The sequence below is a fragment of the Bos taurus genome, chromosome 11 (assembly GCF_002263795.3).
Source record: "Bos taurus isolate L1 Dominette 01449 registration number 42190680 breed Hereford chromosome 11, ARS-UCD2.0, whole genome shotgun sequence".
NCBI lineage: Eukaryota > Metazoa > Chordata > Mammalia > Artiodactyla > Bovidae > Bos > Bos taurus.
Window position 1 is genome coordinate 1696764 of NC_037338.1, and position 144179 is coordinate 1840942.

Here is a 144179-nt window from a genome sequence, read left to right on the forward strand (position 1 = left end):
GGAGTGGGTTGCCGTACCCTCGTCCAGGAGATCTTCCCCACCCTGCTGGCTTCCGCATTGCTGGCGTGTTCTTTACCGCTGAGCCACTGGGGACTCCGAGCAACCCTGCAGGAATGTGGTAATACTGAGTATTATGGGACTTGTAGTTTCGGATGCAGCGGCACATTCTCCCGCACCTCCACCCCAATCCTTTGGGACGGGCTATGAAAAAGTGACTTGCTGGGCAGTGAACCTGAGCAGCGAGCTCCGGCCCTGCGGGTTGAAGGAGCCGCTTCAACAGAGGACCAACGCCACACTCTTCCAGAATCAGCTTCCCAGCGGGCTGCAGGGCGCCGAGGCGGACGCGTAGTGATGGCGTCACGTCCCGGTGCAGCCGCCATGGTTTCCCTGGCGACTGGTGTACTCTTCGCGCCTAGGCGACGGAGATGCTGGCGAGGCGGCAGCGCGACCCACTCCAGTCCTTGCAGCGCCGCAATCAGGAGCTGAAGCAACAGGTACCGTCTGGTGAGATACCTGGGCTCTGGCGGAGGGCGAGCTCTGGGGCGCACCCTAACTCTGAGAGTCAACCCCAACGCAACCTTTCCAAGTTGTAACCGCCCCCACCCGCAACGTCCCGGGACCAAACCCTGATTCTACCCCCTCACGCTCCCAAACCAACCCCGGGGAGGCTAGAAAATGGGGTGCTCGACTAAGTGCTGTCCTCCTCTCCCTCCACCCCACCTAACAGCTCCATCTGCAACCTAACAACTCTTCTATCCTATCTCACCTCCAAATCTAAACGAATAATAACATTCCAACCATCTCTGCATTCAACATCACTTTCCTCCATTCTCCATGCTTCCTTTCCTTTATCTCTCATTCAGTGGAGGCTCTTGAGTGTTTTTACTTCCCATGAAGCCAAGCCAAATATGCATCAAGGAATAATATATAAGAAAAATAATTCAGTTCAGTTCAGTCGCTCAGTTGTGCCCGACTCTTTGCGACCCCATGAATCGCAGCACGCCAGGCCTCCCTGTCCATCACCAACTCCGGGAGTTCACTCAGACTCACGGCCATCGAGTCAGTGATGCAATCCAGCCATCTCATCCTCTGTCGTCCCCTTCTCCTCTTGACCCCAATCCCTCCCAACATCAGAGTCTTTTCCAATGAGTCAGCTCTTCGCATGAGGTGGCCAAAGTACTGGAGTTTCCGCTTTAGCATTATTCCTTCCAAAGAAATCCCAGGGCTGATCACCTTCAGAATGGACTGGTTGGATCTCCTTGCAGTCCGAGGGACTCTCAAGAGTCTTCTGCAACACCACAGTTCAAAAGCATCAATTCTTCGGCGCTCAGCTTTCTTCATAGACCAACTCTCACATCCATACATGACCACTGGAAAAACCATAGCCTTGACTAGACGGACCTTTGTTGGCAAAGTAGTGTCTCTGCTTTTGAATATGCTATCTAGGTTGGTCATAACTTTCCTTCCAAGGAGTAAGCGTCTTTTAATTTCATGGCTGCAATCACCATCTGCAGTGATTTTGGAGCCCCCCAAAAGAAAGCCTGACACTGTTTCCACTGTTTCCCCATCTATTTCCCATGAAGTGATGGGACCAGATGCCATGATCTTCGTTTTCTGAATGTTGAGTTTTAAGCCAACTTTTTCACTCTCGTCTTTCACTTTCATCAGGAGGCTTTTTAGTTCCTCTTCACTTTCTGCCATAAGGGTGGTGTCATCTGCATACCTGAGGTTATTGATATTTCTCCTGGCAATCTTGATTCAAGCTTGTGCTTCTTCCAGCCCAGCATTTCTCATGATGTACTCTGCATATAAGTTAAATAAGCAGGGTGACAATATACAGCCTTGATGTACTCCTTTTCCTATTTGGAACCAGTCTGTTGTTCCATGTCCAGTTCTAACTGTTGCTTCCTGACCTGAATATAGGTTTCTCAAGAGGCAGGTCAAGTGTCTGGTATTCCCATCTCTTTCAGAATTTTCCACAGTTTGTTGTGATCCACACAGTCAAAGGCTTTGGCATAGTCAATAAAGCAGAAATAGATGTTTTTCTGGAACTCTCTTGCTTTTTCCATGATCCAGCAGATGTTGGCAATTTGATCTCTGGTTCCTCTGCCTTTTCTAAAACCAGCTTGAACATCTGGAAGTTCACGGTTCACATATTGCTGAAGCCTGGCTTGGAGAATTTTGAGCATTACTTTACTAGCGTGTGAGATGAGTGCAGTTGTGCGGTAGTTTGAGCATTCTTTGGCATTGCCTTTCTTTGGGATTGGAATGAAAACTGACCTTTTCCAGTCCTGTGGCCACTGCTGAGTTTTCCAAATTTGCTGGCATATTGAGTACAGCCCTTCACAGCATCATCTTCCAGGATTTGAAATAGCTCAATTGGAATTCCATCACCTCCACTAGCTTTGTTTGTAGTGACGCTTTCTAAGGCCCACTTGACTTCACATTCCAGGATGTCTGGCTCTAGGTAAGTGATCACACCATCGTGATTATCTTGGTCGTGAAGATCAAAGCCTTCCTCAGTGATCAATGCAAAGAAATAGAGGAAAACAACAGAATGGGAACGACTAGAGATCTCTTCAAGAAAATTAGAGATACCAAGGGAACATTTCATGCAAAGATGGGCTCAATAAAGGACAGAAATAGTATGGACCTAACAGAAGCAGAAGATATTAAGAAGAGGTGGCAGGAATACACAGAAGAAAAATATTAAGACCTGACAAATGAGCAAAGGACATGAACTGAAGAAGAAATACTGGTCACATAAACATGAGAAAAGTTGACTTCTAAGATAAGCAATTGCAAAGGAAATAAGATACCACAAACACTTAAAAAATCTTGATGCTCAGTACTGGGGAGGCTGTGATGAAACAGGCACTTTTACTGCCCCAGGGTATAAGGCACAGCATTTCTGGAAAGCACCTTGACAAGATGTAGAAGATATTTATGCTCCTAGGCTGTGTAATTGCATTTCCAGGAGGAAGCACAAGCTGGAATCAAGATTTCTGGGAGAAATATCCATAATCTCAGATATGCAGATGACACCACCCTTATGGCAGACAGTGAAGAACTAAAGAGCCTCTTGATGAAAGTGAAAGAGGAGAGCGAAAAAGTTGGCTTAAAGCTCAACATTCAGAAAACTAAGATCATGGCATCCGGTCCCATCACTTGATGGCAGATAGATGGGGAAACAGTGGAAACAGTGGCTGACTTTATTTTTCTGGGCTCCAAAATCACTGCAGATGGTGACTGCAAGCCATGAAATTAAAAGACGCCTACTCCTTGGAAGGAAAGTTATGACCAACCTGCTGCTGCTGCTGCTAAGTCGATTCAGTCGTGTCCGACTCTGTGCGACCCCATAGACGGCAGCCCATCAGGCTCCCCCGTCCCTGGGATTCTCCAGGCAAGAACACTGACCAACCTAGACAGCATGTTAAAAAGCATAGACATTACTTTGCCAACAAAGGTCCATCTAATCAAGGCTATGGTTTTTCCAGTGGTCATGTATGGATGTGAGAGTTGGACTGTGAAGAAGGCTGATCGCAGAAGAATTGATGCTTTTGAACTGTGGTGTTGGAGAAGACTCTTGAGAGTCCCTTGGACTGCAAGGAGATCCAACCAGTCCATCCTAAAGGAGATCAGTCCTGGGTGTTCATTGGAAGGACTGATGTTGAAGCTGAAACTCCAATACTTTGGCCACCTGATGCGAAGAGCTGAGTCATTTAAAAGACCCTGATGCTGGGAAAGATTGAGAGCAGGAGGAGAAGGGGATGACAGAGGATAATACGGTTGGATGGCATCATCGACTCGATGGACATAGGTTTGGGTGGACTCCGGGAGTTGGTGATGGACAGGGAGGCCTGGCGTGCTGCAGTTCATGGGATCGCAAAGAGTCAGACATAACTGAGTGACTGAACTGATCTGTTAATATTACCAAGTATTATTTCCACTAAATAAAATGATTTTATAATCTTTAGCAGACAAAAGACGGAGAAGGCAGTGGCACCCCACTCCAGTACTCTTGCCTGGAAAATCCCATGGAGGGAGGAGCCTGGTAGGCTGCAGTCCATGGGGTCGCTGTGGGTCAGACACGACTGAGCGACTTCACTTTCACTTTTGACTTTCATGCATTGGAGAAGGAAATGGCAACCCACTCCAGTGTTCTTGGCTTGAGAATCCCGGGGACGGGGGAGCGGGGTGGGCTGCCGTCTATGGGGTCGCACAGAGTTGGACACAACTGAAGCGACTTAGCAGCAGCAGCAGCAAAGGATGTACTGAATGCTCATATTTTATCCAGTTTTGGATTTTCATTTAAAAAGTGCAAAAGATTGGGTGGATAAATATTTCTTAAGGAACTCTATTGGAATTATAGTGGTACAACAAAATAGAATACTCTTCTGGTGGAAATAAAAATAAAAGCTGATGAGACACTGACTTAAGCTGAGCTTTGGCCAGATGCTTTGTATTGTATTGAATTTTAAATTTAGTGGGATATTAACAGAACCAGGAAAAGTTGTAGAAGGAAGCCACAACAATTGTTACTGATACAAAGATGAAAGAAAACAATCACCAGGGTTATTGAAGCTGGAACCCAGTTGGCTCCTGAGCCTTTTGATACCCTGTGTGTCTGGGAAGGGCTGTGTGATATTGTGGGGTCCTTCTTCCCTGGCCCCATAAAGGATGTGCTGCTGCTCATGCTCAGTTGTGTCTGACTTTTCGGGATCCCATGGACTGTAGCCCACCAGGCTCCTCTGTCCATGGAATTCTCCAGGCAAGAATACTAGAGTGTTTTGCCATTTCCTTCTCCAGAGGATCTTCCCAACCCAGGGATTGAACCCATGTCTCCTACATTGGCAGGCAGATTCTTTACTGTCTGAGCCACCAGGGAAGCCTCCACAGAGGACACGTGAAGCAAAAAATGTTACAGACTTCCACCCTGTTGTCCATGGGACAAGTTACGAAGGACCTGTCTGGGTTATGCCTGTGATGACTGACTGTCAGCATGTGTGTAAATGGTGTAAATAACAGATGCAGAATGGCAAGAGTAGAGAATTTTTATTTTTGTCAATCACTTTATCTTTTCCACATCTATAGAACCCAAAAGATGTATGTGCCTCTTTTGTGGGTATGTTGGGAAAGTTACAGGTAGTATTTGGAAATTGCTAAGTCACAGTATAAGATATAAGAGTGAGGATAAGAAAGAAAAAAACTGGTGGTTTATTCATACAGGGAGTATTCCTCAGCAATAAGAAAGAATAAACTGACGATACACACGGCAGTGTATATGGGAGTATACTTCTGATATGGAAGTATCTCAGAAACACGAAATGATCACACAAAAGAGTACATTCTGGGAACTCTCTGGAGTAATAGTAATTTTCTGTAGGTTGGTAGGGGTTTGGATTACATGTCACTTGCCAGAACTTAGCAAATACAGTCTTAAGATGAAATGTGTATTTCATTGTACGTAAAATTCACACCAAATACTGAAGTCTAGTTAGTGATACCCATGATGTATTGTTTAAGGGAAAACATACTGATGATTGTAATTTTCTTTGTAATATGTAAAAAATTAGATGGGTTGATGAATAGATGGATCAAAAAAGTATAGTAAAATACTAATGGTCGAATCCAGGTGGTGGGTGTATGGATGTTCACTGTACGATTCTTTCAGCTTTACTGTGTGTTTCAAAGTGTTCATTATAAATTATTTGGGGAAAAATTAAAATTTTATGTCCTAAGGTTATATGCGAAGAGGAACTAAAAAGCCTCTTGATGGAAGTGAAAGTGGAGAGTGAAAAAGTTGGCTTAAAGCTCGACATTCAGAAAACAAAGATCATGGCATCCGGTCCCACCACTTCATGGGAAATAGATGGGGAAACAGTGGAAACAGTGTCAGACTTTATTTTTCTGGGCTCCAAAATCACTGCAGATGGTGACTGCAGCCATGAAATTAAAAGACGCTTACTCCTTGGAAGGAAAGTTATGACCAACCTAGATAGCATATTCAAAAGCAGAGACATTACTTTGCCAACAAACGTCCGTCTAGTAAATGCTACGGTTTTTCCTGTGGTCATTTATGGATGTGAGAGTTGGACTGTGAAGAAGGCTGAGCGCTGAAGAATTGATGCTTTTGAACTGTGGTGTTGCAGAAGACTCTTGAGAGTCCCTTGGACTGCAAGGAGATCCAACCAGTCCATTCTGAAGGCGATCAGCCCTGGGATTTCTTTGGAAGGAATGATGCTAAAGCGGAAACTCCAGTACTTTGGCCACCTCATGCAAAGAGTTGACTCATTGGAAAAGACTCTGATGCTGGGAGGGATTGGGGGCAGGAGGAGAAGGGGACGACAGAGGATGAGATGGCTGGATGGCATCACTGACTCGATGGCTGTGAGTCTGAGTGAACTCCGGGAGTTGGTGATGGACAGGGAGGCCTGGCGTGCTGCGATTCATGGGGTCGCAAAGAGTCGGACACGACTGAGCGACTGAACTGAACTGAACTGAAGGTTATATGGTATTTAACAACGTGATATTTTAGACAGTCTCCATTTATTGTAGGTCGATGGGTTGCTTTTTGAGAGTCGACTGAAAGGAGCTCTAGAAGCAAGTAAAAGGAGAGATATGTACCAAAGGTAAAGTATACTAAGTTATGTAAGCTTTGTAGAGGCTGTACTTAGATTTCAATGAGCAGTATTTATAGCATAGAAATTGAGGCACTATATTTTTTAAATTAATACAATTTCTGAAAAGACAGTAATAATAGGAAATAATATTGAGGTAAAAATGAATGAAATTTTCCAAAAGTATTTTGAAATATTTCTTACAGTTTTCTATGTCAACCAAGCCTAAATGTTGGAATAAGGTTAAATAGAGGATGACAAATGTTAAAAAGAAGTATCTTACATTTATTTTGTACTTTTGTACATACCAGACAGTGTGGTCCGCGTTGTAAAAATTTTTTCTTAATTAACTTTCATAATAACATCTGAAAGTTGCTGAAAGTTAGTGAGCTACTCATTAATATAGATGAGAAAATTAAGGTTTACAGTGATTAATTAATATGTCTAATATTACTCAACTATAAAACATCAAAGTGGGAAGGCAATAAAAATGTTTTAAAGCCAACAAGAAATGCATAATTTATTTATTTATTGAAGTACAGTTGATTCATTAATATGATGTGTTAGTTTCTGGCGTAAGGCAAAGTGATTCAGTTATAAATATATATATATTCTTTTCAACTCTTTTCCGTTATAGTTTATCACAGGATATTGGATAGAGTTCCCTGTGCTGCACCATAGGACCTTGTTGTTTATCCATCTGCTATCTAATAGCTTTCATCTGCTAATCCCAAACTCCCAGTCCGCCCTCTCCTCCCCTCCCCGCTCTTGGCAGCCGCCAGTCTGCTGTCTTCGTTTGTGATTCTGCCTCTGTTTCCTAGAGAGGTTTATTTGTGTCATATTTTAGATTTTACACGTAAGTGATACCACATCAGGCAGTGTTTGTCTTTCTCTTTCTGACTTACCTCAGTTACTGTGATAATCCAGGGCCGTACGTGTTGCTGCAAATGGCCTTCTTTTATTCTTTTGAGCGGCTGAGTCGTATTTCGTTATATTAACACGCGTGTGCCGCACCTGCTGTATCCAGTCACCTTTTAATGGATGTTTAGGTTGTGTCCACGTCTTGGCTGTTGCAGACAGTGCCGCTGTGAGCATGCGGTGTATCTTTCCGAGTTCGAGTTCTCTTCAGATGCATACCCAGGAGTAGGATTGCTGGGTCAATAGGCCAGCTCTAATTTTAGTTTTTTTGAGGAACCTCCATACTGTTTTTCTCCATGGCTTCACCAATTTATATTCCTACCAACAGTGTCGGAGGCTCCGCCTTTGCCCCACACCCTCTCCCGCGTTTGTTTTCTTACAGACTTTTTGATGATGCCCATTCCGACCCGTGTGAGGTGATACCTCATTGTATTTTTGATTTGCATTTCTCTAGTAATTAGCCATGTTGAGCATCTTTTCACGTGCCTGCGGGGGATCTGTGTGTCGTTTTTGGAGGAATGTCTGCTTATGTCTTCTGCCCAGTTTTTGACTGAGTGGTTGTGGTTTTGTTGCAGTTGTTGTTGTTGAGCTGTGTGAGCTGTGTGTATATTTTGGAAATTAAGCCCTTTTGGTCGCATTGTTTGCAAATATTTTCTCCCAGTTCATATGTTATCTTTTCATTTTGTTTATGGTTTCCTTTGCTGTGCAAAAGCTTATAAGTTTGATTGGGTTCCATTTGTTTATTTTTGCTTTTATTTTCTATTGCCTTGGTGTCATTAGACTGACCTAAGAAAACATTGGTATGGTTTATGTCAGAGAATGTTTTGCCTGTATTCTTTTCTAGGAGTTTTATGGTGTCGTGTCATATTTAAGTCTTTAAGCCATTTTGAGTTTATGTCTGTGTTTGGTGTGAGGGTGAGTTCCAACTTCATTGATTTACATGTGCTGTCCAGCTTTCCCAGCACCACTTGCTGAAGAGACTGTCTTTTCTTCATTGTATATTCTTGCCTTCTTTGTCAAAGGTTAATTGACTTCAGGTGTGTGGGTTTATGTCTCGGTTCTCTATTCTGTTGCATTGATCTCTGCCTGTTTTTGTGCCAGTACCATGCTGTTTTGATTATTGTAGTTTTGTACTATTGTCTGAAATCTGGGAGGGCTATGCCTCTATCTTTGTTCTTTTTCCTCAGGGTTGCTTTGGCAATTGTGGTTCTGTATAAATTTTAAGATTATTGGTTGTAGTTCTGTGAAAAATACCATGGGTAATTTGATAGGGATTACATGAAATCTGTAGATTGCTTTGGATAGTATGGCCATTTTAATAATAATAATCCTTCCAATTCAAGAACCTGGAATTTCCAGGTGGCTCAGTGGTAAAGAATCCACCTGCCAGTGCAGGAGTCACAGGAGACACAGATTCCATCCTTGGGTCAGGAAGGTCCCCTGGAGGAAGAAATGGCAACCCACTCCGGTGTTTTTGCTGAAAAAATCTCATGGGTCCTGGCAGGCTACAGTCCATGGGGTTGCAAAGAGTTGGGCATAACTGAGCAGCCAAGCGTGCACACACTCCAAGAACATGGATCATCTTCCCATTTCTCTGAATTATCTTTAGTTTCCTTTATCATTGTTTTATAGTTCTTGGCATATGTCTTTCACCTCCTTAGTCATTTATTCCTAAATATTTTATTTTTTTAATTTTATTGAAGTATAGTTGATTTACACTGTTGTGTTCATTTCTTCTCACAGCAAAGTGACTCAGTGTCACACACACACACACACACACACACACACTCTTTTCCACATTCTTTTCTGTTACAGTCTGCCACCGGGCATTGACTGCAGCTCTCTGTGCTGTACAGTAGAACCTTATTGTTCATCCATCCTATGTATAATAGTTTGCCTCTGCTGATCCCAAACCCCCAGTCCTTCCCTCCCCTCATCCCTTGTCAACCACAAGTCTGTTTTCTATATCTGTGAGTCTGTTTCTGTATCATAGATATGTTGACTTGTATTGTAGATTACACAAAGAGTATTTTATTTTATTTTTTGATGCAATTTTTAAAGGAATTATTATTTTTACTTTCTGATATTTCATTTTTAGGATAAAGAAATGCAACCAATTTCTGCCTGTGAATCTTGTATCCTGCTACCTTGCTGAATTTATCAGTTATAGTTTTTGTGTGGAGTCTTTAGGGTTTTCTATATATAGTATCATGTAATTTGCATACTCTTCTCTTCCAAGTTGAATACCTTTTATTTCTTTTTATTACCTGATTGCTATGACTAGGACTTCCAGTACTATGTTGGAGTGGTGAGAGTGGGCATCCTTGTCTTGTTCCAGATTTTAGCAGGATGGCTTTCAGCTTTTCAGCATTGAGTATTATATTGGCTATGGGTTTGTCATAAGTAGCTTTTATTATGTTGAGATATGTTCCCTCTACACCTGCTTTGGTAAACATTTTTATAATGAATGGATGTTGAATTTTATCAAATGCTTTTTCTGCATTTGTTGAGATGATCACATAGTTTTTGTCTCTTCTTTCTTTGATGAGGCGTATCATATTGTCTTCTGGGCTGAATCGTGGGTTTATGGAATTTTAGAGCTATGGAAGCAGTTAAAAGTCCAGTGCTTTCCTTATTTTAGAATTAGGAGACTGAAGCCCAGAGTCACTTGTCTTCTGAGTTTTGATTATCATACCTCATACCCTAGATCTTGCTGTGAGGATCACCCAAGCTAATGAGTGGAAAGACACTTACATATGAGTTTTTAAACATCATTCATACAATAGAAATTTCCTTGCCTGCTTAAAGACTGAACATATGATTTTATAAAATAGCTTTTTTGGTTATGACAATTAAAAAATCAACATTTTTCTTTCTTTTTGAAAATTTAGATGTATCCAGTTAAAACAGGCAATAGATGAAAATAAAAATGCTCTTCAAAAATTAAAAAAAGTAAGTATTATAGTTGATCACATTATTTTTTTTTTAATATCTGTTTTTACCTGAATATTTTATTACGTGGGAGTTCCTACCCCTAGAGTGGGTAGGTTCCTGGGTTCATATAAGTGTTGAAGTGTGAACCAGGGCCCCAGATACTGATAAAAGTTCAGCTGTGATGAACTCACCCAGCACTGAGGACTCAGAAGAACTTGGAAGAAGCTCTTTTTATTATTGTGTTGTGTAAGTTTTATGTTTTACAGTTTAAAATTGTTTTCATTTTAATCACACTGTGGGGAAGTAGATTATCTGGCCCAGAGGGTACGAGGTAGAGAAGCTTCCTGAATCACAGCAGCTGTTCTGAGATCGGTGACTGCAGAAATGGGGGGAACTAGAAATTTCTCTTGGCAATTCCATCAGGATCTCCTCTTTTAATATGAGCCTGAACTTGAGCGAAGTGTTCAGGGCCAGAGACTCAGAGAACGTGTAGGGTGGGAGGCGTGTAGAGGTCGTCTCCTTGCCGGTGTGTGAGTCTCCTTTACTCAGACAGCACTTAGGGTGGAAGCCGCTCAGGAGTCGTCGCCCTGCCTGTGAGTGAGTCTCCTTTACTGCATTGGAGACAGGTGGTTTCTAAGCATCTCTTCCAAATTTCTCCAGTGATGAGAAACTGTAATTCAGGAGACTGACCGACCCTAAATTGGAACACCTAACTACTGGGGCTTGCAAAGGCGAAGCAGTTTTCCCAGTGTCTCACTGCCAGGAGGCGACTGAGCCTGGACTTGGCACCTGTCCTTTTAACTCCAAAGCCAGTCCTCCGTCTGGAACTGTCCCTTACTGGCTGTAGAGGGTCTGCAATACCTAGCAACAAAACAACACAAAAATAATTGGAGGCATAACTTTATTATGCCATTTGATTCACGTTCCAGCATAATCTACATTTCTTTTAAACTTATTTATCTAAGGTAGGCATAGTCTCATATTGATATTTGCTTTGTCTTATATCACTTATTGGAGTTTTTTTTTTCTATTACAATAAATGTAATAAAAACGGAATTTTTTTTTTTTTTTAGTGAAGTAGACTTATATTCTCTCATAGGCTGATGAACCTGCACCTGTGGGCAATTATTATCAGAAGAAAGAAGAGGAGCACAATCTTTTGGATAAGCTTACCCACCAACTGCAGGAGCTTGCTGTGTCCATAAGCAGAGAAAATGTCCCTGAGTATGCTCCCTTCCTTTCTTTCTTCCTTTCAAATATTATATCACCAACAGTTTAAATGTTTTATTCTATTAAGTTGCATATAGATAAAACTGTAACAGTATCATCTGTCAACAGTTACTTATTGTATATAGAAGAAAGTGTGAACTTCCAGGAGAGGTGTAAAGCAGTAGAAGCCATAATCTCTCAGGTAATTCATAAGCTAGTTGGGGGAGCAAAACAGAGATGTGAAAAGCTCAATAAACAGACGTTAGAAAGTAAGGGTCATGCCTTTAATGTCAGGGTTGATGTGTAAAAACAGAATTATCTGAATTATCTATTTGCTTATTTCTTCCTTTTATAAATATTCTTTTAAAAATGGAAGCAGAAACATGCATTCTTTTCCTGATGGAGTGGATGTTAGTAATAGGCTTTGTAAAGTGGAAAGAAAACTTGACGGTGTAAACAAACTCAATTCATAGGGAGATAAAAAGGGAAAAGTCAACTATTTAGACTCTTCAAATGCTGTTCCCATACTTTTACACTATATTCTGGGGAAAAAAAACACTAAAGAATATATTATTAGAAGGTTTCTAGAATTTCCATTGATTTCCAGTACTGAGAATGACTAAGTGGCTGGCATTGGACTTAACCTTCCTACCAAAAAAATGCTGCGGAATCTGGACAAAATGTACAAAATGGCTGTCTGAACTCACTGAACATCCGCTGATCAGGGCTGATATCCTTAATACAGGGAGACATAAGAGGTGACTCCTGTATTCACCCAGACCCTCTCCCTGGCGATAGTTTATGGGCTGTGTGTGATGCAGGAAGGTACATCCCAGACAGGGAGCAGCAGTCTCTCTGGGCTCCAGAGATCAAATTCTGGAGTTGCTGGGACCTTGTGATCCAGTGGTTAAGACTTTACCTTCCAATGCAGGGAGCTGAGATCCCACATGCCTTGGGGCAAAAACCCCAAAACATAAAACATAAACAGTATTGTAACAGTTTCAATAAAGACTTTAAAAATGATCCACATAAACAAAGAAAAGGTCTTAAAAGTTCTGGAGTTGCTGAGACTCCTGGGACATGTAGGGAGAGGGAAAAGACTTGCAGCGAGACAACTCCAGAAGTCTGAGGGGGCTCCTGGGCTACACAGAGCTTGAATCCAGAAGGCCTGGCAGAAAGCACCTGCTGGGAGACTGAGAGCTTAAAAGATTCTGGAGGTCACAGAATCCTGGAAAAATGTTGGGGTTTATACCCAGCTAGTGTTCTTGCCTGGAGAATCCCAGGGATGGGGGAGCCTGGTGGGCTGCCGTGTATGGGGTCGCACAGAGTCGGACACGACTGAAGTGACTTAGCAGCAGCAGAGTAGAGAGACCTTGGTGAATGCTTCATGCATCTGGCTAGAGAGCACGTAAGACCCATGTGTAGGAGTAAGGAGTACAGAGTACACCCTAATATTCAAAACTGTGATCTTGGAATACAGACAAAACTGAAGGAAATCTTTCCCAACAAAACCTAAAACCAGACCTTAATAGGAAAAAGATAACAGGACAAAATTCACTACTCATTAAAGGATGACAACATAGTTCAGAGTCTCTAAATATATCGTCCACAATGTGCAGTAATTATTAAAAATAATAACTAGAGATGCAAAAAAAGTATGGGAAAATAAATAATAGATAATTAAGCAGTGACAGTCAATAAAAACAGACCCAGATCTGAACTAGGTAGTGTAGAGTAATCTGACTGGGATTTTTAAACAATATGATTAATATGTTAAAGAAAATAGAAGAAAAGATGGATGAAATGGGGGACAAAAAAGAATATTTTAAGAGAATTCAAGTGTAGAAAATAATCAAACGAACATTCTACAACTGTAAAATATAATACCTGATAGAATAATGGCTGAGAGCTTTCTGATTCAATATATAGCTTCAAAAAGGTAGAAAATGTCTTATAATAAAGAGAAAAAATAATCAGTGGAAACCTAGGTGACCCAGATGTGAAAATTAGCACATCAGAACTATCAAAGAACTATGTTCAGTGTGTTAAGGAATATGTTGGAGAGATAGGCAGATTGGTTGATGAGAGAGGATCTTAAGGAGAGAAATGAAAACTAATACAGACCAACATGGAAACTCTGAACCTAAAAAACACAGTATATAATTTTTTTTTAACTTGGTGGTTTGACAGATAGCTAGATACAGTAGAGGAAAAGATTAGCAAACCCAAACACTGAGCAATGAAAAACTCTCAAACTCGTGCACAAAAAGGAAAAAAGAATGGGAAGAACGGAACACAGGAATGGTTAAGGACATGGCCAAAAGCTGCAACCCATTTGCAGCTGAAGTCCCAGAAGGGGCGGGGAGAGAGGATGGGGCACAGGAAATCTGTAAATAAAATTTTAGTTGAGAATTTTTTTTAAATTATTGATTCAGTGATCCAAGAACCTCAGACAACCCCAAACAATAAATATATAGAAAGTACACATAGGTGTGTCAGTGAAACTGCTGAAAAGTAAACATAATGGAAAATCATAAAAGCAGCCAGGGAAATAAACATGTACAGGCAAACAATTCAAATTAAAGTTGACATCTTGTGAGGAAAAAATACAGGTCAGAGGATAATGCAGGGATATCATAAAAGAATTGAAAGGAAAAAAAAATCTGTCAACCCAGAATTCTGTGTAGAGCAAAAGTATCTTTTAGAAATTAAAGTGGAAGAAGACATTTTCAGACAAACAAAAGCTGAGGAAATCTGTCAGACAAGAACTGAGGAATTTGCTATAGAAAGTTCTTCAGGCTAGAAGGAAATAATCCCATGTGAAAACTTGGATCGGCAAAAAGGAGTGAAAAGCCCTGGTATGTGGGTAAACAGAAAAGACTATTTTTCTTCTCTAAATGTCTTTTTAAAAAACACTTGATTGTGTAAAGCAAAATGTAAATTTGAGAATTGATAATATACAGTCAGTTTTCATTATTTGCAGTAGTTATACCCCATAAAATTGCTGCAGACCCTGAATAGTGAATACTGCCCTGTAGCTTCTAGGAGAAGCTAGGTTCCTATGAAGCAGTGAACAAAATGTTTTTTGTCAACTGAGTAATATACCTCCTTGTATTCTGTGTATTTCGGTGTAAAGATACCTTATTTAATATGTATTATTGATTCATTAATATTGAACTCAGCCAACAGCGTTGTAATTTATGCCTGAAGAAATCTAATAATAACACACTAATTTTCTCCATTAGGCACATCACAGCTTTCTTCTGCTTGGGACCACTACATAGCATTTCAGCACTGTGTTTGGGGGCCATTTAAGATAGCATAAATGGGTTGCAAGTAAAAGATTGGAAAAAGATATTCCATGTCTACCCTAACCAAAACAAAGGTGATGCAGGTACAGTAATATCAGGTGAAATAGACTTTAAGGTCAAAACTAATTTAATAGATTAAGACATTTTATAGTAATAAAAGGACCGATTCACTAGGAAGAAATTACCCTTAATGTGTAGGTTCCTAATAGCTGCTTTACAACATAGAAAGCAAAAATTGCCAGCACTACAGGGAAGCTGACAATATAATCCACAAACCTTAACCCCCTAATTAAAAATGTATTTGTAGAACACTGTATCCCACTAGGTAATACATGTCTCTTCCAAGTGCATATACAACATTAACCAAAATGAATCATAATGGACCATAAAGCAACTGTCAACAAATGTCAAAGGATTGAAATCATGCAGCAATTTTGGTGACTTGGAATTACATTAAAACTCAATGACAATCCAAAACTAATACAATGGTGAATGTCAATTATATCTCAGTTAAAGAAAAAAAAACTCAAATGACAGAGAAATAAATAAAAATCTCCAAATGTTTGCAAATTAAATCACATACTTCTGGGACTTCCCTGGTAGCTCAGTGGTTAAGAATCTGCCGTGCAACACAGGGGATGTGGGATTAATTCCTGGTCAGGGAACTAAGGTTTCATATGTAACTACTGAGCTCCAGAGCCCATGTGCCTCAACAAAAGGTCCTGTGTAGCATGACAAAGTACTCCATGTGCCTAAACTAAGACCCAGTACAGCCAAATAAATAGATAATTTAAAAAGAATCACATACTTCTATATAACATAAAGATCAAAAAAAATATTACAGTGGACAGCTAAATATTTTGAATGATAATCAAAATGCAGTTGTGGGCTGCCGCTAGAGCAGCGCTTAGAGGGGAATTCATGGCTCTCAGTGCAACAGTTAGAAAAGAAGAAAAGTTGAAAATCATCTACTAAAGTTTCCAACTGAAGAAGCCAGAAAAAGAACAGCAAATGAAACCCAAGGAAAATAGAAATAAGGAAATACTAAAAATAAGAGAGAAAACTGGATAATAAACTGACATATAGTAGATAAAATCAATAAGTGAAAAGTTAGTTCTTTAGAAAAAGTAATTAAATGAGTAAATTCCTAGCAAGCCTGATCAAGAAAAGAGAAAGAGGGAAAACACTAGCAAAAAACAAGGATGAAAACTAACCACTCAGAGCCGACAGAAATTTGAAAGATACTGTGAAGATGCTATGAAAAACTTTATGCCGATAAATTTGAAAATACAGATGAAATAAGTTCCTTGAAAAATAAAATATACTCAAATTGACAGAAGATGAATAGAAAATCTTAATAATCCTACCGAAATGTCTACTAAAGAAGTTGAATGTATAATTAAAACCCTTTCCACAGAATAAATCCTCAGATTGTTTCACTGACACAAACTTCTGCAATGATTGAGTAAGACGTAGCACAAGTATTATGAAATCTTTCCAGAGACTAGAAAAAGAAACATTTCCAAATCATTTTATGAGCGTTATGAAAAGTGAAAGTGTCAGTTGCTCAGTTGTGTCCAACTCTTTGTGACCCCTTGGACAGTAGCCCATCAGGCTTCTCTGTCCATGGGATTTCCTAGGCAAGAATACTGGAGTGGGTAGCAATTCCTTTCTCCAGGAGATCTTCCTGACCCGGGGATCGAATCTGGGTCTCCCGCATCACAGGCAGATTTTTTACCATCTGAGCCACCAGGGAAGCTCAACATCAAGACATGATAAAAATATTATAAATAGAAAGCCATATGAACAAATGCACAAACTCAATATAAAGTGTTAGCAAATAAAACCCAGGGCACATAAAAATGACAATACATCATGACTAAAAGTGAAAGAAAAGTCACTCAGGCGTGTCCAACTCTCTGCGACCCCGTGGACTGTAGCCCACCAGGCTCCTCTGTCCATGGGATTCTCCAGGCAAGAATACCGGAGTGGGTTGCCATTTCCTTCTCCAGGGGATCTTCCCGACCCAGGGATTGAACCCTGGTCTCCCACATTGCAGGCAGACGCTTTAACCTCTGAGCCACCAGGGAAGCCCACATCACAACTAAGTGGGATTCATTCTAGAATGCAAGGTTAATTCAGTGTTTACTTTTACTCATTTGGCTGTGTTGGGGCTTATTACAGCACTCAGGGAGCTCTGATCTTCCCTGTGGTGTGCTCTTAGTGCAGCATGTGATATCTATTAATAGTTCCCCCAACTGGGATCAAACCTCAGCACCCTGCATTGGGAACATCAGGCAAGTCCCTGCAAGATTAGATTAACATTGAAAAAATCAGTAATTGAAATTTACTGTATTAGCATAATAAAAAAGAGTCATTTGGCTAGTTTTATGGTTAGCACTGTCTATTTGCTTCAAAGTATTGTTAGTCACTCTCCTGTCCATTGTGTCCGTCTTGTCCAGACTCTTTGAGACCCCACGAACTGTATCCCACCAGGCTTCTCTGTCCATGGAATTCTCCAGGCAAGAATACTGGAGTGGTTGCCATGCCCTCCTCCAAGGGATCTTCCTGACCCAGGGATTGAACCCAAGTCTCCTATGTCTCCTGTACTGGCAAGCGGGTGGGTCCTTTACCACTGGTGCCACCTGGGAAACCCTGTCCTTTTCTACTTCGCCCAAAACTCTGTCTCCAGGATTCCATTTGGCACGGATACACAGAGAAGCTGAGCTTCAGGCTTCCTTAGTTTATACTATTTCATACCTCACTTTTAATAACCATCTTTGTGTTTAGCCTTTCTTTCAGTCTCCATGGAGCGTGATCATCTTTCTCAGAGCAGGTCAGATCACACCCTTCCCTGCCTTCATTTTTAGGGAGCACCTTCAAGATAAAGCTCACATGGGCTGCATTTTGCTCATCTCTTTTCCACCTCATCTCTTGCTCATTTCTCCCAGACCTCTTCCTACCATTCATGAGCTACCTGAGGTTCCCTCTTTTCCAGCCTTCTTCCTCCACTCTTTTCCCTACCTCTTTACCCACCCCGCCCTTTACCTGATTAATTTCAGCTCATCCATCAAGTCCTAATTCTGAGCCTTTCCTGATCTCCACCCGTGCAGTCTTGGTTGGGTGCCCATCTTGTGTATTTCCTTAGCACGCTGTGTTTACCTCTACTGCAGTATCTGTTGAACTATCTTATAAGTATCCATCTGCTAGATTGCCTCATTGTTCTCCTGGAGGACAGAGGATTGTCTGATTTACCTTTGTTTCTACTGTGTCTGACATGGAAACTGACAGGTGACGTCATGAGTATCGTCACTGCCAACTTTTGTTGAGAACTTGCTGTGGTCAGACACCGTTGTAAACGCTTGGCAAGTCTGTAACTCCTCTAGTCTTCATGAGGACCTTATGAAGCAGGTTCTGTTATTATCTCTACTTCACCAATGAGAAATGGAGAATCTAAAAGAAATGTACCTAAGACCAATCAGCGAAGAGGAGACAGAACCAGAACTTCATCTCAGAATCCATGCTCTAACCACTGTGCAATAACGCTCAAGCAGCATTTGCTGAATGGATGAATCCAGGACTTAAATTCAAGTCTCCTGGCCTCAAGACCAGCACTTGCTCCACCATGTCAATACATTCCTCAGATATTTTAACTCCTTCATTACTCTCAGGTCACGTATTCTTCGCTAGATGGTAAAACTGTTAGTTGTACTTGCCCTTTATTTATTTTTTTAATTTGCCTGTTATAGATATGGGCCAGTTCTGCTGTATGTAGAAGTTATACTTGATCTGTTCTTCTGCGTTACTTCTAGTGATCCTCACCAATTATTTTCTGCAGAACTGGGGCACTTGCTGAAAGAGAGGAAGAGGAGAACTCTGATGAAGAAGATGAGGAAGAAGACGACGACGAAGAAGAAAGTGAAGAAAGTGGGGGTGAGGACGAAGAAACAGAAGAGGAAGAGGAAGAGAAACAGGAAGGTGAATCTCAGCCAGAGGCCACGAGTGGAGAATACATTGCTCTTGGAGATTTTACGGCTCAGCAAGTGGGAGACCTGACATTTAAAGTAAGCAGAAACAAACCGGAAGCAAACCTTAGGATAAATTTGCATACCTAACAGAGCAAGAAGGCTACCTGTACATCTGGATTACAGAGTCCTGATACTCACTTTTTAAAGACTCAGTCTGTTTAAATAAAATAGGTGATAATTACCATTTACAAGCAGTAGTCGTAAAATTCTGTTATCAAAGTTACCTGCTAGTAAAATGGTAAGGAGAAAAAAAAGAGTAGATGTTCCTCTGGTTTTGAAAATACAAATAGTTTTAATGTTGATAATTCTGAGCTTAGGGGTAAATTCTAATTAAAACATTTTTACTTTTATTTTGCCTTAAGAAAGGGGAAATTCTCTGTATAATCAAAAAAAACTCTGATGGTTGGTGGATGGCTAAGAACGCCAAAGGAAACGAAGGCCTTATTCCTAAAACCTACTTGGAGGTTAGTCTTTTTTGTTTATTCTTTCCTTTTTCTCCTTTAAGACTTTTTTTTTTTCATTTATAACAAAACACTAAGTTGTATTCTTTGATCAATTGGCTAGTAAATGACTTAAGATATAGAATTTGCTTCAATTTTAGAGGATTAGAGCATGAGAAAAATTTGGGGCTTCCCTGGTGGCTCAGTGGTAAAAGAATCTGCCTGCCAATGCAGAAGACATGGGTTTGATCCTTGGGTTGGGAAGATTCCTTAAAGAAGGAAATGGCAACTCACTCCAGTGTCCTTGCCTGGGAAACCCCATGGACAGAGGAGCCTGGCGGGCTACAGTCCATGGGGTCACCCAGAGTCGGACACGACTTAGTGACTAAACAGTGATTATAGTGTTCTGCCCTCATGCAGGTGAGCTCTAGAATGTCGTCGCACAGTGAAGATGCTCTGTGGGTTCATGTTGATCATAAAAATGAATAGACATTTATTTTTTATTGTGAAAGAAAACTGCAGTTAACTTTGTCTTACCTTCCACAAATACATGATCCTTTACTAAGATGTGAACATAGTATATAAGCATGTTGATTGCCCAGTTCTTTCATATTTCATAATATGGCATGGTCATTTGCTGTCCAGTAAATATAGATCAGTGCTGTTCAGTAGAAGTATAATGCAAACCACAAATGTAATTTAAAATTTTCTAGTAACCACGCTGAGACATCTTGTTTTTCCTCATACCACTTCTGACACTAGCTGTGTGAGGGTTTTTTTTGACACCAAATACATGTTGTTTTTCACACTGTTTCTTTGAAGCCAACCAGGTGTCCAACAGTGCAGTTCAATTCTAGCACTAACTCCTGGACTTAGCATAGACCCCACAAGATAAGGGCGCAGTCCTGCAAGACTGCCCCACTTTGGGGACTTCCCTGGTGGTCCAGTGGTTAAGAGTCAGCCTACCAATGTAGGGGATGCAGGTTCAAGCTAAGCCTCAACTTATATTTAAGTTATATATAACTTATATGTAAAGTATACCACAACTACTTAACCCACACTCATGAACCTGAAAACTGAACTTACTGAGTGTCCGTACTCTGCAACGAGAGAACCCACCAGTGAGGAGCCCACACACTGCAAGTAGAGATTAACCCCCACTCACAATGAAGATACAGCACAGCCAAAATTCAGTCAATCAATGAATCAAGCAGTAAATAAAATTTAAAAAGCAATTTTAAAATTGCTTGGACAGAGGAGCCTGGCAGGCTCCTTCATGAGGTCGCAAAGAGTTAGACGCAACTGAGCAAAGCAGCAGCAGCAATCCATACCTAGAAGTGACATTCATGGGAGCTTGGGTTAACTTCCATTACGAGCTAAAGATCTCTGAAATCGTGTCCCAAATAAGGTAGACGCACATTTCTCTTGCGTGTGGAGAAAGTGTGGAGATGGGCAGTCAAGGCATGGCAAGGCCCTACCTCATATTTTACTTGGGGCTTCCCTGGTGGCCTAGTGGTAAAGAATCCCCCTGCCAATGCAGGAGACACAGGTTCGATCCCTGGGTCGGGAAGACTCCCTGGAGAAGGAAATGGCCACTCACTCTGTCCCTGGTATTTTCTTACCTGGAAAATCCCATGGACAGAGGAGCTGGGTGGGCTACAGTCCATAGCGTAGCAAAACACTCTGACATGACGGTGATTAAACAACAGCAAAAGCAACATTTTACTCTGTGGTTAGGTGCCGTCAGCTCTCCCTAGGGTTGTCATCTCTAGGTTGGCAGCTATGTCTTTTAACAATTCCAAGCAGAGAGAGAAGAAAAGTGAGGAAGAAGTCGAAAGGCAAGAGCTGCAGTCTTGTAAGAAGGTTTCCTGGAAGTTACACAAAAAGCTTCCAATTATATCTCCTGGACTAGCATTCAGTTTCTTGACAACACCTAGCTGTGAGGAGGGCTTGGAAAATGTAGTTTTCTTAGGTTGCGTGCGTGCTCAGTTATGTCCGAATCGTTGCAACTCCATGGACTGTAGCCTATCAAGCTCCCCATCTGTGGGCTTTCCCAGGCAAGGATACTGGAGTGGGTTGCCATTTCCTTCTCCAGGGGATCTTGCCTACCCAGGGATCGAACCCACGTCTCCCCTGCATTGGCAGGAGGATTCTTTACCACTGAGCCACCTGGGAAGCCCCTTTTAGCTTGATTCATTGCTATAATCAGGGACTCTTGGAAAAGAAGAACCTGCGTTGTGATCAGTTTGCACACAACCTTGTCCCATTATTCCCCTTAAATAAATTCCTAGATGCTCATCGCTGCTGAAAGGCACGAGCCTTGGTATTTTGGTCGAGTTTGCCATTTTGCAAATTAGGAGAGTTATTCTTACTTGGACTCCCGTGCCCGGCAGCTGAGAATGTTTGTCTGTCTGCACACTTGCCACTGATGGTTGGCACCAGTCTTTTGCCAAAGTGATGCCCAAAAAAAGAGGGGCTCGTTGTTTTTTGCTTGCATTTATTGTATTGCTAGTGAGGTTGAGTGTCATTTCATTTGCTTTATTTATTTCTATTTCTATTTATTCTTTGAAAACTGCCTTTTTAATTCATTTTTCAAAGGGGTTTTTGAAAATTGTATTGCTATGGAAGAGTTTTTGTATTTTCTTAATAATAAGGATATTAAGCCTTGGAAACTTGAGGCAGATATTGTCTTTGTTGACTTTCAACCAGATTTACTTTTAGGTAGTTAAATCTGTCAGTGTTCCATTTATGAGTTTTGGTTTTGCTATCATGAGTGGAAAGGATTCCCCCATCTCAAGATTATTTTCTTCTAACACTTCCGTAGTTCTTTTATTTATATCTTTTCTTCTTTTTTTACATTTGAGTCAGTTCCATCTGGCACTTATGTTGATTAAACTTGTTCTCTACCTTTATCCTTGTACTTTTTTCGAATAATGACATCATCATTTGAGCTTTTATCCACTGATTTTTGACATGTCTATCATATACTAAACCCCTACCTACACTCACATCTTTCTGAAAGTACATTTATTGGTTGATTTTCCCATTAGGTAAAAGGCACTTCATATTATTTTTCAGCCCTATAATAAAGAAGGAGGTCAAGAATCCAGTGAAGGAGGCAGTGAAGAAGATACAGAGGTAGGGGATGGAACAGTGGATGGAGCCGAAGTCAAGCAAAGGTAAGTTGGTGCGAGGGGACCAAAAAGTAGGTTCAGGAAATGTTGTATTTGTTCATCTTTACTGTTATAAATACTAGAAGAATTTCTTGAAATGGAGACAACTTATAGTTGGGGGCTTTTCTCATCACCATCTGCTTAAGGTCATCACAGCTTTACCTTTGTGGTTGCTTTTAGCAGGTGATATTATCCTAGTTTCATGTAGGCAGTGTTAGGTTGTCAGAAGATACAATGATGTACTCTGTTCTTTGATTAATGAAGTTCTCTGATTGAGTGAACACGCATAAACTTTCCGTGCACTCACCTAGCTACCCTGTCTCCCTAGAACTGATTCTCACTGGAGTGCTGTCCGGAAGGCCATCTCAGAGGTTGGTATCTCCTGTCTTATTAATAATGGGGCTTCCCTGTGGCTCAGTGGTAATCTGCCTGCAATGTAGGAGACGTGTGTTCTATCCCTGGGTTGGGATGATCCTCTGGAGAAGGGCATGGCAACCCACTCCAGTATTCTTGCCTGGAGAATCCCATGGACAGAGGAGCCTGGTGGGCTACAGTCCATAGGGTGATAAAGAGTCGGACACAACCGAGCGACTAACACTTTCCCTTTTCACTTCATCTTATTAATAACATCTCATTTTGTTACCTAATAGTTCTGATTAGAGTTCAGATTCAAAACAACTTTAAATAAAAGCATTGGGTCTTAAGCGGGTACAGGGCCTGGAATGCACAGGACATTAAAACATACCTCTGGTTTAGTAAGTCTGTACTCCAAGTCACATTTCCCATTAGGTCTTTTCTGTTCAGAAGAGTAGATTTGAGGGCTTGGAAATGTCTCACTTTGAGTCTGCTTGAATTTTCTGTCATTTGGGTAAAGACAATTGTTAAATTTTAGTTTTGTAACATTTAAAAATTCCAAAAAGCTCAAAAAAGTAAGAAACTACCCATAATCCTATCATTTAAAAAGTTACATAATGAAATGAAACTCCACTCCTTCCGTAAGTAATCACCACTAACCGTTTAGTAAATGTATCCTTTGTGGGATTTTTACTGCATTTATTGTTTATGGACATGGGTGCACGTGCACGTCTGTGTATGTTACACACACACGCGCAAAGCCATTCAGTCTTCGGTGCACGTTGGTTCATGGTGTCAGCTCATCTGTGATATGGCACACTCCCTGGTGGGGCAGGACAGGCCGTTTTGACAGGGACCACGCAGAAGCAGCCGGTCTAAAGTGCAGAGCTCGGTGCCTGGAGAGCTGCATGGGGCTTGGGAAAGGCCATCCTTGGGAAAGGCCAGGTGTCAGCGATAGCATCTTCTCATAATTGGGGGCTAAACTGCTGTATTCTTCCACTAAAGTCTGGACATTTGTATTTTTGTTTGGGGAGTTGTAGCTGCTATAGTGATAAAGAGAGTATTCTAGAGGTGAGAAAACCTGAACAAAAGCAAGGAAGTTAATTTTGTTTTACTCTCTTCAGCAGATAAACACCGTCGACGTGCTGACCGCGATGGGAGCGATTCCTGCCGGGTTCAGGCCTTCCACGCTCTTCCAGCTCCTGGAGGAAGGTACCAGGTGCCCATCAGCCAGCACAGACTTTCAGTGAAGCCGTCATGGTTTACATCTAACTTTGCTGGCACAGCCAGAGAAGGTTGTTGATAAAGATGTTGGATCTCACGTCTCTTGGACGCTCATCTTGCCCCTCGTCTTGCCTGTGACAGGAGGAGGGAGCCCTGATCCTGCCAGACGCCAAGCCCACTTTCATTTATTTCGGGAGCAGGGCTCTCGGCGCCCACCCCTTTGCTGTGCTGCTGTCCCCTGCCCCGCCGGCTGGTTGCCTCATAGTAGTCCTAGCACCAGCCCCCTCAGCCCCGTCACACGCCAGCTGAAGCCTCCCTTTCTCTGCTTTTCTTCACATCAAGACCTTTCCCGAGAGTTACCTCTCCTCACTGTTTCTGTTTTCTTATTCGTTCTTGGATTGCCCTGTACTTGGCACCATTTGTTCATAAGCTCATTTTATTTTATTTTTAAATATTTATTCATTTATTTGCTGTACCATGTCTTAGTTGCAGCATACAGGATCTTTGATCTTCATTACAACATGCAAGATCTTTTTCGTTTCGACACGTGAGACGTTCAAGTAGCAGCATGCAGGGTCTAGTTCCCTGACCAGGGATTGAATGCAGACTCCCCGCATCGGGAGTTTGGAGTCTTAGCTCATTTTAAAGAGCAGCGATTTTGGGGAGAGGCTCACCTGGATTCTCTGAGTTGTTATCTATGTAGGGACTGCTTTGAGGCTCCTCTGTTGGGAGGCTCTTCTCAGCAACCCCTAAACACCCACCTCCTTCTCATGCTTCTGTCTCAGGATAAAACGCCACCTTCCCAGAGACACCTTCCTTGTAGGTTCTCCCGCTCTCGTCCATGTCAGTACCCTTTATAGGTCTAAGTCAGCTTATAATTATTTTATTTAGTCTTTTGTCTCCTTATTTTTCTCAATTATTTTCGCCCACTGAGCTGTAAGCTCATGGGGGCAGGGGATGTATTTCTCTGATTCATGTTTGTGTTTCCAGTTCCTAGCAGATTTGTTGTTGTTGTTTGGCTACTAAGTCATGTCTGACTCTTTGCAACCCCCTGGACTACAGCATGCCAAGGCTCTCCTGTCCTTCACTATCTCCTGGAATTTGCTCAGATTTATTTCCATTGAGTCGGTGGGTAATGCTATCCAACCATCTCATCCTCTGTCACTCCCTCCTCTTGCCTTCAATCTTTCCCAGCATCAGGGTCTTTTTCAGTGAATCAGCTCTTCGTGTCAGTTGGCCAATGTACTGGGGATTCAGCTTCAGCATCAGTTCTTCCAATGAATATTCAGGGTTGATTTCCTTTAGGATGGACTGGTTTGATCTCCTTGCTGTTAAGGGACTCTCTGCGGAATAGATTTTGTAATAAGTATTCATGACTAAATTATGGAAAAACAGCATTAAAATACTTTTATGTAAAGAAGTAAAATTAATGATGATACACTTTTTCTAGAATGTCCAAAAAGTGGTTACATATTTTCTGCATTTTACAAAAATATTTGAATGGGTCATCTTCATTAGGGGGCATGTTACCAGCCTGAGAGTCTTTAAGGTCTTTCCTAAAGCTGCTTAAGATCAGCTCTTATGTGCTTCCATCTTTTCGTTTCCTCCTGTTGTTCTTATCTCTGTTGGTATGTCTGTCTTAGGAAGCAAGTTTCTAGCAAACAGTATGCATGGTATTTTCGACGTCTGTTTCCTAAGTGTGAACCGTAACATCATGGATTTGGGGTTTTGAATTTCGTTCATTCTTTGTAAGAATATAAAGGAAAAATTATTTTTGCAGGGAATCAATTCCGAGCAAGTTACTTCTTACAGCCAGAGCTCACACCTTCCCAACTGGCCTTCAGAGATCTGATGTGGGATGCAAAAACCGGCTCTGTAAGTATGGTTACTCTTCAAGGTGCTTGGAAAGTGAATTTGTCTCATAAGTCATACAAGCAGACCTTCCTCGTAACTGATTGTTCTTGCAGATCAGGTCAAGACCGAGCCGTGTCTCCTTGATTCTGACTCTCTGGAGCTGCAAGATGATTCCTCTTCCAGGGGTGAGCATCCAAGTTCTGAGCAGACACGTGCGCCTCTGTCTGTTTGACGGCAGTGAGGTGAGCTTGCTGGGGAGTCCAACTAGTTCCGTCACATGCATTTTTTTAATTTAATTTTTTTTAAACACCAAAAACATTTTGTAGTGGAATATAGCTGATTAACAATGTTGTGATGGTTTCAGATGAACAGAGAAAGGACTCAGCCACGCATATACATGTACCCATTCTCCTCCAAACCCCCCTGCCTCCCAACCACCTATTAAACGCATGCTGCATAGGATCTGTCTGTCTCTTTCTCTCTCTCTCTCAGTCTCTCTGTGTGTGTATAAGTATCTAGATAAAATAATGTATAGTGTTAGTGTTAGTCGCTCAGCTGTGTCTAACTCTTTGCGACCTCATGGACTGTAGCCTGCCAGGCTCCTCTGTCCTTGGGATTTCCCAGGCAAGAATATTAGAGTGGGTTGCCATTGCTTTCTCCAGGGGATCTTCCCAACTCAGGAATCAGACCCAGGTCTCCTGCACTGTAGGTGGATTCTTTATCATCTGAGCTACCGGGGAAGCCCCAGATATTGTATGGTAGCATGCAAACGGCAAGGGTTCTGATGATACAGGTTTATTAACTCCAGACTCTCTCACTGGCTAAATGTATGACATTTGTATATCACAGTTAGCTCGCGTGAGCCATAGGTTTTTCGCTTACAAAAAGGTACTGATGCCTGCCTCCTAGTACTATGTACACTTCAGGTTTTGAGTATAGAGTATTGCGTTTTAAAACGGTGATTCATTTATGGCTGTGCTGGGCCTTCGTTGCTGCGTGGGCTTTCTCTAGCTGTGGGAGCGGGGGCTGCTCTCCAGCTGCGGTGCGCAGGCTTCTCCTTGCAGCGGCTTCTCCTGTTGCAGAGCGTGGGCTCTAGAGCCCAAGGGCTCCGTGGTTGTGGCCCTCTGGCTCAGCTGCTCTGCAGCACGTAGAGTCTTCCTGCAGCAGGGATCAAAGTCATGTCCCCTGTAGTGGCAGGTGGATTCTTAACCACTGGACCAGCAGGGAGGGCTGAGCATTGCGTTTCTGACAGGTGTACACACCTGTGTAACCGACATTCCCGTCAACCTGTGGGGCACTGCCATCACCTGGCAGAGTTGCCTTGCGTCCTTTTCCACCCCTTCCTCTCTCATTCCTAAGAGAGTATTTTCCACCCACTACCAACCAAAGAATTTGAATGACTCTTAGTTAATTGATTTGTTTAGGAGATACAGCTAAAACAGTGCTGAGATGGAAATTTATGACTGAATATACTAGGCAAGAAGAAAGATTTTAAATCAGTGACCTAAGCTGGAACTCAAGAGTCTAGAAAAGAAGAGTGAATGAAACCTGAAGAAAGTAGAATGGAGGAGCTAGTAAAGACAAGAAACGAATGAAATAGAAAGCAAAAGAGAAAGTCAGAAAAGGCAAAGTTTATTCTTTAACAAGATTAATAAAATTGAGAGATGCCTAGTGAGACTGATCAAGAAATTTTAAAAAGAGAGACTTCCCTGGTGGTCCATTGATTAAGGCTTCACCTTCCAATGGTGGGGGGCAGAGGTTTGATCTCTAGTTGGGGAGCCAGGATCCCACATGCCTTAGTGGGGCCAAAAATAAGTAAAATAATTTTAAAAAATAAATTTTAAAAAGAGAGAAAGAAAGAAAACAAATGATTGTTGCCAAAACTCAGCCTCTGTTCACTAGTGCCCAACAGAAACATGGAGACAGAGTTTTGGGTGAAGTAGAAAAGAGTAGCTTTTATTGCTTTGCAAGGCAAAGGGCTCCACAGCTGGTGAAGGCCCTCAAAACTGTGTGTCCCACCCTGCAGGTGAGGTGGTGAGGAGGGGCAGTGAGAAGTCTTACAGTGTTAAAGGAGCACGGCGTGGCCAGCTCATGGACTGCAGCCCGCCAGACCCTTCTGTCCATGGGATTCTCCAAGCAAGAACACTGAAGCAGGTTGCCATGCCCTCCTCCAGGGGATCTTACCCACCCAGGGATCAAACCCATGTCCCTTGTGTCTCCTGCATTGGCAAGTGGGTTCTTTACCACTAGTGTTACCTGGGAAGCCTGAAAGAAGAGAAGGGTGATATTATAAATAATTTCATGTCAATAGATTTGATAAAATCACTAAACAGAGGAATTCTTCAAAAACCACGATTTAATGAAACTGACCTAAGAAGAACTAGAACAATTTGAATAACCCCTGTTAAAGATATTAAAACTGAAATGAAAACTCTTCCAGTTGAGGAAACTCCAGAACCCAGATGGTTTCACTGGTGGTTTCCGCTGAACATTTAAGGAAGAAATAATACCACTAGTACACAAACCCTTCCAGAGAACAGATGAAGAGGGAATGCTTCCCGTCGTGTTTCATGAGGCCAGGAAAAACATGCTACCAAAATAAGACATCACATTACAAAAAAGAAAAATTACAAGACCAGTACTCCTCACGAATATAATGAACTAAAATCCTAAACAAAATGTGAGTGAATTGAACCTGATTGATGATTATCCAGCTCAAATCTATACTACTGTTAACTTACCTGCTCCTCTGTTGACATTGGTTAGCACTGTTAGCACGCAGCTCTCCCTTGAAGTACAGGCGCATGTGCGTCCTCAGTCATGTGAGACTCTTAGCGACCCCAAGGACTGTACCTGCCAGGCTTTTCTGTCCATGGGATTTTCCAGGCAAGAATACTGGAATGGGTTCCCATATCCTACTCCAGGGGAGCTCCCCAGCCCAGGGATCGAACATGTGTCTCTTGCACCTCCTGCATTGGCAGGAGGATTCTTAACCACTGCACCACCTGGGAACATAAAAAAGGACAATATATCATGATTAATTGGGATTATTCCAGGAATTCAAAGGTACCCTCCTGTGTAGCCGGTATTTAACATTTGAGAATAGATCATTGTAATTTGCCATATTAACATAAGTAAAGAAGAAAAAAAAATGTGATCATTCAATAGACGCGGAAAAAGCATTTGACAAACATTAACACCCATTTACGATTCTTTAAAAAGTTCTCATCAAATTAAGAACAGAAGGGAACTTCACGTTGGTAAAGGGCAACAATTCAGTTCAGTTGCTCAGTTGTGTCCGACTCTTTGCGACCCCATGGACTGCAGCACACCAGGCCTCCCTTTTCATCACCAATTCCCAGAGCTTCCTCAAACTCATGTCCATTGAGTCAGTGATGCCATCCAACCATCTTATCCTCTGTCGTCCCCTTATCCTCCCACCTTCAGTCTTTCCCAGCATCAAGGTCTTTTCAAATGACTCAGTTCTTCACATCAGGTGGCCAAAGTATTGGAGTTTCAGCTTCAACATCAGTCCTGTCAATGAATATTCAGGACTGATTTCCTTTAGAATGGACTGGTTGGATCTCCTTGCAGTCCAAGGGACTCTCAAGAGTCTTCTCCAACACCACAGTTCAAAAGCATCAATTCTTTGGCACTAAGCCTTCTTTATAATCCAAATCTCACATCCATACATGACTACTGGAAAAACCATAACCTTGACTAGACGGACCTTTGTTGGCAAAGTAATGTCTCTGCTTTTTAATATGCTGTCTAGCTTTGTCATAGCTTTTATTCCAAGGAGCAAAGGTCTTTTAATTTCGTAGCTACAGTCACCATCTGCAGTGATTTTGGAGCCCAAGAAAATAAGGTGTCTCATGTTTCCACTGTTTCCCCATCTACTGGCCATGAAGTGATGGGACCAGATGCCATGATCTTCGTTTTCTGAATGTTGAGCTTTAAGCCAACTTTTTCACTCTCCTCTTTAACTTTCATCAAGATGTTCTTTAGTTCTTCTTCACTTTCTGCCATAAGAGTGGTGTCATCTGCGTATCTGAGGTTATTGATATTTCTCCTGGTAGTCTTGATTCCAGCTTGTGCTTCTTCCAGTCCAGCATTTCTCATGATGTACTCTGCATGTAAGTTAAATAAGCAGGGTGACAATATACAGCATTTCCAAATACAGATTTGGAACCAGTCTGTTGTTCTATGTCCAGTTCTAACTGTTGCTTCTTGACCTGCATACAGATTTTTCAGGAGGCAGGTCAGGTGGTCTGGTATTCCCATCTCTTTAAGAATTTTCCACAGTTTGTTGTCCACACAGTCACAGGCTTTGACATAGTCAATAAAGCAGAAGTAAATATTTTTCTGGAACTCTCTTGCTTTTTCCATGATCCAGCAGATGTTGGCAATTTGATTTCTGGCTCCTCTGCCTTTTCTAAATCCAGCTTGAATACGTGGAAATTCACGGTTCATGTCCTGTTGAAGCCTGGCTTGGAGAATTTTGAGCATTACTTTGCTAGCGTGTGAAATGAGTGCAATTGTGTGATAGTTTGAACATTCTTTGGCATTGCCTTTCTTTGGGATTGGAATGAAAACTGACCTTTTCCAGTCCTGCAGCCACTGCTGAGTTTTCCAAATGTGTTGGCATATTGAGTGCAACACTTTCACAGCATCATCTTTTAGATTTGAAATAGCTCAACTGGAATTCCATCCCCTCCACTAGCTTTGTTTACAGTGATGCTTCCTAAGGCCACTTAACATTGCATTCCAGGATGTCTGGTTCTAGTTGAGTGATCACACCATCATGGTTATCTGGGTCATGAAGATTTTTTTTTTATAGTTCTCCTGTGTATTCTTGCCACCTCTTCTTAATATCTTCTGCTTCTGTTAGGTCCATACCATTTCTGACCTTTATTGAGCCCATCTTTGCATGAAATGTTCCCTTGTTATCTCTAATTTTCTTGAAGAGATCTCTAGTCTTTCCCATTCTATTGTTTTCCTCTATTTCTTTGCATTGATCACTGAGGAAGGCTTTCTCATCTCTCTTTGCTATTCTTTGGAACTTTGCATTCAAATGGGTGTATCTTTCCTTTTCTCCTTTGTATTTCACTTCTTTTCTTTTCTCAGCTATTTGTAATGCCTCCTGAGACAACCATTTTGCCTTTTTGCATTTCTTCTTCTTGGGGATGGTCTTGATCCCTGCCTCCTGTACAGTGTCATGAACCTCATTCCATAGTTCTTCAGTCACTCTGTCTATCAGATCTAATCCCTTGAATCTGTCACTTCCACTGTATAATCATAAGGGATTTGATTTAGGTCATACCTGAATGGCCTAGTGGTTTTTCCTACTTTCTTCAATTTAATTCTGAATTTGGCAATAAGGAGTTCATGATATAAGCCGCAGTCAGCTCCTGGTCTTGTTTTTGCTGACTGTATAGAGCTTCTCCATCTTCAGCTGCAAAGAATATAATCAATCTGATTTCGGTGTTGACCACCTGGTGATGTCCATGTGTAGAGATTTCTCTTGTGTTGTTGGAAGAGGGTGTTTGCTATGACCAGTGCGTTCTCTTGGCAAAACTCTATTAGCCTTTGCCCTGCTTCATTCTGTTCTCTAAGGCCAAATTTGCCTGTTACTCCAGGTGTTTCTTGACTTCCTACTTTTGCATTCCAGTCCCCTATAATGAAAAGGATATCTTGTTTGGGTGTTAGTTCTAAAAGGTCTTGTAGGTCTTCATAGAACCGTTCAACTTCAGTTTCTTCAGCGTTACTGGTTGGGGCATAGACTTGGATTACTGTGATATTGAATGGTTTGCCTTGGAAACGAACAAATATCATTCTGTTATTTTTGAGATTGCATCCAAGTACTGCATTTTGGACTCTTTTCTTGACTATGGGGACTACTCCATTTCTTCTAAGGGATTCTTGCCCACAGTAGTAGATATAAAGGTCATGTGAGTTGAAGGGCAACAAGAGAAAACTAAAGCAAAGCTAGTATCATCATACTTAATGTAAAATACTGAACACTATCCGCTACGGTCAGTAACGATTCAAAGATACCCAAGAAATAAGAAGATAGCTTAGGTTTTTTTTTTTTTTTTTAATTGACAAAAGACTTGAGCAGGCACTTAAAAAAAGAAAATATGACAGGCCAACAGGCATATAAAAAGATACTGAGCACATAATGAGTCATCTGTGAAATGCAAATGAAAACCAGAGTGAAAGAGATCCAACTATAGACTAAAAGACCACCCTAAACATAATAATTCAGGCAGGTTAAAAGTTGAAGAGTAGAGAAAGATACACCATTCAAAAGATATTAATATCAGACAAAGTATACTTCGGAACAAGGAACATTATTGGGAATAAAGGGGTACATTACACGATAGGATGGACCATTCAGCAAGAAGATGTAACAGTCCTCAATGTGTGTACACCCAGCATCAGAGCTTCAAAAGACATGCAGTAGAAATGGATCAAACTGAAGGGAGAAATGGGCAAAGCCATACTTATAATTACAGACTTTAATACTTCTCTCTACAATACTGTAGAACAGAGAGAAGATTAGTAAGATTATGAAAGAACAGAATAACACCGTGAACAAACTGGATCTAATTAACATTTGTAAAACACTTCACCCCCCACTTGCATTCTTTTTAGTGAATGTGGAACATTCACCAAAACAGTTGGTCCTGAGCAGATTTTGAAATCGTGCAGTGTAGGGTTTTGATCACATGGAATTGAATTAGAAACCAAAACCAGAAAGAGAACAGGAAAAAAATCCTTGGAAATTATGCAACTGATTTCTAAATAATCAATGAGTTAAGAAAAGCATTGCTTAGAGGGAAGTTTGTCACACTAGAAAAGAATTCTCACTTCCATAATCTAAACTCTCGAGGGGGTGAGGCTTGCCATGAGATCTGAGGGGTGAATAGACCATAAGGAGACGGCAGTGTGTTCCTGACTGAACAGGAGCACAGGCAGGGGCTTGAGAGGAAAGGTGTGGGGAGGGGCACGGGCGTGGCTGAGCAGAGGAAGTGCAGGGTGGGGCGAGGTGGGGCACGCTGTGTAAGAGCTTGTAAGCCGCAAGCTTTTGTCTTTGTCCTAAAAACAGGAAAGCCGTTGGAAGAGAGTGACATGACTTAGATGTACATCTGAGGGTGATTTCTGGCTACCCACTGGAGATGGATTGGAGGGGTGGCCAGAGGGACCCCAGTAGACCATTTGGAAGCTGTGTCACAATGTGGTGGTCAAAAGGCAGCAAGTGTCCACGCCTCCAAGAAAATGAAATCTGAAATCTGGAGCCATTCCGCCTGGAATTAAACCCAGGCTCCACCAGCTGAATGTGGGATGCCGACCAAATGACCCTACCTTGCTCTCTCTGGTGTACCTTCCTTAGGGTCAATGTGAAGACTAGGTAAGTTAGTATAAGTAAAGCACTTAAAGCTAGACATCCTGGAGCGTGAAGTTAAGTGCTAAGCTAGTGGAAGGTGATGAAATTCCAGCTGAGCCATTTCAAATCCTAAAAGATGATGCTGTTAAAGTGTTGCACTCAGTATGCCAGCACATTTGGAAAACTCAGCAGTGGCCACAGGACTGGAAAAGGTCAGTTTTTCATTCCATTCCCAAAGAAGGGCAATGCTGAAGAATGTTCAGACTACCGCAGAATTGTGCTCATTTCATGTGCTAGCAAGGTTATGCTCAAAGTCCTTCAAGGTAGGCTTCAGCAGTACATGAATCAAGAACTTCCAGATGTACAAGCTGTTCTTAGAGAAGGCAGAGGAACCACAGATCAAATTTCCAACATTCATTGGATCATAGAGAAAGCAAGGGAATTCCAGAAAAACATCTGCTTCATTGACTGTGCTAAAGCCTTTGATTGTGTGGATCACAACAAACTGTGGAAAACTCTTAAAGAGATGGGAGTACAAGACCACCTTACCTCTCCTGAGAATCCTGTGTGCGGTCAACAAGCAACAGTTAGAACCAGACATGGAACAGCAGACTGGTTCCAAATTGGGAAAGGAGTATGTCCAGGCTGTATATTGTCACCCTGCTTATTTAACTTATATGCAGAGTACATCATGAGAAAGGCTGGGCTGGTCGACTAACAGGTTGGAATCAAGATTGCCAGGAGAAATATCAACAACCTCAGATATACACATGATACCACTCTAAAGGTAGAAAGTGAAGAGGAGCTAAAGAGCTCTTGATGGAGGTGAAAGAGGAGGGTGAAAAAGCTGGCTTAAAACTCAACATTTAAACAACTAAGATCATGGCATCTGGTCCCCTCATTTCATGGCAAATAGAAGGAGAAAAAGTGGAAGCAGTGGCAGATCTCATTTTCTTGGGCTCCAAAATCACTGCAGACAGTGGCTGCAGTCATGAAATTAAGACGCTTGCTCCTTGGAAGAAAGCCTATGACAAACCTAGATAGCATATTGAAAAACAGAGGCATCACTTTGCTGATAAAGGTCTGTTTAGTCAAAGCTATGGTTTTTCCAGTAGTCGTGTATGGATGTGAGAGTTGGACTATAAAGAAAGCTGAGCACCAAAGAACTGATGCTTTTGAACTGTGGTGTTGGAGAAGACTGTTGAGAGTCCCTTGGACTGCAAGGAGATCCAACCAGTCCATCCTAAAGGACATCAGTCCTGGGTGTTCATTGGAGGGACTGATGCTGAGGCTCCAATACTTTGGCCACCTAATGCAAAGAGCCGACTCATTGGAAAAAACGTGATGCTGGGAAAGATTGAAGGCAAAAGAAGGGGACGGCAGAGGATGAGATGGTTAGATAGCATCACCGACTCGATGGACATGAATCTGAGCAAACTCTGGGAGATAGTGATGGACAGGGAAGGCTGGCGTGCTGCAGACCATGGGGTCGCAAAGAGTGACTGAACAACACAACAACAAAGCACTTACACCAATCCACGCAACATCGTGAGATCACCAGAGGAGGGAGATGACAGCGACTTGATGAGAGACGTGGAGACGAGGGCTGTGGCTGGAGGGACATTCAGGAGGCTTGGTGGGTCATGGGCTGAGTGTGGGGCGTGTGGGAGCATGGGGCGTCAGGCGTGAAGCCGGGTCTCTGACTCCCACGTCTGGGTGGATGGCGGGGACCTGCCCTGAGGCAGAGAGCACTGATAGCAGCCCAGGTGTGGAGGAGTTCTTGGGTTTATCTTGGTCCCCGCTGAGTATACTTATTTAAAAAAAAATAACTTTTAAATTTTGTGTTGGGGTATAGCCAATTAACACAGAATGCTGTGATAGTTTTAGGTGAACAGCAAAAGGACTCAGCCATACACAGACATGCGTCCGTTTTCCCCCAGACCCCCTTCCCATCCGGGCTGCCGTATGACGCTGAGCAGAGCTCCCTGTGCTGTACAGCAGGTCCTTGTCGGTGACCCATTCTAAACACAGCAGTGTGCACACGTCCATTCCAAGCTCCCTAACTATCCCCTCCCCCGCCCTTCCCCCCAGCAGCCATAGCTCGTTCTCGAAGTCTGTGGGTCTGTTTCTGTTTTGTAAGTTCATTTGTGTGAGTCTTTTCAGATCCCACATAGGACGGATGGCATACAACGTTTCTCCTCCTGTCTGACTCACTTCACTCAGTGTGACACTCTGTAGGTCCTTCGTGCTGTGGCAAATGGCATTATTTCACTCTTTTTTGATGGTTGAGTAATATTCTGTTTTCTATATGTATCACATCTTCTTTATCCATTCCTCTGTTGGTGGGGCTTTCCCTGTGGCTCACCTAAATAATCTGCCCGCAATACAGGAAATGCAGGAGGACTGGGTTCAATCCCTGGGTTGGGAAGATCCCCTGGAGGAGGGCATGGCCACCCACTCCAGTATTCTTGCCAGGAAATCCCATGGACAGAGGAGCCTGGTGGGCCCCAGTCCAAGGGGCTGCAGAGTCAGACACAAGCACACACACCGCAGCTAAGAGTATACCTCTCACTCACAGCACGAGGGAACCGCACAAAACCACTGCCATGAGCAACCACTAGGTGGCACCAGTGTTCAAGAAGAGATGAACCGCCTTCTACCATCTGGTTCCATACTTTTTGCTCTGTCTCTCGCTGTTCTTATACATGACAACATAAAATAAAGATTGGAATTTTATTTTGACTAATATATCAAAATCATAGAAGTTATTTTATATAAAAATAATAGAGGTTAGTTTATGAAGCAAATTTATGTCAAATTTTCCAAATCATGGAGTTATAGAACGTATTTAATAGTTAACATGCTCATTCTATTTATTTGGGCTTCCCTGGCAGCTGGTAAAGAATTTGCCTCCAATGTGGGAGACCCAGGTTTGATCCCTGAGTTGGGAAGATCCCCTGGGGAAGGGAATGGCTACCCACTTCAGTATTCTTGCCTGGAGAATCTATTTACTTAAGAATACTTTAGTAAATTTAAGCCAAATCACAAATAGAAAGCATTATTACTAAAACTAATTAATAAGACACTGCTTCCAATAATGACTGAATAAGCTCCTCTTCAAATAACTAACATAGTGGTAACAGCTGTAAATTTTGGGCAATATACAAAAAGCCACTCCCTCAAGTCCCTGACAAGCATCCCAAAGCAGGTGGATCCTGGAGGGAAATCTTACCTCTAGAGTCTGCTGTTTTATTTTTTCCCTTCCTTCCCTCTATTTTTCATTCCTCTATTTTCTTTTTTCTGTCTTCCTGTGTGTTACTTAAAACATTTTTTTAAGAACTCCATTCTGAAGTGCCTGCCGTGTTATTGAGTGGCTCTCTTTGTACAGCTTTTTCAGTAGTTGAAATACTGAAAATAAAATAAGTAGGTATTATTTTATACATGCATAACTTTCCCCCAGTCTGCTTGTCAACATCCCAGTTCAAGTGATCAGTAGAAACTTTAATCCTCTCACTGCTTTATAATTATCTTAAGAATTTCCTCTGCATACATTGAGAACCACATCACACAGTGTGATAATTTTGCCTCAACCATTAAGCTTTTCTCCAGTTACAGAGAGCAGGGGCTACTCTAGTTGGCGTGTGTGGGCTTCTCATCACAGTGGCTTCTCATTGCAGAGCACAGACTCTCGGCTGCGGGGGCCTCAGCAGTTTCTGCACGTGGGCTCAGTAGTCTCGGCCCCCAGCCTCTAAAGCTCGGGCTTGGTAGTTGTGACACATGGGCTTAGTCACTCCAGGGCATGTGGGATCTTCTGGGATCAGGGGTTGAACCCACGTCTCCTGCATCGGCAGGCAGATTCTTTACTACCGAGCCACTAGGGAAGCCCTACCCTTGTTTTCACTCTTTGCATTGTTCTTTCTTCCTTCCTTCCTGATATTCAGAGATTTCTTCTTTTATCGTGTTCTTTTCTATTTAGAGAACTTCCTTTAACCATTCTTTTAGGGTAGGTCTGCTGGCTATAGATTCTCTTAGTTTTTCTTTATCTGAGAGTGCCTGCTTTCCCTTTATTCATGGTGGATATTTTCACTAGATATAGAACTCTGGGTTGGCAGTTCTTTTCTTTAAGCACTTAAAAAATATTGTTCCGCTTCACTGGAATTGGTTTTACCCTAGGGGTGAATCTAGGTGGTTCCTCTCTCACTGCTTTAAGGATATTGTGTTTATTTTTAGAAGTTTGTATACTTTGTCATGGGTTTCTTGGATTTTATGTTGTTTAGGGTTTTTTCAGCTTCTTAAACTGTAGGCTTATGTCTTTTGCCAGATTTGGGGATTTTTCAGCCATTATTTTCTCAAATACTTTTCCAACTCTAAACTCCCTTCCCTTCTGGGACTCAGATAGCATGAACATTAGATCTTTTGTTATAATCTCATAGGTTCCTGAGGCTGTGACCATTATCTTTCCATCTATTCAGTTGTTCAGACTGTGTAGTTTCTGTTTGCCTGTCTTCAAGCTCACTGATTCTTTTCTCTCTTTTCTGTTCTGTGGTTGAGTCTATTCAGTGACTTGTGTAGGTGTGTGTATGTGTCTGTTTTCAAACTTGGGGTTCTCTGGTGGCTCAGATGGTTAAGAATCTACCTGCAATATAGGAGAGCCAGGTTGAATCCCTGGGTCAGGAAGATCCCCTGGAGACGGAAATGGCAACGCAGTCCAGTATTCTTGTCTGGGAAATCCCATGGACGGAGGAGCCTGGCTGGCTGAGTGACTAACACCTTCACTTTCATTGTATTATTCAGTTCTAGAATTTCCATTAGGGTCCTGTTTCTTTTTCTTTTTTTGTTAAAATTTCCTTATTTCTTTCTTGAAACCCCATATTTCTTTCTGTTTGTTTTTTTTTTAAATTTATTTTAAGCATCTCCATAGTTGTTTATTGAAGCATTTTTAGATGACTGCTTTAAAATGCTTTTCAAATAATTCCAACATCAGTCATCTTCGTGTTGGGATCTTTTTTTTTTTTTTAACTTTTAACTTTATATTGGAATACAGCTGATTAATCATGTTGTGATGGTTTCAGGTGGACAGCAGAGGGACTCAGCCATACATACACAGGTATCCATTCTCCCCCAAACGCCCCTCCCATGCAGGCTGCCGCAAGACATTGAGCAGAGTTAGTGTTGTTATCTTTTGATTCTTTTCTCACTTAAGTTGCGATTTTCCTGGTATTTGGTATAATGAATGATTTTTTCTTTAAAAATGGTATCTTAGACATCTGAGAGCTGGGAGTCTGGATCTTGGTAAGCTTTGCTCCTACTGTGGCACACACATTGGCGCCGTTCCTGCCAGGCTAGAGCGAGCCCGCCTCCTGGCCTCTGCACACACCTCTGGGGAAAGGCGTGTCTCCTTGCACTGGGACCCTGATGAGGCTCAGGCTCCTCTGTAGGCCCCCAGTGACAGCACTTGCCGTGTCATTCCTTAGGGCCTATGGTCCCTAGCCAGCCCACGTTCCTTTCCCCACTCTGGACATTACAAGCCGATAAAAATAAGGTTTCCGAATTTCATTATATTAAATTTTCCATCAAAAAGAGAACTGTGAACAAATAATGAACTCTATGCTATGCATGTTAACATATTTAGAGAAAAGTTTACTTATGTCTGCAAGTTTGTCGTGTATCAAAAAATAAGATGAACTGATGGATGGCTAGATGGGATATGTGATAAAGCAAGTGAAGTAAAATGTTGATGGCAGAATCTAGGTGATAAGCTTAGGGTGTGCTGTAAGTTTCTTTTAACTTGTCTGGTATATTTGACACATTTTATAATCAACCATCGTTGTATGTTTCATCCTTAAAGAGTGATTGAAAAGCCTTAAGAACTCAGTAAGAAATAATACATCAACAAACTATATACCTATTTTGCCAATAATAAGAGAAATAGAAAACAAATCTAAATCTCACGTTTAGACTCTTTGAACATTATAATCTTCCAATTTGCTTATTCTTTTTCATTTTACATGCATTTCACACTACAATCTGACTTTTATTGAAATTAGCAATATTTGTTAAATTAGGAACTATTTCAAATGTATATAAACATGCAGAAAAAAAAATAATAGCCATCCATGGCCTTGTCACCTGGTTCTTTTGAAGCCTCTCAGTTTGCAGTATGTAAATTTCTAGGCTTCCTACTTAGCTGTAGATTATTCTCATAAATCTAAAATCACTCTGTATTTCTATATTCCTCCTTAACACACCAAGATACTCACATGTAACTCCCCACTGCCCCCATCTTGTTATCAATGCACATAAAATGCTCCTGTGGGCCATATTTCTTGAAAGGTCAGTTATACCTAAAATTTCTCCTAGTTTTCTGGTTAATCTCTCTCAGATATTATGTATTTCACTTAGTACAGTTTATTATTAGCGCAGAAATCTGAGTCTGAATTCACTTGCCAGCTCTTTTGTTGTTTTATAAGTGCTGTAACACTTGGCTGTGTTAATCACTGTTCCCCTACCCCCGAGCACACTTCTTACCCTCCTCCTCAGCTTTTACTTTGCGGTGCTCATCAGCGCCAGGCAGATTTGTTCACTTTTCGTGAGTCTGTTTGGTTATTCTCTTGCCAATTCCATGAACAAGGGATACTTGTCTGTTGTGTTCACTGCTGTGTATTTCCAGTGCCTAGAACAGTACTGGTTTACAAAAATATCTCAATTATATGTTACATGAACAAACAAATGGGTATTTCAGAGGGATAATGAAGTGCCCAAGGATTATAGCGAAGCTTGGAGCAGACAGGGGACCGCTCACAAGGCTGCTTATATATGTTTATGTATAAGGATATGTTTGAAATAGCACTATTAACGTAATGAAGCGTGTAGAGGATCACTATGATTTACTGTTGGCTTAGTTCATTCAGCTGTTAAAGAATCTGCCTGCAATGCAGGAGACCCCGGTTCAATTCCTGGGTCGGGAGGATCCGCTGGAGAACGGATAGGCTACCCACTCTAGTATTCTCGGGCCTCCCTGGTGGCTCAGATGGTGAAGAAGCTGCCTGCAGTGAGGGAGACCTGGGTTTGATCCCTGGGTTGGGAAGATCCCCTGGAGAAGGGAACGGCTACCCTCTCCAGTATTCTGGCCTGGAGAATTCCGTGGACTGTATGGTCCATGGGGTCGCAAAGAGTCAGACGTGACCGAGCGACTTTCACTTTCACTTTAGTTTGTTCCTCAAGGGCTTCCCTGGCGGCTCAGACAGTAAAGAATCCACCTGCAATATAGGAGACGTGGGTTCCATCCCTGGGTCAGGAAGATCCCCTGGAGAAGGAAACGGCAACCCACTCCAGTGTTCTTGCCTGAAGAATCCCATGGATAGAGGAGCCTCCTGGGCTACAGTCCATGGGGTTGCGAAGAGTCAGACATGACTGAGTGACTAACACAAGTTTGCTCCTCAGGGAAGCCCTGCCAGGCTCACCTTCTCCCATCCTTCTCCCCTGTTTCCCTCCATTGGGCCCCTGCCCCACCCAGTCACCCAGCTCTTCAGCCCGACATATTCCTTTTCGTGAAGATGCGGGATGGTCTCAGCGATGGGACACTTAGGGCACAGCCTGTGGGGTCACACTTCAGCTTGCCGGTTACCCAAGGCCCCGTGGACCCACCCACACCCCATCCCATTCCAAGAGCATTCACATGTTCCCTTTTGTTAATCATTTTAAAAGTTATGTATGTAGTTGATGTAAAAAGAAAAAAAAGAAATACAGAACCGCCCAAAGAAGAAAGATACCCTCTTTCCCTCTGCTCCACTGTTCACTGTTTGGAGCATGGAGGTGCTGATGTTCCAACAGTGATTCCAAATGGGAAAATCTCATTTCAGGTTCTGAGCAACATTCACACAGTCAGGGCCACGTGGCAACCTAAGAAGCCCAAAACATGGACCTTTTCTCCCCAGGTAAGGCATCTGCTGAGTGAATTGAGTGAAACATGAGTTTATTTTACCCATTAAGTATTATGCAATTAGTTTCTAAGGTAAGATTATCAAAATGTATTTGGTAATACACTTTGGTGTATTTGGTGTTGCTGGAGAAGACTCTTAAGAGTCCCTTGTTCAGCAAGGAGATCAAACCAGTCAATCCTAAAGGAAATCAACCCTGAATATTCACTGGAAGGACTGATGCTGAAAATGAAGCTCTAGTGCTTTAGCCACCTGATGCAAAGAGCTGGCTCTTTGGAAAAGACCCTGATGCTGAGGGCAGGAGGAAAAGGAGGTGACAGAGGATAAGATGGTTGCATGGCATCACTGACTTAATGGACATGAGTTTGAGCAAACTCCGGGAGATAGTGAAGGACAGGGAAGCCTGGTGTGCTGCCTTTCATGGGGTTGCAAAGAGTAGGACACAACTGAGTGACTGAACAGGAACAACAAATTCCTGAAATAACGTATTTTTATCTAACACAGACTATATGGTGCCAGGTTTGAACCTTTACATTATTTAATGTTCTCTGAGAACTTTAATAAAAATCACTCGTTTCTGCTTCACCAAAGTTACCATGCCTATGAATCATCTCATTCAATGAATCACAAGGTTCAATTTTAGAAAGTTCTGTCTGATGGAAAATGAAAACAAAAAGAGAAACCTTAAAAGAGACTCTTAGCATCTCTTAAGAAGTGGTGTTTTTTTTTTTGTTTTTTTTTTTTAATGCGGTCTCCAGCTGTGCTCAGGAGAGCTGTGCTTTCTTCAGGTAAACTCATGGGTGACAGCTAGGGAACCGATCATCCCTTGACATCCAGGGACTGTCAAGATTGAGACAAACAAAGACAGAAATGAGGTTAAGTGGCTTCAAGCCACTGAGTCAGTGTCGTATAGATGCCGGGGAGATGAAGATGTCTTTCCTTTAATAACATTACTTGTCTATAGTTCTGTTTACTTTTTCCACCTCCAGTTTCATTGCCTCCTTCCCACGGTTCACTCCCTTGTGTCACTGACCCCAGGAACCCTTCATTAAACTTTTCCTGTTGCATCAAGAGATCTCACAGCAAGGTAGAGGCTCACCACGTGGGCACAGCACGGGGAGGAGCCCGGCTACCTCGCCTGTGGGCTGCACAGGTCCACACTTGTCCACAGCACCACCCCTCCAAGTCCAGTGTGATCTTTTTTTTTTTAATGTGAACCATTTTTAAAGTCTTTATTGAATTTGTGACAACATTGCTTCTGTTTTTTGTTTTGTTTTCCCATCGAGAGGTACGTGGATCTGAGCTCCCTGACCAAGGATTAAACCCACACCCCCTGCATGGGAAGGTGAAGTCTTAACCCTCTGGGCCACCAGAGAAGTCCTCCAGTTTGGTCTTTTAAGCATCCTCTGCTTTCATTTTGGCCCAACAACTTTTCTAATGTTCTCCTGGATATAAAGATGAACTGATGGAAGGGATAACTAGTACGTATAGGCTCCTTTGTGAGTGAAATTAACCGTCCATCCTTTAGGTGTGAGGCATGCTTCCTAGATGCTGTGGGAGCGTCTGTGTTGGTGCAGAAGAGGCAGACATGTGTACAGCACCGATATCCTCTGTGTGTGGAGCTCTGACCGCGTGCTGGGCACCGAGGCAGCCGCTAGGGTGTCTTCTCACTGAATCCTGAGAGTCACTCCGTGCAGTGGGTGCTATTGGCAGCTGTGACGTAGGCAGAGTGTAATTGTTGCGGGGCTCCTGGTACTGTGGAACATAGAGAAACAGGTTTTATAGAAGAGAAACTGATCTTGAAGGGTGTGTGGGATTTTATAGGCAAGGAAGAGGGATGTTGTGGTGCAGGAAGAGTGAGAGGAAAGGAAAATTTCCAAGGCCTGCCTCAGGGAAGCTGGGCAAGTGTGTATGCAGGTTATAATTTTAGTCCTGTCTGCAAAGGACAGTGGTTAATATAAATATCTCATCAGGAACTTGCCTGGTGGTCCAGTGGTTAGAACTCCAAGCTTCCACTGCAAGGTTTGACCCCTGGTCGGGGGTCTAAGATCCCGTGTGCCATGCAGTATCCCCCCTGCCCTCCAAAAATCTTATCCTATATCAAACTATGTTTGTAATACCTCCGAAGACCTTGGTACAGTGCTTGTTCTGCATTAGCTTCCTCTCTAAGCAAAGAGTAAGTGAACGTAAAGGTAGTTTTCTTTAGCACAAAAATTACATTTTAAAATTTCACACCATTGGTATAGATGAGTCCAATCCATCTGCTTTCTGTTTCCTTTAAAAGACCTTGACGACTTGGCTGATGGTCCAGTGGTTGAGACTTGACCTTACAATGTGGGGGCTGTGGGTTCACTCCCTGGTCGGGGAGTTAGGATCCCACAGGTCTCACAACCAGAAAAGCAAAACATGAAACAGAAGCTATATCGTGACAAAATCAATAAACACTTTAGAAGTGGTCTACATATTTTAAAAATCTTAAAAAAGACCTTTATTATGATGCAGATGATAGAGCTGAACTGTCCTGCCATTTTAAAAGCATTTATTGTATTGAAGTGTAGTTGATTTACAGCATGTACTCGTCACTGCTGTACAACAAAGCGATTAGGTTACCGTGTATATTCGGTCTTTCTCGTACCCTTTCCCATTATGGTCTGTCACAGGGCAGTGACTATTGCTCCCTGCCCAACAGCGGGACCTCGCTGTTTTTCCTCCCTCTGTTCTCCGTGCTTCTTAGTAACCTCCGTTTTCTGCCTTGTTTCAGGTTACTGGCATCTTGCCCTGCCTGCTTGATGGCGACTGTTTCATCAGATCCAACTCTTCCTCTCCAGATCTTGGAATATTATTTGAACTTGGAATTTCTTATATTCGCAATGTATGTCAGTTGAAAGATAAAGCTTTCTGATTATCAGTTAAAAGGGAAGTTTTTTTCTAAATGTCTGTTCTTAGTAACAATAATTGAGATTTTTCTGTGTAATAGAATATTAACCTCTTGAGGAATGGGAATGGCAGTGATTCTAATTTTTTTTTTTTTATGATGCTGCTTTTTTCAGCAGCGTTTAAAGCAAATCTTTTTCTTTGTATTTATAGCTGGAATGAACTCCAGTGCTTTATAAGAATGAAGATTTGAAAAAGATGGGACTTTACAGAAAGTGATAGATGTATAGTGGCTTTCCAGCACAGAGTGGTACCTCTGTCCTTGAGGGTCAGTGTGCCCTTAACCTTGTAAATGGGGGTTCTAATAAAAGGACCTGGCAGAGTGGTCATTTTTATTAAGGGAACATCAGAAACTTGGATTAACTTACATCATATAAACTCTTGAATCAGCGGATGTGGGTCTGTGGTAATATATGTTTCCATATTTTAATAATAGCTTCACGGGTGTGGTGTGTGTGCTTGGCTTCATGGTAACCCAGAGAGCCGGCTGTTAAATTCCATTAATGGAGTTATGCTGGCCTTTCATTTCTTTTTTTAAAACTTCCTCATTCATCGTTGATTTCTGGCTGCGCTGGGGCTCCGGTGCTGCGGGCAGGCTTCCTGCAGTTGTGGCGGGCGGGTCTCTCACTGCGGCGGCGCCTCTTGTTGCGGAGCGCGGGCTCAGCGTGGGCTGAGTTGCTCCGTGGCACATGGAATCTTCCCGGAGCAGGGATCAAACGCATGTCCCCCACGTTGGCAGACGGGTTCTCACTGCGCCACCAGGGAAGTCCTGCCCTTGCATTCCTTTAAGGCGCATTCATCCGTGCATGTTGCTGTGTAGGACAGGAGCGAGGAGCAGGACCCCCAGGTGAATGCACTGGCCTCTGACGATTGACGGGGGCTGGGGGTGAAGCTCTGAGCAGGGCGCCCCTTCAGTGACTTAAGTGACTCATTCCATTTCTCACTGAGACCCAAAGCCTCCTGCTTGCACGTAGCATTGATGTGACCTGGGATCACTTCCCAGCATATTTATATCACTCAAAAAACAAGAGCAGCGGTAGTCCTAGCATCAGGCTTAGGGTTTTTTCAGGAGCGACTTAACAAGGTCAGATTTTCACTTGACATCCTGCCTTTACCATCTGCCCTGCAAGTCCAGTAGGCCTCCCCTGGCTTTCACTTTGTTTTCTTGTGAAGAACTTTTTAGTTCTAAAGGCAAATACTTGTTTTATTCCTTTTATAAGAACTTGGTATATGCTTATAGATTTGACTGATTCAGACACGAAGGTTCATACCCAGTTTTATTTTCTAGTCCACTGGTGAAAGAGGAGAGTTGAGCTGTGGCTGGGTGTTTCTGAAACTTTTTGATGCCACTGGAATTCCTATTCCAGCAAAGTAAGTTGGGTTTATATATTCCCTCCAAGTGGGTAATTTTGTGGAAATTCATTTTTTAGAATCTAGACACCTCAGGTTTCCAGAGGTTTCACATTTCAGTAACTTGAGGGGAGAAGGCTTTTTAATGTTGATTTTAATGTTCTTTGGGGGCTTCCCTGGTGGCTTAAATGGTAAAGAATCTACCTGCAATGAAGGAGACGCAGATTCGATCCCTGGACTGGGAAGATCCACTGGAGGAGGGCATGGCTACCCGCTCCAGTATTCTTGCCTGGGAGATCTCCTGAAGGAGGAGCCTGGCGGGCTGTGGCCCATGGTGCTGCAAAAGAGTCAGACACGATTGAGCAAACTAACACTTTCAGTTTCACTTTAATACTCTGTTAAGGTAGTATATGAAAACAGCATACGTGATCTCATCCTAGCGGGGAGACGTGACACAGATCGCAAAGTATTTTAAATGATGTTTGCACCAGTTGTCTGCTGAGAATATTCTTTCAGTAACTTCCTGTGGTGTTAGCACACTTCACAGTGCCGGGACAGAGCCTGTGTATACACATGTTCAGTCCACTTCAGTCCTGTCCGACTCCACGACCCCATGGGCTATGGCTCACCAGGGTCCTCTGTCCAGGGAGTTCTCCAGGCAGGAACACTGGAGTGGGTTACCATGCCCTCCTCCAGGGCCTCTTCCTGACTGAGGGTTTGAACCCAAGTCTCCTTCATTGCAGGTGAATTCTTTACCACTGAGCCACTAGGGAAGCCCAAAATAGAGCCTGATTCTCACCAAAGAGTGGGAAAGCTAGGTCAGTGGTCCCCGTAGCGGCAGCCACTGTAAACAAATTTAAAATTTAAGACCAAAAGCAAATGTTTGTAATGTATTTCCAATATATCCAGTATCTAACAGTCACAAGATTATTATCTTTAATATAAGAAGAGCTCTCAAAAACTAAGAAGAGAATCTGAATTTGAAAGTGGGTGCACACACAAATCTAAGTCTAGGATATAAACAAGAAACTCACAGAAGGGATGCATAGGGGCAGTCAGTAGGATGATGAGGAGACCCTAGGTTTGGAATGATAGAATTCAGGGCCATAGCCTGGGCTCTGTCTGTGTAACTGTCAGTGGGTTCTGTAATGTCTCCAAGCCTCAATTTCCCCCAGCTTTAAAATGGGATTATAATAGTTCCTGTCCCCAAGGTTTAATTCAGATAATGCTGCCCCCTTCCTCCTCTGCTGACACCACGGGTGGGCATGACCTTACCACAGAACAGAGGTGAAAGTCCTCCTGATGGCACTCTGGTGGGAGGGGCGGGCACCTATCACCCCTCAGCCCTAACCCAATACCGCCTGTAGATGTAGAAGCCCAGGCTCCTTGTGGGTTTTTTGTTTTTCTGTTTTTAATAATGTTCAGGGTTTTTAGTTGTGCTTAGTAGGAGGGAAAAGTGTGTCTATCCAATCTTTCTTAAAGTCTTAAACTATTTTTTAAAATGAGACGGAGGCCTGTGTATTGATGCAGAGACATCTCCAGCGTGTGTTCGAAGCTGAAACCGGCAAGGTGCAGGCCACGAGCGTGCTGATGCCCCTTCTTTGCACGGAGTGCTGTGCTCATGTGCCTGTGGAAACTGTTCCTGGAGGTCGTCTCTGGGGAGCAGAGTTGGGGAGGCCATGCCACGGGTTAAAAAGGCAACTTTAGAAGGAAATGTGTGTCAGTTTGAGATTTATTGTGTGTATGAATTTGTTTCAAAATAATTTGTACAGAAAAAAGATAGGACAGGGGGCTTACCAAACTAGGTGGGAAAGGACAAGGAGGGAGTTTTCGGGTTTTTATTGATCATTTCTATGTCATTTGAAGTTTTTACAACAATCTACATGTTACTTTTGCATTTTAAAAGTAGTATAAATTCATGATAGCTTTATTTCCAATGATGATTCAAAACTTTTGAAAAAGACATTTAAATGGCACAAGTCATTAAAGTCTCAAAATGACATCAGTTAATCTTTCTCACTTTAATGTGGAAAATGTATTTTCTATTGTTCACAGTTAAGAAGGAGACTCAGTTTACTGAGAGGATAACCCTAGGGAAGGATAACAACTTTCACTCTCATTTACCAGTGAATGAGGCATGAATAAAATGTCTGTGAACGTGCTTGTGCTAAAATCATGTTCCGCTGCTGGCTCCACTGTGGGTGTCGCGTGCACACTGGTGCTTTTCTTTTGTAGGACTTACAAGCTCTTCTTGAACGGAGGCACCCCTTATGAAAAAGGTGTTGAAGTGGACCCTTCAGTATCCAGAAGAGGTACCACTTTCTTTCTGTTGCTTTCTTCCCTTTCCTTAAAGATTAAACAAGCAGAAGATGCACCAAAGAAGACAGCTATAGTCTAAAAAGCCTAACACTTTTCACCTGGATTCACATTTTTAAAAGCATGTCATTTGATATTAAAATCTTAATCATTTTCATCTAAGTGAATATTTCCTTGGTGGCACATGTGAGACTTTAACATAGGCAATTAGGAAGCGTAAGGGCTCTGTATTGGCTCCTTTTCATTGAGCACAGGGCCTCAGAACTGACAGAACAGGCCAATTCAGTGCTTTCCTATTGCTTGGTCACTGGCATACATGCCAGGCTGCCCTCTAGAAACACTGAGCATCTTTCGATGTGTCCATTGACCAGGCGCTGTGCTAGATAATGGGAACATGGAGAGCCAGGCAAATATTTATGGCACTTGCCTCTTGGATTTAGAGCCTGACAGATCTAAAACTCCCCTCTGGTTCCTCAGACAGCTGTCTCCTTGTTTCATGATTTAGGACACGCAGCAATGCCAGCCCCACCATCTTGGAACAGGAAGGTCCTGGGGTCTGGGATACGGTTAGTTCCACTTGAAGTCAGAGATGCTTTTTAAACTCCCCTTCCATCTAATCTAGCAGCAATGATGCTGTCTAAGAATCTGCTGGAGTGGCAGCTCCAGGGGTGGGTCAGTTGGGAACCTTCGAGGGTCTTTGAAAATGAAAGTGAAAGTTGCTCAGTCATTTCCCACTCTTTGCAACCCCATGGACTATACAGTCCATGGAATTCTCCAGGCCAGGATACTGGAGAGGGTAGCTGTTCCCTTCTCCAGGGGATCTTCCCCACCCAGAGATCAAACCCAGGTCTCCCACATTGCAGGCAGATTCTTTACCAGCTGAGCTATCAGGTAAGACCTCTGAAGGTCTTTAGGGCAGATGGTACTTCATTAGTTCATTTAGAGTGTATGGGCAGCTGCTGCCTTTCATACAATTCAGCACTCCTGGTGCTGAAGAAACTTTGTCTTATTTTTATTATAAAATTTTATGTGAAATACTGTTGTATCACGTTCACTGCCTAAGCACTAAGTTTTGATATTTATTTTTTCTTTTTTAAAAGCACATGGTAGTGTTTTCCATCAGTTGATGACAATGAGGAGGCAGCCTCAACTTCTAGTCAAACTGAGATCTTTGAACAGAAGATCCAGGAGCACACTAAGGTTAGTACCCGCCGTTACCTGTCTGGTGAACTTGGGCTCAGTCAGCATCTATGGACCGTCTCTGCTTCCAGCTTCTCTTCCTGCTCAGTCACCATTTGTTAGTTTTGTTTTTTTTTCCTCACTGATTCTTCAGCCAAGGATCAGTAGGGAAATGGAATAATGATACATTTCAGATTAACTTACTCTTCAGTTTACCAGTTGGTACAAATGATAGATGTGGTCAAAAGTAGTATAGACGCTTTTGACTAAGCAGGGCTTATCATCCATGATCTTTCCCTTAGGGAACTTTGGGGAACTGTTTTTAAAAAATCATCATGAATTTCTTTTTTTTTTTTTTTGGCCACACCACATGGCTTGTGGGATCGTAGTTCCCAGACCAGGGATTGAACTCACAGCCTCAGCAGTGAGAGCTCAGAGTCCTAATAACTGGATTGCCAGGAAATTCCCTGGGGAGCTTTTTAAAATGTCAGGTTTGTTGAGGTATAATTTACACACAAGTAAAATTTACCCCTTTTACTTTAAGTTCTTTGAGTTTTGACAAGTGTATACAGTCATGTAGCTACCACACAGTCGAGATAAAGAATATTTCTGTCACTCTGAAGATGATCTCATGCCCCTTTGTAATCAAATCTCTGGCTCTGGTCTCAGGCAACAGTTGGTCCGTTTTCTTCTCCCAGTTCTACCGTTTCCAGAATGGTCTCCAAATGGAGTCACACGGTGTACAGCCTTTCGCATCTGGCTTCCTTCATTTAGCGTAACATAACTGAGATGTATCCATGAAATTGCGTGTGTCAGTGCATGCCTGCGTGCATGCTCAGTCGCTAAGTCGTGTCTGACTCTTTGTGACCCCATGGACTGTAGCCCGCCCGGCTCCTCTGTCCATGGGATTTTCCAGGCGAGAATACTGGAGTGGGCTGCCACTGCCTTCTCCAAGGGATCTTCCCGACCTAGGGATCAAACCCAAGTCCGCTGCGTCTCCTGCACTGACAGGAGGATTCTTTACCACTGAGCCACCTGGGAAGCCCCATATGTTAGTGGCTTGTTCCTTTTTGTTCTAACTAGTATTCCATTTGGTGGATATACACCATGTGTTTATTTATTCACCAGTTCAGAGACATTTGAGTTGTTTCTAGGTTTGGGCAATCATGAATAAAGCTACTCTAAATATTTGCATAGCAGTTTTTTTTGTGTGTGTGGACTTATATCTTCCTTTCTTGTGAGATTACTGGATCATCTGGCCTTTGCTTAACTTTATAAGAAATTGCCAAACTGTTTTCCAATATGACCAGGCTGTTCTATACTCTCTCCAGTAACATATGAGAGTTCCAGTTACTCCAGTATTCTTGACAACATTTGATATGATCGATTTTTTCCTGTTTTGCCCGTTTTAGTAAGTGATTAGTGGTATCTCATGGTGGTTCTAGTTTTCATTTTCTTCCAGGAGCTTCTACATGGGAGGCATCCCGGGTGTATCCATGTCCGACTCAGGACTCTCTTAGACAAGCCATTGACCATCTTTTTCAGGGTCTCAAGGTCTGTGTCTTTAAAATGGACATAATAATATCAAGCCCATCAAGCTCTAATGAGGTTTAAGGAAATGAGAATATATACAGCATTTGCCTAGTATTTATGTGCATGCTTCACAGTAATACACAATAAGTATCACAGTAATTATTACTATTATCATATGTGTGCATGTGTACTCAGTGGATCAGTCACTCTTTGTGACCCTGTGAACTGTATAGCCCGCCAGGCTCCTCTGTCCATGGGATTTCCCAAGCAAGAATACTGGAGTGGGCTGCCACTGCCTTCTCCAGGGGATCTTCCTGACCCAGGAATCGAACCCGGGTCTCCTGCATTGCTTTACTGTGTGAGCCACCAGGGAAGCCCTGGTATTGTCATATGTGTAAGTAAATGTAAATGTCATATGTGTAGATAAATGTAAATATAATAGCAGATAGCAGTGCTGTCATAAAGTTTGTTCAAGTGAGGATGTGCTATGTAGCTGGTAAGATCAGAGAAATTCAAATCGGGCTTTGAAGTTTGGAAGGAGGTGCCATGCGACGATGCGGGGCTGTGGAGAACACAGGGCACAGGAGGTGGATGGGAGCGCACGGCTTACGAACAGGCAGAGGCGGCGGGGCAGCCCTGCCAGGATGCTGACTGCTGGCGGATGCTCAGGCTCAGGGAGACTTGGAGCACTCTGTGAGTGGTTGCTTTCCTCAGTTGGGATCATGCTCCCAGTTTAAATATCCCTGGCTCTTATCACTAGTACTGAAATGTGTTTTATAATGATAGTGTTAACAGTTCAATCTTTCAGCAGCCATTAATTGTGTACTCGTGGGTAGTATTCACTCTTGGCTGCCCCCGCCCTGCCCACCACCCCGGATGTCCATGGAGCCTATAAACTCCCCCTTTCTGGCCAGTCTTTTCTTGGACAATTTATATTTTTCCAGATAAAAAAAGAAGCAGCAGCACAGGAGCGGTCTTTGTAAGAGGAAAGCTAGAATCCTGTTCAGCCTCATTCTTCCTACTTCTTCAGCCACCTGCTGCTTCTCTGTTGATAAGCTTTCCAGAGTCTAAAGCACTTCCAAGCGTATCTTTCAAGTACAGCTTTTAATAGTGTTTCTTTGGCTTCAGATACTGGCTTGGAGATATGCTTTACAATCTAGAGATCAATCTGACTGGGTGAGCAGTGGTCAGATCGCCGGGCCCATTCTCCCAAAGCCGCGAATGTTCTTCTGTGTACTGGGTTCTCAAAGAAGGGCCCCCAGGCCTCAGCCCCGACCTCAGGAATAGAGGCCCTTGTTGCTTACAGCACATAGTAGGCACCTGAAAAATGTTTGTGAAGTGATTTCAAGGTAGAGCTCTTCCTGCCGGTGTAAAAGCTCTGCCCTGCCACCTGTGATCCCTGGCCTCCCTCGTCTCGTCTCTGCGTGCACACAACTCTCCTCCCAGAGCCCAGAGAGAGCCCTGAGGGCCATCGTGAAATTGGGCTCCACTCTGAGGATCCACAGGACACCAAGGGATCAGAGAGACCGAGGGAACACTTCATGCAAAGACGGGCTCAATAAAGGACAGAAATGGTATGGACCTAACAGAGCAGAAGATATTAAGAAGAGGTGGCAAGAATACACAGAACTATACAAAAAAGATCTTCTCGACCCAGATAATCACAGTGGTGTGATCACTCACCTAGAGCCAGACATCCTGGAATGTGAAGTCAAGTGGGCCTTACGAAGCATCACTACGAACAAAGATAGTAGAGGTGATGGAATTCCAGTTGAGCTATTTCAAATCCTGAAAGATGATGCTGTGAAAGTGCTACACTCAACATGCCAGCAAATTTGGAAAACTCAGCAGTGGCCACAGGACTGGCAAAGGTCAGTTTTCATTCCAATCCCAAAGACAGGCAATGCCAAAGAATGCTCAAACTACCACACAATTGCACTCATCTCACATGCTAGTAAAGTAATGCTCAAAATTCTCCAAGCCAGGCTTCAGCAGTACGTGAACCGTGAACTTCCAGATGTTCAAGCTGGTTTTAGAAAAGGCAGAAAAATGGGAGATCAAATTGCCAACATCCGCTGGATCATCAAAAAAGCAAAAGAGTTTCAGAAAAACATCTATTTCTGCTTCATTGACTATGCCAAAGCCTTGGATTGTGTGGATCATGATAAACTGTGGAAAATTCTGAAAGAGATGGGAATACCAGACCCCCTGACCTGCCTCTTGAGCAACCTGTAGCTCAGGAAGCAACAGTTAGAACTGGACATGGAACAACAGACTGGTTCCAAATAGGAAAAGGAGTACATCAAGGCTGTATATTGTCACCCTACTTATTTAACTTATATGCAGAGTACATCATGAGAAATGCTGGGCTGGAGGAAGCTGGAGGAAGCTTAAGCTGGAATCAAGATTGCTGGGAGAAATACCATTAACCTCAGATATGCAGATGATACCACCCTTATGGCAGAAAGCAAAGAAGAACTAAAGAGCCTCTTGATGAAGGTGAAAGAGAAGAGTGAAAAAGTTGGCTTAAAACTCAGCATCCAGAAAACAAAGATCATGGCATCTGGTCCTATCACTTCATGGCAAATAGATGGAGAAACAATGGAAACAATGTCAGACTTTACTTTTTTGGGCTCCAAAATTACTGCAGATGATGACTGCAGCCATGAAATTAAAAGATGCTTACTCCTTGGAAGGAAAGTTATGACCAACCTAGACAGCATATTAAAAAGCAGAGACATTACTTTGCCAACAAAGGTCTGTCTAGTCAAGGCTATGGTTTTTCCAGTGGTCATGTATGGATGTGAGAGCTGGACTATAAAGAAGACTGAGCACCGAAGAATTGATGCTTTTGAACTGTGGTGTTGGAGAAGACTCTTGAGAGTCCCTTGGACTGCAAGGAGATCCAACGAGTCCATCCTAAAGGAAATCAGTCCTGAATGTTCATTGGAAGGACTGATGCTGAAGCTGAAATCCAATACTTTGGCCATCTGATGTGAAGAGCTGACTCATTTGAAAAGACCCTGATGCTGGGAAAGATTGAGGGCAGGAGGAGAAGGGGATGACAGAGGATGAGATGGTTGGATGGCATGACCAGCTCAATGGACATGAGTTTAAGTAAACTCCAGGAGTTGGTGATGGACAGGGAGGCCTGGTGTGCTGTGGTTCATGGGGTCACAAAGAGTCGGACACGACTGACTGACTGACTTGCAGGATCCAGAAATGTGCACTCCTTGTAGTGTCCACTGTGGGCCTTGGGACCTACCAGTAGGACTGTGGCCTCAGGCAGGCTGTCCCAGAGACAGGCTGTGGGCACGGAGAAGCCAGAGGCCCGGGCCTTGCTGCAGAGCCGTGGGCTATGGTGCAAGGGCAGTGCTGTGGGTTCAAGGTGAGAGGCTGGGTTCAGGTGCGCCCTGGAGGTGGACCTTGAAGTGGGGCTAACTGTGCTCAGGCTCCTCTCCCTGACCTGCCTCTCATAGTGGGTGGAAAAAGAAGGCATTAATGCTACCGATGGGGCTTCCCCAGTGGTTCAACAGTGAAGAATCCGCCTGCCATGCAGGAGATACTGGAGATTTGGATTCTATCCCTAGGTCGGGAAGATACCCTGGAGGAGGGCATGGCAACCCGCTCCAGTATTCTTGCCTGGAAAATTCCATAAACAGAGGAACCTGACGGAGTCCATGGGTTTGCAAAGAGTCAAACATGACTGAGCGTGCACACACACACACACACACACACACACACACACACACAATTCTACCAGCCTCCTTCTCTGCTCCAAAAGTCTACCCCACCTCTGTCCGCACTGCCCAGTATTTAAGAACTTCATCTTTTGAGACTTCCCTGGCAGTCCTGTGGTTAAGACACCACACTTCCACTGCAGGAGGCACAGGTTTGATTTTTGGTCAGGGAACTAGTCCCACATGCTGCAAAAACAAAAACAAAAACCCCTTCATCTTTGTTTAGCCAAATTTCTCTGCCTGAAACAGAAAGGACAGGGGCTCTTTTTTGTCATGCCAAGCCATACACCAGTGTGGGCAGAGCTGAGGGCAGGAAGCCCAGTTGCAATCTGTATCAGTGCCCAGTTTCCCCAGCATCCTTCTGGCCAGCTTCATCCTGCCCTCTCATAAGCCAGCCGCGTGCCCTGTGTCAGGAGCAGGTGATTAGTGTGGACTCGTCTTTTTATTTATGTATTTTTGGCTGCACTGGCTCTTCACTGCTGCACACAGGCTTTCTCTTCTCTAGTTGCAGTGCATGGGCTTCTCATTGCTATGGCTTTTCTTGTTGCAGAGCAAGGGCTCTGGAGTGTGGGCTCAACAGATGTGGTTACCAGGCTCTAGAGCACAGGCTCAGTAGTGGCGTCCAGGCTTAGTTGCCCCACTGCACTTGGGATCCTCCCGGAACCCACGTCACCTGCATTGGCAGGCGGATTCTTCACCACTGAGCCGCCGGAGAAGCCCTGGGCTCGTTTTCTTGACCAGAGAAGCGGCCTGGATCTCCTTTTACAGAGACAACTGTGATTGTGTGCGCCCTCAGCTGAGACAAAACAGGGAGCAAACGGATCCTTGCCTTTCACCAAGACTTGGCTTTCTGATTCTGGAGCTGTTTTTTGATGGGATGTAACTTGATGCGATTTGACCAAATGCATGCTTTTTCTCTCTCTCTCTGCTTTATGACTTTTAATTTTTTAAATTATTTTTAAAATTTTTTTTACAGTAAGTCCTTCTTGGTTATCCATTTTAAACATAGCCATGTATACATGTCAACTCCTAAACCAAAGGCATGTTTTTAAACTCCTGATGAGGGAAAGCCCTAAATTTAGACCCAGGCTCCCAGTGCAAACCCTGGTCTATGGGGATAGACTATATGCCTGGGTATAAATTTGCTATAAATTTATTTTCCTTTGCCTTTTGATGTATCTCATCTTTTTTTCTCCTTTACTTCCATTGTATTGTTGCTAAAAATAAAGGAAATAGTAGTGTTACTTGTGTGTGTTAGTTGCTCAGTCGTGTCCAACTATTTGCAACCCAATGGACTGTAGCCCGCCAGGCTCCTCAGTCCATGGGCTTCTCCAGGCAAGAATACTGGAGTGGGTTGCCATTCCCTGCTCCAGCAGATCTTCCTGACGCAGGGATTGAACCAAGGTCTCCTGCATTGCAGGCAGGTTCTTTACCATCTGAGCCCCCAGGGAAGCACCAGAAAGTTACTTGCCTGGGGCCTGTTATCATGTTTATTGTACTTCTGCTGGTCTGTCTGTGAGGTCAGAAAGGTATATCTTTACTTCTTCAGCTTAGAGCTTTCTGGCCATCTTGGGTTTGGGAAAATCAAAGAATTTCCCTAAAGGAAACTCTGATAAAGAGCCAGCAGCATTGCTTTGTGTTATGGTGAGGTGCCAGAAGGAAAGGAGTGCCCACACAGTGGGCGCTGAAGGCCTCTCCTACAGGCTGGCCGCAGCGCTTGCCAGATGGAGCAGGTTGGTCTGGGAGAGAAGGGGAGGGGAGAATGGAAGGAAGGTTCCACCCCTTCCCCTCGCAGAATTAATGGCTGTTTTTCAGCGTGAGACGAGTTTGGGCATGCATCTGAAACACTGCCCACATGAGCCGCAGAGCAGAGGGTGGGGGGTAGGACAAGCCTTGGGAATCACAGCGTGAAAACAGGAAGGCCTGTGGTGGCATCAAGGCAGCTGCCATGTTCCTCTGCAGCCAGTCCTTGAAATCTAGGTCAGGTATGTACAAGATCAGAATTTTAGCAGGGTTGGAAAAAGATGATTTCTGACTCTGTGTACCAAATGTGGTATATGAATTTAAGTGTGGTAAGAGAATCTATCTTGTATTTTTGACATTTCTAGAAATGCAAGAGTTATAGAGTGGTCAAGGTTTCTTATCTAAATTATGTGAAACTCCCCGTGGGGGTCACATTCATTCTGTTCTCTTCCAGCTGGCTGGAAGGCTGGGTGTTACCTGTGTGATTAACTTTGCCTTCTAAAATTCTCATCCTAGAAATTAGAATAAAGGATTAATTTCTGAAATTAAGATCTGCTCTGTAACGTGAGGTGGTTTTTCTTAGCTCAAAGACGTCTTCCCCTTTGATGAGAGCACACTTTTTGCCAGGTTTTTGAGATTCTTCATGCTTAGTGACAGAGTTCGTGTGTTTCTAAAAATAACCCTCAGAAAATGTATGTCTAGAATGATTGAGGACGTTTTCCCGAGTGTCTGCTAAGGTTAACTCCAGTGCTCAATGTCCCCACTGAGTGCCTAGCGTGCACCAGGTGTCTGGCTTTTAGATCATTCCTCCGGCTGTGTCATGTCTTGCTGCAGCATGCAGCATCTTCATTGTTATTTGGGATCTCTGTGGACTCTCCAGTTGTGGCACAGGCTTCAATAATTGTGGCATGTAGGCTTAGTTGCTCCGCGGCATGTGGGGGTCCTAGTTCCCCAACCAGGGATTGAACCCACATTCCCTACATTGCAAGACAGACTCTCAATCACTTACCACCAGAGAAGCCCCAGGCTTCAGGTTTAATATCCACATAGCTGTGAATTTTCCAGTTTTCCTTCTGCTGTTGATTTCTAGCTTCATTCCATTGCGATCAGAAAAGATACTTTGGGGGAAAAAAAGAAAGCATGCTTTATATAATTTGTCTTTTAAATTGTTAGGACTTGTTTTGTGCCCAGCATATGGCTATCTTGGAGAATGTTCCTTGATCACTTGAGAAAAATGTATATTCTGCTACTGAGCATATTCTGCGTATGTCTGTCGGTTACAGTTGGTCTACAGCGTAGTTCAGGTTCCCTTTCCTTACTGATCTGTCTGGTTGTCCTCCAGGCAGGAGAAGCTTGGCGGGCTGCAGTCCCCAAGGTCTCACAGAGTCAGACACGACTGCAGTGACGCAGCACTGTGTGCTGGCTGTTCTGCCCCTTATTGGAGGTGGAGTACTGAGGTCTCCTCTATGACTGTGGACATATGGCTCAGACGGTAAAGCGTCTGCCTGCAATGCAGGAGACCCAGGTTCGATTCCTGGGTCCGGAAGATCCCCTGGAGGAGGCAATGGCAACCCACTCCAGCACTCTTGCCTGGAAAATCCCATGGACGGAGGAGCCTGATAGGCTACAGTCCATGGGGTCACAGAGTCGGACAGGACTGAGCGATTTCACTTTCACTTTCACTTTCTATGACTGTAGATCTTTTTCTCTCTTCACTTCTGTCAGTGTTCACTTCCTATATCTAGGAGCTCTGATGTTTATTGTATATGTTTATAATTGTTATGTTTTCTTAATGAATGGGCCCTCTTATCATTACATAACACTTTAGTCTGTTTTGTCTGATATCAGTATATCTGAGCAGTATATCTTCTTTCTTTGTTTACTATTTGCATGGAGTATCTTTAACTATCCTTTTATTTACAACCGATGAATGTCCTTACATCTAAAGTGGGTCTCTTGTAGGTAGAATACAGTTGGATCCTGCTTTTAAAAAAATCTGTTCTGCCAATCTATGTCTTTGGACTGAGGGGTCTAACCCACTTACATTTAAGGTAACTGCTAATGGGAAAGGTCTGTATTTTGTCATCCATTTTCTGTACATTTTTTTTTCCTTGCCCCTCATTTCCTCCCTTACTCCCACCTTTTGTTTTTAATTGACTTTTTCACCACGATCCATTTTGATTCCCTTTTCATTACCTTTTGTGTATAGATTTTTTTCTTTGTGGTTACCATGAAAATTACATACAACATCCTAAAGTTCTTACGGTCTATTTTAAACTGATATCAACTTACCTTCAATATTGAAAGTTTCTTGTTCTCGAACACTTACTATGCACCAGACATTCCCTTAAGCTTTCCACATTTACCTCATTTTAATCTTTTTAGTAACCTGAAATGCAGGTATGACTATCTGTATTCTACAAATGAAGAAACCAAAACTCAAGGATAAAATTAACTCCAGAGCACATAGCTTGGAAGTAGCTAAGTCAGAATTCAGTCTGATCTGTCACACCCTCCCATGTTCCACCCAGCACTGTAAAAAGCTTGAACTCATGTTTCCTCTGCATTCATCACATCGCGTGGGGGTGGCAACATGGCTTTGTTAAAACTTGCAGCTGACTAGTCCCGTTCTTTCTAACTGATGACTTTTATTTTTTATTTGACATTTGACATGGATATATATGCAAACATGGAACAGAAAGTGTAACTGAAAGTTGTGACTTGAAAGTATATACATAAAAATAAAAGATTTTTGAAGTTTAACATGGCCAACTTATAGTTAATGTTATAGTTAACTTATATAACATTAACTTATACTTACCATTAAGGAAATTTTCCTTAACATTCTTTTCAATAATTAAGCAAAACTCAGAACTCTTCATTAGAGTGGTGAGTATACATTTAAAAAGCACAATCAGTTCAGTTCAGTCATGCCCAGTCGCTCAGTCATGTCCGAGTCTTCATGACCCCATGGACTGCAGTACACCCGGCTTCCCTGTCTATCACCAACTCCGAGAGCCTGCTCAAATTCATGTCCATCGACCTGGTGATGCCTCCAACCATCTCATCCTCTGTCTTCCCCTTCTCCTGCCTTCAGCCTTTCCCAGCATCAGGGTCTTTTCCAGTGAGTCAGTTCTTTGCGTCAGGTGGCCAAAGTATTGGCGCTCCAGCTTCAGCACCATAGGTTGGATCATAGGGGATTGTTTAATGAATACATTAAACAACGTGTTCTTTCTTCTTTAATAGTCTACTACCAGAAACATTAATCGGAAGCATGTGCTGCGTTCATTTGCTGATATTCTATCGCCAGATTCTTGGAGATGTTCTCCTGAAAGACAGGATGAGCCTGAACAGTGCAGGTGAGACGTCTCTGTAGTCCCCTTACTTGTAACAGTGCCCATGCTCTGAGTACATGTGGCCTCTGCCGGCCTGTGTCTTCTGCTTCTCATGGTGACAGCTGGAGTGAAGTATTCAGAAGAGCATCAGTGGCTGCCACTGGCTTCATATGCAAAGTCTTGTGCTCAGCGTGCGTCCTATGAGTTCAGTGTGGGTTCTGTTCTTTACCATATGCACTTTTCACATCTTAAATTCTGGAGACTTGAGATCCAAATTTCATATATAATCATATCTTTCCCTTAATGTCTTTAATAATGTTTTTACTGTGTGTTTGGTATACATATCTGCTTTTTGGGAAGAGAACAAATTACCCCCAGATGACTGGTTTTAATGCAAGAAGTTTAAACATCAGTAAAATTGGTGAGACCAAGTGAGAGGTATTCAGGGGTTCTGCATTGCAACTTTTTCTTCAGCTTGAAACTTTTCCCCAGTAAAATGTTAAAAAGTAACTTTAAAAAAATCAGTGAGTTGTCACACATGATTGTTCTTGGCCAGAGATTGGCGTGTGTTGTAAGAATTGCCTCTACAAAAGTTTCGTTTTATTGGATATTCTTTATTGAGTGGGTACTACACGCCAGGGCCCTGCCATGAATGAGACAGGCACTGTCATCCTTATCCTGGTGGAGCCACAAACTTGAAACACAAAATTATGTGAATAATCCTTTTTAACCTTAAATGTTTTGAACGGAAATACACAACAAGAGCGTACACTAGGAAAACCTGAATTAATGTGAAGGATGAAGGAAGGCTTTTCCAAGCAAGGAATGTGTAAGACTAGACCTGAGACAGGAGTGAGACACAAGGGGCGACGGGTGGGCTTGGGTCCCTTCTGGCCAGAAGGACCAGCATGTCTGAAGACCCAAGGCCAGAAGGTGCTGAGTGCACTGGAGGAGTGGAAGTTGAAAGCAGGCAGTGTGGCCGGAATAGAGTAAGGAGAGAGAACCCCAGGGTGGCGTAGCGCTCGTGGACAAACGAAGCTCGCGCTTAGACACGAGCTCTCTCCCGGGGACGCACTACCTGGGTGGGCAAGGAGAAATGGACCTCAGAGGAGCACCAGCCTTCCTCAGGAGTAACTGTGACTCTGGAGGAGCACCAGCCTTCCTCAGGAGTAACTGTAACTCTGGAGAAGCACCAGCCTTCCTCAGGAGTAACTGTGACTCTGGAGGAGCACCAGCCTTCCTCAGGAGTAACTGTGACTCTGAAGGAGGCACAGTTTAAGCCTTTCAGTCATCACATGCCTTTGAATTTGTTTCGGTGCCTCTAGAAAAACTTCCTGAATGACATGACGCCTTAAAGAGGATACGGCTTATTAGGTTTTTATAGGTAAGAAGGCTACTCAGAATTGTTGACTTCATTTGGATCTGAGCATCCAAATAAGCCTGGTAAGACTTAGAGGAAGGGTTTTTCTCAACTGAGAACGCAGGATCGTAGAAGCCGCTGCCTTGCCATTGTGGAGTGCCCTTCCTGGTGTGCGTCTTGGCACGCACCCTTGTTGACTGTGAAATGTGAGTATTCTCCTGCATAGCATGTAGGCACATGGCCATCTCCCGAGTCCTTTCAGCGTCACCACCACCGTCTGTTGGCCCCAGGCTGAGGTCCTTTCCGAGCAACGGGGTACTAGAGCCAGGCCTGACCTGCCCGTCCTCTGCCGCCTTTACTTTGGTGCCTCCTGGTTCCCGCTCAGCCTTCTGAGAGCATGGGTGCCTTGTAATTGGAAGACTCCTCTTACCACACCACACTTCAGTCATGAGGAGGGAAGGGAGGTAGGAAAAACACACAGAAAGAAAAATCAGGATTTTACGGTCTTACTCTGTTCAGAGCCACCTTACTCCCATCCGGAAGGCTCTACCTGATACCAGGCTCATTTCAGAACCCTAGGAGTGTGGATGTGGAGACAGGTGGGGATGGGGGGGACAGGTTCCAGCCCCCCAAGAGGTTGAAGTGGGTAGAGTGTGTAATCAGCAAATCATCTGGCACAGTAATTTCAATGATGAATATTTGTATTCATTCTGTTGCCATAAGTTATGTTGGATGAAGCTTATATAAAATCCTTCCTGTTCTTTTGATTTTCAGACTTAATTAGTAATCCAGTGCTGGCCACCTTCCCCAAGCTCTTGGAGGAGTCGGACATAATGGATGCACTCAGGGTGGGTAGTGTGCGTCATGATGGAGGCCTGCTGGGCCCCAGAAGGTCTTCATTTCATACTTTCGTGGAGCTAATTGAACTCTGGGTGTTTTATTTCTTTAAAGAAGCTTTTCTGAAACCTTGTGCACAGATTAGAAATATTTACTTGCAAATGAAAGTGAAAGTGTTAGTCACGCAGCCGTGTCTGACTCTTTGCGACCCCGTGGACTGTAGCCCGCCAGGCTCCTCTGTCCATGGAATTCTCCAGGCAAGAATACTGGAGTGGGTAGCCATTCCCTTCTCCAGGGGATCTTTCTGACCCAGGGATCGAACCCCGGTCTCCTGCATTGCAGGGGATTCTTTACTGTCTGAGCCACCAGGGAAGCCTGCACTTCATTCTGTCTCTCCCTGACCATTTCCTCACCTCAGCAGATACAATTGTACAGAAGTATGGTATTTGGCAGAGTTTTCTGTTTTCATGACTGTCTTACCTTAAAAGCTTAATGATACCTTACTGTTCAAGTGCTGTGTTGGTGCAGTTTGCATGGATATGTTAGTGTTTCTCTGATTCTGTTCTTAGTTTTTTTTTTAATTTTATGTATTTATTATTTTTGGTTGGGCGGGGTGCTTGCACCGGCTTTTCTCTGGTTACAGTGAGCAGGGGCTCTTCTCTAACTGCAGAATTCTCTAGTACCTGAGCTTCTCATGGCAGTGGCTTCTCTTGCTGCAGAGCACAGGCTCTGGCGTGCATGGGTTTCCGTAACTGTGCTCCTGGGCTCTAGAGCACAGGCTCAGTAGATGTGGTGCACAGGCGTAGTTGATCCATGGCATGTGGCATCCTCCCGGAACAGGGATTGAACCCGTGTCTCCTGCACTCCTGTGTTGGCGGGCGTGCTCTTTATCACGGAGCCACCAGGGAAACGTGTTAGCTTAGTGCTGACTTGTAGCTTGTGAAGGGTCGCTTGCTGACACATCCCGCCTGCTCCGTCTGGTTCTGGGTCCTTAGACTTGATGCCTAATAGAGACCCACTTGCTACGTGAGCCGCTCCTATACCTCGTGTTGAACCCTGATGGAAGCTTACTTAGAGACGTGGCAAAGACTTGCGAATACTCAGGTTAATCTAGTGTTTCTGTTTGCTTTTTAGAGTTCCTGGGCTGAGAAAGAGAGTACATTAAAAAGATCAGAGAAGGTAACGTGACGGTCTGCCCCGAACTTCACAGTTCTGTGCTTAGCATTCACTACACATCCTAATCACACGTCTTCTGTAGCTGGAGTAGCCACACTCATAATCCCCGTTGACAGTTCAACCATGTTATTATGGTTCCAAAGACTCCTTCCAAGAAGGGCATGGGTGATCGATTCTAAGCATTTAAAAAAATACTTGATTAACACAGTCATTGCAGACACATTTTTTTTTTTCCTTTCAATTTTTAGTGTCTTTATCTTCTCCCATGTTCCTTGGGGAGATTTTTTTTTTCTGTTTCTTTTTTATTTTTTAAATTATGAAAGTATGATGACACATTTACCGGAAACTTGGAAATATAGAGCAAAGTTACATACAATTTCACTGTATATTACAGTTATTTTTTTAAGTAGACAAATTAAGATTTTTAGTTGGTGTTTCAATATCAAGCTCTCAAAAATTAACAGAATGAATATGCAGGAAAGTAGAAGGATATAGTAGACCTGAAAAACACCATTAACCAGTTCAACATAATTAAGTATATATAGTTTTCCCAGAACAGTAGGCTACAAGTTCTACTCAGCTTCCCATAGACTATAGGAGACACTGGAACATAGCCAGAGACACAAAACAAGTACAAAAATGTCATGGTCTAAAGGTACTGAAATCATACAGACTCTGTTCTCTTGTGTTTCTAACTGTGGAATTATGTTAGAAATCAATACCAAAAATCTTTGAAAATAACCCACGTATCAAGTGCAACGTGACATTTACCGAGTCAGACCACTGAGTTTTATTGAACTGAGGGGAAGTTTCTAAGCCAAAATGTTCCAGCTGCCTATCAAATTTCTCTCATTAAAAAAAAAAAAAAATCCCTAGCTCTCAAAGTCCATATCAGGCCCAGAGAAGTAAGAGTTAAATTGGCATAAGCTGCACCTCACATTGCGAGCATGCGTGACTGCATCCGTGGCCCAGCGCGTGTCGTTGCCAAGCAGACTCGCAGCGATCAGTGTGCAGCGGCTGACTCCTCTAGTCCAAGACTGACAAACTTTTTTGGTAAAGGGCCAGAGAGTAAATATTTTTGGCTTTGCGGGCCACATGCTCTGTGTCTCAGATACCCAGCTCTGCCTTTGTAATGCAAGGCAGCTACAGGCGGTATAAACACCTGAGTAGGGCGGGTTCTGTGAGACTATTTACAAAAAGAGAGGGAGGTGGCTACGTGGGGCCCACGGCCCATGGTTTTTGGACTTTATCTCAAGGAACATGGGAGAACAAAGAAAGGCACTAAAAATTGAAAGGAAAAAAAAGGTGTATATATTGTATCCTTATTTGAGCTTCCATTCGACCCAAATTGGCAGGTTTAATGCTGTTCTCGGTCAGTAGTGGACAGGTGCTGGGCCTCAGGCCTGTAGAAGCGGCCTCTCCAGCTCCCCCTGGAGGGGTCGTATCTCAGTGCACACCGCCTGCACCCCTGCAATGCCCACCTGAGCTGTGGAGCTGGGCTGCCTGCCCTTGGGATGTCACCTGGCTCCTGTTCTGGGGGAGGTGGGCTTGACAGCACCTCCTTTACTCCTTGGGCTCTTTCTCTGGATTTCAGGCAGGGCCCTTGCTGTCCTCCTGTAACACCTTGAGCTAATTCGGTGATCCAGCTGGCTGCACACTGTCTTCTTAGTTCCATTTACCTGGACCCGCACCCTTGTCCCCAGAATTAGACTCCAGTGCCCCAGTCTCCTTGATGGAATGCGCGAGATCCTCAGTGGAGCTCAGTGGGCGCCCTGGCTTCAAGGAGTCCCTCTCAGACCCTCAGAGAGAACCTCTGAGGAGGTTCTATCAGGTTCAGCGGGGAGCTGATAGAACACCTCATTTGTCCCCGAGGTGACTCCTGCTGTGTCCACGTCCTGACTGAACAGCTGGTTCAGAGCCCGTTACCTGCCAGGCATCCCTGGCCCCTCCATCCCACCCCCTCCCTCGACGGCTTCTAGTTCACAGAGTCCCTGGAATGTGGCGCTTGAGAAGTAACGGCCTGGGTCCGCTCGCAGTGACTGTTGTTGCGGGTGTTTTCCCAGGGAGACAGGGAGCTCCTGAAGGCGGTGTTCCTGCTGGTTTACCACGACTGCGCGCTCCCCCTGCTGCACTCTGCGCTCCTGCCCCCGTCTAGATGGGCAGAGGAGGAGACTGAGGCTGCCCGGTGGAAGGGCATCGCCGACTTCCTTAAGCAAAACCAGGAAAATGAGGGCGCCCTCCAGGTTCTGCTGTCGCCAGAGGGGGTCCACGAACCTTTCGACATTTCCGAGCAGACCTATGACTTCTTGGGTGAAAGAAGAAAGAACGTAACCTGACAGCAGTGGCCTTTGACCCTCAGCTCCCCGCTGAACTTAACCGGAACTAACGTCCCATCACTTTTCCGTACAGCCACATTCTATAGGAAACATTTATCTGATAATTTGAATATGTGTCAGTACAGTAAAACAAATTTTTATAAGTAATATTGTATACGTTTAAAGAGAATTTTTTTTTTTCAAAAAACAACTGCTGCATTTCTTTTAAAATTGAGTATGGTTGAGTACAATGTATTGAGGATGAGATTGTCAGATAGCATCACTGACTGAATGGACATGAGTCTGAGCAAACTCTGGGGGACAGTGACAGACAGGGAAGCCTGGCGTGCTGCCATCCGTGGGGTCATAAAACGTCGAACACGACTTAGTGGCGGAACAACAGCAGCGTGGGTGATGTGAAATATGAGAGCTTCAGGTATACAACGCAGTGGTTAACAGTTTTTAAAACTTATGTTCTATTTAAAGCTTTATACAATACTGGCTATATTCCCTGTGTTGTACAAGATTTGCTTGCACTGTTTACTTTATACTTAATAGCTTTATCTCTTAATCCCCTATGCCTATCTTTCCCATCCCCATTTTCCTCTCCCCACAGGTAACACGTTTGTTCTCTGTGTCTGCTTCTTTTTTTAAATGGAAGTACAATTGATTTCAATGTTGCGTTAATTTCTCCTGTAGAGCAAAGTGACTTGTTTACACATACATATATACATTCTTTTTTAATATTCTTTCCCCTTACAGTTTATCACAGGATATTGGATATAGCTCCTTGTGCTATATTGTAGGACCTGTTGTCCATCCATTCTATATGTAATTTGTTGTTATTTACTCACTAAGTCATGTCTGACTTTTTGCGACCCCACAAACTGAAACTCCAATACTTTGGCCACCTCGTGTAAAGAGTTGACTCATTGGAAAACAGCCTGATGCTGGGAGGGATTGGGGGCAGGAGGAGAAGGGGACGACAGAGGATGAGATGGCTGGATGGCATCACCAACTCGATGGACAAGAGTTTGAGTGAACTCCGGGAGTTGGTGATGGACGGGGAGGCCTGGCGTGCTGCGGTTCATGGGGTCTCGAAGAGTTGGACACGACTGAGCGACTGAACTGAACTGAAGTGACAGACTGTAGCCCACCAGGCTCCTCCGTCCATGGGACTCTCCAGGCAAGAATACTGGAGTGGTTGCCATTAGCCCCCCAGGCTCCTCTGTCCATGGGACTCTCCAGGCAAGAACACTGGAGTGGTTGCCATTAGCCCCTCAGGCTCCTCTGTCCATGGGACTCTCCAGGCAAGAATACTGGAGTGGTTGCCATTAGCCCACCAGGCTCCTCCGTCCATGGTACTCTCCAGGCAAGAACACTGGAGTGGTTGCCATTTCCTTCTCCAGGGGATCTTCCTGACCCAGGGATTGAACCTGCATCTCCTGCATTGGCAGGCAGGTTCTTTACCACTGAGCCAGCAGGGAAGCCCTTCTATATGTAATACCAACTAACATTTAAGTTGACTATATCTATACATTTGTATAAAAGCAAGATTGTATCAAAAGTCAAATTTATGACTATTCAAGAAAGTGAAAATACAACCCACAGAATAGGAGAAGATATTTACAAATAATATATCTGATAAGTGTCTAGAATCCAGAATGGGGATTCCCCTGTGGCTCAGTGATAAAGAATCCACCTGCAATGCAGGAGACCCCTGAATTGGGAAGATCCCCCGGAGGAGGGCATGGCAACTCACTCTAGTATTCTTGCTTTAAAAATCCCACGGACAGAGGAGCCTAGAAGGCTGCAGTCCACGGAGTTGCAGAGTTGGACACGACAGAAGTGACTGAGCACGCACACATGCATGATTTTTGCTAATAAAATTTATGTTGTGAAATGAAGAGGAAATCAGGATAATATATTTGAGAAAGCTGTGTTATTGATCACTCACTTCAGTCTAACATTTGAACATGCTCTCTCTTTTGCTCAGTTTCTCAGACATGTCTGACTCTTTTCCGACCCTCTGGTCTGTAACCCACCAGGCACCTCTGTTCACGAGATTTTTCAGTCAAGAATACTGGAGTGGGTTGCCATTTCCTCCTCCAGGGGATCTTCCCCACCCAGGGATCAAACCTGAATCTCCTGCATTGGCAGGCGGATTCTTTACCCCTGAGCCACCTGGGAAGCCATAAAAACAAAATCCAGTTTTCCTTTTTCAAGCCCGTATAATTAGCGCTCATTAAAGAACAAACAAACAAAAACACTTCCAGGCTCTGGACAGTGTGTTGACCTACCTCTGTGTCAAAGAACAAAGATTTTGTTGCCTTTCAAACAATCCTGTGACTGCTGGTGAGTCGTCCCAAGCCTTTCGTGTTAATGGTAATAGTTCAGCTAGCATTTGTTGGGCGCCTGCTGTGGCGTCCTCTTTTACGAGGTTACCGCTCACAGGTGCTGTAGGAGGCCAGCACTGGGTTTTCCAGTGTCATCAATACTGCTGCTGAAGACACAGGCCAAGCACATTTGGTAATTTGCCTAGTGGCACAGCTAATACACTGCGTAGAGACATCAAGTATGACTTTCTGCAACCGAAGACGTTCCCCTCCTCACTGGAGACATTTAAAAACTGTACATGCTGTGGCAGATTCATTTCGATATTTGGCAAAACTAATACAATTATGTAAAGTTTAAAAATAAAATAAAAAAAAATTGTACATGAAATATAACATGAGAAGTCTGTTGGATGAAAAATACAATCAAATCAGAGTTTAATCTAAATTATCAGAGTGCTGACTGAGGAACTTGTCTTGAAACGTACTGCCTTAAAGGAGGCATTTACTTTTTTTATTTTATTTTATTTGGCTGCACCACGCAACATGTGAGACCTTAGTTCCCTGGCCAGGGATCGAACTCAGGTCCCCTGCATTCCGTCTTAACCACTGAACCACCAGGGCAGTGTTCTAGGAGGGGGTTACTTTTAGAGCTCCATTGTATGACGAAACTCCAGGGCTACATCTCACTTCAGTTCAGTTGCTCAGTCGTGTCCGACTCTTTGTGACCCCATGGACTGCAGCACGCCAGGCCTCCCCGTCCACCACCAACTGCTGGAGTCTACCTAAATCCAAGTCCATTGGAGTCAGTGATACCATCCAACCATCTCATCCTCTGTCGTCCCCTTCTCCTCCCACCTTCAGTCTTTCCCAGCATCAGGGTCTTTTCCAATGAGTCAGTTCTTCCCATCAGGTGGCCAAAGTACTGGAGCTTCAGCTTCAGCATCAGTCCTTCCAATGAATATTCAGGGTTGATTTCCTTTACAATTGACCTGTTTGATCTCCTTGCAGTCCAAGGGACTCTCAAGAGTCTTCTCCAACACCACAGTTCCAAAGCATCAATTCAACTTTCTTTATGGTCCAACTCTCACATCCATACGTGACTAGCTTTGACTGCTAAGTCACGGCAGTCATGTCTGACTCTGTGTGATCCCATAGACGGCAGCCCACCAGGCTCCTCTGTCCCTGGGATTCTCCAGGCAAGAATACTGGAGTGGGTTGCCATTTCCTTCTCCAATGCAAGAAAAGTGAAAAGTGAAAGTGAAGTTGGGCAATTGTGTCCGACTCTTCTCGACCCCATGGACTGCAGCCTACCAGGCTCCTCCGTCCATGGGATTTTCCAGGCAAGAGTACTGGAGTGGGTGCCATTGCCTTCTCCACTTTGACTAGACGGACCTTTGTTGGGAAAGTAATGTCTCTGCTTTTTAATATGTCTAGATTGGTCATAGCTTTTCTTCCGGGAGCAAGGGTCTTTTCATTTCATGGCTGCAGTCACCATCTGCAGTGATTTCGGAAGCTAACATCTCAGTTAGCTTCTGCTAAACCCTTAAGGGAAACAATCTGGGCCTTCATCTCAGACGTTCACGTGTGAAAGGGGCACAGATGTCACGAGAATGTGGCCTTGGAAAAGAGATTTCACTATGTCTCCACCCCCCAACCGCACCCTGGTGTGTGGGAAGCAGCGTGTCCAGGCACCACTCATCTGTCTAACATAACAAGCTGCCTCTCCAGTTCCCTAGGCTATGCCTGCCCCGCTCTGAGACTATGACCCTCCCCAGCTCCTGTGACAAGAAGGGGCTCCCACCTTTGCAAATGGAGGTGGTGTACAGAGTTTTCCCATCCTTTCGGGTCGTCTCAGCTTAGGCCCCTGTTGTATTATATGCAAGAACATGAAACCCCGTCACTCCCCACCATGGAGGTCATTTTTCTATAGAATCTTTCATTCCTAATGGCCACATTTTCATCTTTCTAATCATTTAGGTTATTCTTAGCATCCAGTCAAAGGTGGGGCGTTTTATGAAAGAAATGATGGCCGGTGAATTCCTTTCAATGAATGCACAGCATAGAGAGAGGGAGCTTTCTTTAGAGGGTGTTTTCACAAACTGTCTTCTGTATTCATTTGAAATGTGTCATGACTGACGAATGTAGCCAACTTTAGTGTTTCTGACACATAAGAAAAACAGAGGAGAGCAAACAGTTTCAGTAAGGCTTGGGCCCAGAAGCGAGACTCAAAGGAGGTCAGCCTGCACGGAGGTGCCGGTTCCACAGGGGCGAGGGCGGCTGTGCCAGCGAAAGACAAGTTCTCGCTTCAGTCGGCGGAGGATTTTTTTTAAAAAAGAGAACAAAACAATGAAACCTCTCTGGCTTTTCACTGCCACTTTTTAGCTTCCAAAACAGGAAGAGGTTGTCAAGGAGCCAAAAACATCCTGGAAGCCAGTCCTGGGGCAGGGGGTTGTGTCCAGGAGTGTGACTCGGCAACAAAGCGACTTAACTGTGAACCCAGATTGGGGAACGGTGGAGGGACACCCAGTGCCGGGTGCCCCTGTGAGGGGAGTCCCCACGTCAGAACCGTTGTGGGGGAGCAGGGCTCTGAACTGTAAATGATGCGACCCACCGCCCCCACCTCCAGCCTCATACGATAGGTGGAGCGTCACATCCAACGGGTCTGCTGGAGGTGGTGGGAAATACTGCAATTCCCTCACCTGGGCTGCACGGTGATGGGTGGGGCACCTCAGAGCAGGTACCACCTCAGTCCCAGTGGATTTTATGGTCTAAGGTTGAGGCCAGGACAACTCACAAGGGGCTGGTTGAAATGCGTTACCCACATACAAATGGAGCAGGTTTGACTTGCCAGTGCAGTCAGCATCTGGGTAGCCCCAAGGGAACCGGCTGGGCGCTGGAGGTGCCAGCTGCCAGCCCAGGGCTTTGTCAGTTCACAGTGCTACAGGACATCCCTCACCGTGGACTCGCTCACTTCCTCTGGTGTGAAGCATTCCAAGTTGGGAGGTTTATTCGGGGCATGGAGGTGACTAGAGCTGGCTGTCACCTAGCTGCTTTGTGTTCTGTTTCTTCAAAGTAGAGAATCCAAGGCAGAACCCTACTGACGCAAGACACCTCGTGTCTGAGGTTTACAATCTTCCGTTTGTTCATTTGTTCATTCATTCATTCACTCTGTGTTTGCTGAGCAGCTACTAGCTGCCTGCAGTGCAGGAGACCTGGGTTCAATCCCTGGGTCTGCAAGATCCCCTAGAGAAGAGACTGGCAACCCACTCGAGTATTCTTGCCTGGAGAATCCCATGGACAGAGGAGCCTGGGGCTCTGCAGTGCATGGGTTGCAGAGAGTCGGACATGACTGAAATGACTCAGCACACACTACCATCCAGGCACAGCATTTGGCTTTGAGGAGGTGGTGGGAGCAGCCCCCACTGGGATCCCTGTCCTGACTTGACGATGCAGTGTGGAAGTGATCGTGTGTGAGAAGTGAAGAAGGGCACAGGCTGCCAGAGGGCCTCCCTCCGTGTCTTTCTGTTGTTCCGGACGCATCCAAATCCCAACAGTCCTGTAGCTGGGGTATTAAGAGCCCTGCAACAGGCACTAAGTAAGGGTCAGCATAGGTGATCCTTCTAAACCTAGTCTCGCTCTCCAAACACCACCATCCCATGTTGGGGACCACCATCTGCTCAGTTTGAATGAAACCCTCGCTCTGTGAACTCCCACCATTCGCTGTCTGAAATTCAGGAATACGTGGATTAAATAACATGTGGCTCCCTCAGGAGCCAGGCTTGCTGGCTGAAATTCTCTGATTGTTGTTTGCGTCACTAAGTCGTATCTGACCCTGCAACCCCATGGACTGCAGCAGCACATCAGGCTTCCCTGTCCTTCACTCTCTCCCTGAGTTTGCTCAGACTCATGTCCGTTGAGTTGGTGATGCCATCCAGACATCTCATCCTCTGAAATTCTGATATTTGAAGGCAATAGTTGAGTAATCATTCAGATTTGGACGGGGAGGAGTGGGAGAAGTGATAAATGAACGGTGAGTGAAGGGCGGTGCTGTGTCGGTAGGACAACGGAAGCCTCGGATTTTACGCCTCGGCGGCTGACGCTGAACGAGAGCACGTTGGGGTGTAGGCAGTGTGCGAGGTGGGGGTCAGAAATCACGGGGGAAGTCAGTTTGAACTCGGGACTTCGGAAACACGGCTAACGTGCAGTCCATTTCTCATGCTCTGGAGACAGACTGAACCTTAATCTCATTTGCGCCTGACTTTGCCAACGAAGATTAACTTTGCAGAACTTTGTCCTTTTGAAGAGGCCACTTGGGGCAATAACAAAAAGGACTCAAGGCTTTCTGAGCTCTTCACCGGGCAGAGCTCTCTGGGTGACCCCAAAATTGTCCCATGAGTCTATCCTCTTCCTGCCAGCTGCCCTCTGACCTTGAAGAATTCTGTGCCTGCCCAGACTGCAAGGGCACTGGGAACCAGATGGCCCCAGACACAGCATTAACCACAGCCTCCTCCCAAGCCTGGTCCTTTGGGCATGTGTATTCTAACTCCCTCATTTGAAGGTTGAAGTGACCTTGATTGGTTGAAAGAGTAATTGCAATGCACCTATGTCTGAGTGAACAGGCCAGAGCCTGTGGGACATGAGTGTCCCTGTAGCAGTTTCACTTCCAGAAATCCAGAGCCTAGAGCTGTGTGCGTGGGAGGTGTGCCGAGTGAGGTTAAGAAAAAAGCCAACAGTGTGACAGCAACAGGCAGGGTTGACTAACGGAGACGATCTAGGTCCTTTGTAGCGTTGTTTAGCCACTGGATCAAGCCTCACCTGAAGCCAACATTTCCTCAACTTCTCACCTACCCAAGGTAATATGTCTCCTTGGTTGTTAAAACCAATTGGGATGGGTTATTCTAACATTTGTAGTAGGAGGAATGGGTACAATGTCTGTTCTTTCCCCGAGCATCTCTGGCTTTCTCCTGACCTGCCCCTTATCTGTTGGGTAACCAATAAATCTTTTCTGAAAAATGTATAAGGTAACTTACTCACAAGGAGTCAGTTAAGGAAGAGGAGACAAAAAAGAGAGAGAGAAGCAGTAGTCTTCAAAATCTTTCTGACCAAGAGGGTAGAGTCAGTCATCTGAAAGCCTTTATTGAGTGCTTACTTTGTGCCCAGAAATATTCAATATGAATAAAGTCACAGCTACTCTGAAGCTAACATCTTAGGAAGGGGCAGGATGGGGGACAAGCAATAGGCAAACGAATCAATAAACAAAAATATGAGGGAGTGGGACTTCCCTGGTTGTCCAGGGGCTAAGACTCTGAGCCCCCAGTGCAGGCGGCTCGGGTTCTATCCCTGATCAGGGAACTAGATTCTCCATGCTGCAACGATGCAGCCAAATAAATAAAGACATAAATTTTAAAAAAATTTTTGAGTAAGTGCTATGCAGAGAATCAAAACAGGTTGGTGGAGCTTGGGTTCTGGTCAAATAGAGATGGGTATTTCAGCATTTTCTTCCCACTGAATGTGACAGAAGTCCTAGACACAATGCACGGAACAGTTTTCTAAGGACTCTGAAAATAAGTAGAAGTGGGAACATTTGGGAAGGAAAACAGAACTCCGAATACTACCAAACTAGTGGTAGGCAGTATCCCCTTTTTTTCCCCCTGTAGTATCTCCAGGCCTGGGCTCAGAGCAACATGAAGTCCAGAATGTGCGTGGGATACAGACAAAACACATCTCCAAAAAAGTGCTCCATTTCTGGGCTGAGGACTGGGAAAGAGAGCCTGTACTGGTCATACGGGGGCTTCCCTGTGGCTCATCGGTGAAGAATCTGCTTGCAGTGCAAGAGACCCAGGTTCGATCCCTGAGTCAGGAAGATCCCCTGGAGAAGGAAATGGAAACCCACTCCAGTATTCTTGCCTGGGAAATTCCATGGGCAGAGAAGCCGTGGGGCCGCAAAGAGTCAGACGTGACTTAGCCACTCAACCACCACCACCACTGGTCAGAGTATAGAAAACCTCTGTTTGTTTATATTTTTTTCCCCGTTCTCTTCTGCCCTCAAGCCTAGGCAATCTAGTGACTGTTGGGCAGTGGCAGCCAGACAGGTGTCTAAACTTTGAGGAGGAGAGCCCTTCTCTCTGACCAAAGGGACCGTGGTCCTAATAGCATGGTGGCAAATCCCTCTCTCTCTCACTCTCGATTTCTCTCTGTATAAATATATCTTATTGCATTTTGGCCTGCATTGCAGGCAAATTCTTAACGAGCTGAGCAACCAGGGAAGCATAGCTGCCCCTAAACAACACACCAGAGGACTTTATAACTGAGCAGCCCGCTCCCAGACCGATCCCAGGTCCAAGACTAGCACACACACCAAATGGATCTGAAAAGCGCTGCACAACTTTAAAAGATGAGCTGACATTGTTCAGGAGATTTCATACCAGAGAAGGTAGGCAGGAACTTGCAGCCTGCATCTAATCAGGCCCGTTGCTGCTAAAACAAACAAAACAACATATTTAAATTAATTAATTTTTGGCTGCACTGGGTCTTCATTGATGCGCACAGGCTTTTTCTAGTTGCGGCGAGTGGGGGCTGTTCTCTAGTTGCAGTGCGAGAGCTGCTCACTGTGGCGTCTTTTCTCCTTGAGGAGCGCAGGCTCAGAAGTTGTGACACATGAACTTAGCCACCCTGTGGCATGTGGGATCTTCCCATTCCAGGGATCAAACCCATGTCCCCTGCATTGGCAGGTGGATTCTTAAGCACTGGACCACCAGGGAAGTCCCAACATTTGCTACAGGATTTAAAGAAGCCCCGTAATCCTATAGCGTAATATTCAAATTTTCCAGGATACAATCCACAGTGACTTGATATTTAAAGACCTAGGAAAATCTCAATATCTTTCAAAGGGAAGCAACAAAAAGGAAGAGACAACAACTCTGAGATGACACAGTCGAATTGAGACGCTGAAGTAGCTACTTACAATTGTGTACCAAGAAGTCAGAGCAAAACCCCAAAATGAACAGATGGATAGACAGTCTCATTGGAGAAACATTTGATACGAAAAGAACCAAACTGAAGTTTTAGAAATGAAAAATAAAACCAAAGTGAAAAAATCAATTTGGATGGGCTCAACAACAGAATGGAGATGATAAAAAAAAAAAAATTCAGTAAACTTATAGTTCAATAGATCAATATAAATCAGTATATATAGATCAATACAAATTGTCCAATTGAACAAAAGAAAGGAAATAGACTGAAAAAAATAAACAGATCTTTAAGTATCTGTGGGACAATTCCAAAAGGTCTAACATTCTCATCACCAGAGTCTCAGTAGAAGGACAGAAAGAGTGTGGTGCAGAAAAAAATATTTTTTTGAAGAAATAAGGAAAACTTTTAAAATTTGTTAAAGACTTAAGAGTTATGGATTAAGGAAGGTTGCTGTTAAGTCGCTTCAGTCATGTCCGACTCTGTGCGACCCCAAAGACGGCAGCCCACCAGGCTCCCCCATCCCTGGGATTCTCCAGGCAGGAACACTGGAGTGGGTTGCCATTTCCTTCTCCAATGCATGAAAGTGAAAAGTGAAAGTGAAGTCGCTCAGTCATGTTTGACCCTCAGTGACCCCATGGACTGCAGCCTACCAGGCTCCTCTGTCCATGGGATTTTCCAGGCAAGAGTACTGGAGTGGGGTGCCATTGCCTTCTCCGTTAAGGAAGGTTAGTGAACACCGAAACAAGATAAACTCAGAGAAAGCCATGCCCAGCCATAACAGAATCAAAGCATAAAATGAAAGACAAAGGAAAAACAGTCTTGAAAGCAACCAAAGGAAAACAGTGCTTTCAATATAGGGAACAACAGTTTGAATTACTGAGAATTTTGCATCAGAAACCAGAAGTCAGAAGGTGGTAGAACATATTTTAAGTGCCGAAAGAAAACATGAATCTGACGCCCCAGAATTCCATACTCTACAATAATACTGTTCAGGAAGAAAGATGCAATCAAGGCATTTTCAGATGAAGGAAAACTAAGGGAATTTATTGTTAGCAGACTTGCTCTGAAAGAAATGCTATTATTAAATAAAATTCTTTGGGCAGAAGGGGAAAGACACCAGAGGAAAGCTTGGGACATCTGGAATGAAGGACAGCAGCAGAAATGGTAAATATCTGCTGCTGCTAAGTCGCTTCAGTCGTGTCCGACTCTGTGCGACCCCAGAGACGGCAGCCCACCAGGCTCCCCCGTCCCTGGGATTCTCCAGGCAAGAACACTGGAGTGGGTTGCCATTTCCTTCTCCAGCGCATGAAAGTGAAAAGTGAAGTGAAGTCGCTCAGTCGTGTCCGACCCTCAGTGACCCCATGCATTCCAGGCTCCTCCATCCATGGGATTTTCCAGGCAAGAGTACTGGAGTGGGGTGCCATTCCCTTCTCCGGGTAAATATCTAGGTAAACATAATAATTTTTTTCTCTTAAAATATGTATGATGGTTGAAAGCAAAAATCATAACATTATCTGATGTGATTTTCAACATATGCATCTATAATACATATAATCCCAGGGAGTATGCCATACTTTGTTGCATATAATAAAACATGACTTGGCTAAATATAAAATGTTTGTGGGTGGTGGTTTAGTTGCTAAGTCGTGTTCAACTCCTTGAAACCACATGGACTGTAGCCTGCCAGGTTCCTCTGTCCATGGGGATTCTCCAGGCAAGAATACTGGAGTGGGTTGCCATTTCCTTCTCCAGGGGATCTTCCCGACCCCAGGCTCTAACCTGCGTCTCCCTCATTGGCAGGCAGATTCTGTACCACTGAGCCACCAGGAAAGCACTATAGAATATTTAAAATATGCCATTTTTTTTTACAACTTTACATTGTCACATCTTCACTTCTTAACATACGAATTGTGTCAGAAGGTAGAAGTGGCTCAAGCTCTGTCAATCTCTCAGGAGCTCCAGCCTCAGATATTAGCTTCACTTTGCAGATGTGAAATGAGCCGGAGAAAGATTCTTATCCTGCTTGCCTTCCCTGAGCTGTTCCCATGAACACTGCATTGTCGGTGGCCAAGTACAAGGTATCCTACGGCTCAAGACAGTGGCCACGGTGAGTTACAGCAGTCGGGAGAGGTGGCAAGAGGTGGGAGTCCTAGGCAGCACCTGCGTGCTGCGTCCATCCTACAGACGAGCTGGGGCTGGAAGGCCGGTGGGACCAGGGCCTCACTCCCCTCGCCAGATCCCGCAGGCCTGGAGGAGGGCACAGCCAGGCTGGTTCGACATGCACGAACACTTTGCCTGTCTTTGCCGTGCCTTTGCTGTAGGCTCATTCGTCCATCTCCCCTGTTCCCTGGCTCTTTCCCAGCTCTCCCCACAGAAGGGGAGGTGGCGGGAGGCAGGCCCCGGCAGGCACTGTCCTTGCTCAGGAACTGGCCTTTCGTGGTGGACGCCTCCTGACCCAGCACGCAGGGTGGCCTTCTTGCAACCCCTCCACTCCAGTGGGAAGGAACCCCCCACCCCAACCCGGAGCATCCCCATCGGACTCTGGGGTGCTAGGCCACTCTCCAGGGTGGCCGAGAGGAAGGCAGGCAAAGGGCCCACATCTCCAGGCCCTGTCTTTAGCGGGAAAGGAGCCTCTTGGCTGCTGGGTCACAGCCCTGGAGGCAGGCAGGCAGGCAGGAGACAGGAAGGATCTGACCTGGCTCCAAGCCCGGCTCCCAGGCACCAGCCCAGTGAGGGGGCCAGGGCAGGGAGGGGAGGAGGGCTCTGGTGCCCACTGGGGTAGATTCATCCCAGAGACAGAGACCTCCATCTGCTGGGTGAGAACACTAGGAGAGACTGACGGTGACAAAGAGTGCAGACAGAGAAGGAAGTGTCGCATTGCCAGGGCCGGGCAGGAGCCCGACCGGCGTGGGGTCCTCAAGGATGAGCAGCGGTAAGCAGAGCAAGCTGTGACCTTGACTTGACAGGGCAGAATCTGGGTCTCCTTGCTTGGAAAAGAAGCAAAGCAGCCACGAGTCGGGCTGTAGCTCCCAGAGGTGTCTGAAGTTTTCGTGGTTCCTAGGAGGTCCTCAGGGCTTCCCTGGTGGCTCAGACAATAAAGAATCTGCCTACAATGCGGGAGACCTGGTTCGATCCCTGGGTTGGGAAGATCTCCTGGAGGAGGGCATGGTAACCCACTGCAGTATACTTGCCTGGGAAATTCCATGGACAGAGGAGCCTGGCGGGCTAGATCCGTGGGGTCGCAGAGTCGGACACGACTGAGCACAGCGCACAGTAGTCCCTCAGTAAACAGTCCTTGTCACAGGGGCAGCTCATTCCTGTCCTGGGCACCAGGTGGAAGCAGCTACTGCAGCTGGCCTCCCCTGGAATAGCATGCCTGGGATTCAGAACTTCCTTGGAGGAAAAAGTCTAGGAAGAGGCTCCTGCTCGCCTTCCTGAGCGGCTCTGCCACAGCTGGTGGAAGGCCTGTCTGATACACAAACCGCATTTCACTGAGGATTCTCTTGGCCGAAGCCAGTGGAAGGACCTGCTTGGCTGGAACTTTTTTTTTTTTTTTCCCTTCCAGGCGACGTCTGATGGGTGTGTCGGGCAGGAGGTGATATTTGAAGGGCTGCGGGCACGGGCTGCCAAGCCAGGGCGCCAGGCAGAGGGTGAGAGCATGGCCTCCCGGGACCCGCCCGCCACCAGCCATGCTCCCCCTGACGTGCCCTCCGGGGTCTCACTGTTTCTCACCATCCCCTACGCCTTCTTCTTGCCCGAGCTGGTGAGTGCGGCCACGGGGGCCACTGCACAGAGTGTGGCCGGGTGAGGGGTGGGAGGGAGCAAGGAGGGGCTGGCCTGGAGCTGGAAGCAGGCCCCTGGGGAAGGAGCACTGGATCCAGAGCTGCCGTGGCCTCTGGTCTCCTGTGGAGCTCAGGGCCCGGGGTTCCCTAGTCCCTCCCAGAGCGCCTCTGGGCTTCTGCAGAGTGAGTGGGTCTCCTCCTCCCAAAACGAAACCAGCTGGGGTAGTGGGCAGGCCACCTGGTGATCGGAGGCCTGGAGGAATCGCTAAAGCGTCCTGGATCCTCAAGAGGATGTTAGGAATGGACTTCTATTTTGTGGTCTCTTTCCTCCAACTACCTGCCTTCTGTACTTTCTTAAAGTTCAAATCAGGGAGGCGCACTCTGTCTTTCCTGCTGAGAGTAACCCTTCCAGTATTTTCCTAATTGACCCTGAACTTTGACTTGCGTGGACTCCCCAGGGGAGGTTGCTTATGACAACATGGGCCATAAAACAGTGAGACACTTGGGTGCTGTCTGCGACCTCTCACTGCCTTCCTTTCCTTCACTGTCTTTATGGCTGAATTGGCCCCACGCCTGCCGAGTGCAGAGGGGACATCAGAACCTGAGTCCACTCTGAGCCGGTTGTCACCACGTCCTTTTCACTGACGGGGACGCGAGCCTGGTGAGCGACTTAGGGCAGAGTTTATTTCAGTCTTTGAACACCTTCTGAAATATCTAACTTGTGGCAGGTATTTTCTTTCTTTCTTTTTTTAAAGTTTATTTAAGAATAATTGCTTTACAGTATTGTGTTGGTTTCTACCAAACATCAACACGAATCAGTCACAGGTTTACCCATGTCCCTTCTCACGTGAACATCCTTCCCACCTGCCTCCGCATCCTACCCGTAGGTTGTTACTGATTTGAGCTCCCATTGGCTGTCTACTTTACATGTGGTAATGTATGTTGCCATGTTACTCTCTCCATACCTCTGTGGTGCTGCTCTGAGTTGGCAGCACTGGCCTCAGACAGGGAGGAAAAGACAAAGCGTGGTTCCAGCGTCCAACTGGGCGGGAAGGTCCTCTCATCCTGTCGTCTGCCCAGAAGGCCAGCCTGATTGAGCACCTTTTGACATAAACTGGCTAAAGGATGCCCATTGGCGGCAATAAGAAAGGGAAGCCAGGCGGGGTGGGTCCGGCGTTTGGGTGGCTCCAGCTGAAACCCCAGCCAAGAATAGGTTTCTGCCAGGCCTGGCTGTACAAGGGAGGGCGTCCCACCAGACTAATGCATCTTTGTGCTCCCGAGAGTTCTCTGGACCAGGTGTGCCCCTCGCCTTGGAACAACCACAAGAATGGCTGGGGTGGGGCTGGACTCCCCCACTTATTTGGAGCATGTGTTCCATGTCAGCCGCACCAGCCACTGGTGACAGGACCACTACCCTGCAGGTTCCCCATCTGCCCAGGAAGGCCCCTGAGCGCTTCCACGATACAGTCAGCCGATGCGTGGGGGGGTGGCCACTGCTGGGCCGGGTACAAGCAAGAAGAGGCCGCTCAACCTTGTCAAGGCAGGGAGGAGCCCCGGCCTATCCCCTGGGAGGCAACTTTGCAGTTAGACCTCAAAGGACAGGCTGAATCTCCAGGTTGGGGGGCAGGAGGGGGAAGGGCCTGGACTCCAGGAGAGGCCAGCTGGCAGAAGGCTGGAGGGTTGGGATTTCCAGAGTAAGGAATGCAGGGCCATCTGGTCAGTCACCCCCAGGATACTGGGCTCCTCAGATGGAATTTCTGGGGAGAGAAAAGTGCATGATTGTGCTGGGCTCTAGGGCTTTAGGTATCTCATGGGGTGGGGGACTGTCACTTAGCATTTCATTCATTTATTTTTCTTTTGAAATAATTTTAGATTTGTAGCAACGCTGGCAATAATTGTCCGAGTGCTCCCAGGTACTCCCTACTCAGCTTCCCTTCAGGACCACGCCTTACACAGTACAACTGTCAAAATCAGGGAATTAGCATCGATATTAGACTATCAATTGTTCAGATTGTCCTGAACTCCCCACAGATGTCTTCCTCCTGACCCAGGATCCAGCTCAGAATTCCGAGTGGCATTTGGTGGCCATAATTCCTTCATCTACTCTTTTTTTTTTTTAATTAAGTAGATTTAATTTTAACTTGATTTTCTGATTACATTTCATTTAAAAAAAAAAAACTTTTTATTTTGTACTGGGGTATAGCCATATACAAGGTATAAGGGACTCAGCCTTACGCGTACATGTATCCATTCTCCCCCAAGCCCCCTTGCCACCCAGGCTGCCATATAACGCTGAGCAGAGCTGCGTGTGCTAAAGAATAGGTCCTTGTGGTTGTGGTTTTTGACATAGCCATGTGTACATGACCATTTCAGTACTTTTTTTTTTAAGATTTTTTTTTTTTGATGTGGAGCATTTTTAAAGTCTTTATTGAATTTGTTACAATATTGCTTCTGTTCTATGTTTTGGCTTTTTGGCCACGAGTCATGTGGAATCAACCTCCCTGGGATTGAACCTGCACCCCCTGCATTGGAAGGTGAAGTCTTAACCACTGGACCACCAGGAGAGTCCATCATCTACTTTAATCTGGGCCAATTCCCACCATCTTTGTCTTGAGTATTTTGAAGAATACTGATCAATTATTGTGTACCATCTCGCTCCATTCAGCCTTGTCTGATGTTTCCTCATCACAAATTTAGTTTTAATTCTCAAGGAATCCTTATTCATTATTGAACACTTAGAAGATTACAGAAAGAAATATAATCCATATATATGCATGTATGCAGGCGTGCTCAGTCATGTCTGACTCTTTGTGACCCCAGGGACTGTAGCTGACCAGACTCTTCTGTCCATGGAATTCTCCAGGCAAGAATACTGGAGTGGGTTGCTATGCCCTCCTCCAGGGGATCTTCCCAACCCAGGGACTGAACCCACGTTTCCCACATTGCTAGTTGGATACTTTACCATCCGAGCTACCAGGGAAGTCCAAGAATACTGGAGTGAGTACCCTCCTTCAGGGGATCTTCCTGAACCAGGGTCTCCTGCATTGCAGGCAGATTCTTTACCAGCTGAGCTACCAGGGAAGCCCATTTATAAACATATGTGTGTGTTCAATGGATTTATTCTGTACATGCTCTTTTGCATCTGCTTGCTCCTTAAATGAGTGCTTCTAGAATCCCAGGGGCGGGGGAGCCTGGTGAGCTGCCGTCTATGGGGTCGCACAGAGTTGGACATGACTGAAGCGACTTAGCAGCAGCAGCAGCAGCATGGAACGTAAGACCAAGCCTGCATCCTATCTGGGGCATGGATGGAGAGGTAAACAGGAGAGGGGAGAATTCCAGTTGGTGATTGATGCTGTTCTGTTTTGTTTGGGTCATGCCAAGCAGCTCGCAGTATCTTAGTTCCCCGACCAGGGATCGAACCTGAGCCCCCCTGTAGTGGAAGCTTGGAATCTTAACCACTGGATGGTCAGGGAAGTCCTTGGTGGTTGATTCTGATCGCCATGAGCAGATGTGCTGGGCTAGAGAGGAGAGAGCAGGGCCAGCCTCGCAGAAGTTCCTCTGTCCTGGGCCTCCTGAGTATGCTGACCACTTCTACCCACAGAGCTGACCCCTGAGCCCCAGGCCCTGGGGTCCCAGATTCTCAGTCTGTGGACCTAAGGCATCACAGACAGGCATGTGCTTTTCTAAGGCAGAGAGCAGATTTTTCCAGAGAGTGGATTCTAAAACTGGGAGCTTAGGACAGCGAAAAGGGGCAGAGAAGGCAAAATTCGTGACGTGGACTCGCAGGTGGTCCATAATGGGGTGGCCAGAGTGTACACTTGTGGTGACCGCAGGCGTACTTCCATCCAGCCACTGTTCCGCAAGACAGCGAGGGCCTTCCCATGGAGCAAGGGGCCAAAACCTCCAGGCGTGCAGAATTCAACAAGGGGCCTTGAGTCCTCGCACCACCTCTGTTGCCAAGAATCTCGGGCTCTTTTGTATCAGTGATGGCGACAGACTGGGACAGCATGGACGCGGGGGGTCTGCATGTTCCCGGCTAGCTCTGCTCCCCGAAGACTGCTCTTACAGATCTTTGCCCAGATAACTTTATTTTAGAGTCTTTCACACTAAAATGCACATTTTAAAACTTCTGTCATGATTATAGATTAATAGGCAGATGCAAAGACATTTCAGAGAGGTCTCCCACACAGTAGTCACAGCTTTCATAATAACTCTCTACTATTTAATACAATATCGACCAGGTAACTAATGTTCGTAGGCTATGTCTATATTCCATGCCATTTTCTCACATGTGTAGATTGATGTAATCACTACCATCAAGACACAGAACCATTCCATCACCGTGAAGACCTCCCTCCTGCTTCTGTTTTAAATTTTGTTGGCCACGCTGGGTGGCATGCAGGATCTTAGTTGCCTGCCCGGGGATTGAACCCGTGCCCCCTGAAGTGGAAGCGTGGAGTCTTAACCACTGGGCCAACAGGGAAACCCTTGCTTCCGTATTACGGTCACCCTACCTTTTCCTCTCTCACCACCCTTCCTCACCCTTGGAAACCACTAATTCCGTCTTTGTAATTTTCTTATTTCAAGAAAGTCACAGAAGCGAATAGCATCATACAGTACCTGGTCTTTAACGATTAGCTTCTTCCACTCACCATAATGTCTGCATGAATGCTTCAGTTGCCCAGTTGTGTCCAGCCCTTTGTGACCCCATAGACAGCAGCCCACCAGGCTCCCCCTTCCCTGGGATTCTCCAGGCAAGAACACTGGAGTGGGTTGCCATTTCCTTCTCCAGTGCATGAAAGTGAAAAGTGAAAGTGAAGCTGCTCAGTCGTGTTTGACTCTTCATGACCCCATGGACTGCAGCCCACCAGGCTCCTCTGTCCATGGGATTTTCCAGGCAAGAGTACCGGAGTGGGGTGCCATTGCCTTCTCCGTAATGCCTCTGAGGTCCATCCAAATCAGGTGCATTTCAGTAGTGTGTCCCTTTTCATCGCTGTGTAATATTCCACAGTGTGGCTTTACCACAGTTTGTTTAACCACTGATACAGTAAGAAACATTTTGGTCTTTTGCGATTTTTAGCTATTCTGATAAAGCTCCTGTGAGCGTTCACATATAGGCTTTTGGGTGGATGTAATTTTCACTTTTCTGGGTAAATGCCAGAGTGAGTATGATTTCTGTAAGTGTCTGCTTCATTTTTTATTAAGAAATGGACAATCTGTTTTCCAGAGTGGCTGGACCATTTTACATTTCCACAGGCAACGGATGAGCCTTTAGAGAGTTTAATGTTTAAGTTTGCATTTTGTTTGGTTTACAGTTGAATTCAGATTTCTCGTCTGAAAACAGTATTAATTTCAAAACCTAAGTTCCAAGCTTGAGGAGGCTTTGAATCCGTGCATTTTAAGGTGAGAGCAGACGTTGTTTATTTCCTCTCTCCATCTCTCTGTTAGCATGGGAGTCTTCTGGTGCCAGCGCTGGGTGGGCAGGGGACCAGGTGACTCACAGTCTCGCTGCCTGGCTCTTAAGAGCAAACACTGTGCGGGTGTCCGGCCTGGGGCAGGGAGCACGTGGCCCCCTGAGGCCCTGGCTGCTCTAAGCTGGCTCATCGGCTTTTTTTTAACAAGATGAAAGCGTGAACAGCGACTACAACTGAGGGAGAGTTTTAGGAAGTCGTTCAACCTTTTCAGTAGTTCACTTATTAATGAGATACTTGACTAATTATGAAGAAACAGCTGAGAAGGTTTCTAGAGTCAGCTGATTAAAAGGAAAGATGAACACTCTGTTCGGTGTTCAATGTTTTCAGCTTTTTAACTTGCCTGCACAACGGTCAGAAGGAAATATTCTGACACCCCCACCCCCTCTCCCAACCCACACTCCCCCACCCGCTCCCCCAGAAGCTCGTTCCAGAACCTTCCAGCTGGGAAGCTCACATTGCTTCCCACATCCCCAGTTTCACCTGCAGTTCAGCCGGTTTCTTTTTCTGCTCTGTCTGTATGTAAATGGGCTTCCCTGGTGGCTCACTCAGTGGTCGAGAATCCACCTGCCATGCAGGAGATGCGGTTGGATCCCTGGGTTGGGAAGAACCCTGGAGGAGGAAATGGCAACCCACTCCAGTATTCTTGCTTGGGAAATCCCAAGGACAGAGGAGCCTGGAGGGCTACAGTTCGTGGGGTCACAAAGAGCTGGACACGACAGAGCACACACGTAAGGCAAGGCTGTATGTGAAAGCGCTGTTTGGGAACTTTCTGGACCCTGGAGCCATCTGTCAACTGCGTGGGGCAGAGAGAGAGGGAGGCAGGGCTCCGCTCAGGCCTGGCTCAGGACAAGCAGGTTCCTTCCTCTTTGTTGCAAAACTTCTTTAGAAGCTGAGTTTTCCAAAAGGAAAAGTCGTACCTCTTGCTCCCTTCTGCCCCGCTTTCAATTCTCTATGCTTCTGGGAAGCAGCAAAGCAAACTCAGTTTGCCCCAGCTTTTCTTCATCGTCGGGGCATCTGTCCTTCCCTTCATTCCATGCCTGGTCCCTGGCCTCGCCCCCTCTGACCTCGCCCAGCCCCTGCAGGACCAGGGGACCAAAGGCCTCCATGGCCAGGGTACCACTGAGAAGCAACGAAATGATGCCCATGGAGGCCCTGGGAAGCTGCAGCAGGAAGAGAGAACAGGGAGGGAAAAGTGTGAGGCTGGGGGAGAGCAAGGCTCCCGAGAAGGACGGCAGAGGAGCAGAGCAGGAGCAGAGAGGGGCCGTGTAAGAAGGACCCAGATTCCAACCTCCCCAGGGCCTGGGCCCTCTTTGGCTTCCTGGCCCCAAGCCCAGCCCTTACCCTCGGAGGCTCCTGATGTGCTCAGGTTCAGTCACACAGAGTCAGTTGAGAGGGATAAGCCTGGCTCTGTTGCCCAGTGGCTGTGGGACCGTGGGCAGGTGACTGAACCACTCTGAGCCTCAACGGCAGGGCAGCATCAGCAAAGATCTCCTCAGACAACTCTGGGTTTGCAGTAAGGACTTTCCTGGGAGCATCCACACAAGAAATGTGAGCCCACACCACATTATTGTTGGTGGTATGTTTAAACCTCTTACTAAAAAGCGCGGGTCTTTGGGATTCCCTGGTGGTCCAGTGGCTAAGACTCCTCACTTCCAGTGTAGGGGGCCCAGGTTCAATCTCCAGTCAGGGAACTAGATCCCACAAGCCACAGCTAAGAGTTTGTATGCCACAGCTAAAGACCTGGCACAGCTAAATAAATAAATACAGTTTTATAGAAAGTGTGAGTCTCTCATGAACGAATTTCAGCTGCAAACCAAGAAATATTTACTGAGGTGTTACTATTATTCTAGACCCATGCTTTGCTCTCAGGGGGTTACAAGAATAAAAAGACAATAATAAAAAGGATATGGTAAGTCATGGATCCTGTCTTAAAGGGGTGATGCATGAACATTAAAGAGCACCCTGAGACATGGAAAAAGTAAGGGTGCACAGCCTCAATTGTTAAAGGCTCCTGGAGTTTAGAGACGCTGTCAGGACAAGCTTGCTCAGGGTGAGAATTTGGTTTCTTTCCAGGGTTTGGATTAAGGGATTAGATATTCACTTGTTCAGACCAGGGCTTCCCAGGACTCAGAGGAGTGTATACACTCAGACTGTAAGGAAGTGTATACAAACCTGTACACTCAGACTGCAGGGAAAGAGGAAGACAATCCCACTTAAATCCCATGTATTCACTCAACAAATATTCATTGAGCCCCTACCCCATGGCAACCACAGGACTGTGAAGAAGCAGAAGATAGACATGGCCCCCGCCTTGGGGAGTTTGATGCCTGACGGGGGCAGATAGAGACTAGGTGGGAAGGACAGCAAGTGGTGCCCGTCATGTTTGGGAGAGAACGGAATGCCCAGGAAGATCTGCCCACAGATAGGATGCAGCACAGGGGATTGTTTGCACCACTAATGCAAGGCTGAAAGGGCAGAGAGAAGAAGCTGAAGCCCCAGACGCTGATGAGCACACAAAACGACTGCCACGCACCCAGGAGTCCCGTGAGAGGGGGCCCCGCCCAGCGGGCTGTGGGCCTTGTGGGGAGAGGGTGTGCTGAGGCCACTGGTCTCCCCAGAGCAGAGGCACAGGGACCTTAAGGTTGGAGATCATCGCTTAAGGTTGGAGACCCAAGGAGTGATAGCGACAGGAACCCACTCAAGTCCTCCCAGTGCCAGAACCTTGCAAGAATCCAGGTTCCAGACTTGCCTGATGGTCAGTGGCTGACTCCATGCTCCCAGTGCAGGGGGCCCAGGTTCGATCCCTGGTCAGGGAGTTAGATCCCAAATGCCGCAACTAAGGACCGAGTCAAATTGTGTGCGTGCATGCTCAGTCGTGACCGACTCTTCGTGGCCCCATGGACTGTAAGTTGCCAGGCTCCTCTGTCCGTGGGATTTCCCGGGCAACAGTACTGGTGCAGGTTGCCACTTCCTACTCCAGGGGATCTTCCTGACCCAGGGATTGAACCAGCCTCTCTTTCATCTCCTGCATTGGCCAGCAGATCCTTTACCCCTGTGCCACCTGGGAAGCCCCTAGCTATGACCTGGTGCAGGTAAATAAATAAATATTTTTTTAAAAAACTGAGAAAGAATCCAGCTTTGGAGGGAGCTGGGAGCTGTGGCTGGCAGAGTCCCGCCCGCTTGGCAGAGCAGACCACAGCAGGACAGGTTTGAGCTGAGGGACCCTCGGAACTAACAGCCCACATTGTCAGTTTTGCACACTCCCCTCCTTCAAGAATTCAGCTTGTTCTTCCTCCAAGAATTCGGCTGAACCACATGCAACCTTCCCTGAGCTGGTGGCCTCTCTCAGTTCAGACAAGACAGGCCACCAAGTCTTGCTGCTGGAAGGCCAGTCCCCAGAAGAATTCCTCTCACAGCAGGTGCCCTGAAGGAAACAGCCGGGTGCCCTGACCGTGGAGCCCCAGATAAGAAGTCTCAGTGATAAGCAGGCCCCACCTGCAGCCAGCGCCCTACCAGGGGTGCTTTGCCTGGAGAACTTTCCCCGGGGCTAGGAGAGGTTTCTAGAGTGTTGTCCGGACTGGCAGGGGCAGGGAGTAGACCAGAGTGGGCGGGATAGAAGAGCCCCACGCAGGTTCCCTGGCCTTGACTGCTCTCACCAGCCCTTCCCTGCTTCCTCCCCTACTGTGAGCCAACCGTCCCCTCAGCTGCCTACCTAGTCAGATGTTCTCTGTCTTGGCCAGCTCTGCTGCAGCAGACCACAGGCCCACGGCTCCTCAGGTGCCCAGCTCTGTCACTCCTGCCACAGGATGGACCCAGAGTGCAGCCCAGGGTGGGGTCTCCATGGATTCCCCCCAGCCCGGGGGGTCCAGATAACACAGGTGTGGGGCTCCAGAGTCCTCTGATCTATTTCAAAGAGGTGGCACACACCCCCTCCCCCAGCCCCTTCCCTTGGAGGGATTCTCTGCCCCTACTTGCCCTTCTGACTCTCTCTCTCTGCCCACATGACGCTGGGTGGGAGGAATGGTGTGTTTATTTGAACATCCTCCCCGCTTTTTAAAAATTTATTTGGCTGCACTGGGTCTTAGTTGCAGCATGTTGGATCTAGTTCCCTGACCGGGGAGCAGACCCAGGTGCCCTGCATTGGAAGCTCAGAGTCTTAGCCACTGGACCACCAAGAAATTCCCTGAACACTGTCCTCTTTGACAGCATGTTCCTGGCTAGTCCTTCCTGTGTGTGAGGGTATGGGTGAGGATAAAACAGATGGGTGTTTGTTCCCACTTGGTCCCAGCTCCTGGCAGAAATGGGCAGGAGACTCAGGTTCCACCCTTGGGTCAGGAAGATCCCCTGGAGGAGGAAATGGCAACCCACTCCAGTATTCTTGCCTGGGAAAGCCCACTGACAGAGGAGCCTGGTGGGCTACAGTCCATGGGGTCGCAAGAGTCAGACATGACTTAGGGACTAAACAACAGCAACCTGGCAGAAATGCCCGTCTGTGTCTGGGCCAGCCAGTGGCCCAGAGGCGTCAGGGGCGGCCAGCTGGGTGGGCATCAGGCCCGCAAAGGCGAGCCTGAGCTGCCAGTGAGCAGAGAGTCCAGCAGGCTACCTCCTGCCTCCTGCTCAAGGCGATCAACAGCACACGCTGGGCACCTGTGCGCCATGCCAGGCTCCCTGCCCCACACCAAGGACTCGAAGACCACAGGGCAGAGTCCTCCATCCAGGACCTAGGAAGGAGTAAACAAGAGCAGCTTCCTGGAGGAGGTGACATTTCGAGGATCTGGTCTTAGACTAGCAGGGAAGGAGCAAGCTGGGCAGGAGTCCCAGGGACTAGAGTGCATGGTGACATCCTTGGGTCCTCGGTGCCCGACTGAGGGCAGGAACACGGCACTGGTCACAAGATGTCTGCTGTTCCTGTGGGAAGGAGGAGGTGGGGACCTCCCCTGAGCCCAGGGGCTCATCGGGGGACCTTCTGGGGACAATAGGAAGGGTCACAAGGTTAATAAGCATAGTGGAGCCAAGAAGGGAGGTGGTGGGGCTGGGGAATGGGGAAGTCTGTCTGTGAGGCCACTGTGGGGAGCAGGATGCATTTATACTGCTTCTTTACATCTTTCCTATACTTTCTAACTTTTCTAAGGTACACAAGCTTTTTTAAAAATGTGGGGGAGAATGTGTTCCCCAAAATGCTTAGTTTTTTTTGTTTTTTTGAGACTGGAAGGAAAAGCCCTTTAGACTTTGGAGGAATAAGAATGTTTTTATTATCCTAGTTTATGTCACATTGTAAATCTGTGCTGTTGAGTCAATGAGAAGTTGGGCCAGTGGGAAGGGGGGTGGGGGGGTCTGAATGGGTGGGTGCGGTCCTAGGGGAGGAAGCCATGGAGGGAGGGGAGGAAAGCAGAGGAGGCCGGGCCACTGACTCACCAGCCCCTCCCGACGGCATCCTGCCCCTCCCGGGCTCACACCCCAGGGCAGGCACCGATTTCCCTGGCGCAGGGCCAGCCCAGGCCTGAGAGCCCTTGAGGGTACCAGGAGCTCCTAATATGGCTTGTTCTGCAGGGGGTGGGTGGACGGAGCTTTGGCCCGCACCATTGTTTCTGGAGTGGACCGGATAAGACAGGGGTCCTCGTGGTATTCAAGGGGCCTGGGCAGGCAATTTCCTGTTACCCTTAAAGCCACAGAGAGAAAATTCTCACTGCAAGAGTCAGTACGCAGTGACTGGTCTTTGGAAGGATCCTGGGTTGAATTATGGCGCCTAGAGCTTCCTCATAAAGCCAGTGGTTTGGGAGTCCCGGCTTGCAGCCCAGGCCTGCCACATGCCCCCTGCTCATGGGTACTTGGGGGAAGTAGCTTGATCTCTCAGAACCAGCTTCCTCCCCCATCAAAGGAGGTGGCATGCCAGCCCAAAGAGCTTCACAGGCTGCAGAGATGGTGGTAATCAGAACCCACATGGGCGCTGGGGTTCCTGCGCCGCCCACAGGGAGGGCCGCAGCTAGGTGAGGACTTCAGGGGTGCCTGCCCCAACCCCTGGGAGGGCCTGAAAGAGGCTGGGCCCCTACCCCCCAGCTGTGCAGGCCCTGGTGCCTTTATGCCAAGTTCCATCACCGCAGACGGAAGACATTCCAGGAACTCCTCTGAGTGTCTGACAGCCCCTCATCCCTTCTCGCTTCCTCTCAGAGGCTCAGCTTCCCGCAGACCTCAGCGTGATCCCCCAGGACCAGGGCTGAGGCTCCTGCTGCCGTAGCCACCGCAGCTGGGAGCTGACGCCGGGGAGGGCACTGGGGGCTGTGGGGGGCAGGGCACCCGCACCAGCCTGGACTGAGGCTCTCAGACAGAAAGAGGCAGACTGGAGCTAGGGGTCCACTCCTGGCTGTGATGCACGGAAAAAATGTGTTTCCGTGGCAACTTTGTGTGTGTGTGTGTGTGTGTCTGTGTGTGACTAATTAAAACAGAAGATTCAGGAAACAGTATTTCCCTTTCCTATGAACAATGCACTGTATTTTCTTCACTAGTCTACTTACCTGTTTTTTTCAAAACAAACTACCTTTTATTGAAGTAAAGTTGATTTACTATGTTGTGTTAGCCTCAGATGTAGAGCAAAGTGATTCATATATATTCTTTCAGATTCTTTTCCATTATGTTTTTTTTTTAGATGGATTTACTCATTTATCTTTGGCTGAGCAGGGTGTTCGGCGCTCTGGTGGGCTTTCTCTGGTTGCAGCGAGCAGTGGCTCCTCTTGCTGTAGGACATAGGCTCTTAGCGAGAGGGCTTCAGTAGCTGTGAGCACTGGCTCAGCTGCTCAAGGCACGTGGGATCTTTCTGGACAAGGGATTGAATCCATGTCCTCTGTATTGAGTAGCCACTAGACCACCAGGGAAGTCCCCCTCTGTCATAGGTTTTCACAAGATACTGAATATGGTTTTTCCCTGTGCTATACAGTAGGTATATCTTGTTGTTTATCTTTTTCATATGTAGTGCTGTGTATCTGTTAATCCCAAACTCCAGATGGATCCCTCCCAACCCCTTTCTCCTTTGGCAACCGTGAGTTTGCTTTCTATGTGAGTCTGCTTTGTAATAAACTCATTTGCATCTTTATAAGATTCTACGTGTACGTGCTATCATAAGACATTTGTCTTTGACGTTCTTCACTTGGGAGGACCATCTCTAGGTCCATTCATGTTGCTGCTAGTCTATTTAACTTTTTAAAAAAATATGTATTTGTTTATTTATTTGGCTGCTCCAGGTCTTGGCTGTGGCATGGGTCTTCTGTCTTCATCATGGCACGCAGGATCTTTACCTCCCTGACCAGGAGTTGAACCCAGGCCCCCTGCCACTGGACCACCAGGGAAGTCCCTGCCTAACCTTTTAATGCCGGTAGTGAGCAGGGGGATTTCATCAGCCACTCACAGATCTCAGCTGCCGTTTGGAAGGCTGGGCGCTGGGGGCACTGCACAGGCTCGGGAGACTGCTGGGCGCTGGCCGAGTTTAGCCTGGGGATTCCGGGAAGCCAACTGGGGTGGGGTTCTAAGAGGTGGTGAAGGGCATAGGTCATGTGAGCAGACTCTCATCCCAGGTCCTTAGCAGTGCTGTGGCGAGGGCTGCCACTGGCTCAGAACGGCTGGAACAGAAGGGAAGTGAAGACCTCACATCCCCGGAAGCCCGGAGGAGCTGGCAGGCTCTGCCCAGGCTGGTTCTTTGGCAGCACAGTTGTGTCATCCAACCCAGCCTCCTCCCGTCTCTCTCCTCTTCCTCATCATAGCTCCAGGCCTAAACCCAGACAAGCCACGGCCAGAGCAAGGACAGAACTGTCTCATCCCCGAGGCAGGAAGAAACCCTTCCCAGGACCCAGAAGCCTTGCATCTCATTGTCCAGGGTGGTCACATATGTGTCCCAGCCAAGAGATATGTTGAGCCTAACGGATGCTGGAAAGTCACCTGCTACATCTCCTATCCCCATCCCACCCCACTGCCCACCAGTACACCCAGTTGGGCAGTTTATTCCATAGGAAGAATTTATTTATCTTATCGCTCTTCGGGCTTTTCTCTAGTTGCAGCAAGCAGGGCTACCCTCTCGTTACAGTGCTCAGGCTGCTCTTTGCAGGGGCTTCTTTTGCTGTGGAGCGTGGGCTCCAGGGCGGCGGGCTGTGGCGGTTGCAGCACGTGAGCTCAGCAGTTGCGGGGCTCCCGGGCTCTGGAGCGCAGGCTCAGTAGTGGTGCACGGGCTTAGATGCTCTGCAGCATGTGGGATCTTCCCAGATCAGGGATCAAACCCGTGTCTCGGCATTGGCAGGCAGATTCTTTACTACTGAGCCACCAGGGAAGCCCCATGGAAAGAATTAAAAAAAAAAGACAACTCTCTTTGCAACGTTACCTACTGTGGCATCATCTATAACAGGGAAAATCCACAAACATCCACCCTCTTTGCCCTGGGGCCTCACTGACTAAGTGAAGTTTTACCAACGTGATGGAACGTAATAGTGCCGTTGAAAGTACAGGCGGGCCTCATTACTCACAGATTCTGCATTTCCAAGTTCCCTTTGCTCACTAAACTTTATTTGTAACCCCGCAATCCATACTTGAGGTGTTGTCACGCAGATTCGAGGACGTGTCATTCAAGGCAGTGCAGAAAAAAATTCGAGTCACAAATCTGAGACACATACATTTCAACCTGAGGTCAATACCTGCCTTCTTAAATGCATGCTTGGTTCTTCGGTCATGTCCAGCTCTTTTTGACCGTTTGGACTACAGCCTACCAGGCTCCTCTGTCCATGGGATTTTGCAGGCAAGAATACTAGAGTGGGTTGTCATTTCCTCCTCCAGCGAATCTTCCAAACCCAGGGATCGAATCCGTAGCTCCTACGTCTCCTGCATCACAGGTGGATTCTTTACCCACTGAGCCAGTGGGGAAGCCCTTGCCTTCTTACAGCTCAGAGTGTTAACAGGGTCCTTTCCCAAGTCTGTTTAGTGCCCCATCTTGCTCATTTTTGTGCTTGGCTTTTTGTTGATTTTAGTATTCAAAATAGTGCAAGTACACTGCTGAAGTTATGTCTAGTGTTCCTAAGTTGGGCAAGGCAGTGACTTGCCTTACACAGTAAGTGTTAGGTAGGCACATCGTTATAGAGTTGTTGGTGACAGCTCGATATTAATGGATTAACATTACATATTAACTATATTGAATAATGCGTCTTTAAACAGAAAGATACATAAAACAAAGTTATTTGTTGATCAGTTGATGATGCTATTTTGACCACAAGCTTCTAGGAATGTAGTCTGTATTTCCCAAGGAGCGATGATTCACGATTCACAGCTAAACATGCCAGCGTTCAGGGCAACTTGACAGAACTACCAAGAATCGACGATATCATTAAGCCACGTAGCACAATGGAAAAATGCAAAAAAACCTGAATACAAAATGTATGTTCCCCGCAGTTTGCAACCAGCACTCGGCCCCGAAAGGAACATAACATAGAAGAATTCCTCTGCTGATAACATTAACCTTAATTTTACAAGCGATTTAAAATCTTAGGATTGAAAAAATGATTAACAGATCTAGGGAGTTCCCTGGTGGTCCAGTGGTTAAGACTCCACGCTTCCATTAAAGCGGACACGGGTTTGATCCCTGGTCTAGGAAGTAAGACTCCACATGCCACATGATCAGAAAATAAAACACAGATCTGATTCCTGTTGTACCATTTAAACCGTTAAATCACCCTGGGGTTGAGGCATGCTGAGTGGGCGGTACCAAAGTCCTGAGGGACGCCTGTGCTGGCCTCGGTGACACGAACGGGGTGCTCTGTTTGAAGGGGCTGTGACTCTCTGGGCGTTTTGTACCAGAACTGCCAGATGGGCTCCAAACAGCAGCTCCTGCATGGGGCTCGTCTTCTTTTTCCCTTCTAAAGGATGTGCGTCAAACATACAGCTGTACATTCATGTTCCCAGCAGCACTACCCCCAGTAGCTGAAAGGCGGAAGCAGCCCATGTGTCCGTCAAAGGATGAGTAAATAAAATAGACACGAGGGGACTTCTCTGGTGGTCCTGTGGCTCCATCCCCGGTTCGGGAACTAAGCTCCCACATACCGTGGGACAACTGAGCCTACACTCCAGAGCCCGAATGCCAATACTAAGGCCTGGCACAGCCAAAAATAAGTAAGTAAATACATATTTTGCAAATGAAATAAAATAGATATGTGGTATATTCGTATAATGGAATGTTGTCATGCTCAGTCACTGAGTTCTGTCTGACTCTGTGACCTGATGGGCTGTAGCCTGCCAGACTCTTCTGTCCATGGACTTTTCCAGGCAAAAATAGTGGAGTGGGTTGCCATTTCCTTCTCCAGGGAATCTTCCCGACCCAGGGATGGAACCCACGTCTCCTGTGTTTCCTGCATCAGCAGGCAGATATATATATATATGTGTATATATATATATTTATATATTTTACCACTGAGCCATCTGAGCAGCCCTCATAATGGAATATTATTCAGCTTTTAAAAGGAAGGAAATTCTGACAGCATGATTGAAGCTTGAGGATAATAGTCTGAGTGCAATAAGCCAGAAACAAAAGAACAAATACTCTATGATTCCATTCGTACAAAGTCGAGTAGTCAAACTTTTAGGGACAGAGGAATGCTGGTTGTCAAGGGCTGGAGGAGGGGGTATGGTGAGTTAGTGTTGAATGGGACAGAGTTTCAGTTTTGCCAGATGAAAAGTGTCCTGGAGATGGATGGGTAGTGGAGATGGTACACAGCCTTGCGGATGCTCTTAATACCACTGAGTAAGGTGAGTGTTAGCCGCTCAGTTGTGTCCAACTCTTTGCGACCACATGGACTGTAGCCCGCCAGGGTCCTTTGTCCAAGGAATTCTCCAGACAAGAACACTGGAGTGGGTAGCCATTCCCCTCTTCAGGGGGTCTTCCAGACCCAGGTATCGAACCCAGGTCTCCCGCATTGCGGGCAGATTCTTTCCAGTGTGAGCCCCTAGGGAAGCCACTGAACTGTAAAAGCAGTTAAAATGGCACACTTTGTTCAGTGCATTTTATCACAATTTGGGGAAGGTAAACAATGGCCAAGGGGCTTGGACTCACACAATGTGGGCCGTGGCCACTTGAACGTGTGGGACGATAGTTTTCTTCATCTTGAAACATCTCAGCATCAGAAGGGGCCCCGAAATGGTCCTGGTTCCCATCGTGGACAAGCCAGACCTTGTTCTTCATTCAGCTCATTCTTCCCGGGCCATCAGAGGGAGCAGGAGCCCCCCGTTCACTTGGCCCCACTGCCCTCCTGGGCCTCCCTGTCTCGAGTCTGGCCTTTTCTTTTTTGCTTCTTGAATGTTTATTTCTTTATTTGACCTCGTTGGGTCTTCCGTTGCAGCACACAGGTTCAGTAGCTGCAGTGTGGGCTTACTTGCTCCACGGCACGTGGGATCGTAGTTCCTTGGCCAGGGATTGAACCCTCGTCCCCTGCATTGCAAGGTGGATTCTTAACAACTGGACTGCCAGGGAAGTCCCAGGAAGTCCCAGAAAAAGAGTCTCGCCTTTTTCCTGCAGCTTGTGTTCACCTAAGTACCAGTGAAGGGGAGGAGGGGCCACCAACGCTTTGTGAAGATTAAGCCAAGTGGTAAGGAAAGGAATGCAGTGTCAGTGGTGAATGGACAAGCCAGGCTGAAGTAACACCCAGCTATGCAGAAAAACCTGCCACTGGTATCACCCAGAGTATCGTATGGCCAGCATCTCCTCCTACTCCCAACCCCATGACCGGCCCCACCGGGACCACGCCTCCCAGCAGCGGCCAGGAACCCAGGCTCGGCCCTGAGCCTGGTGTCTTTCAGCCCCTCCTCCCCCTTCACACGGGGTCACTGCAAGGGCAGCTCTGTCCTCACAGGCGATCAGAGTGAAGTTCCCAGCCTGTGGCAGTGCACCCAGCCCCTGCCCCTAGCCCCTCGGAGGCCCCTGGCTCCCCTCCTGCTCTGTCCTCTTAGGACGGATCCACTCTCCCCAAAGGAAACGCAATCCTCTTCTTGCCTCTCCCATTCAAAATCTTTTCAAAAATGCTTGTTGAAGTATAGCTGATTTTCAATGTTGCCTTAGCCAAGTGTATCAGTTGTACACAGCATATCCACTCTTGTCAGATTGTTTTCCCATATAGGTCATTACAGAGTATTGAGTAGAGCTCCCTGTACTCAGTCGCTCAGTCGTGTCCGACTCTGCGACCCTGTGGACTGTAGCCCGCCAGGCTAGCTGTCCGTATATGGTAGTACGTATGTGTCAACCCCAATCTCCCGATTTATTTCTCCCTCCCCCCTTCTCCCTTGGTAACCATAGGTTTCTTTTCTACATCTGTGACTCTATTTCTATTTTGTAAATAAGTTGTACCATTTTTAAGAGTCCACATATAAGTGGTATCATATGATATTCGCGTTTCTCTTTCTGACTTACCTCACTCAGTATGCCAGTCTCTAGGTCCATTCATCTTGCTGCAAAATCTCTTGACTTTTGAAGTGAGCCCCCATCATCCAGCCCAGTGTCTTTCTTCTTTCTTTTTCAATGTGTATGTTGGTGATTTGGATTCATTTAAAAGATCTTGTCTCTGAGCCAAGAAATTCTCCTCCCGGGAGGTCAGGGCATGATTGGTTTATTGGGTCTCATTCCAGAAATACTCAAACCGATGCACATATATACATACATACGCTCATACGTTCTCTTCTTCTACGTAAATCATAGCACGCTGGGCACGCTGCTCTCTGCCTTGTACAATTCTAGGGTTTGTTCTATTCTGATATACAGAGTTTTTCATTCTCTTTGAAGGCTGCTGAGTTTTCCACTGTATGACATAATTGCTTTCGTGACCCCCCCTCACACCGGATGAAACATTTGGGATGCTTCTTTATCTTCCCGTAACCAGCAGGCTTCAATAAACAACATTGTACATTCACCATCTTGTGCATATGCGTTGTCTATAGGACAAATTCCCAACGTGAAATTCCTGGGTCAAAGAGCATATGCATTTAATGTCTTGATCAACAGCGTCAAAATAGTAGACTGGCTGATGGCACCATCATCTATCCTGGAAATGGTAACGGACTTCAACCTGGGGGCTGCAGGTGGGCTTGGAGGGACTGTGAGTCCCCACATCTGTAGATAAAATCACGCGTGTATGCAGGTACATTTTTCTAGGTGACCAAAGCTTTCATCAACTCCTTAGAAGGGTCTGTGGCCCTCAGTGCTATCTCATCTCCTTGCTGATTGGTGTCCCAGCTCTTCCAGAAGTGAACCTCCTATCCCTCAGGAAGACTGGCCTTGGACTTTCCCTCTCCTGGGTCTTTCTCAGGGAAGATTCCCTCCCGTGTCCTTATAGCCAATAACACGGCCAACAGTGGCTGCTCAACACTCACCCCGTGCGTGAGAGACTCATCTAATGCTCACAGGAACCAGGAAAGAGGAGTCCTCCCCGCCTCCTCTGTTTGATGAACTGGACATGGATGCAGAAATGAGTTAAATAATCTGCCCCTTTAGCAGAGCTAGGATTTGAACCCGGAAGCATCAGTACTGCTTGTGCATGAACTGGAGTGGAAGAGCCTGGAAGCAACAGGATGGGCCCTGGGGCTTCTCAGTCTTCACTGCATCACCTGGGACATTTTTAACAATGCAGCCTCCCTCACCACCTCTGGGGCAACATCCAGACCATGGGGCTTCCTCGAAGTCCCCGGATGGTCCCAGGTGTAGCAGGACTCAGGGTGTGGCTCTGAGGGTTCAGGCTCAGGAAATTATGTGTTTTAGAAGCGCCTAACCCTTATGCCACGCTTTGGTATGATTATTTTCCTTTATTAAGCATTTTTCAAAAGAATAATTATTGGCGGTATAGTGGTGAACTGCCTTCCAAAATAATAAGCATCCTCCAAAAATGACCAAAGTAGACCTTTTAAAAAGCATCATTTTCAACTCATGGATTTCAACTGGTTGATACAGTCCAATCCATTGGTGGTGCAGTGGTAAAGAACCCGCCTGCCAATGCAAGAGACACAGGTTCGATCCCTGGGTCAGGAAGATCCCCTGGAGAAGGAAATGGCAACCCACTCGAGTATTCTTGCCTGGGGAATCCCATGGACAGGGGAGCCTGGCGGGCTACAGTCTATGAGGTCACAAAGAGTCGGACAAGACTGAGCGACTAGGCGCAATCACAGTCGTTATTATATTTATTTGAAGGTCAAATTGCCCCATCTTTAGTCAGCAGCAGCCTTCTGAGTCCTTCTGACCTAAGCCCAAGAGCCTTTGAATATATTTTTCGGTCTGCTCTGATGATATGTCAGCTTCCCCAGCCCCGATCTGGAATTGGCCATTGCTCCTGACTGCATCTGGGTGCTGTTACCCCAGTTCTCCTCCTCTAGCTCTTTAACCAGCTCTCTAAATGTGAGGGGCCTATTCTCCATGTTGTAGAGAAGAATGAGTAATAAATAAACTTATTAAGTTCTACCCTCCCTTAAGTGATCCCTTCCAGTTTCAGTTCAACCTTTAGAAAATGCACAGGTGAGTAATCTGTGTTCTTAAGAAACAGACTGCCAAAATCGTACTTGAAATACACTTGCTTTAATACAATCTTCTTCCACGTTGAAGGCCAGCCCCCAACATCTAAAAATATCTCCAGCTCTTGAGATATCAAAAACCGAGGGTTAAAAGTAGAGAATGCTTTAGGTTGCCAAGCAAATTTGGAAAGCTAAATATAAATTTAGAAAAAAAAGTCAAGATAAATATTCAAAACTGTTTTCCCTGTAATGAATCCAACCGAGGCTGCTTGAGACAGAAACAGGATAGCAAACTCCACTGGTTTTAAATTCACCTGGAGTTTGGTCTTGGCCTTGGTTTCCTTATAATGTTCAGAAGATAGAGGGTGTGGAAATAAAAAGTGAATAACATTCCTTTGCGTAAAGCTGATTGTGCAACCTTTATGCCAAGAAGAAGGGGCAATTTGAGTAGATTCTCCCAAATGCTCAGGGCCCCACCTTGGGGCGTGAAATCTGGTGAGGTGGAGAGCCCCACCAGCGCCCCGTTCTATGTCCCACACGGCCTCAGACCTCAGTCCCTCCTTCCATTTCCTCCAGATGCTCCCCAGGAGGGCAGCGTCTCACACACTTTGAGAATGAAGTGTGGACACATAGATGGGGCGCGTGTGGCAGTGTCTGCCCAGGGCGGCCTCTGATGGCAGGAGCCGGGGTGGGGAGACCCTTTGCCAGCACTGATGGGCCTGGTAGGGCTGAGGCAGGGAAGCTGGCAGTAAGAGGCAGCAGGTATCAAGTGGCCGCTCTCTGTAGAAAGCCCATGGGAGTTTGAATTCCTGTACAGATGAAATGAGGCCATCTGAGTGAATGCATTTTATTTATAGATTTATTTTTTTGGTGCTGGGTCTTCATTGCTGTGTGTGGGCTTCCTCTAGTTTCAGCAAGTGGGGGCTACACTTGTTGCGGAGTGCGGGCTCTAAAGATGGGGCTCAGTAGTCGAGGTACACAGACATGTGGGTGGGGTCTTCCTGGGCCGGGGATGGAACCCATGTCCCCTGAATGTCCAGCTGGACTCTTAGCCGCTGGACCACCAGTGTGAATGCACCTCTGTGAATGCGCTTTATAAACTCTAAAGCCCCTAGTGAACGAGAGGTCGTGGTGGCGGGTTTATCATCGCGGTGCTTTAGTTGCTAAGTTGTGTCCGACTCTTTGCAGCCCCGTGGACTGTAGTCCACTAGGCTTCTGTGTCCATGGAATTCTCCAGGCAAGAATACTGGAGTGGGTTTCCATTTCCTTCTCCAGGGGATCTTCCCACTCGGGGACTGAACCTGGGTCTTCTGCATCACGTGCACTCTTTACCAGCAGGAAGCCCATGGGTTTATCACTGAGTCATTCCAAAGAATGCTATTTGACACCCTCCCTACCTGCTTTTCTCCAGGCCCTGGGCTGGGCACCAGGAATCATCGGTGAATGGCACAGACCATTCTCTGCCCTCAGAGGTCTCATGTGAGTGTAAAATTTTATAGGTTCCACAGTCACTAAGTCCTGAATGCCATTGCAACTAACAACCAGCATTGTTTGGGTACTGGCAGTGGGCCAGCATCTTCAGGCATTTCTCATGGCTTGGTGGGGAAGGTGCTTGGCAGGTGCCCCCAAGCCATGCTCTGGCACCTCCCTTGGCATCGGCCACCTGGTCACTGCAATCAACACGCAAGAGCCCAGCTCAGGAGGACAGCGGCTCTTGTTCCTCTCTTCCTGCTTGGAACGAGGCGGCCCCAGCTCGCTCATGGGCAGTCCCGGGTCCAGCTTAGGGCTTCCACAATTCACCTGGAGATTGTTGAGGCCTGGGGCAGTGTGCTGTGAGAGGCAGCCAGGCTCCCGGGGGTCTTTCCAACCCTGCAGGAGGCTGGGAAGTTCTGCCTTGTGGTCCACTCCCTGGTCTCTTCTGGCTTCTCCTCCTGTTGCCTTTCGCTTCGGAAAGCCTGAGAATTCTCCACAAATTCAAAAGTGCTTTTGCCTCTAGGACAACAGCAGTGGGAGCCCCATAAGGGATGGGGTGACTAATTTATGTCTGAAAGTGAAAGTGTTAGTCGCTCAGTCGAGTCCCACTCTTTTGCAACCCATGAACTGTAGCCTGCCGGGTTCCTCTGTCCGTGAGATTTCCCAGGCAAGAATACTGGAGTCGTCAGTTATTCCCTTTTCTAGGGAATCTTCCTGACCCAGGAATCAAACCCAGATCTCCTGCATTACGGGCAGGTTCTTTACCATCTGAGCCACCTGGGAAGCCCCATATCTGCGTCTATGTCATTTATCTGTAAGATGAGAGCTGCTAGTCCCAGGACCTGAAAGCTGTGTATCTTTCATCCGAGCCAGACAGAAGTAAGTGGAGCCCTTTATACAGAAAGTCTCTAAAAGAATCATTTAGAACTGAGCTAAGCCTACAGTCATGATCACAATCAACCTTCAACAAATATAGGAGGGAAAAGGTGAACAGGAATGAATATTAACAGAAGCCACAAACCACAGAATCAGGCTCTCAAGACCAAGACAAAGGGATCATCAGATTGAATATAAAATGAAGACAAGCATATTTAATAAAAAATGTCCATACCTCAACACACTGTATCCCCATTGCACAAACTGTAGAAGACCAAAAATGAAAGTGAAAGTGTTAGTCACTCAGTCGTGCTCCACTCTTAGTGACCCCACGGACTGTAGCCCCCAGCTCCTCTGTCCATAGATTCTCCAGGCAAGAATACTGGAGTGGGTAGCCAGTCCCTCCTCCAAGGGATCATCCTGATCCAGGGATCGAACCCGGGTCTCCCAAATTGCAGGCAGATTCTTCACCATCTGAGCCACCAGGGAAGCCCCTGAAGAGTGCTTAACCAAATCCAGAGGAGGACAGAGGTGGGAAATATGCAAACAGCATCACACTCAGTGCCAGCCATTAAAGCACCTTCTTCTGTGCTTTTCTCTTACAGATATTTGGGGTCTGGGTCTGGATCCTGGTGGCAGCCACGCAGGTAGCAAGCCCGCTGCTACAAGGATGGGTGATGTACGTCTCGCTCACCTCTTTCCTCATCTCCCTGATGCTCCTGTTGTCTTATGTGTTTGGATTTTACAAAAGATATGAGTCCTGGAAAATTCTGGTAAGAATCAGGGAGAGAGTCCCAGGGCCTGAGGCTCCTCCCAGACCAACGTCCTGGGCGTGGTTGAGGACAAACCCGGGTGGGAGGAGGAACCAGAGCCGCTTCCTGGGGTGGGCCCCTAGGGAATCTCAACCTTTCATCTGAAAGTGTTTACTATCAGATCATGATGCTGGGAAAGACTGGGGTCAGGAGGAGAAGTGGGCAACAGAGGATGAAAGAGTAGGATGGCATCATCGACTCAATGTGCTGTAGCCACCCGTTCCAGGAAACAAACTCACTCAGAAGGACAATGCAGATAGTGGAGAGCAGTTTATTACACCAGTGGGCCCAAGGTGGTCTCCTCTTAGCCAAGGACCCCGACCAGTTTCTGTAAAACCTTACATACCCTAAGTGTACGTGCTCAAACCCACCTCCCCAAATTCCCTGAAACTAGTCTGGACAAGGTAAAAGAGAGATACGATCAAAGTTAACCCATGATTCATGTGTCATAAGCCTAGATAGTTAAACAGTGGACTTTTATCAATAGGCCTGTGGCGATACCCCCAAAGCATAATGGGATTTACGACTTGGTTCTGTTACAGAGATAATTACCATACTCTTTTAGGTGACAGAGAGTCGAGGTGAGAGTCCAGAGGCTCCTTCATCGGGGGTCTGGTTTTCCACTGGTATGTCGTTTCCATAGATACTAGGCCTAGAGCTCAAAGTCCACAGTCCGGCCCATCATGGAGTCCTGCTTTCAAGGTGGAGCCTGTTCTGTCTGTTTCCTCCTTCATGGACTTGAGTTTGAGCAGACTCCAAGTGATAGTGAGGTACAGAGGAGCCTGGCATGCTGCAGTCCAAGGAGGCGGACATGACTTAGCAACTGAACAACACCTATTAGAGAGGGCTTCAGTGGTAAAGAATCCATCTGCCAATGCAGGAGACACAGGAGACAAGGGGTTCGATCCCTGGGTTGAGAAGATCCCCTGGAGAGGGAAAAGGCAGCCCACTCCAGGATTCCTGCCTGGGAAATCCCATGGACAGAGGAGCCTGGCGGAGTACAGTCCACGGGGTTGCAGCGTTAGACACAACTTAGCTACTAAACAACAACAACTATTAGATGGGAATAAAAGCATTCCTCTGCCGGAATCCTCCTGCTTTGTATTCCCCTCCACTGCCTCCCTTTGTAGGTAATATACGCACAGCCCAGCTCCTCCCGTAGCAAGCACACCCTGACGTATTTCCCCTCTAATTTTAATTTATGGTAAAATAATTTGAGCGGTATTGAAAGAAATATAGTAGGAAAAGAATAACCCTGATCTCAAGGTCTAACCACAACCACCTATCACGATTCATTCTTCCCTATTCCTGGCAAATTTTATGCAAAATGTATAAATCTCACTGAAGCAATCATTTTAGATATAGAGTCTTTCATTTATTATTATGCCATCCATTAAATGTTTTTCATGTCATCACACCATCCTGATAACCATTGGAAATATTTCTCTATTGAACAATTCAAAACAGAAGTAGGGAGGATTGTATTGATATTATGGATCCTCATGTAACCATAACCCAGATTCCAGCATTTTCAAGACTTTATCACATTTGCTTCACCTAGCTTTTTTTTCCCCTGAAGAATCTTAAAGTAAATCCCCAACACCATGTCATTCCATTCTACACACTTCACTGCAGAATGCCTCCAAAAACTATACAAGCTTTCTTACATTATCAAACTTACATAAAGTTAATGATAATTCCTCATTATCATCAAAGGCACGGGTCACAGTTCTGGAAAATTATAACTGTCCCCCATTATAACACAGCCACTTCCCTGGTGGCTCAGACAGTAAAAACATCTGCCTACAATGCTGGAGACCCCAGGTGGATCCCGGGGTCAGGAAGATTCCCTGGAGAAGGAAATGGCAACACACTCCAGTACTCTTGCCTGGGAAAATCCCATGGACGGAGGAGCCTGGTAGGCTATAGTCCATGGAGTTGCAAAGAGTCCGACACAAGTGAGTGACTTCAGTTTTTTTCCCATTATAACTGAAATATGTTTTTGCAGTTTGAATCAGGGTCCTCACAGGCCTGTTTGAATCAGAGTCCTCACAGGCCTGTTTGATCAGGGTCCTCACAGGCCTGTTTGATCAGGGTCCTCACAGGCCTGTTTGATTCAGGGTCCTCACAGGCCTGTTTGATCAGGGTCCTCACAGGCCTGTTTGATCAGGGTCCTCACAGGCCCACTTGCACTTGGCAGTGGTGACTCTTGAGTACCTTTAATCTATTTTTCAGTAGGTGGTTGCCGAACCACGAAACACACCAGGATTCTTGGCCTCCGGGGGAGAAGAATTCAATCCGGGGCCAGTGACGAGGCTTGATCGCTCAGAACTTTTGTGTAATAAAGCTTTGCTGCTGCTGCTGCTAAGTCGCTTCAGTCGTGTCCGACTCTGTGCGACCCCCTAGACGGCAGCCCACCAGGCTCCTCTGTCCCTGGGATTCTCCAGGCAAGAACACTGGAGTGGGTTGCCATTTCCTTCTCCAATGCATGAAAGTGAAAAGTGAAAGGGAAGTCGCTCAGTCGTGTCCAACCCTCAGCGACCCCATGGACTGCAGCCTACCAGGCTCCTCCATCCATGGGATTTTCCGGGCAAGTATACTGGAGTGGGCCTTCTCCGGTAATAAAGCTTTATTAAAGTATAAAAGAGATAGAGAACGCTTCTGACATAGACATCAGAAGGGGGCAGAAAGAGTGCCCCCTGCAAGCCTTTAAGTGGTATGTTATATACCTATCAGCAGAAAGAAATTAGAGAAAGGAGATGTCTCAAAACTCAGAGACTGGCACCAGGCCCCTCACCCACAACATGCATTTTGAGATAACATTGGCCCAAGGTGAGTTGTCCCAGGCCGTAAAATGATTGACATGACTCTTGAAGAAAGGCAGGTTTCCAAGCAAAAACAGTCTCATTAACATAGCTTAAGAGAACATTTGCATGAGTAAAACATTCTGGTTTGTCTAGTTGGTTCTGAGTCTTAGGCAGAACCGACTTGAAGACAGAGTCTAGGGTAAATACATAGCTCATTAACATAGCTTAAGACAAACATTTCCAGGAGAAACACGCATTGCTTAGCTCCAGGTTTGAGAAAAGTTAAGTTCAGGTGGAGCCTGGTATCTTCATGGCAGCAGAGAATTTTAAGAGAAACCTCTTTTTAAATTTGTATAGAGAAGGGGGAAAAAACCTAACACTTGTTTGTTTCCTCCTGCCGCTTACTGCTGCTGCACCAGGCTCCCCCATCCCTGGGATTCTTCCAGGCAAGAACACTGGAGTGGGTTGCCATTTCCTTCTCCAATGCATGAAAGTGAAAAGTGAAAGTGAAGTCATTCAGTCGTGTCCGACTCTTAGCGACCCCATGGACTGCAGCCCACCAGGCTCCTCCGTCCATGGAATTTTCCAGGGAAGAGTACTGGAGTGGGGTGCCATTGCTTTCAACTGTCTGACACTTACAGCTTATTTCCTCCATTTGGAGACCCCTGGCCTTCCTGCCTATTACACTCTTACTATCATGGTTCTCCCTGCTGGTGAAAAAACTGGGTGGTCAGCTTTCCTGTAGACCAGGGGTCCCCCACCTCTGGGATCTAATGTCTGATGATCTGAGGTGGAGCTGATGTAATAATAATAGAGATAAATTGCACAGTTAATATAATGTACTTGAATTATCTTGAAACCAACCCCACCCACGGTCCATGAAAAGAAATTGTCTTTCACAAAACCAGTCCCTGCTGCCGAAAAGGCTGGGGACCGCTGCTGTAGAAGGGCCCACATTTTGATTTGTTTGCTTCTTCCTGGTGTGATTTGCTCCTCTGGTCCCTGAATTTTCTGTAAGCCAGAAGTTCGCATCTAAAGGCTAAACTGAAATGGGTTAAACCTTTCTGGCAAGGATGCTTCGTAAGCGTCTCCAAGTCACGTCACACATGGTGACTGGGGGTCCTTCTTTCACTGTGACAACCTTACCCCATCACTCTTTTCTCCAATGTCCTCTTTCATCTTCTGATGAATATTCTTTAGGGGTTGCAAAATGCCAATTTGCCTTACGACATTCCTTCCAGAATACTATGGTATTCTTATGATGTTAAAGGACACTGCTGAGAGTTTAGCATAAAGGTTCAACGATGGATGGAACCTAGAGTCAGATTAGCCTGACTCTGCCATGTGTCAGCTAAGCCTCGGTTTTCTCATCTTTAAAGTGGGCATGTTACTAGTAGCTGCCTTATGAAATCAGCTGTGAAGATTTAATGACACAAGTATATACAGTTAGGAAAGCACCCAGCAAACAGCAGGCCTTCATAGCACTAACAGCTGGGGAGCACAGGCTTGGTGGTAATGTGGCCTGGTTTCAAATCCTGGCTCAGCCTGTGGTCATTGACTTTAACCTTGGACTTCTATTTCCTCAAAATGGCATTAACGATAAATAGAACTGACCTCATAGTTCACAAGGTTAAATGAGATAAACGAGGAAAAGATTTAGCCTACACTTTGACCGGGAAGAAGCACTCAATAAATCTTGGTTCATACTGGTATTGCCATTTATTTAATCCACTATTGCTCACGACATAGAAATTTCACTCGAAACACTGCGAAAGGAAAAAGCAGGAGTTTCGGGAGCAGGCTTGTCTCTTTGGCCCCCTCTGCCCAGGGGCTGAGTCAGAGGAGAAGGCGTTACCTGCTTGCGTGCCCGTGTGACAGTGGCCATGGCCTCTGCTGCATCTTTCCAGGACAGCCTGTATCACGGGACCACGGGCATCCTGTACATGAGCGCCGCCGTGTTACAAGTGCACGCCACCATCGTGTCGGAGACCCAGGACCTGAAAAACTACTATATAAATACTGCGGCCTCGGTGAGTGCGGGGAAAGATCATGGCAGGCGCCACCGGGGGGGAGAGCCAGGGGCTCGATTCTGTCTCCTCTGGAACAGATGACCCTATATCCTCAGACTGGAGGAGTCTTGCGGGATGGGAGGGGGTGTGTGTGTGTGTGTGAGAGAGCGCGTGCGCGCATGCAGATGTACTGGCAGTCAGCTTGGGTGGCACCCAAGCTCACAGGGTGCCAAGCCCTCGTGCAGGTGTCATCTCTCCTCCTGGTGGCTCAGACAGTAAAGAATCTGCCTTCAATGCAGGAAGACCCGGGTTCAATCCCTGGGTCAGGAAGATCCCCTGGAGAAGGGCATGTCTATCAACTCCAGTATCCTTGCCTGGAGAATTCCAGGACAGAGGAGCCTGGCAGTCCATGGGGCCGCAAAGAGTTGGAGATGACCAAGGGACTAACACTTCACTCATACCAACTACGCTGCCCTCAGAATATGTTTTTCCAAAACATAAATTTTCCAAAATGCACATCTCTTATTGAAAATCCTTAGGACTTCCCTGGCAATCCAGTGGCTAAGACTTCACCTTCCAAGGCAGGGGGCGTGGGTTCAATCCCTGGTCGGGGAGCTAAGACCATCATACCTCATGGCCCCAAAACCAGAACATAAACAATAGAAGCAATATTGTAACAAATTAACTAAAGATTTTTCAAAATGGTCCACATAAAAATTTATTTTAAAAATGAAGAAAGAAAATCCTTCAGTGGCTCCCTTTGCTGATGGAATGGAGCTCAATTGCTCATCACGGCTCAAGTTCCTGCGTCCTTCTATTTCAGTGACAGACATCCACGAGGTTACATATTGGCCGATGCAATCCAAGGCAAGGTGGTCCAGACGAGGTGTGGGCCGAGCAGGACTTCTGGACCTCGGGCTCACTGCCTGCCTGCCCGACGGCCTTTCCAGGCGGAGTGTGGCTGCTTCCCTCTCTTGGGGGGATGGCGCCCTCAGGTGGCAGGTGGCTCACATGACCGGCAGTGTGCATCTGTGTGCCCACAAGTGCTCCTAACCCTCCTCACTCCTTCTCAGGAAGATCTAAGGCCCAGGCTGGGTCCCAGCCCATCAGCTCCAGTCTCTGTGGCCAGAAAAGTCCTGTGTCAGTCGGGCTCCCCAGGGATCGGGCAGCAGCAGGAGGGGGTGTGATATGGGGTGCTGCCGTCCTTGTCAGAAAGATACCAGGCCAACGCAGTGACCCTCCAGGATGCCTTTCCTGCTTGTCTGCCTCCTTGCCCCCCAGCCCAGCACCACTCTGCCTCCCGCCACTCGGGGTGCTGCTCGCCCTGCTCAGGGCCCCGTCACACCAGCCTCCTTGTTGTCCCTGGATCCCTCTCACTTGGGCCTCAGCTCCCGGCTCCCTCACCTCCTTCTGTTCTCTTCTCACTTGTCACCTCTCGGTGAGGCCGCCACTCAGCCCCGCTCAGAGTAGAAGCTCCTACTTCTCTCCTGGTTTATCTTGGGTCTTTTATGCATGTGCCACTAAAATGCAAGTTCCATGAGGATAGGAATTTTTGAATTTTTGTTCACCATTAGATCCATGGTTGTGCTTGAAGCATGCATGCTCATGCTAAGTCGCTTCAGTCTTGTTCGACTCTTTGCGACCCCATGGACCCTAGCCCGCCAGGCTCTTCTCTCCATGGGATTCTCCAGGCAAGAATACTGGAGGGGGCTTCTATGCCTTCCTCCAGGGGATCTTCCCAACCCAGGGACTGAACCTGCGTCTTCTGCTTCTCTTGCGTCTCCTGCACTGCAGGCAGATTCTTTACCACTGAGCCACCGAGGAAGCCCATAGCAGATGCTTACAAGATATGTGTTGAATGAATGAATGAAACAGAGTGTGATTGGACAGGGTGGGGCAAAGTGAAGATGGAGTCCTCCGCTGGACTGAGAGATCATTAGACAGTGCAGTGGGGTATCTTTGGACATGGCTGTGGGGTAGGGAGGGGTCGGGGGGAGCACAGGTTTTGGGCTTGACTAGCTGGACGAGATGAGGATCCTGGGATCAACTGGGCTTGTGAGGGAATCTCAGGAGTTCAGTTTGACCAGAGAGCTTGTGGGGCCTCTGAGCCTCTGAAGATCTAAGAGGTGGTACTTAGAATTGAGTTCTGGACCTGTGAGTGCAACTGTCGTTTGAGCACAGACTGTGGCTGAAGGTGGAGGAAGGGGAGAGTGACCAGAAAGAGGCGAGGGCACCCAAGGCGGGCGTGGAGACGGGCCCACTTTTTGACAGGTAGAGGGGCCCAGGTCTGCAGGCGAGAGTCCTGCTGCACAGCCACCATGGGACGAGGGGGTGGAGGGGCTGCCCCGTGGCTGCTGCCCTCAGGCCAGGCAGGGCTCTGGCAGACAGTGGGTGAAGCAGGGTCAAAACAAGGGCCATCCAGGCTGCCGTGGGCCTGTGTGGGGTTGGGAGCAGGTAGTGACTGCCAGCATCTCTAAGGCAGTAACTCCCTGGCTTTTCCAGTTCTTTGCCTTCGTCACCACCTTGCTCTACATCCTGCATGCCTTCAGTATCTATTACCACTGAAGAAGCAGGGGACCAGCCGACGTGGAAGATGCTCTTTCAAAACCAGGAGTGTCAGCTTCCAAAACTGGTGTTCAGCCTTCGCCATCTGGATGATAAACAGCTTACCAACGATGACATCACGGGATCCACAGACCATCTTTTCAGACTGAGCGATGAAATCACACGCTGGCAGATCTGCTTGGACATTTTAATTCATTGTGATGAATATGAAAAGGCTGGTGGGGGGAGGACTTTGTTGCTGTTTCATTTTGTTTTGTTTGGCCCAGGGAAAGTAATTGTCTCTTGGGATTATCTGACAATGACCCTCGCTCTTCTAGAAAACTAACATCTCATGTGGAAAATTCCAGGTCTACCACCATCTTGCCTGTTTGGGGATCTGCCTCGGCAACGAGGGTCCCCACAGCTGACTGATGAGAACCTTCATTATTTCTTTAAAATCAAAATGGTGCTGTCAACGCCTTCGGTTCTGAAGAACCACAGACCTTGCTCCTGTCCCGGGATCCTGCCTCTTCGGTGCAGTGGTGTACAAACCCGCTACCCCCTCCCACACTGCCTGACTCCAATTCATGCCCCCTTCCTCTTTCCTCTACAGTTGTAGGAGCCAAGGGAAATCTGAGGGTAGATTTGTGGGGAAAATAAGGGACTGACCGCAAAATTGTTATATACCAAGACCAGGGAGGGGAGGAGGGGTCGGACAGGGAAGGCTACAACCCATTTTTCCGATTCTCAGTAAGTCAGGCTGCTCAGAGAACTTCAGGCCTGCGGGACCCACTCCTTGTCCCTCAGAAAAGACCATCAAGGAAGCAAGAAGGACATTACATGCCAGGATTCTCCTCTGGGCTCCGGTCACACAGAGGATATCAAGGAGGCTGGAAAGGACCCCATCCCAGGGTCCCTGCTCTTTCGCGAGCCTCCTCCCCACAGTGGTCCAGCTGGGTGGGGCCTGGACTGTCCAGCCAGCCTCCTGCAGCGGAGGGCTTCCCGGGGCCGGGATGTGCTAAGGCATGTGTTCCAGGGCATTCTCAAAGAAAAGACACAGAGAAACGTAAACCACGGGCTGGATCCCCCGCTGAACTGTTTTCAAAGGAAGGCTGTGCTGTCGGACAGTTCTGGCCCCGTGCTGGGGGTCCAGGCGTCTGTCTGGCTCAGTCTCTGAGGAGAGTCAGTGCTCAGCCCCCAGCTGCGTGGACCTGCTGCCATTTTGAAATGCAATAAGTTATTATGTGGGAGTGATTTGTCTGAGCCGGTTCGAGGGCTTACAGTTTTGGATCAACTTTTTTCTGCTCCTGGGGGAGAGAGGGTCAGGAAGGCCTGGAGATCACCAGAGAGAAAATTGGCTTCATGCCTTGACGGCTCACCTTCTAATCACCCCATAGCTTGAAAAGTCACCATTCATCTGTGACTTTCTGGCCCGTCATCTGTGTGGGATGTTCGGTATTTCCTGAGCAGTCGCATCCAAATAAAAGTGGTTTCTACAGTGTGACGCCTGGAGCTCGTCTCTTTTGTGGCCTCACCACTGGGGCTGGACACCACGGCACAGGTCCCAACAGCAGCTGTACTGAGACCCCACGCCCCCAACCCGTGGAGAGTCCAAGGCCCAGCACACCCAGCCTTGCTTCACGGGCAGCTGCCCCGAGATGCCACATCTGGCTCCAGCGTTTGGGTTTGTGGCATCATTTCCGCTTCAGTAAGAATGGTTTCCCTGGTGGCTCAGCGGTAAAGAACCCGTCTGCCAATGCAGGAGACACAGGTTCAGTCCCTGGGTGGGGAAGATCCCCTGGAGGAGGGCATGGCAACCCACTCCAGTATTCTTACCTGGGAAGTTCCATGGACAGAGGAGCCTGGTGGGCTAGAGTCCGTGTCCCAAGGAGTCGGACACGACTGAGTAACTAACACACACACAGGCGGGCTAAGGTGTAGCTATGCGGAAGTGGGGTAACATTAAGGTGCACCACGTTAAGAAGCAGTTACGCAAGATTAGATATGTCAAGAGGGGTTATGTCAAGGTGCTGATGGATTAAGATGTACTTGGGTTCAGGTGTACTTAGAGCAAGTTATTGCAAGGTGTAGGTCAGCTCTGGGGCACCTGTAGACGCAGTGGCGCCAGCAGGATGAAACCTGTGATCCCTGTGTGTGGGATCATTAAAGACTTGTGTCATCAAACTCCGCAGGAACGCACCAGGGCCCCCTTGAGTTAAGGGCCTTTTCTCCAGCAACCATAGGAAATGACTCCATCACCATTAAGGTCGTGAAATTATTTCTCTTCTCAGTGTTAAGACGCCTTTTGCGGTGGTGGTGGTTTATCACTCAGCTGTGTCCCACTCTTGCAGCCTCATGAACTGTGGCCCGCCAGGCTCCTCTGTCCATGGGATTTCCCAGGCAAGAATACTGGAGTGGGTTGCCGTTCCCTTTTCCAGGGGATCTTCCCAACCCACGATCGAACCTGAGTCTCCTGCGCTGCAGGCAGATTCTTTACCAACTGAGCCACCAGGGAAGCTCAAGACGCCTTTTAAGGGGAAATAATTAAGGAGCCAGATAGAGGTGGAAAACTGAGAGGTCGGTGCAGTTATCCAAGCCCTCCACTGGGTGGCGCGCGGGCTCCACTCCCATGAGGAAACAGAAGGCCTTCCCGGTGGTGGGAAGCGGTCAGGGCGGGAGGCTGCAGAAAATCCCGATCCCCAGTGGCGTCCTTGGGGATTTTGCCAGAGAAGGCTGCCCCTGCCACAGGGGGTGACAGGGATGTTCCCTGTCCTTGGAGCTTCCGTGGAGAAAGAGGCCCGGGGCCCTGCCTTGGCACAGTTTGCCTGTTGGGTTAAGGCTGAAGGTGAGGGCGCAGGTGTCACATGGAGGGCCCCTCGGTCCATCCATCATCAATGTGGCCAGGTGATGGCTGGACCCGAGCCAGGGGAAAGGTCTGCTCCACCTGAAGGGGTGTAGGGGCGGGGGGAGGGACTTCTGTCTGATATTCTTACAGCCATCACTCCCCACTGTACCCTCTGTGCCTGGCCAAGTTCACCGGGACACGCAGACTCCTGGGCCCTGGAGTGATGCGCCTGTGCTGGGGAGGGGCCCACGCTGGCCCGAGCTGACCCAAGGCTGCTCCCAGGGACCACTGAGGGAGGTGGGGTAGAGCGTGGGGGATCCCACTAAGGCACAGTGTTAACACCTAACCTTTCCTTTCATCAGCTTCTGCCTATCAGGTATATGCCCAGGTTTCTAGAAGCTTTCAGGGGCACCCCTGACCCTGCCCACCCAGCTCCCCAGCTCCCTCCAGCACCCCAAACCTTTATGTAGGGGTTTTGGGCCCCAATGAGTTTGATCCTTGGGTCAGGAAGATCCCCTGGAGAAGGAAATGGCAACCCACTCCAGTATTTTTGCCTGGAAAATTCCATGGATAGAGGAGCCTGGTGGGCTACAGTCTATGGGTTTGCAAAAGGGTCGGACACAACTGAGTGACTAACACACACACACATCTGCTATGTAGCCCCACCTCTGTTGAAATTCTACAGCTGCATCTGAAGAGGGGCCCCCAGAGTGCACTAACACCCAACAACCCTGAACGTCTGCCTGCTCTCTGGGCCTTGGCCTGCTTCTCTGTGGCAAAGATGCCCTCGAAGGCCCTCTGGGGTCACTGCTTCCTCCTAGAGAGATAGGGAAGGTGGAGGAGAAAATCGAGGGATTCCCCGGGCCACTTGTGTGCAGTGGGAGGGCAGATCACAAAGCCCTCCCCTCCGATTCAGGGTCCTCTGGTGCAGATACAGCAGACACCGGTGGGAGCAGCAGAAAGCCTGGTGCCAGGGCACCTGCCTTCTGTGGGGCAACCTCCATGTTTGCCCAGAGCGCATCTCACAGGTTTGATTCTGTTGCCTGAGTGTTTGCTGAGCATCTGCTCTGTGCCTGGGTGGGGCTCTGCTCTCAAGGACTGGGAGTGGGGTGTGTTGGGGGGAGAGGGCTCATGTCTTAGGGCAATGGGGCACTGACCCAAACTGGAAGAAGCAGGGAGGGATTTACAAAAGGCTTCCCAGGAAATGGGACCTCCAGGAAGTTATCAGAACCATCAGCCACCTGCCCTTCCCCTGCCTGGAGTTACAGGCTGGGGGTCTAAAGGGGAGATGCAGTCTTAGGTGGAGAGGGCAGTCGGGATAGGCAACAGTGTAAGGAAGGGCTCTGAGTCCAACAGCGGCCATGGTTCAGGAGCCAACAGCAGCCGGTCCCGGGTAATATCAGCAAGCCTGGGCTTTCAGATATTAGCTGTGACCTTGGTTCTCCCGCCGAGATGAAGAGCTGGGGGGAGACCTGGGGGTTAAGCAAGGAGTGCAGATCCTTGTGCCCACACTGGCCACCCTCTCAGGAGGTGACCAGAGGATCTTTGGAGACATGTCTTCATTAAGAATCTACATCCTTGAGAATGGAGCTTCCCTGATGGCTCAGTGGTAAAGAATCTGTCTGCCAGTGCAGGAGACGTGGGTTCGATCCCTGGGTCAGGAAGATCCCCTGGAAAAGGGCATGGCAACCCACTCCAGTGTTCTTACCTGGGAAATCCCATGGACAGAGGAGCCTGGTGGGCTGCAGTCCATGGAGTTGCAGAGCCAGACATGACTTAGCGACTAAACAACAACAACATCCTTGGAAATTCCCTGGCAGTCCAGTGGTTAGGACGTCACACTTTCAGTGCCAAGGGCCTGGGTTCAATCTTGGGCAGGGAACTAAGATCCCACAAGCCGCAAGGTGTGACCAAAACAAAAAAATAATCTGTATCTTTGAATTTTCCAAAAAACAAAACACTACTGCTGAAACTCCAGTACTTTGGCCACCTCATGCTAAGAGTTGACTCATTGGAAAAGACTCTGATGCTGGGAGGGATTGGGGGCAGGAGGAGAAGGGGACGACAGAGGATGAGATGGCTGGATGGCATCACTGACTCAATGGACGTGAGTCTGAGTGAACTCCGGGAGTTGGTGATGGACAGGGAGGCCTGGCATGCTGCGATTCATGGGGTCGCAAAGAGTCGGACACAACTGAGCGACTGATCTGATCTGATCTGACTACTACCTTGGATTCCCCATCATGGTACAACTACAAGGAGGATCACACTCTTCATACTAGTAATAAATTGGTCATTTCTATCAGTAATTAAGAATAATGGCCAACACTGTCATAGAAGCTGGTAGACCCAAGCCCTCACACGGCCACCTTTCCCTTGGCCATGGCGGTGTCTACTTGTGAGGAGACCTGACAGGTATTAAGTGCCACCCTCACTGTAAGTGAGTGGGAAATCCCATCTTCTGCCCGGGGCTTCCAGGCAGGGGTGAGGGCTCGCACCACGGCCACACCGTCAAGGCCCCCACATGCACCCCCACATCAGAGCTCCCAGGAGGCTTCAGCTCAGAAGGGGGTTGGGGATTGCTCCGAATATGGCCCTCTCCCAAGTCCACTTGGAGCCTGAGTCTCCAAGGAGGCTGGGAGGCCTTGGTGCTATTCACTCACTCAATAGTATCTGACTCTTTGTGACCCATGGACCACAGCACATCAGGCATCCCTGTCCTTCACCATCTCCTGGAGTTTGTGCAAATTCATGTCCATTGAGTTGGTGATGCCATCCAACCATCTCATCCTCTGCTGTCCCCTTCTCCTCCTGCCCTCCATCTTTCCCAGCATCAGGGTCTTTTCTAATGAGTCGGCTCTTCACATCAGGCTCTGATTGGAGGTCATTGGAGATGTGAAGGAGCAGAGTGAGAAGAGTTTGAATCTCAGGAAGGTCAAAGCACTGAGTCAGGGCCATCTATGTTCCCACCAACCCAGGACACTGTCTCAGATGCTCTTAGACAATTTGGGGGCACCTACGGCATCCAGTCTGGGCACTGGATGCTGAGATGAATAAGAAATGGCCTCTGCTATTGAGGAGCTCACAGACTCTGAGAAACCAGGGAAAAGATGCTGAGCAAGGAGCTGGGGGTTTGCTCTGAGGAGGGCACCAGGGTGGAAACTTCCCCTGACCAATGTGCTCTGGACCACAGTGAGCCCTGTAACCATTCCAGCCATTTGACCATCGGCCAAGTTTGTCTTTAGCTGGTATCTTTACTGCTGTGGATGTTGGAGTTTCTTAGAAGAGCCCTAATTTCATGGAAGGTAATTTTTTTTTCTTTTTTTTCAAAGGCAATCCACTGGAACTGTAGCTAAATATGATTTCATTTTTATGCTTCTGTAAAATTTTTTCATATAAAAGAATGTGCCAAGAGGAAAAAGTCCACTTTAGTTTTGGAAATTACAACCTGCATAGTTCACACGTACCCACACATACACACACCCACCCCTGTACACATACATGTGTATGCATGCATGCTCAGTCACTCAGTTGTGTCTGGTTCTTTATGACCCCATGGACTATAGCCCGCTGGGCTCCTCTGTCCATGGAATTTTCCAGGTAGGAATACTGCAGTGAATTGGCATTTCCTCCTGCATGGGACCTTCTTGACCCAGGGATCAAACCCACGTCTCTTGTGTCTCCTACATTGGCAGGTGGATTCTTTACCACTGTGCCATCTGGGAAGCCCACACACTTGCACACAAATACACACCTGCACACACACACACACACACCCTCAACATGGAGTGCTGCCCACAGAGAGATCTCTGAGCCTGAACTTGCACTTGTGGACACCAACTGCCTTTCTTCCTCTGTTCAGCCCCCAAACAAAGGCCCCCAAGCAAAGAAGAGCTGTCACCCCTTGCTGTGTTGTGGGGACTGGCTGGAACCTGCAGGGGACACCTGCAGGGGCTGAAGGAAAACACTTCTACCTGAGGCAGCATCTGTTCGAGAGGTAGGGGCCGAGTGGGCCAGGTGAGGAGCAGTGCAAAACCTGGAAGAACGTCAAAATCAACACACAGAAATCCCTTGCATTCCTATACACTAATATTGAGAAAATAGAAAGAGAAATTAAGGAAACAATTCCATTCACCATTGCAATGAAAAGAATAAAATACTTAGGAATATATCTACCTAAAGAAACTAAAGACCTATATATAGAAAACTATAAAACACTGGTGAAAGAAATCAAAGAGGACACTAATAGATGGAGAAATATACCATGTTCGTGGATTGGAAGAATCAATATAGTGTAAATGAGTATACTACCCAAAGCAATCTATAGATTCAATGCAATCCCTATCAAGCCACCAATGGTATTTTTCACAGAGCTAGAACAAATAATTTCACAACTTGTGTGGAAATACTAAAAACCTCAAATAGCCAAAGCAATCTTGAGAAAGAAGAATGAAACTGGAGGAATCAACCTGCCTGACTTCAGGCTCTACTACAAAGCCACAGTCATCAAGACAGTATGGTACTGGCACAAAGACAGAAATATAGATCAGTGGAACAAAATAGAAAGCCCAGAGATAAATCCACGCACCTATGGACACCTTATCTTTGACAAAGGAGGCAAGAATATACAATGGAGAAAAGACAATCTCTTTAACAAGTGGTGCTGGGAAAACTGGTCAACCACTTTTAAAAGAATGAAACTAGAACACTTTCTAACACCATACACAAAAATAAACCCAAAATGGATTAAAGATCTAAATGTAAGACCAGAAACTATAAAACTCCTAGAGGAGAACATAAGCAAAACACTCTCCGACATATGTCACAGCAGGATCCTCTATGACCCACCTCCCAGAATATTGGAAATAAAAGTAAAAATAAATGGGACCTAATTAAAATTAAAAGCTTCTGCACAACAAAGGAAACTATGCTGCTGCTAAGTCGCTTCAGTCGTGTCCAACTCTGTGCGACCCCATAGATGGCAGCCCACCAGGCTCCCCCATCCCTGGGATTCTCCAGGCAAGAACACTGGAGTGGGTTGCCATTTCCTTCTCCAATGCATGAAAGTGAAAAGTCAAAGTGAAGTCGCTCAGTTGTGTCTGACTCTTAGCGACCCCATGGACTGTGGCCCACCAGGCTCCTCTGTCCATGGGATTTTCCAGGCAAGAGTACTGGAGTGGGGTGCCATCGCCTTCTCTGAAGGAAACTATACACAAGGTGAAAAGATAGCCTTCAGAATGGGAGAAAATAATAGCAAATGAAGCAACTGACAAAGAACTAGTCTCAAAAATATACAAGCAACTCCTGCAGCTCAATTCCAGAAAAATAAATGACCCAATCAAAAAATGGGCCAAAGAACTAAATAGACATTTCTCCAAAGAAGACATACAGATGGCTAACAAACACATGAAAAGATGCTCAACATCACTCATTATCAGAGAAATGCAAATCAAGACCACAATGAGGTACCATTTCACGCCAGTCAGAATGGCTGCTATCCAAAAGTCTACAAGCAATAAATGCTGGAGAGGGTGTGGAGAAAAGGGAACCCTCTTACACTGTTGGTGGGAATGCAAACTAGTACAGCCACTATGGAGAACAGTGTGGAGATTTCTTAAAAAACTGGAAATAGAACTGCCTTATGACCCAGCAATTCCACTGCTGGGCATACACACCGAGGAAACCAGAATTGAAAGAGACACATGTACCCAAATGTTCATCGCAGCACTGTTTATAATAGCCAGGACATGGAAGCAACCTAGATGTCCATCGGCAGATGAATGAATAAGAAAGCTGTGATACATATACACAATGGAGTATTACTCAGCCATTAAAAAGAATACATTTGAATCAGTTCTAATGAGGTGGATGAAACTGGAGCCTATTATACAGAGTGAAGTAAGCCAGAAAGAAAAACACCAATACAGTATACTAACACACATATATGGAATTTAGAAAGATGGTAATGATAACCCTGTAAGCGAGATAGCAAAAGAGACACAGATGTATAGAACAGTCTTTTGGACTCTGTAGGAGAGGGAGAGAGAGAGAGTGGGATGATTTGGGAGAATGGCATTGAAACATGTATAATATCATATATGAAACAAATTGCCAGTCCAGGTTTGATGCATGATATAGGATGCTTGGGGCTGGTGCACTGGGATGACCCAGAGGGATGGTACCAGGAGGGAGGTGGGAGGGGGGTTCAGGATGGGGAACATGTATATACCCATGGCAGATACATGTTGATGTATCGCAAAACCAATACAATATTGTAAAGTAATTAGCCTTCAATTAAAATAAATAAATTTATTTAAAAAAAAAAAAGGACACACAACCCCCAGCACAGCCCCGCCCCCTGCACAGCCCTGCTCCATACAGCCTTGTTCCCAGGACACCGGCGGGATCCCCGCCAAGTCAGTCGCCTGTTTTGCTGGAAAGGAGGTTGGGCCTCACTCAGTTTGCGCTGAGGGCTCATGGGTGGTGTGTGTGTGTGTGTGTGCTAAGTCACTTCAGTCGTGTCCGACTCTTTACAACCCCATGGCACTGGCCCACCAGGCTCTGTCCATGGAATTTTCCAGACAAGAATGTTAGAGTGGGTTGCCATGCCCTGCCCCAGGGATCTTCCTGACCCAGGGATCCAACTCGAGCCTCTTATGTCTCCTGCATTGGCAGGCTGGTCTTTATCACTAGCACCACCTGGGAAGCCCCATGGGTGGTAGTAAAAGCAGGTAACTCTGATTGGGACTTGAACCCACTGTCTTTTAACAGAGATCACACATGGTCTCAGGACTTCATGAAGCTTGGTTTCTTGATGTCTCATTGCAGAAAGAATTCAGTGAGAGACAAAGTGATAGGTAAGAAGTGGATTTATTTAGAGAGAAATGCACTCCACAGACAAAGTATGGGTCATCTCAGAAGGTGGGGTGATTACTTTTTATGGGCTGGGTAATTTCATAGGCTAATGAGTGGTGGGGTTATTCCAACTATTTCAGGAAGGGGTGGGGATTTCCAGGAATTGGGCCACTGCCCACTTTTTGGCCTCTGATGGTTGGCTTCAGAACTGTGTTGGCACCTGTGGGTGTGTCATTTAGATGGCAATGCATTACAATGAGGGTATGCTGAAGCGTAGGGTTCACTGGAAATTGTGTCTTCCGTCATCTTGGACCGCGTTGTGTCACGCCCTATGGCTATGTCATTCTTTAAAGGTGTGTCCTACCTGCTTCCCTCCTGGATAAGTGGGAGGAGGGACACAGCCAGGCCACAACCCATGACCAGTGGGGCCACGGGGTTCAGGCCTGGGTCTGACCAGCGTAGCCACCCCCCACCAGGGCTCGTACAGTTGAGGGGAAGATGGAGAGGTGCAGGACTCCTCCGCTAACCTCAGACAGCTTGTGTGAGTGACGGGCTGGTGGCCCCTCGCATACATCCCAGAAAGGCAAGAGAGAGCGGGGTGTCGTAGGTTATGTTGTCTGTTTGAGATGCTCCTTGTTTCTTGAGTTCAGCTTGTATCACTATAAACGTCCCTCTGTGAATTGCTTTTGCTGAGTTCCACAGATTTTAGATTTTTTAAGTTGTGTGTCCATTTTAATTGTCTCAGGGTGTTTCCTGATTTCTGCTTTGGTTTCTTCGTTAACCCACTGGGATTTTTAGTAGCATGTGGTTTAGTGCCCACGTGTTGATGTAGAATCTAAAAAATAGAACAAATGCAGGAACTTCCCTGGAGGTCTAGTGGTAGGACTTCACTTTCCAATGCAGGAGGTGCAGGTGAGCTAAGATCCCCACATGCCTCAGGGCCAAAAAACCCAAACATAAAACAAAAGCAATATTGTAACAAATTCAATAAAGACTTTAAAAATGGTCCACATTAAAAAAAAAAAAAAAAAGGATGTATCTAGCAAAATAGAAACAGACTTGCAGAAATAGAAAACAAACTAGTGGTTACCAGTGGGAGAGGGGAGTGAGGAGGGACAGACTACGGTACGGGATTCAGTTCAGTTCAGTCGCTCAGTCGTGTCCAACTCTTTGTGACCCCATGGACTGCAGGAAGCCAGCCTTCCCTGTCCATTACCAAATCCCGAAGATTGCTCAAACTCATGTCCATTGAGTCGGTCATGCCATCCAACTGTCTCATCCTCTGTCATCCCCTTCCACTACTGTGGGCAAGAATCCCTTAGAAGAAATGGAGTAGCCATCATAGTCAACAGAAGAGTCCGAAATGCAGTATTTGGATGCAATCTCAAAAACGGCAGAATGATCTCTGTTTATTTCCAAGGCAAACCATTCAATAGCACAGTAATCCAAGTCTATGCCCCAAACACTAATGCCAAAGAAGCTGAAGTTGAACAGTTCTATGAAGACCTACAAGACCTTCTAGAACTAACACCCAAAAAAAGATGTCCTTTTTATTACAGGGGGCTGGAATGCAAAAGTAGGAAGTCAAGAGATACCTGGAGTAACAGGCAAATTTGGTCTCGGAGTACAAAATGAAGCAGGGCAAAGGCTAACAGAGTTTTGCCAAGAGAACACACTGGTCATAGCAAACACCCTCCAACAACACAAGAGAAGACTCTACATATGGACATCACCAGACGGTCAATACTGAAATCAGATTGATTATGTTCCTTGCAGCTGAAGATGGAGAAGCTCTATACAGTCAGCAAAAACAAGACCAGGAGCTGACTGTGGAAGTTCATGGTTCATGTCCTGTTGAAGCCTGGCTTGGAGAATTTTGAGCATTACTTTGCAAGCATGTGAGATGAGTGCAGTTGTGTGGTAGTTTGAGTATTCTTTGGCATTGCCTTTCTTTAGGATTGGAATGAAAACTGACCTTTTCCAGTCCTGTGGCCACTGCTGAGTTTTCCAAATTTGCTGACATATTGGGTGCAGCACTTTCACAGCATCATCTTTTAGGATTTGAAATAGCTCAACTGGAATTCCATCACCTCCACTAGCTTTGTTCGTAGCGATGCTTCCTAAAGCCCACTTGACTTCACATTCCAGTATGTCTGGTTCTAGGTGAGTGATCACACTATCGTGGTTATCCAGGTCACTAAAATCTTTTTTGTGTAGTCCTTCTGTATATATTATGTTATATAATATACATTTATTATAATAACTTTTAATGAAGTAAAATCTATAAAATGCTGAATCACTGTGCTGTACACCTGAAACTAATATAATATTGTAAATCAACTAAATACTTCAATTAAAGAAAAGAAAGAAAGGGGAAAAAAATGAGGGAGGAGCAAGCTTGTCTGCAAAGCCTTGGACTTCCCACACAGAGCTGCTGGTTCCCTTCTGGCCTGAAATGCAGTCATGAGTCCCAAGGAAGGTGGAGTCATCTGCCCAAAATCGACAAACTTTCTGTTTTTGGTGCTGAATCAGTTCAGAGTATTCTGCAGCTCTGGGTCTAAGCTAAACACTTGTGTGATTGAAACCAGCCAGCCCCACAGGCATCTCTTACTGGTGCAGTGTAAACAGAACCTTTGCCTTTCCTGTCCCACCGAGAAGTGAAATAACCACCTTATAAATAAATTCACACTAAAGAAAGCTGAGCGCTGAAGAATTGATGTTTTTGAACTGTGGTGTTGGAGAAGACTCTTGAGAGTCCCTTGGACGGCAAGGAGGTCCAACCAGTCCATCCTGAAGGAAATCAGTCCTGAATATTCATTGGAAGGACTGATGCTGAAGCTGAAACTCCAATACTTTGGCCACCTGCTGCGAAGAACTAACTCATTAGAAAAGACCCTGAAGCTAGGAAAGATTGAGAGCAGGAGGATGAAAGCAGGAGGAGAAGGGGATGGCAGAGGATGAGATGATTGGATGGCATCACTGACTTGATGGACATGGGTTTGAGCAAGCTTCGGGAATTGATGATGGACAGGGAAGCCTGGCGTGCTGCAGTCCAGGGGTCGAAAAGAGTCGGACACGACGGGGGACTGACCTGACTGGCTGAAAGTGTAAATGACAGACAGGGGTCATTCCTTCCTTAGCAAATATTGACAGCCAGGTGTTCCGCTATCAGGTGAGAAGCAAGGTAACCCGGAGTTGACAGACAGGCACACAGCAGAACATCCTTACATTTTACTTCCCAATCTTTTTTTTAAAGACTTTTTGATGTGGACCAATTGTACAGTCTCTATTGAATTTGTTACAATATTGTTTCTGTCTTTTGCTTTGGCTTTTTGGGCCAGAGGCATGTCGGACCTTAGCTCCCCCACTAGAGATCAAAACTGCATTCCCCAAGTTGGAAGGCGAGGTCCTAAACGCTGGGCCACCAGGGGAGTCTCACATGACAGAACACAGAAAATAATACAACTTTTTGCACATTGGGATAAACTGAACAACTATATAGGGCTTAGTGGAAAAAAATTCATTACGTTATCTTTATAAACAATTATGATAAAGATAAATTTAAAAGTTTAGAGGCGATATTAAGTGTGGAATTGGTATGAAACATCAAAATATGTTTCCAAAAAAAACTTGCTCTTGCATTTATGTGCATGCTTTGCGGGGTAACCTTGTTTGTTTGAACTGGCTACAATCAGCTCCTGATCTAGGCTGTTAATTGATTCCTCAGTTGAGTGAGTGCATTTGCCCCTAAGGTCTGCAGGTAACTGGGGCAGGAACTGTTCTCAGCAGGCACCCAGATACTCAGATCGGAAGGACTAGGCATGAATTCAGAAATGGTTCAGTATTAAGGTCTGGGTGTCAGAAAGGGATCTCAGGTCTGGAACTTTTTTCTGCAAGTAGAGACTGGGGATTCACACTCTGGTGTGTAGTTGCTTTAAATTTCTGGTTTAGGCTGAAATCTAAGTTTATAAACAGTGCTGGAACATTTAAGAGAATATAAGTTTTATCATATTCCAAATTCATTCAAGATGACTTTGTTATCAGACCATTGAAATACTTAAGGAAAACACATGTTAAACTTACAAATGCAGTTTTCAATGCCAGAAGATGTTTCCTTAACTAAGTTTGCAATTGAAAACACATGCTAATCAAAAGCCCATTAAAAGTGATTGCTGGCTGTACCCTAGCCGTTTACAATCCAAAATAAAATTAAGAAAACAATTCCATTGTAAAATAGTATAAAAAAAGGAAAAAAGTACTTAGGAATAAATTTAACTTAAAAATTGCAAGACTTGTATACACTGGAAACTACATAACATTGTTGAAAGAAATTTTAAGAGACCTGAAAAAAAAAAAGAACTTCCATGTTTATAGATCAAAAGACTTAATATTGTTAAGATAGCAATATTCCTGCAATTAACCAGCAGACTCAGTGCAATCGTTATCAAAAATCCCAGTAGCAGTTTTGTAGAAACTGACAAACTGACCCCAAAATTCATACAAAAATGTAAAGGACCCAGAATAAGCAAAACAACTTTGAAAAAGAAAAACCAAAGCTGGAAGATTTACGTTTCCCAATTTTAAAACTAAATGCAAAGTATAATAATCAGTACAGTGTGGATCTGGCAAAAGGTTAGACAAGCAGATCAAACTAACAGGATGGAAAATCCAGAATTAAACCCTTACATTTATGGTCAATTGTTTTTTGACATGAGTGCCAAGACAATTCAACAGAGAAAGAATTGTCTTTTCAACAAACAGTGCTGACAAGTGGATCAGTCAGTTCAGTTCAGTCGCTCATTCCTGTCCGACTCTTTGCGACCCCCATGAACCACAGCACGCCAGCCCTCCCTGTCCATCACCAATTCCCGGAGTTCACCCAAACCCGTATCCATTGAGTCGGTGATGCCATCCAACCATCTCATCCTCTGTCGTCCCCTTCTCCTCCTGCCCTCAATCTTTCCCAGCATCAGGGTCTTTTCCAATGAGTCAGCTCTTCGCATCAGGTAGCCGAAGTACTGGAGTTTCAGCTTTAGCATCATTCCTTCCAAAGAAATCCCAGGGCTGATCTTTAGGATGGAATGGTTGGATCTCCTTGCAGTCCAAGGGACTCTCAAGAGTCTTCTCCAACACCACAGTTCAAAAGCATCAATTCTTCGGTGCTCAGCTTTCTTTATAGTCCAACTCTTACATCCACACATGACTACTGGAAAAACCATAGCCTTGACTAGACAGACCTTTCTTGGCAAAGTAATGTCTCTGCTTTTTAATATGCTGTCTAGGTTGATCATAACTTTCCTTCCAAGGAGTAAGCGTCTTTTAATTTCATGGCTGCATTCACCATCTGCAGTGATTTTGGAGCCCAGAAAAATACAGTCAACCACTGTTTCCACTGTTTCCCCATCTATTTGACATGAGGTGATGGGACCAGATGCCATGATCTTAGTTTTCTGAATGTTGTGCTTTATCTACATGCAAAAGAATGAACTTGAATCCCTACTTTGCACCAGATACAAAAATTAGCACAAAATGAATCAAAGACTTAAATGTAAAAGCTAAAACTGCTAAAGTCTTAGAAGAAAACATAGGAATAAATTTTCATGACCTTGAAGGAGGCAATGGAATTTTAAATATGTTACCAAAGCTACAAGCAAAAAAGAAAGAAAGAAAGAAAGAAACTGGTTTTGCTAAATATTAAACACATTTAGGCTTCAAAGGATTCTATTATTTATTTATTTTTGACTGTCCTAAGTCCTTGCTGTTGCCCAGGGGCTACACTCTAGTTGCAGCTCGTGGGCTTCTCATTGCAGTGACTTCTCTTGTTGCCGAGCACAGGCTCCAGGTGCTCGGCTTCAGCAATTGTAGCTCATGGGCTCAGTAGTTGCAGTGTCTGGGCTCTAGAGCAGAGCTCTATTGCTGTGGCACACGGGCTTAGCTGCCCCAAGGCATGTGGGATCTTCTCAGACCAGGCATCGAACCTGTGTCCCCTGTGCTGGCAGGCAGATTCTTATCCACTGGACCTCCAGGGAAGTTGCCGAGGGCAGCTTCTGAAAGAGTGAAATGACAGCTCACAGAATGGGAGAAGGTATTTGCAAATTATGTATCTCATAAGGGATTCGTATCTAGACTATATAAAGAACTTTGACAACTCAATAGTAAAAAGACAGAACTGCATTAAAAAGCGGATAGAAGATCTGAAAGAAAGAAAGAATTATATACAAGTGGCCAATAAACACATGCGAAGTTGTTTTTCTTCATTCACCAGTAGAAAAATGCTCATTAAACCTGTACACCTATCAAGATGGCTAAAATTTTAAACGATGACTAACACCAAATGCTGGCAAGGATACGGAAAAACTGGATCACTTACACATTGTTGATGGGAGTGTATGTAAAATGACATAGCACTCCGTGAAACTAAGCATGCAACCTCTTTATGATTCGGTGATTGTACTCCTGGGCACTGGTGCCAGAGAAACGAAGACTTGCATTCACACAACTCTTTGCCCATGAGTGCGCACAGCAGCTTTATTTGTACCAGCCCCAAACTGGAAACCACCCAGATACCTTCAACGGGTGACTGGTTATACAAACAGTAGTACATCCATACCATGGAACACTGCTCAGTAATTAGAAAGAAGGAATAATTGATACATATAACAACCTGGATAAATTTTCAGAGAATTATGCTGAGTTAAAAAAAATTCCCATATACTACATATGATTCTATAAAAAAAAATCTTAGAATGACATTATGGAAATAAAGAACAGATCAGTGGACTGGGGGCTGAGGAGAGGGTGGGGCAGTCGGGTAGTGAGTGTGGTTATAAAGGACTCATAAGTCAGGTAAACCATTGGTTTCATAGTAAATGAGTGTGCTAAATTCAGAAGGTAGTAAGGCAAAGTTTCTACTGATCCAGTTAGAAATATTTATTAGAGAATCATATTTTTTGTTTTAAAAAATTTTATAGTGTTTTTTAATAAATTTTTATAAATTTTTAATAAATTTTTATAAATGTGTTGGTTTCAGGTGTACAGCAGGGTGATTCAGTTTTGTATATATACACATATATATGTTGTTGTTGTTGTTGCTTAGTCACTAAGTCATGTCTGACTCTTTCATGACCGCATGGACTGTAGCCCAGGCTCCTCTGTCCATGGAACTCTCCAGGCAAGAATACTGGAGTGGGTACCCATTCCCTTCTCCAGGGTAGCTTCCTGACCCAGGAATTGAACCCGAGTCCCCTACATTGCAGGTGGATTCTTTACTGTCTGAGCCACCAGGGAAGCCCCTACCTATATATTCTTTTCCATCATAACTGAAAGCATGCACAGTCAGTTGCTTCAGTCATGTTTGACTCCTTGTGACACTATGATCATACCTTTGACTGTAGCCCATCAGGGTTCTCTGTCCAAGGGATTTCTAAGACAAGAATACTGGAGTGGGTTGCTGTGCTCTCCTCCAGGGGATTGTCCCAACCCAGGGATTGGACCCATATCTCTTGCGTCTCCTGCAATGGCAGGTGGATTCTTTACCACTAGCGTCACCTGGGAAGCCCTTATAGGTTATTTGTTGTTCTTGATGTTATTCAGTCGCCCATCTGACTCTTTCGAACCCATGAACTGCAGGCCTCACCATCTCCCAAAGTTTGCCCAAGTTCATGTCCATTGCATTGGTGATGCCATCCAGCCATCTCATCCTTTGACTCTCTCTTTTCCTCTGCCCTCAATCTTTCCCAGCATCAGGGATTTTTCTAATGTTTGCATCAGATGCCAAAAATACTGGAGTTTCAGCTTTAGCATCAGTCCTTCCAACAAGTATTTAGGGTTGAGTTCTCTTAAGATTGACTGGTTTGATCTCCTGGGTCAAGGGTCTCTTTAGGAGTCTTCTTCAGCACCACAGTTTGAAGGCATCAATTCTTCCACACTCTGCCTTCTTTACGGTCCAGCTCTCACAACCGTATGTGACCACTGGGAAGACAATTGCCTGACTATACGGACCTTTGTCGACAGAGTAAAGTCTCTCTCGGCTTTTCAACACACTGTCTAGGTTTGTTATAGCTTTCCTGCCAAGAAGCAAATGTCTTCTGATTTCTTGGCTGCAGTCACCATCTGCAGTGATTACAAGATATTAAATACAGTTCTCTGTGCTATAAAAAAAAAAAAGGACTCACAAGGGATCCTTGTGGTGGCGGAAACGTTCTGTATCTTGACTGTGGTGGTGGAGACACTAATATACACATGGTAAAACTGCACAGAACTAAATACACACACACACACAAATAAGTAAACAGTGCTGTTACTGCTAAGTCGCTTCAATCATGTCCAACTCTGTGCGACCCCATAGACAGCAGCCCATCAGGCTCCCCCGTCTTGGGATTCTCAAGGCAAGAACACTGGAGTGGGTTGCCATTTCCTTCTCCAGGAAATAGCAGTAGGAAAATCTAAACATGACCAGGGGTCTGCATCAATGTCACATCCTGGTTGTGATGCTACATGATGGTTTGCAACCTGTTATTCCAGAGGGAGACTGCACAGAGCGTACCAGGGTCTCTCTTGTGTTATTCTTAAAAGTGCATAGCAATCTACAATGATCTAAAATTAAGTTTTGTTTTTATTTTTTTTAAGTGGTTTGGATCAAGAAGTAGGAGGCCTGGAATCTGGCGGTGGCTGTTCCATCAAGTCCCTGTGTAACCCTGGACAGGTCATTTCTCTCCACTTCTGTGTCAATTTCATTTCCTTATCCAGAAGATGAAGGTTTAAATGTCCCAAAGGTGTCCTTCAGTGCAGACCGTCTGGAGTCATAGCTGGGGTGTCAGCGTGACCCGAGGCCAAATGTGAAAGGCTCCTCAGGTCGATGGGACAGATCTCCAGAGGTGAGCCCTACCGCTGGGGGTAGAGGTGGTGTCCCAGGGAAGACCTTAGGCACAGAGCTCAGGAGGCCTGGCCTGAGGGGTCACTTGCTGCTGCAGGTCCAGGGCCAGGCTGACCTAGGGCCAGTGTGCCATGTTACAACCACACACCTGATCCCCCCGGCAGTGGAGAACCCAGCCAGGAGGTGCAGAGTGGACCGTGATGCTGCATCCACATAGCTACATGGGCTGATGATGGGAAAGCACTCGGCTGACTGTGAAACAGCCAGAGTCCAGTGCGGAGAAATGAAGCCATGCTAGGTGTTTCAAAGAGATGGGATTTAACTCGGGAAAGTTCTTCTGTCGACTTAAAAAAATGCACAAGACTTGCAAGTTAATTTTTATTTGGGGCTAAATGAGGACTGCAGCCCAGGAGACAGCACCTGAGATAGCTCTAAGAAACTGCTCCCAAGAGACAGGGAGGAAATGTCAGTGCATATCTGATTTTGGTGAAGGGGGAGTACATGCAATCAAGCATGTACTTTGCAAAAGTTTTTGCAAAAGGTTTCTACTAGTCTTATGAAGCTTCTGCTAGTCAGGAGAAACAGTCACCATCATGAAGGATTTAGTGCATTTCTAGATATGGGGCACAGGGATGGTGAAGGACAGGGAAGCCTGGCGTGCTGCAGTTCATGGTGTCGCAAAGAGCCGGACATGACTTAGCGACTGAACAACAACAGGTATGGGGAGACACAAGAACTGGGCTCATAAAATCAGCTCCTGAAAGCATCTAATTATCTGAAGACCTGTCCTGCCAGTTTTTCCCAGAGTACAGAGTGCCTCATTCCTGCTCTCCACCCTGAACTCCTTTCAAGGGGTGTTGAAAATCAGCAGCTGCAGCAGCACATGATTTAATCCTTGTAGAGATGGATGGCAAGTGCCAATTTGTAGTTGACATTACACATGGTTTGAAGGGCTGAAGAGCAAAAAGGGGAATGAGAGGTATCTCAGAGACTATAACTGCAGGAGGCAAGTGCCAGGGGAGCAGAGAGGGAAGGTGGCCACGCCAGGAGGCATTGCTGTGGACCATTGCTCCAGGGGGACCCCCGAGGCCCCTGGAGTCCTGGGCTGCAGCAGTAGCAGCCACACGACCACTACAAGCAGAGGTTAAAGAACAACTCCTCTTTCCTTGCATCACCTTCCAACGTCTGGCCAGATTCTGCCACTAGAAAAGGTAATAAAACAGCAGCAGCCAGCGAGGAGCCTGGGAGATGACGCAGAACAGAGTCAGGGAGGGGAGCAGAGAAGCTTTCCTCTCCGAATACACAGCATCCTGTTTACACATGTGGGCACAGACCTGAAACACAAACACTTGATATGCACTTCACTCTTGATGTATGCTTTCTTTAAATATTCATATTTTTATCTTACTTGACTCCCAGAGTCATTGGTTTCCTCAAAAAAGTATAATAAATTTAAATTATAATTTAATTATTATGATTATATAATCTCATTATTATAATTTTTAAATTATAATAAAAATAATAAATATCAAACATTTATATAATAAGAAATTCCAAGATGCAAAAATAAAAATCCCTTGGAATGTTTATACCTGGGGACTGCCAATGTTAATATTTTGGTGCGGGCGCACCCTTCCTGACTGTATTTGTAAATGTCACAGGCTGATAAGGGGTCTTGGCGTCCCCATAGAGAGACAAGAAATCCAATCACGTAGGTTTCAGCAAAGGGAGGTTCTGCCTCTATTATTCTCTGTTATCCACTTTGAAGGTAGAAGGTAAGGGAGGACAGTGATCGCAGACCAAACAAATGGGCATCAAGGGAGTCACTGGGTCCCCTGGGGGTGGGGGAGTGGGCATCAGGGAGCAGCACCAGATTTGTCCCTGGAGCGTCTAAGAGCGAGAAAAGGGCTGGCGCTGCTCCTGGAACAAAATGGGAGAGGAATGGTGGGTGTGCACTGCCCCCGCAGGTGGGCCGCTGGGGCAGTCAGAGGAATGGGCATCTCTGAAGGGCTCGGGAGGCCTTGAGAGGCAAGGTGACCGCCCCAAAGGGAATCCAGGAGTGGAGGACAGCCAGCAGCCCAGAGCTGAGTGCAAGCATCAGGGAACCGCAGGTGACTGTTCCCCAGCACAGAAGCACAGGATGGAAGAAGGCAGCCTAGGATGTTACTCCAGCAGGTACAACATCGGAGAGAGACACACGCCCAGGATTCTGTCCTTGACCTCTAATTGTCCCTGGCCCCTAGCCCTGGGCAGAGGAAGAGGGATGGAGCAAAGGGGCAGAAAGACCACCCATCAGTGGAAGACCACCTATTCCCCCCATCCCCGACACACATACCTTCTTCTACTGCTGGTTTCCAAGCCCAGAGCTGTCCAGGGTGGGGAAGGGACTTTTGAATTGAATAAATCACAGTTTTAGTTCCAGACTGGACCAGATTTTTTAAATACCTGGAAACAAAACCATTCCTCGATATCTGGGAGTCAGATGAGGCTATTGCGCTCTTGAAATGAGGCCAGTCTGAATAGAGATAATCTAGAATTATAAAATACATATTGCACTTCATTTTGTTAATTGACATAAAACTGATACGAACAGTATATTAGCTTCAGGTGTACAACATAACCGTTCCATATTCATGTATACTGCAAAGTGGCCACCACAAAAGTGTGGCTCCCATCTGTTGCTGCACGACTGGCCCCTTCACCCTTCTGTCCTCCCCACAGGCCCGGGCTCTCTGATAGCCACCCGTCTGTTTTCTGTAGCTATGAGTTTTTTGTTTTGTTTGTTCATTTGTTCTGTTTTCTTTAGCAACAGACACATAGATCAACGGAATAGCATAAAGCCCTGACATAAATGCTAAATTTATGGTCAGTTAATTTACAACAAAGGAGGCAAGAATGCAAACCAGGGCAAGGACAGTCTCTTCAATGACTGGTGCTGGGAAAACTGGAGAGCTTTGTGCAAGAGGACCAAGCTGGATCCCTACCCCACACCACACACACGAGGCTAAGGCAAAATGGATGGAAGATCTGAATGTCAAATCAGAAACCGTAAAACCTCTGGCAGAAATCATAGGCAGTAAGCTCCTTGACCTTGTTCCTGGTGGTAGTTTTTTGGATCGGACTCCAAAGGCACTGGAAATGAAAGCAAAAATTAACAGATGGGACTACATCAAACTAAAAAGCTTATGTTCAGCCAAGAAAACCATCAAAAAAATAAAACGTTTAAAAACACTGCATTTCAAAGGCTTAGTATGGGGGAAAAGTGTAAAATATCTCCTATTTTACATTAACTGTTTAAATCATAATATTTTACATATACTGGGTTAAATAAAATACATTGTTATCATTGTTGTTCGATCACTAAGCTGTGTCCGACTCTGCGACCGCATGGACTGCAGCACGCCAGGCTTTCTTGTCCTTCACCATCTCCTGGAGTTTGCTCAAACTCATGTCCATTGAGTCGGTGATGCCATCCAACCATCTCGTCCTCTCATCCCCTTCTCCTCCTGCCCTCAATCTTTCCCAGCATCAGGATCTTTTCCATTGAGTCAGCTCTTCACATCAGGTAGCCCATACGTTATACATTATAATAAAATACTTTATTAAAATTAATTAACTCTACTCATCCCATTTTGCTTTTTCTACTCTGGCTACTAGAATGTTAGAGTTAAACGTGCAGCCATGTGGCTTGCTCGTGTTATCTTTTTGTTGGACAACAAGGCTGTGAGGAGAGAAGCTGAGATTTCAACCAGGAGTCAGGAGAAGAAGGACTCTGCATGGTGTTTGAAGGGCAGGGTGAGGAAGAAGGAAATAAAGTAGCTTCTATATCTCCTAGCAAGCCCAGCCCCTCCCACAGACTGACGTTCATGAGCGTTTGTGCGAGGCAATTGAAAAGCAGCTGCATTTTCATTTTTTTAATATGTCTGTCTATTTATTTGGCTGTGTCAGGTCTTAGTTGCAGTGTGTGGGCTCTAGCTTCCTGACCTGGAATCGAACCCAGGGCCTCTGTGTGGGGAGCACAGAGCCTCAGCCACTGGACTCAGCAGGGAGGTTGCTGCATTTTAATTTTCCTCTGTCCCTTCAGTTCACTCTTCACCCCCAGATTCAAGGGCTTTGCAGGGCACCTGTGATCCGCAGACCCTACATGAGGAAGGTTGTGTTTCTGTCCGCCTTGCTGCTTACTCTGCTTACTAAGGGACCCTGGGAAGCCAGCCTGGCCTCCAGTCCTTCCAGTCCCTCAGTGTGGCCCCTTCCCACCAGAGGCAAGACCACCCCAGGGCCCTCACTCGCTGACACCCCCCACCCCCTACCCCCTTAGCCGCCATCCCCCCATATCCCTGCCCCCACACCCCACACCCCACACCACCCATACTTGGGATCCAGCAGGGGAGCAGGCCACCAGCCAGTCCCTCCCTCTCTGGACTTTTCAGGCTCAAATTTGATTCCAGTCCCTGTGTCCCTCAGACTGTGCAGTCACAGGTTAGACTCTTCAAGCAGGCTCCAAGGCCTGAACTTGAAGCAGATTGTCCCTGCTCCCTTCCCCTGGAGATAAGCTCCAGGCCCCCCCGCCAAACTCCTTCTCATTTCCAAATCTCAGCCTTTTACCCTGAGATGTGAGCCCACAGTTAGGGTCTTGTAACTGATTTCCACCACTGCATCACCAAGCTGTAGGACATGCATGCCTGGGGGTTCCCACAAGAGCCTCCCTGTCTGTCGGGCCAAAGCGTCCCTAGTGTGACCTAAAGCCATGACATTGCTGCCAAGCTGACCTCTGGGCCTTTTCCAGGTTTCCCCATCAGGTACCCATGACCTCACAGTGCCATGCTCACTCCCGTGAAGTTGGTTCCACTCTGGTCTCTGTTCTTGAACTTTTTAGAACATCTCGCGCAGCTGCGTGTTGCACCCTAACATTCTCCAAGCCCTCGGTCAAGTGCAGAACCCGTCCTCTAGCCACCACTAGGTTGCACTTGGCCCCTCCTGCTAACAACCCAGGAGATGTAGAGACACAGGTTCTGTCCCGGGGCTGGGAAGATCCCCTGGAGGAGGGCATGCAACCCCCTCCAGTATTCTCGTCTGGGAAGATCCCCTGGAGGACCGCATGCAACCCCCTCCAGTATTCTCGTCTGGGAAGGTCCCCTGGAGGACGGCATGCAACCCCCTCCAGTATTCTCGTCTGGGAAGGTCCCCTGGAGGACGGCATGCAACCCCCTCCAGTATTCTCATCTGGGAAGGTCCCCTGGAGGAGGGCATGGCAACCCCTCCAGTATTCTCATCAGGGAAGGTCCCCTGGAGGACGGCATACAACCCCCTCCAGTATTCTCATCTGGGAAGATCCCCCGGAGGAGGGCATGGCAACCCCTCCAGTATTCTCATCAGGGAAGGTCCCCTGGAGGAGGGCATGCAACCCCCTCCAGTATTCTCGTCTGGGAAGATCCCCTGGAGGACGGCATGCCACCCCCTCCAGTATTCTCGTCTGGGAAGGTCCCCCGGAGGGGGGCATGCAACCCCCTCCAGTATTCTCATCTGGGAAGGTCCCCCGGAGGGGGGCATGCAACCCCCTCCAGTATTCTCGTCTGGGAAGGTCCCCCGGAGGGGGGCATGAAACCCCCTCCAGTATTCTCGTCTGGGAAGGTCCCCTGGAGGGGGGCATGCAACCCCCTCCAGTATTCTCGTCTGGGAAGATCCCCTGGAGGGGGGCATGCAACCCCCTCCAGTATTCTCCTCTGGGAATGTCCCCTGGAGGAGGGCATGCAACCCCCTCCAGTATTCTAGTCTGGGAAGATCCCCTGGAGGACCGCATGCAACCCCCTCCAGTATTCTCGTCTGGGAAGGTCCCCTGGAGGAGGGCATGCAATCCCCTCCAGTATTCTCGTATGGGAAGGTCCCCTGGAGGGGGGCATGCAACCCCCTCCAGTATTCTCGTCTGGGAAGGTCCCCTGGAGGGGGGCATGCAACCCCCTCCAGTATTCTCGTCTGGGAAGATCCCCTGGAGGGGGGCATGCAACCCCCTCCAGTATTCTCATCAGGGAAGGTCCCCTGGAGGAGGGCATGCAACCCCCTCCAGTATTCTCGTCTGGGAAGATCCCCTGCAGGACGGCATGCAACCCCCTCCAGTATTCTCGTCTGGGAAGGTCCCCTGCAGGACGGCATGCAACCCCCTCCAGTATTCTCGTCTGGGAAGGTCCCCTGGAGGGGGGCATGCAATCCCCTCCAGTATTCTCGTATGGGAAGGTCCCCTGGAGGGGGGCATGCAACCCCCTCCAGTATTCTCATCAGGGAAGGTCCCCTGGAGGAGGGCATGCAACCCCCTCCAGTATTCTCGTCTGGGAAGATCCCCTGCAGGACGGCATGCAACCCCCTCCAGTATTCTCGTCTGGGAAGGTCCCCTGCAGGACGGCATGCAACCCCCTCCAGTATTCTCGTCTGGGAAGGTCCCCTGGAGGGGGGCATGCAATCCCCTCCAGTATTCTCGTATGGGAAGGTCCCCTGGAGGGGGGCATGCAACCCCCTCCAGTATTCTCGTCTGGGAAGATCCCCTGCAGGACGGCATGCAACCCCCTCCAGTATTCTCGTCTGGGAAGGTCCCCTGGAGGGGGGCATGCAATCCCCTCCAGTATTCTCGTATGGGAAGGTCCCCTGGAGGGGGGCATGCAACCCCCTCCAGTATTCTCATCAGGGAAGGTCCCCTGGAGGAGGGCATGCAACCCCCTCCAGTATTCTCGTCTGGGAAGATCCCCTGCAGGACGGCATGCAACCCCCTCCAGTATTCTCGTCTGGGAAGGTCCCCTGCAGGACGGCATGCAACCCCCTCCAGTATTCTCGTCTGGGAAGGTCCCCTGGAGGGGGGCATGCAATCCCCTCCAGTATTCTCGTATGGGAAGGTCCCCTGGAGGGGGGCATGCAACCCCCTCCAGTATTCTCGTCTGGGAAGATCCCCTGCAGGACGGCATGCAACCCCCTCCAGTATTCTCGTCTGGGAAGATCCCCTGCAGGACGGCATGCAACCCCCTCCAGTATTCTCGTCTGGGAAGGTCCCCTGGAGGGGGGCATGCAACCCACTCCAGTATTCTCATCAGGGAAGGCCCCCTGGAGGAGGGCATGCAACCCCCTCCAGTATTCTCGTCTGGGAAGATCCCCTGGAGGGGGCATGCAACCCCCTCCAGTATTCTCGTCTGGGAAGGTCCCCTGGAGGACGGCATGCAACCCCCTCCAGTATTCTCGTCTGGGAAGATCCCGTGGGCGCAGGGGCCTGGCAGGCTACAGTCCGTGGGGTCACAAAAGAGTTGGACAAGACTGAAGTGACTTATCACAGACGCATCTGGATGGGCTCCAGGTAGGAAAGGCTGGCTTCACCCTGTAGCAGCTCAAGAGGTGGAACCACGAGTGTGTCTACTTCACATGTGAGGAGACTGAGGCTTCTGGGGGTAGGGGGGAGGTGGAATGACGACACAGCCTCTGGTGACAGAAGCAGACCTGAACTCATGATATGTGACCCACATCCAGCAGCCCTCCCAGCGCTGGCTGAGGGCCCCTTCCTGAGGTCCCCACAGCTACGACAATATCCACTCCGGGGACCAGGAGCCGGGACAAACCTCCCCGTAACCACTTTGTGCAAGGCTGCTAGAAACAGCAGAGCTGCAGGGCTGAGGGCCCAGCCCGCCCTCAGTCAGTCCCGCCGTGGGCTCGTGGGCTCCAGTTCTCCACCCAGACAGAGTATTAAGGGCACCCAGTGACCAGTGGCACAGCCCAGCACACGCTGGCAATGGCCAGTCCTGTGCCAGCTGTGGAGTGTTGGAAACCCAAATCACATTCCAGGGTCTCTCATCCAGCCGTGCACCCTGGAGCCGGTCGCAAGAGGTGTGTGGACACCCTTGTGTGTACATAGTTGGTACATGTCCAGTCCCCGCACGTCAGAGGCCATGGTGGTGGGGGGGATGCTCTGCAGTGGGAGAGCCAAGACGGCGGGGTCATCGTGACTGTGATGGGAAGTCTAGGATTTGACTCCAGAAGAAATGAGAAGTGACTCAAGCTAGCCCATCCACAGGGAGCCTGAGAAACCTAGTTGACCCCACCCCACTTGCCACACACGAGTGGCCTCTGCAGCAACGGTTGCCTGGTCCCTGGTCCGCGGGTGTGAGCGCCTGCATGGCCCTGCTGGCAGCCTGCTCTGGTTTGGAGCTGTAAGTAACAAAGAGTCTGCCTTTCATCTATCTGAGGACCTTTGTGCTGGGCACCATCAAAGGGACCTTTAAGTCTCAGAGAACAATTGGTGCTGTGAGCAGGATGGCGTGGCCGTGACCGCTGGCCCTTGGACAGCTCTGTAGGGAGACCGCTCTCGATTTATTTGTTGGTTCTAGTCCGCAGTGAGAGGAGAGGGCTTGAGACAGAGCTGGGGCTCCTGGGTCGGGCTTGCTGCTGCTCCGTGACTGCGACTCTCCCCTCGCCCGAGCATCCTCAGCGCGAGAATGTCCACGTGAAGGGTGCTCGCTGGCCAAGCACCAGGACCGCACGTGCCTTCGGGCAGCCCTCTCTAGAGCCACAGGGGAGATGTGGCTGATCGAGCAGCACTCTCTGGGTTGGTCGTTCCTCTGTCTCCAGAAGAACCTGCATTTATCCAGAACCTCATCCTATCTCCAGAGTCATTTGTTTTAAGTAGTCCTTTGGGGCAGGACCCTGATTTCTCTGTTGTTGGTTGGACCCCCCGAGGTAGAGAAACGATCCTTGTCTCACTGTGCATGCTGCTCGGGTGCTTTATGGTTGCGTAACTCACTGTGGGACTCACATTAAAGGGCTCAGTTGCAATAGAGCTTTGTTTTGAACACTCTCTTGACCCACTTTTGAGGCCGCGGTTGGAGGCTTGTCATTTCCCTTTCTTGAGCAGCTGATCAAGTCCACACTCCAGCCACTTCCCTTATCAGGTTCTGCTTCATGGCCTGTGACCAGGTGCCACTCGTACGGGACAACCAGGGGTAGGCCCTAGGCCCTGGGGTTTATAATGCCAGGTCATTCAGATTAGCCAGTCCGTGGGGAGCCTGTGAAATCTAGTTAGCCCCATCCCACTTGCCACACCCAGGCTGCTCCCCACAGCTCCAGCTGCCTGTTTTTCTACCCCTAGGTGCTGGGTCCCCCAGACTGGCCCTGCCTGGAGGCCTTCTCCCACCTGGAGCTGTAAGTAAGAAAAAATTCTGCTTTTCATCTACCCGAGTGTGTGTGTGTGTGTGCGCGCATGTGCATCCAAGTGTTGTGTCCACTCTCAAAAGAATCTTTAAGGACTTCCCTGGTGATCCAGTGGCCAAGACTCTGTGCCCTCAATGCAGGGGGCCCAGGTTTGAATCCTAGTCAGGGAACTAGATCCCACATGTCTGCAACTGAGAGTTTGCATGCCACAGCCAAAAATCCTGCATGCCCCAACAAAGACTGAAGCTCCCATATGCCGCAGTTAAGACTCAGCACAGCCAAATAAATAAATACTAAAAAAGAATCTTTAAATCTTGTAAAACACCAGCAGACCAAACCCTTTCTGACTCAGGAAAGGCTGGGAAGCGCTAAGCCTGAGCGGGTGTCACGGAGCTTTCAGGGACCTCGGACCTGACCAAAATCTGGGTCTTGAGCAAAGAAGAAGGCGTGTGGGGGTGAATGTGGGTAGGCTGCCTCCAGGGGCAGCCCAAAAGGACAAAGGAAGTTGCTGCCCACTCGAAACTATCCCCCTGCTTGTCCTGGGTCAGAACCACCAGAGAGACACCATGACAGCCAGGAAGACGGATCATTCATTCACTCCCTCACTTATCCACACGCTTGGTCATTCACACATTGACTCACTACTTGTTCATCAAACATGTACACTGCAGGCCATAAGGATAGAAAGATGATTAAGATTGCTCCTTCCTTGAAAAGCTCCTAGACCTGTTCCACGGGTAATAAATAATTACTGTGGGAGACATAAGGTGCCAGGAGAGCCCTGGGAAGAAGCCGGCCTTAGAGTGCAGGAAGGAGAGGTGGTGGGGCCACACAGGTGTGTACCTGGAGTCGAGATGCACCAATTAGAGAAGAAGCGAAAGGTGAATGCACAGACACAGACAGGGCAGGGAAGTTTCTCGCCACCTGTGAGCATCACATCAGACATCACTTCAAGGGAAAAATGAGAGCCTGTGGATGGAATTCTGGCTGATCTCCAAGGATGAGGAAATGTACATCAACAGAGAAAATGAGGATGCCCATGGGAGATTTTAGAAAGTAGGGTAGCCTCATGTAGGCAGCGCACATCATAACCCAGACTTCAGATGTTTCAGATAGTGGCACTTCCGGATCCTGTTCAGAGGCCCAAGGTTTCCAACCCAGGGCGCGGCTGCAAGCACTTGCTCTAAGGCAGCTCCAGTATTGATTGCGTTAACTGCAGACTAATTTGCACGTGTGTGCGTGTGTGTGTGTATGTGTGTATGTGTGTGTGTGTGTGTGTGTTAATCACTCAGTCATGTCCAACTCTTTGCAACGCCATGGACTGTAGCCTATCAGGCTCCTCCATCCATGGGATTCTCCAGGCAAGAACACTGAAGTGGGCTGCCATTCCCTGCTTCAGGGGATCTTCCCAACCTAAGGACTGAACCCAGTTTTCCTGCTTTGCAGCCAGATCCTTTACCATCTGAGTCACTGGGGAAGCCCAGTTCTTGTGTGTAGAAACGTGAACGACCAGCGATGCTTTGTGAATTAGGCTGGCTTTTCAAAGGATCTCACCATGCTACCTGCTGAGATTCCTTTACTCACTCAGCAACTATTACTGAGGACCCTCTCTGTGCCAGCAGTGTTGCAGGCTTGGAGAACAAGGCAGGCGTTCCAGAGGGCAAATGTTCATTAAACAAGTAATTAGTAATGCATGCATGCTAAGTCGCTTCAGTCGTGTCCAACTCTTTTTGACCCCATGGACTGTAGCCCACCAGGCTTCTCTGTCCATGAGATTATCCCAGCAAGAAGGCTGAAGTGGGGTGCCATTCTATTCTCCAGGGGTCTTCCCGACCCAGGGATTGAGCCCACATCTCCTGCAGCTCCTGCTTTGACAGGTGGATTATTTGAGCCACTGAGGAAGCCCTGTAAATAGTAATCATATTCATTAAACCAGTAATTTTATTTTTGAAAGATTTTTTTCATGTGTACCATTTTTTTAAAGTCTTTATTGAATTTATTACAATATTGCTCCTGTTTCATGCTTTTTTTTTTTTGGCCCCTTGGCATGTGGGATCTTAACTCTCTGACCAGGGAGCGAACCCACAGCCCCTGCATTGGAAGTGAAGTCTTAACAACTGGACAGCCAGGGAAGAAGTGGCTGATTTTCAACTGAAGAAAGTGCCATAAGAAATGATGTAGGGAAAAAATAAGTGAAGTGGGGAGGCGGGTTTGTCAGGGAAGGTCTCTGAGAGATCAGGTGCCTGAGTCCCCCAGGAAAAAGTGATCAGCTGGGGAGAACACACAGACCCGGACGTGGGAACATACTTCCTCTGCTCAAGGAGTGGAAAGAAGGGTGGTGAGACCCTGAGATGAGGGTGGGGTGGGCAGGGCAGCTGGGCGGCGCTGGGGAGGAGAGCCCACCAGAAGGCTGTAAGCGCAGGCTTGATGTGCCCTGAGCATGGCTGGAGAAAACCACCTCCAGACCTGCATGGAGGCCGCATCGTGGCAGTGGCAACGGAGTCCTCGGGCTCGGACCAGGGCGGTGGGGGAGAGGGAGAAAAAGGACCGAGGGCGGAACCTTTTGGAGTCTCCATGGGTCGTGGTGTCAGGATGATGAGCGGGAAGTCAAGCTGCCCAGGGGATGTCCACAGACCCGGCATTCCACCAGGAGAGCAGTGCCTTCTGGCTTCAGTCTCACTTCTGCTTTCTAGGGCTCTACATGCCCTCCACCCATTTATGCACTGGTCCTGCCCTGCCTCCATGCCCCACCCAAAGCTGAGGGTTCTACAGTTTGTTCAAGGGCCGAGCTCTCTTCTCTGCATTGTCAGCTCTGTCCATCAGGCCACAGCTGATAAAAACAAACCCAAATTGCTACTTTTCCCTAGCAGATGCCAGAGAAGGCAATGGCACCCCACTCCAGTACTCTTGCCTGGAAAATCCCATGGATGGAGGAGCCTGGAAGGCTGCAGTCCATGGGGTTGCTGAGGGTCAGACATGACTGAGTGACTTCACTTTCACTTTTCACCTTCATGCATTGGAGAAGGAAATGGCCTCCCACTCTAGTGTTCTTGCCTGGAGAACCCCAGGGACGGGGCATCCTGGTGGGCTGCCATCTATGGGGTCACACAGAGTCGGACACGACTGAGCGACTTCACTTTCACTTTTCACTTTCATGCATTGGAGAAGGAAATGGCGACCCACTCCAGTGTTCTTCCCTGGAGAATCCCAGGGACGGGGAGCCGGGTGGGCCGCCGTCTGTGGGGTCACACAGAGTCAGACACGACTGAAGCGACTCAGCAGCAGCAGCAGTGGATGCGCTGGCAGACAGAATCCAGAGCCAGGAGCCAAGATTACATACAACTTCCCTTCTGGCCCCAGCCTGGGGGCTTTTGAACCAAGAGTTGTGAAGTTTTTAGTGGCCAGTCACCAGACCGCCTCCTGCTTTCCAATGCAGGGAGAAGTTGGTGGCCACAAAGACCACAACACAGTGGAAATGATGCATCGGCACAGGAGCAAAGCAATCAATGGGAGAAAGCAGTCCCACATTCACTCACTCAGGACGCTCAGTCCTGTCCGACTCTGTGCGACCCCATGGACCACAGCCCACCAGGCTCCTCTGTTCATGGAATTTTCCAGGCAAGAATACTTGAGTGGGTTGCCGTTTCCTCCTCTAGGGGATCTTCCTGACCCAGGGATTGAACCCATGTCTCTTACATCCCCGGCACTGGCAGGCAGATTCTTTATCGCTAGTGCCACCTAACTTACTCTAGTGTGTGTGTGTTAGTCTCTCAGTCGTGTCCAAGTCTTTGCAACCCCATGGACTGTAGCCCGCCAGGCTCCTCTGTCCATGGATTCTCCAGGCAACAATACTGGAATGAGTCACCATTTCCTTCTCCAAGGGGATCTTCCTGACTCAGGGATTGAACCTGGGTTTCCCGCATTGCAGGCAGAATCTTTACTGTCTGAGCCACCAGGGAAGCCCCAAATAACTCTGCTGCTGCTGCTGCTGCTAAGTCACTTCAGTCGTGTCCGACTCTGTGTGACCCCATAGACGGCAGCCCACCAGGCTCCCCCGTCCCTGGGATTCTCCAGGCAAGAACACTGGAGTGGGTTGCCATTTCCTTCTCCAATGCATGAAAGTGAGAACTGAAAGTGAAGTCGCTCAGTCATGTCCGACTCTTAGTGACCCCATGGACTGTAGCCCACCAGGCTCCTCGGTCCATGGGATTTTCCAGGCAAGAGTACTGGAGTGGGGTGCCATTGCCTTCTCCACCAAATTACTCTAATGCTGTATTAATTAACACAAGTATAGTGGCACTTGAAACCCATGAGAAAAAAATGGGGTGACATGTGCGATGTGGTGACCTTACTCCAGGGCTTCCCCAGTGGCTCAGTAGTTAAAAAAAACCCCACCTGTCAATGCAGGAGACAAAAGAGACCTGAGTTCGATCCCTGGGTCAGGAAGATCCCCTGGAGAAGGGAACGGCTACCCACTCCAGTATTCTTGCCTGGAGAATCCTATGGACAGAGAAGTCTGTCTCAAAGAGATGGACACAACTGAGCAACTAACACACACATGGTTAGAAAAGTGTTTCCTTTTAAGTTGTTTAAATAAACCATTCTTTTTATTTTATGGATTAGTTCAAATGAAACTCAAAAGGTTCAGAAGGGTGAATGGAGAAAAATAAGTTTCTTTTCACGTCTCTCCCTCAACCACCCAGCTGACCTCGCAGGAGGCAACCATCACTACCAGGGCCTGTGCACACGTCCCAGACATCACAGCCACCTAAAAGCAGGTGCAAGACCAGTGGGGGCAGGCCAGACAACACACTGCGTGTGGCTGGGACAGCAACCCATCTTACGGAAAGAGGAAATTGGCTCTCTACCTTCACCATGCATACACGTCACTTCTACATGGATTAAAATCCTGAATGAAAAAAGGAAAAACCATAATCAGTATAGGGATGAGTTTCTTGAAACACAGAAAACATGAACCATGAGGGAGAAGGCTGAGAAAGTCTATCTACTTCATTAAAAACAAACAAATTGGGCTTTCCGGGTGGTGCAGTGGATGAGACGCTGCCTGCCGATGCAGAGGACACAGGTTCGATCCCTCGTCCAGGAGGAGCCCGCAGCCCGCGGAGCAACTATTGAAGCTGAGCTCTAGAGCCCGGGCATCACGACTACTGAACCGCATGTGCCTAGAGCCTGGGTTCTGCTGCAAGAGAAGCCCAAGCACCGCACAACGAAGAGGAACCCCCACTCGCCGCAAACAGAGAAAGCCGGCGAGCAGCCACGAAGTCTCAGTACAGCCAGAAATAAATAAAAGCTTCTGTTAGTCAAAAGGCAAGTCCTAGTCTGCGGAAAAACATTCCAAAGGATAAAACTGACCCAGCACTAATACTTGAAAATACAAAAAAAAAAAAAAAAACCACCTACAAATACCTTCTCAGACCTACTAGTTTGGCAAAATTTAAAGAGTTTGAGAATGCTAGGTCTTGAAGACAGGAAGTTACAGGATTGGTACTCTGGAGAATAGCCACATCAACAAAACAAAGAGGGAGAAAACCATATGATCATCCCAACTGATGCAGAAAAAGTATTTGACAAAATTCAACAACCTCCATGGTAAGAACACTTGACAAATTAGGAATGAAGGGAAACTATGGCAACATGATAAAAGCACGTATGACAGATCCATGATGAACATCATACTCAGTGTGAGATGCTAAAGGTGTATCCTCTAAGACCAGGAACAAGGTGAGGTGCCCACTTGCACCACTTCTCTTCAACATAGTACTGGAAGTTCTAGCAAGATCATTAGGCAAGAGGTAGAAACAAAAAGCATTCAAACTGCAAAGGAGGAAGTAAAATTGTCTCGTTTGTAGACAGTCTGATCTTACATGTAGAAAACCCTAAATATCCCACCAAAAAAAAAAAAAAGCCACCAGAAAACTATTAAAACTAATATAGAACGTAAAATGGTTCAAAGCGAAAGTGAAGTCACTCAGTCATGTCCGACTCTTTGCGACACCATGGACAGTATAGCCTATCAAGCTCTTCTGTCCATGGGATTTTCCAGGCAAGAGTGCTGGAGTGGATTGCCATTTCCTTCTCCAGGGGGTCTTCCTATTTTACAAGAAAAACAGTATAGTGGATTCCTCAAACAGAATGAAAATGACCACATGACCCAGCAATTCCACTTCTAGGTATACATCAGAATTGAAAGCAGGGTCTTGGGAAGATAAGTGTACACTCCTGTTCATAGCAGCATTCTTCACAGACACTAGATGAGGAAGCAACCCAAGTGTTCATTTAAGGATAAACAAAATGTGCTACACATTAACACATACAGTGGAATAAATATTATTCAGCCTTTAAAAAGGAAGGAAATTCTGACACAAGCTACAACATGGATGAGCCTTAAGGACAATATGCTAAGTGAAATAAGCCAGTCACGAAAAGACAAAATGCTGTATCATTTGAGTTATATGATTTGAGGCATTTAGAGTAGTCAACTTCATAAAAAGAGTAAGTCTGATGGTGGCTGCCAAGGGCTGGGGATAAGAGGGGTGAGAAGTTATTGCTCAGCAGGTTAAGGAACAGCAGTTTGTAAATGGACTTAGTACCACTGAACTGCACACTCAAAAAATGGTTAAGATGGCAAATTTTATGTGAAGTGTATTTTACCACAATTTTTTAAATTGTTTTCTAAGTAGCAGTTTTGTTGGGCTTTTAATGATAGAACGTATGTAGAATCGTGAGCCCAGGAAATTAGCTGAGCTGATCCCTCCTGGTTAGCACAACTAGGGCCGTGCACACCCACGCTGTGTCACCAACTGTGTGAGCTACCATAGATCTCTGGCGAGGGACAGAGAGATGGTGACTGGGCGGGGCCTGGGCTGGTTAGGAGGAGGGGCCTGGGGGCAGGGAGGGGCTCCTGCAGATGGGGGGGGGCGGGGGGGGGCAGGAAAAGCGTGAGGAGAACGCGGGGGTGGGGAGCCCAGGGGTTAGGAGAGGGGAGGGTGGTCACACCCTCACCACCTCCATGGGCCAGGACTCAGACACTAGCTGGATGCAGGTGTGCGCAGGGGGAGAGAACCCAGACCCTCTGAGCTGGACCCGAGGCCTGAGCTTTTCATGGGGGAGAAATAGAACCTTCTGGGCTGAAGGCAGCTGCTCAGAACCCCAGTGACCAAGGCTGACCCCAGACTGAGCCCGAAGGGGCTGCTGCCTCTGTACATACTTCTGAGCTGGCTGGGTCTCACTCACCCCACAGTCCCAGGAGGCCACCAAGGGTGGAACGTCCACAGCAGGCTGGCTGGGTGACTGTGGTGGGGAGAGGGAAGGGAGGATCTGCCCACTGCAGCCCTGGGGGCGGGGGAGAGCGCCTGGTTCACATCCTGATGAGACGCCAGCTGACAGCACAGTGGGCATCACGGGGTGAGCTGCGGGGGAAGCACGTCCATCAAGGGTGGGTTTCTCCTGGGCTGAGAAATTTTGTTTGCTCATGAAAATTCTAGTTTCTTTTTGAACCTGTTTCCTTCCCTGGGGTTGCAAGGCCAGGAGGACCCCTTTTAGGAACACAGTTAGGCGGTGGTGACGCCCACGGATCACCCTTTGGTTTAGGTCTCGGGGT

General features: G+C 46.6%; 2 protein-coding genes across 5 annotated transcripts; both read left to right on the forward strand.

Moving 5' to 3' along the window:
* Positions 1-369: 369 nt before the first annotated feature.
* Positions 370-65883, forward strand: NPHP1 (nephrocystin 1). 4 transcript variants are annotated; one of them, XM_005212298.5, is made up of 20 exons: positions 370-504; positions 6559-6632; positions 10430-10490; positions 11572-11696; positions 18831-19056; positions 19383-19484; positions 22539-22639; positions 22962-23004; positions 24112-24199; positions 25992-26086; positions 26179-26307; positions 41318-41392; positions 44157-44267; positions 45618-45700; positions 47915-47991; positions 49096-49195; positions 59437-59549; positions 61660-61733; positions 62857-62901; positions 64962-65883. In XM_005212298.5, the coding sequence occupies exons 2-20, from the start codon at positions 6622-6624 to the stop codon at positions 65232-65234; spliced, it is 1932 nt and encodes a 643-aa protein (XP_005212355.1). In that variant the 5' UTR covers positions 370-504; positions 6559-6621; the 3' UTR covers positions 65235-65883.
* Positions 65884-78149: 12266 nt separating this feature from the next.
* MALL (mal, T cell differentiation protein like) lies at positions 78150-110307 on the forward strand. The gene is made up of 4 exons (NM_001046115.2): positions 78150-78284; positions 101240-101407; positions 106161-106283; positions 108765-110307. Exons 1-4 carry the CDS (start codon positions 78180-78182, stop codon positions 108825-108827), a joined length of 459 nt encoding a protein of 152 aa, NP_001039580.1. The 5' UTR covers positions 78150-78179; the 3' UTR covers positions 108828-110307.
* Positions 110308-144179: the final 33872 nt, after the last annotated feature.

Bases quoted from the DNA above. Each gene is read 5' to 3' on its own strand.
- NPHP1 (XM_005212296.5), top strand. From the start codon at position 426: ATGCTGGCGAGGCGGCAGCGCGACCCACTCCAGTCCTTGCAGCGCCGC. The intron at 11,697-18,830 runs GTATGCTCCCTT...TATTTTCTGCAG, and splicing joins AGCAGAGAAAATGTCCCTGA to AACTGGGGCACTTGCTGAAA. The intron at 59,550-61,659 runs GTGAGACGTCTC...TTTGATTTTCAG, and splicing joins GATGAGCCTGAACAGTGCAG to ACTTAATTAGTAATCCAGTG.
- MALL (NM_001046115.2), top strand. From the start codon at position 78,180: ATGGCCTCCCGGGACCCGCCCGCCACCAGCCATGCTCCCCCTGACGTG. The intron at 101,408-106,160 runs GTAAGAATCAGG...GCATCTTTCCAG, and splicing joins ATGAGTCCTGGAAAATTCTG to GACAGCCTGTATCACGGGAC. The intron at 106,284-108,764 runs GTGAGTGCGGGG...TGGCTTTTCCAG, and splicing joins ATATAAATACTGCGGCCTCG to TTCTTTGCCTTCGTCACCAC.